This window comes from Muntiacus reevesi, chromosome 6 (genome assembly GCF_963930625.1).
Source record: "Muntiacus reevesi chromosome 6, mMunRee1.1, whole genome shotgun sequence".
NCBI classification, from domain to species: domain Eukaryota; kingdom Metazoa; phylum Chordata; class Mammalia; order Artiodactyla; family Cervidae; genus Muntiacus; species Muntiacus reevesi.
The window spans coordinates 66,114,899-66,259,077 of record NC_089254.1 but is presented as its reverse complement, the minus strand read 5'-3'; the positions used below and the strand labels follow the sequence as shown (position 1 = coordinate 66,259,077).

At 42.0% G+C, this 144,179-nt stretch overlaps 3 protein-coding genes and 1 pseudogene across 11 annotated transcripts; 3 read left to right on the top strand and 1 right to left on the bottom strand.

The window, feature by feature from the left end:
• The first annotated feature begins 72,343 nt into the window (after positions 1-72,343).
• On the top strand, positions 72,344-107,897 carry NFE2L3 (NFE2 like bZIP transcription factor 3). Its single transcript, XM_065939543.1, has 5 exons — positions 72,344-72,470; positions 72,577-73,259; positions 97,039-97,206; positions 105,511-105,594; positions 106,217-107,897. Exons 2-5 carry the CDS (start codon positions 72,675-72,677, stop codon positions 107,465-107,467), a joined length of 2,088 nt encoding a protein of 695 aa, XP_065795615.1. The 5' UTR covers positions 72,344-72,470; positions 72,577-72,674; the 3' UTR covers positions 107,468-107,897.
• LOC136170543 (TAF5-like RNA polymerase II p300/CBP-associated factor-associated factor 65 kDa subunit 5L pseudogene) lies at positions 87,416-90,470 on the top strand (annotated as a pseudogene).
• Positions 107,898-111,399: 3,502 nt separating the features above from the next.
• On the bottom strand, positions 111,400-121,226 carry HNRNPA2B1 (heterogeneous nuclear ribonucleoprotein A2/B1). Of its 7 annotated transcripts, none has more exons than XR_010663716.1 (13): positions 119,304-120,077; positions 118,251-118,286; positions 118,043-118,153; positions 117,740-117,886; positions 117,296-117,506; positions 117,060-117,161; positions 116,904-116,984; positions 116,344-116,406; positions 115,059-115,178; positions 114,698-114,820; positions 114,021-114,103; positions 112,501-112,636; positions 111,400-111,947 (listed from the first exon to the last, which is right to left on the bottom strand). XR_010663716.1 is itself a non-coding variant. In XM_065939546.1 (12 exons), exons 1-11 carry the CDS (start codon positions 119,313-119,315, stop codon positions 114,042-114,044), a joined length of 1,068 nt encoding a protein of 355 aa, XP_065795618.1. In that variant the 5' UTR covers positions 119,316-120,076; the 3' UTR covers positions 111,400-111,947; positions 114,021-114,041. The 7 variants fall into 7 exon arrangements, 5 of the variants coding, with proteins under 5 accessions (XP_065795618.1, XP_065795619.1, XP_065795617.1 ...); XR_010663717.1 differs by having other exon boundaries at positions 112,564-112,636; XM_065939546.1 differs by lacking the exon at positions 112,501-112,636 and having other exon boundaries at positions 119,304-120,076.
• Positions 121,227-121,434: 208 nt separating this feature from the next.
• Positions 121,435-132,910, top strand: CBX3 (chromobox 3). 3 transcript variants are annotated; one of them, XM_065939552.1, is made up of 6 exons: positions 121,435-121,449; positions 123,442-123,493; positions 126,330-126,472; positions 128,569-128,731; positions 130,949-131,043; positions 131,607-132,910. In XM_065939552.1, the coding sequence occupies exons 2-6, from the start codon at positions 123,470-123,472 to the stop codon at positions 131,731-131,733; spliced, it is 552 nt and encodes a 183-aa protein (XP_065795624.1). In that variant the 5' UTR covers positions 121,435-121,449; positions 123,442-123,469; the 3' UTR covers positions 131,734-132,910. The 3 variants fall into 3 exon arrangements, with proteins under 3 accessions (XP_065795624.1, XP_065795622.1, XP_065795623.1); XM_065939550.1 differs by lacking the exon at positions 121,435-121,449 and adding an exon at positions 122,192-122,297; XM_065939551.1 differs by lacking the exon at positions 121,435-121,449 and adding an exon at positions 122,240-122,672.
• Positions 132,911-144,179: the final 11,269 nt, after the last annotated feature.

Sequence of the window (144,179 nt, the reverse complement as noted above, 5' to 3'; positions counted from 1 at the left end):
CTGACTTAAGAGGTGATGCTTTTGTGCTTGGGAGAGCTGCCACAATGCTAAATACTTTTTGGATATATTGTGATGTTCTTTCCAGAGACCAGATATACTTAGACTTGAGTCCAATTTCAGTTTTTTAAAAATGGGATGAAAGTGACACTTTCTGGAAGAAGATGAGTCTGGGTCACAGCCATTAATACCCTGCATCATAATGTCTTGACCCTCTTCCAGGCGTGCCTTTTCTATATGTACAGTTTCAGAAACTGTCTACGGGCAGGACTGTATCTACTTCGTTGGTGTAATTGTTGCTCACACATACTACCTGCCTGGTAAGGATCTCTGCCCACACTGGGCAAATACTATCAATTGACAAAGCATATCATTTTAACATACACATGAAGCCCTTCATTCCAAGAAATCCCTTTAAACAATAGCTGCTGAGTTAGGTCATCAGACTCAACACACACACACAACATCTTTACCTGCTACCTCAATCCATAAAAGTCTTGGCGTTCATTTCCCCCTGCCTAGAGCCAACAGTTTCAATCATTTTTTTTCCAGGAAGAAAAAATTGATACACACACACATACACCTAAATTGGTTTGCCATTTGGAAGCTGATACAGTGAGGGGATTTTCTTTGTTAAAAATAACCTAATCAGCAGCTTTCTCCATTGAGGTAAGCTGTCCATTGCCATGAGTTCTTCTTTACTCCTTCCTCTACAAGAATCCATTTATTCTGGTTCATTTATAGAAGGTTACTGTGGTTTTTCCAAGAAACTACTGCCTCGCAAGAGAGGTGAATTTCCTTGTGTACAAAATTAAGGACAGTTTTTACAGAAACAGACGTGAGTAAGAGTCTGTTAGCCATATTAATATCTTTATGATTCCTGGGCTTTCCCAACAACAGTGAAGTGTTGCCAAACTAGCTTTACTTCATGTTGGCAGAGCATACACCGTAATATATAGTTCTTCTTGTCTTGGCAATGAAGCGGGCGCTCTCCTGCCAGAATCGACTCTAAAGGAAATGGGCAAGAGACAATAAGCCCATTCAAGTGCATTAGCAGTGTTGTCCAGGGGGGATTTTTCAATTTTTAAATTGACACAAACTTAAAAACCACCCTATTTTAAGTAGGGGAAGATTTATTTTTCCCAAAGAAGATGTTATATTTACCAATATATTTCTGACATCTGTTCTCAACAAGATGTATTGTCAGGTTATTGGAGAGAAGGTGGTTAGAGAAGACAGGGAGAGGCACCTCCCTTTCAAAAGGATATAAATGCACATCATAATTGACTGGCTTCGTTCAGTCGGCAGTTTAATTTCTGGGGCTTAAGCACTTACATAAGCTTACATTACTGTTGCGCTGTTGTCCCTTGGTTGCACACATTTTGTTTATAACAACAACGTGTCTTTGTGAGTGAATTTAAAAAGTGGAATTTCTAGCAGCAAACCTAACACCCTTCAAACACCAAAACCAAAAAGTCCTTGAAAAACCACCTATAAAAAACAAAAACCTGTTTGCTAACACAAAGTTCAATATTTGCCTGGGTTGGAAAAATCCTACTTGGAGGGGGGAAGAGAAAGGAGGAGGTGGGTATTTCTGGTTTCATGAGGCTGTGGAATTTCAGGTAAACTCACAAGGTACTTGTAGAGGATGCCGAATTCTGAAGAGAGTAGAAGAGCCCCCTGCTGGCTGAAAAAAGAAGAGCCAAAATGGGCACGTTTGTGAGAATAGGCAGTCATTATAGCCAGTATTCCTGTTTCATTTCATGTAGCAAAATATGTGTTGAGGCTTGCTATGTGCCAGACACTGTTCTAGGCTCTTGGCACAACACATTAAACAAGACAGACAAACAAGACAGACAGTGCTTCTTGGAGCACTGACAATGTAAAAGGAGAAATAAAACATGTGTATAAAACATATATACATATGTTTTATTTATAATATATAATACAATGTCAAGTAGGGATCGATACTATCAGAAATGCTATGAATTACAACAGAGCAGGAGGAGGAGGTTGAGAGTGATGGGAGGAGGATGCTATTTTAGACAGAAGACTAAACATCTGAACTGAATGAATTAAGGAGGAAGTGGGAGGAAGATCTAGGGAGGAGCATTCCAGGCCAGGCGCAGAGGGAGGTGTGCAGACCGAGTTGGGCTGCACAGGGCCTGTTAGCAGTCCAGCCAGAAGGCCACGTGGCTCGAGTGAGGGGGGCAGCAAAGGCTTGGAGACGAGCCAATGATACAGAACCTTGCATAGTAGGAAATTTGGATGTCACAGGACTTCACTGCGGTGTTGAACAGAGAATTAAGTAAATCTACTTCCCACTTTAAATAGGTCATTCTGTGTGCAACAAGGAGAATTACCTTGAGAGGCCCAAGATGCTGCTGCTAACATAGTATTTCAAACAATTCAACTGAGGAATTTTATCAGATTCCTGTTGTTTACAGTGATGTTCAAAGAATCAGATATGATCTCTGCTCTCAGATTTCAGCCACCTCAGGGAAATAAGACATACATTAAATTAAATTTATAAGGGCTAGGAGTGATTGCTCCATGGTGAGTGATTGCTAAGCAGTGTAGGCTAGAATGATGGTTATGAAGATGATGAAGCTGATACTCTCAGTGGCCAAGCAAGAGCTTGAGGCGATTTCGCCTAATGGTGAAGATCATAGCACTGGAGGGAGTTCTTAATCCTGGCACTACCACTTTCTAGCTGTGTGACCTCACTCATGTTACTAACCTCTCTGTTCTTCAGTTTTCTCATCTGTAGAATGGGTCTAATAATTGTACCTATTTCATAGGATTGTTATGAGAAATAAATATCTTAATGTTATGTACAAAGTGCTTAGATCAATGCCAGACACTTTATAAATACTGCATAGATGGAAGAAATGTCTCTAAAATCACTCTTTTATTATCTTTATTGATGCGGTAGTCCAGCTGTGATATGACTTGAACAAATAGCAGCTGTGGTACTGGAATAAACAGGGTAGCTTGTACGTTGACAGTAGGATGGTAAATGAGCCGTATGAAGGGGTTCAAAACGAGTGTAGATATCAAGCATAATGGTTAGGAAAATCATACCGTGGGAAGAAAATGAGAAGTCAGGAAGGGGAATTGATTTGAGAGACAGGCACACTTGATTTGAGGCATGCTATGTTTGAAGTGGAGGCAATCAGGGGCTGCCAGACTGGTGCACAGGAGAGACAGAAGGGCATCCAGATGGGTTTGGAATCCCCTCCTATGAGGACTATCCTTGAAGCCATGACTGACATAACCTAGAGAGAAGGACCTGAAAGAAGAGCTCTAAGAAGGAATCTCAGGAGACATGAGCATAGTTATGGATTAGGAAACAGATGGAGGAATTATAAGGTTAGCAAAAGAAGCAAATTATAGAGAAAGATGGAGCAACTACTGCCACATGCTACTACGAGATAAAGAATGACTAAAATGCCTTTGGATGAGGTAACAGTGAGGTGACAGATGGCATCATGGATGTTTCCAAATCGCAGGTCGTCCTGAAGGCATCTGTTAAGTGTCGATCAAGAACTCTGTGCCACGCAGTTTCCCCTTCAGGACCCAAGGTTTTACTCCCCAGGGAAAGGTGTTAGCTGCCAGCTGCCAGCTGCTTGTCTGAGGAAAGCCGACTTGCCTCAGCCATGCCCCTTCCTGGGACACCTGGCATGAGTGACGGGTTGACCTGGGGCTATGAAGACCCAGTTCTTTCCCAGAAATACCGACAACTCAGAAGAGTCATCCCAGCTTCAGACCTCGCTATGGAATCAGCTGACGCCAGCATTGTGACTGCATTGTGACCCAACCTCCACCCCATCCTTCCCCACACAGGTGCTGGTGCTGGGAGTGCCCCCCGTAAACCTCCCACAAGCTGATCTCACAGTCTGCTTCCCTGGGGACCCAGCAGCTGCGCTAGATTAGGAAAACCAGTAAAAATAAAGAAGAGTTGGACTCAAGGAGATCGATATAGAAATAGAATTTAGCAAATGAATGAAGATGAATAGAAATTTATATTTCTTATACATAGAAATTCTGAAATTTGGAGCTAAATCTAAGGAAAGTTAGTAGAGGAATGGGCTTTTCTCCAGAACTCCAAACCCATCAGACTTGCAAAAGTGAGAGGGTGAGAACAAAGTGCTGGGTGTCAAAACCCGATTGATGGTTCTGTCAGCTGTACAACCTCACAATCTCTTTTAATCTCTACACCCTTGTCACTTTGCTGCCATCTGGAGAGAGGATTAATTTCATTTGTTCCGCTGGGAGATTAATGCGTCACATTGGATTCCGGCACACAGACGGATGCCACTCTCCAGCCCAACAGCACTAATCTGGCTTCAGCAGCTACAGAGAGATTTCCCTACCCTCATCCACCAGCAGGAACGCAGTGGTCTTCAAAAGTTACTCTCATTCTCTTCATAGCTGGGGAACACAGATGGGGTGCAAAAGCCCTTCCTGCTGCTCCCAAGAAGGAAGAACTTCTGAGGATCCTGAGACACTGTCAAAGAGATGCCTGGCAGAGCTCCATCTCATATTGGCTCACTAGGCTTCCCAGGGCGGAACGATCTCTCTGTAAGCCCAGTAGGTCTTCCCATAAAACAACTGGAATTACTTTTTAAATTTATGGGAATTGTTTCCCATAAAACAATTGGGAGGTGGGGCAGTGAATTACTCTTCTTACCTAAGAGAATGTGCTTTCACCTAACTTGTTATAGTATCTGACCTATCTGACACTGGGGAAGGTTGGGATCAAGCCTGTTTGCTCACCACTGTACACCCAAGAACCCAGTGAGAGGCCTAAACACACAGTATGTTTTGACTGAATGAATGAAAAACTGGTACAAGGAGGGTTACAAATGAAGTAAACAAAATAACCAGCAAGTGTGATTATTAAGATGGCTAAAGACAGCTTGACAGCCCTAAAGCCTGACTAAATTGGACCACCCTACCCCATCCCCTCAGGGTGTGTCAGTCCCTATAGCTCTCTCAGTGATCCAGTTGCCCTTGGTATGTAAATACTTCATAAAAGTCCTTTGGACTGAGTTCAGTTACAATGAAGCCTTATTAGTGGGGTCCCAAATGCCTAGGCTCTTATTAAAAAGCATTTATACACCAGAAGAAGGAAAAGTACTCGGTGCAGAGGATATGAGAATTACAGGAAAAGGGACATTTTCTTATAATGAGAAGAAGGAATCTGAAGGGTCAGATTTTAAGAAACACAAGCAGTGTTCAGCGTTAATGAAACTAGTCTGTTTAAAGCTTCAAGACTTGACCTGAGGGACCTCCATGAAATTTTGCTAACCCAGTTAATTTCACAAAGTGAAATGTTATCGGTTCTCACCATTCTGAGAACTTTACATGTATTATCATTTAATCTTCTTGATAGCCCCATGGATTAGGTTTACTAGTATTACTATTTCCATTTTTCAGGTGAGGAACCTAAGTTGGAGAAGTTAAGTAATTTGCCCAAGGTGACACAGCTGATAAGTCATATCTCAGATATTTGGACCTAGACAGTTCAACTCTGGGGTCCATGCTCTTAACATCTGCACAGTACTGCACCCTGGAAAGACAAATGTTCCACTTTCTTCCCCTTTTACCCACAGGTATTCCAGTATTATCTATTTTTTATACTCTTTAGAGAGAACACTCTTGGGAAAAACTATAAGACACATTTTTAAGTGAGATTGGTATGTAAGACTGCACCTCAGCATTGAGGTTCTAAGGAACAGTATTGTTAACATGGTGGGTATTTAAACCAAAAATCCCATTGACAAACAGGGCAGCAATTTTTGTCAGTTTAGTTCACAGCTAAATTGCAAGAGCCTAGAACAGCGCCTGGCACATGGCAGGCACTCAGAAATAATGTGTTGAACTTGTGGTTGAACTGAGATGAGATATATAGCATCTTCTATACAAGTGCCACAAAAATGTTATGACATGGTTAAGATCTAGCCAGGAGGGACATAGTTTCTTGGAAGAATTCAAATTGCTAAGTCCAACTTCCTATTTGTCTTATATTTTACATTATAATTAGTCTGTAAGATAATCAAGGCAGTTTTATTATGGTTAAGGAATGTCTCAAAAATCATACAATTTGCTAGAGGAAGAAATAAGTAGCACTGTTACCGAGGTCTTCTCAGTTGACCTGATACGGGTGTGATTGATGTCTGCTTAGCCCCATGAGCCCAAGTTCTAGCTGTTATGTTAATCACTCGATGACTTTTCGTTTGTACATTGAGGCAGGACTTTCTCATGGTTAAGTCGCATGGACTGAATGACCAGACTTAGATACTGATAGGTCTCTTAATGCCTCTGAGCCTTAGTTTCCTCATATGGAGAACGTGGGTAATATGGTGCTTGCCTCTGTCCCACAGTCAGGAAAGAAAATCACTCCAGACACTTATAAGAGAGGGCACTTTATATGGAGAATTGATTACCTGGGTGATGGAAAGGCTATCAAGCCAAATAGGAGGGGGAGGCAACCCAGAGATTAGCTGCATTGGGAACCACTACCACCCTTCGTAGATGTCAGAGCGGGTAGAGATACCAACTCAGAAGCCAGGGTTGGTGGGGGCTGGACCCATGGAGAAGACCCAACTGCTCCTGGAGCCACCACTGCGTCAGAGCAAGAAAGGAGAAATTCCGCTTGCTTCTCCCCACTTCCTGCCCATCAGCCTTTACCACTGCCTCTTACTGGCTAAACCCAACTAGAAGCCCAAGAGTCTAAGAAATATGGCACAGAGCAGAGCAGGAAAAGGGCATAGACTGGATCTGGGCGCAGCAAATAGACTAGCAACCAACTCAGGACCTCACGGAGCTGCTGTGAGATTTAAACGAGATGTAATGTAAAGTGTGTAGCACTGTGCCTGGTATAGAGCAGTGCCTAATGGAAGTGATCAATGTTATTATATATAATAATATATATTATAGACTTGAACTAGGCATGAATAAAAAAAAAAAAAAAAAGAGGGATTCTGCCACCAGCAGCAAGCAGTCTTGCAAGTAGCCCATTTTATAAGCCATGACAAATTCCCTGGGTCTCCAGAGTAAAATCTTATATAGGGCGTTATCCCACCACAATGGTTCAAGTGCCAACATCAGAACCTGAATATTATCACCTCAGGCACCAAGAATTATGGAGAAAAACACGCTGATTTGGGCCTATAAGTGTTTCCTTTCTTAGAATGAAAAGGATCATTAAAATGCAAAATATTCTTATTGAGGCACAAAATGCTCTGTCAATAAAATAGGCATTGGCTCAGTAATCTTCCCTGATTAGAGGGTAAGTCAGTGAATGCACTGTTTACACAGCTGGCCAGCTTGTCTGATTTAAAAGTATTTGATACTTTCCTAAGAAGGCAACGATGTTACTGTTAGAAGTTTATTTGAAAGAAGAGTTTTCTCAACCAGAACAAGCTCCCCATACGCTGACATGGGACCTTGAATGAAGGGGTTCATGTCCTTGGTGATGAGCAGAGCCCACGGATGGTGCAATTTAGAGGCCAAGGAATCTTGTCTGTCCATCTCTTCCTCTTTATTCCAGGCATTGGAGTCACAGAGTATCAGTGCTGGAACTCAGAAAACACATTAGCATGTTTCACAAAGGTGTAGAAAGCACTCTAAGAGCCTTGGTGCCAAGTACTGCCAATATTCATTGCTGGTAGAACAATAAAGCAGAGGTTGAGATAGTGACGTCCTTTGCAAGGGGGCCCAACACCACCATGAAAGCATCTGATGCTCCCTGCCTTCTCGTCCTGACTCCATCTACGTAGAAAATAGGCTATGGGGAGATATATACTCTGTGTTTGAAGTAATAATGCCACCTTAAATATAAGGCATCCTGGAGCATTTTCATTAGGTAGGAAGGCACCAGAACGCATGATCTGTGTCTGCCATACAATGACTAAATGAAATAACTGAGAGCTTTAAATTCATTTCTAAAAGAGCACAAATGAAGATACTGTTTTATACAGAGAAACAAAAGGAAAGATGGAGTGACGCTCCCAAAATTACAGGTAAAATTGAGCTAGATTAATAACCTCTTTCCTGTAGGGAGTGAATTGACTCGACAACTCAATGACCCAGAAGTCACCACAGGTTTAAGACAATGGAATGGCTTTACCATTCTCAGTGCTAATCAAAAACCTTTCAAAAAGGAGAGTTCCTGAACACAACAGATTTCATTCTGAGACTGATTCCTGGTTCTGTCTTTTTGGTCCCCAGAATAAATGATATCACCATTCCCGTTAGTTAAGCATGAGGTACTGCCAACCCGTAATTACAGATCCCCACCTCCACCACCACCAACACCAACCCCCTCAGCCAGCACTCTGTTACACTGAGTTGTCAGTGAGTTTCATCTTCAAATTGTAATGGCATTATTTGCTTTATTTAGGCTTGGGTGATTCAGGATGGATGCCCTTCTAGTGTGTGCATTTAAGGTGGCAGAGCAAGAATGATTTATATGGGGAATAAGTCCTTAGTCTGTCAAAGACCTGGCAGAATCTTTCTGGGAAAACTAATTGCAGCCAGTTCCTTCCAGTGCTTGGAGATGAACTATCGGCAGTTCTGCCAGCCATCATAAGATACAATCTGCCAGCCATAAGAAGAGAGGAAGCCAGATTCCTCATCCTCAGCATTTGTACATGCCTGATAATCCTAAATTTCTCATGAACTGATTATTCAAATTTGAAAGTTCCCTTGACAAACAGTCACCATTTTCCTTTGATCACTGCGAAATCACATGACCTTTCTGAACCAAGTAAGTTGCATACAAAAATCATTTGTACCCCACAGCCATGCTGATAGAGCGGCTGTAAGTGTTAGAGCTGTGATGCCCTTGAGTTCTCATAAAGGGTGGAGATGCAGGCTACTAATTCGATGGGAAAGGTGAGGAAAGGTCCGCCCCCAACATGAGAGGCATTGTGCGTGAGTTCAGAGAGTTGACTTGTTTACTGAATGTTCTCCCTACTCTCCTTTTTGTGGTTCCGTCCCCCTTGTCCCTCTCTCCATTACCCCCTCCATTAATAGGAGAATTGTAGTGGACTCACTGCTCACCCACCAAAGCGGGCAGCACCGATGTTACAGAAAGTGGTGTGATGTGGAGCTCATCTGTCTATGAAATCTGGAGTCATCAGAACATCCTGGGTTCTCCCTGCAAGAGGCCCCAGTTCAATCCTGTTGGATCATCGAGGTCAGTAGTTTTCAATAGGGATAATTTTTCCTGCAGGGGAGATTTGACAATGGAGAAATTTTTGATCATCGCAACTGGGGGTAGGGGACAAGGACCAGGGATGACGTTAAATATCCTACTATGCATAGGACAGGCTCCCACAAGATACACTTGCCTGACACAAAGTGTAAGTAGTGTCAAGGTTGAGAAATTCTGATCTAGATCTTAATTGAGGTGTGTAGATGAGAGTTCAGGCAAGTGTCTCTCTCTTCCAATTGGCACAAGCCCCACACAGGAGCTACACACTATTCAGGAGCTCTGTTTAGGCCCTGCATTTGCCTGATTCAGCAGATCACACTTTAATAATGTAATTCAATTCTTCCTCATTTTTTTAATGTTATTTGGGCCCTTTAATATAATTTGGCAAGCTATTATAGTTGTTACAGCTGCTAGTTTTGCCCTCAATACTGATTTCACTTATGACCTCAGCTGGAATAAGATTTAAAGTTTGAGATGATGTAAGTGAATAAGGATTATTAGATTTATTCGTATGGCAATTTAAATAAGAAACTGCCTGGCTTAGAATAAGTGGTAAATGAAAAATGCTAGTGATTTATAGACCTGTCCATTTTAAAGATTTATATGATGTGTGGGATGATTAAGTAAGAGACAGGCCTGATTATATGAAATATGTAATTTTTGTAAATGCAATATTGGAAGCAAGCTGCTAAACAGTGCTGCATAGCAACTCTCGGCTAAGCAATTTTTATGACATGTTTATTGTAAACTGGGATGCAGAGTCATGTGCAATTTACACATGGAGTCCTTGGTCTAACTCTTTTTAGCTGGATAGAATTGTGTTCATAGGGAATGCATATAACTTCAAACCTGAAACACCAGTCACATCAGTTCAGCTCAGTTCAGTTCAGTTGCTCAGTCGTGTCCGACTCTTTGAGACCCCATGAATCGCAGCACGCCAGTCACATAGATACCCCCAAAAGACAAGGCAGGCTGGAGATTTCAGACCTGACTCAGTGACTGCCTGGCCTGGGTGATTCTCTCTTCTGTAAGGAACTCGGCTACTCTGTTCCAGGAGAAGCAGTCAAACTTATGAAATGGAGTTTGTCACATTTTAGTGACATACTTCAGTGAAAATACTCATGACTCCAAAGTACTGCAATAAGAAAGAGAAATGCCAGAGACAGTGGTACAGTTTCCTTTCTCCACTGTGACTCCTACTGTTAAACACAGTAGCACCCAGAACTCAGAGGTGATTCACCCACATCTCAGGTCGCTTCCCCTTCCAGGAGCCCCAGGAGTCCATGGAGAGAGTTGAGGCCCAATGCCTTGTACACAGCTTCAGAGTCACCCACGGGATTGCTGTGGAACAATGAACAATGGATCGAGTCTTATCTCTCAGAAGTGGGGAATATGTAAGAAATATTGCTAATATTTAAATTATTTTCACAGCTGCTTGGTACAAACAAAAGCAAAATAAAGTCATCCACCTACCCTAGGAGAACACCAGGTTCTGAGTAGCAGTCATATTTCTCCCACAGATTGATGCTGGACCTTGGGTAAACTGTCTGCCTCTGTACACTCAGGGCTACAGCTCCTGTATCCACTGCTCGGGGTGGGTATGAGGAGCTAAAGGGTTAATTGAAAGGAGACCACCACCACCACCACTACCCCCACCCCACCCCAAGAAGCAAAAGGCACCCTACAATGCAAATAGAGAAGGCGACTCAGAAGACAAAATGGAGGCCAAAGGGAAACAGGAAACACCTTCATTCAATAAACATCCATGGGGACCTTTTGAGTAACCAAGAAGAGCAACCCCGTGAGACCTGGGGGGAGTTCAGACCTGAGTTTGGGGTTATCTAAACTCTGCAGTGTGTACACAGCAGATTAAGTTCTGAGAAGGAGTATAAGTCATCTGGGGAGGTGGGAGGTATGTGGTAGCAAAGTAGAAAACTTCACCGAGAAGTAACATTGAAACTGGCTCTTGCGGAATGTAAAGGAGTGACAGAGAGGGGAGACTCCTGGTCCATGCAGATGTGTGGCCACGCTGGCCCCGAGACCACTGTAAGGAGGTGGGGAGAGCAACCAACAGCCATTTGATATGCTATCAGGAACCAGGAACAGATGGGTAGCGAAGATTTGAAAAGGAGAGTGAAACAGTATTCTAAAGAAATTTCCAAAGCTGGCAGGGATCAGAAACTCTTAAATTCCAACCTCATATTGAAATTTAACATCCTTCATTAAATATGTGGAATTTTTAAATAAACTTTAACTATATTCACACCATTCTTTCTCTGATATAATGTTTGTATCATTTACTTATCCTTTCAACCTTTAATGCAGCCACGGATTTTTAAGAGCTAATCAGAATTCCCCAATATGGTGATTTTAATAAGTATTTTTCTTTCATGTAAACACTAAATGTTTTGGTCCAGAATTCTAATAAACTGATTATTATTTCTGAAAAACTTATGTTGCCCGTCTTGATAAAATGTGATGGCATAAAGAAAGACAGGATCTTATTTATGCCAAATGAATTGATAATTAAAAAAAAATTTTTTTAATGTATCTAATTTTTTAGCTCTGGATTTCTTTTAACAACCTTGGAGTCATATGCCCCATTTCTTCAAGATAGGGAAACAACAACAAAAGGAACCCAGGCGATCAAATTATGGCTATCTTCACTCAGATAAGAGAAGTATTCTTAGTTGCTATCTGGAGAGACTGTCACAGAGCAAAAAGTATAGGTCAAGAGAAAGAAGAGCAAATTAAATAGTAAGATGCATTTGTTTGTTGGAACTTTATCACCACTCCTTTTTCAACGTCTATTTATTCAACAAAGGTAGGTTTTAGATTTATTTCCTAATTACCACATTAACAGATTCCTGCACATTTTCCTGATCAGTTTTATGAGTTGATGAATAAGGCAATCATGGTTTGGGAAAGCTTTCTTATACCACTTGATATTGATGTCATCTATAAAAAGACAGCCAACTGAGCACCTGATATCCAGTAAAGTCAGATTCAAAAATTGCAGTCTTGGGAAGATAATGGAATGACCGTGACCTTAAGTACTAGAGCCAAATAGCAACTGTCAACTCCTGATAGCAGTATTTGACCTCAGAGGCAGGTGACAGAAACTAACCTGAGACAGCCATTTTCTCAAATTCTGTTAAGGATAATAAGCCATGGTGGGGGGAAAATCACCCACCTGAGTAGGGAAGCCTCTTGTAATCAATGACTTAGAAACAGACACCATGATGTGGATGGAAAAGATCAGGTGCTAAGGCATTCTGGGAGTTTGCTGCTTTGGATCAAGTGCCTACTAAATTTTGGCAGGGTTTTTGCCTTTGGTGGTTAAGAATGTTTTGCATTCTTTTGTTTTAGTTTTTCTCAAGGAAAATGTCAGCAGGCATTAAAGTAGAGAGAACAGTATTAAATATCCCTCCCTACCCATCATGGAGCTTCAATAATTACTAACTCAGAGCTATTTTATTTCCTCTATAGTCAGACATCATATCATTTCACCCACAAATTTTAAATAAATATTATACTTATGTGCATATCTCCAAAATATTTAAGTACACATTTCTAAAAATAAACCAAAAAACCCACAAATCCAAAACCATTATCACCATTAAAACATTAACAGTAGTTCTTCAATTTCATCAAATATCCACTCAGTGTTCATTTTTTCCAGTTGTCTCCTAAATGCTTTTTACAGTGTGTTTGAATTGTCCCAATAAGGTCCATATGTTGCAGTTGGTTGTCATGACTCGTATCTTCTTTAGACGATAGGTCCTTGTTTCCCCACTTTAATTTTCCTGGCCATTCACTTCTTGAAGACATAGAGTCATCTGTCCTAGAGTTTCCCACATTCTGGTTTTGCCCTCTGTACCCTATTATTTTCTGAGCAGTGGTGGTGGATTGAGCCTGATTAGATTCAGGTTTGATTTTTTGACAAGACCACTTTATTAGAGGTGTCATGTACTTCCATCAGAATCGTCATGGTATCTGGTTGTCTTTTTCTGTGATATTAGTGGCCACTGATGATCGATGGTCTCTGTTAGTATAGGGTGTTTAGAGCAGGGGTCCCCAACCTCTGAGATCTAACGCCTGATGATCTGAGGTGGAGCTGATGTAATACTAATAGAAATAAAGTGCACAATAGATGTAACACATTTGAATCATCTGGAAGCCATCCCTGCCTCCCGACGCCAGCCTGTGGAAGAATTGTCTTCCATGAAACCGGTCCCTGGTGCCAAAAACGTTGGGGACCACTGGTCTAGAGAAAAGCACTGAACCAAAACACTCAGAAAGTTTTGTTTAAAAAATAGTAATAATAATTGTACTCTGTGCCAGGCACTGTGTTTTGCAGCAGTACTGGGAGAGAATTTGAACCTCATCAGTCTTCCTCCAAAGCCCATTCTCTTAGCTACCACAGAAACAAATCACATGAGCTACAAAAGGAGAAGCCCTTGCACCTTAGGTAGTATAAATAATTGAAAGAAGTGGAGGTGAAACTGCCTCCAAAAAATGGTTGAATCTTTAAAAATGCAGTATACATTTATTCCTTTAAAAACAAATTAAAGTACCAAGTAACTCTATTAACTGGCAAGTGCAATCATTGAAAGGGCATATCATCTGATAGTGGATGAGAGTTCAGCTATAGTCACAGTGTCATCTTGGTACCACCACGAAAGAGGCGGAGAGGTTTTGGGAAGTCTGCCTTGAATAGGGCAGAAATAGCAGTTTGAATGTCACCAAAATGACTAGATACTATGATATGCTTTTTAAAGTCAGCTCCACCTTTTACACAAATCAACTTAAGAGTTATGTTACCCACTCTCAGTGTGCAAAATTAGAGTCATTTCATTAATCTCCCATGCCAGGGAGAGGTGGCTATATATCACTCCAGGTTACATTGACAGGAAGACAATAACATTACATTTCCATGGTGCATCAAACAGCATTTCTCTCAATTCATTTGCTATCAGAGTCTCTATAAAAATGCCTTATAACTAAGATATGTCTCTCTCTTAGTCTTCAACAAGACTGACTTCAAGATAAACATTTTGTTTTTCAATAAAAAGGGAGAAAAGTTTGGAAGCTAAACTTTCAGTAACATCTGTAAACAGATAAAAAGATTAATATATATTTTTAAGAGCTTGTCTCATTCCCACCAGGGAGAAAAAAGAGGGTGGGGGGAAGGAAGAGGAGGTAGGAAGGCTTAAACTTATAATAATTAGGATTCTGGCTTTTTTTTTTTTTTTTTTTTGCAGTATTTAGGAAATGTAAATAAGTGTCAAAAGCAAAGCTAGGTAACACGATACAAAGCCTTCGTTTATCATTTCAATGCATTTTTGAAAATAAAATGACCAAGCAAATTCAAAATTCCTTCCTATGTTTTCATTTCTTACAGCTGACATTAAATCAGCAGTACTCTTGTTAAGGATTCTAATTCTAGACCCTGGGTAATTTACAACTTCCCCAATAGCGTTTATTAACAAGAAACTATCATGGTAGAGATTTCTGTAAACTGTTCTCTGAAACAGTATTCCTAAAAACAGTTATTCTTAAAAGCAATTTAAAATCAATCATATTTGATAGGAGAAGGATCGTGTTTTAAAAGAGTAAGGCATGATTAAAAATAGGAACGGTATCTCAAAGAATGCATCGTAAAAAAAAAAAAAAAATCAGAGCAAGAGATCAGCATCACGGACTTGTGCAATCACCATTTTACTGCTGTTTCTACAGCTCAGAAGTCCACGTATTTGGTTCTCTCATCTCATATAACTCATTATGCTTCCAGGTGTTTCTGTAACACCTATTAAATGTTACTCCTTGCCAACAGTTCTGCGACTCTGTTAGCCGACTTTTGTGTCTGAACCCCAAGAATCATTTTATCTCACAAGATTGTGAACATACATTTCGGTAACATTAAATATCTCTTAATGGTGCGCTGAAGAAACCATTCAGGGAGTAAAGTGCTCGCAAACAACACAACACAGAAGAAAACAAAGCCCAGCGGCTTCAGGACCCGGAGCCGACACCGGCCGGGGCGGACAAAGGCACCAGCCCTGGCGGACAAAGGCAGAGGAGCTCCCCAGGCGCAGGGCGGGCCTGGCGCATGCGCCGTGCCGGCGGGATCAGGTGGCGCCCGCAAGGAGGCTGAAACAGCCCCGCCCGGGGCCGTCAGCCCGACCGGGTGTGAGTGCAGTCCTGCTGCTCACTCCCTAACTGTGTGATTTGGAGCAAGTGCCATCATTTCCCTTAGTCTCAGGATCCACCGGGAGAGTTATTGTGAGACTAAAGAGAAACACGAGCCTAGCTTCTTGGTGTGTGGTAGATGCTCAATAAATGGTATTCGTTATTACCACACACCTGCACAGCTCTAATCATCATTCCATATACGTAAGGGACGTCACCGTGCAACACCGCTGTCCCTAGACTGATCATGTAGAAACGAAAATTGAAAGACAGGTTTAAATAATACCCATCCCTCTTTTAGAATTTAGGACGTCTGAAAATGAAGTTGTCTAAGTGGATTGCCTCCTCTTGTGCTTTATCTTGCCTGTGTATTCACTGCTCCTTTCTTCTGTTCAGACAGGAACAGAAATTCAAACCTGTGGGTGTGCTAAAGGAGCACAGGTCTTTAAAAAGCAGCATGAAGTGAATGGAATCACCAAACTGTTTAGCAGCCAAAAAAAAGTCTATATATAGAGCCCGGAACTCAGAGCTACCCACTATTTCATTCTAGCCTTAACATTCTGAATTAATCAGCCCGTCTTCAATCCACACTTCAGAGGCAGACACAGAAGCCAAAGATAATGCTTCCCACATATCATCCACTTTGCAATGTTGTTCAAATATTGATGAGTGTCCAACTCACTGTGTCAATACAAAGATATTTATTATAGGCTACCTCTGAAAGCTAAATTTGACCCCAGGGTGAGGGGTGGGGAGAGGAAGGGTCAAAGACAGATATTTTCTGTACACATTTCCTTTCTGAAGCTATATGGGACAATCAAATAATATCACAGATTATTCATTTTACTTTATTTCCTCCCCAGAAAAGGAAATTTCTGGGATTGTAGAAGTCTATCTACGAATTGACCTAACCTGAAGACAGCAAAAAAAAACCAAAAACAAAAAACCTAAGAAAATTAAAATACCGTCAGTACATTCCATTGCTTCTCCAGACCCCAAAATACACACACACATTTAGCTAGCCCCCTAAAAAAGAAAAGAAATTAAACAAAAAAAACCTTAGCCTATTGCAAAGAAAGGTATTTTCCTGGGAAAATTCTATCTCAGTGAGGATAATGGTCAGGCATTTTCCCTATCTTGCTATTCTTAAACATGAGCCTGCCAAATACTATCCTTACCCAGTTGCAGTTACTACAAGAATACCACACACACACACACACACACACACACATACACACACACACACACCCCTCCCTGGACAGGTCTAGTCTTAGCTGGATCCTTAATAGAAGGAGTCGTGTATCCTACAACCTTCACAGGAAGACTGACAACAAGGACCTGTATTTATGCTTGGTGAGGTTTGCATGGGATAAAAGAGGAAACAGCTAGGTGCAGATGATCTGGTAGGCTCAGAAACATATTTGTAATTAACACAAGATTGAGTGTTAGTAGTTTACATTTGGAGAGGAGGTGGGTGGAGGGCTGAAAGTGATCACAAGACATAGAAAAGCTCAGGAAATGTAAAATAGCCCGGGAAGCACATGCCCCTTTCAGAAGACCGGCATTCTCCTCCTCTGCTCTGTCTGGGCTTCAACCAGCCTCCACCACATACAGTACTTAAGAACCACAGAGATGTTGCAGCATCTTCCCCTGGGCTCTTCGGTTGCCGAGGTAAGTGCCTGGAGTGGTTGTTACCTCAGGGAAATCTACCTAAGTGGGCCCAGGAAGTAAGTCACCACCTCCTGCACCCAGCCCTCAGCTCATCAATCCTTTAGCTGTTAGTTCTGAACCAAGTTGGCCCCTTCAGCCTTTCTGTAAAAAGCCCCTGAAGGTTCTCACAGCACATCCCCAATAGCCCATCACTTGCCACATCCAGGGGCCTTAGGAAGCCCTGGGTTCTCTGGTCAGCACCAGCCTCACTAGACATCTGTCCAAGTGTGATTTTAAGATAGTATGAGTGGTTTCTTCCCCGGCCTTCAGTGTACCTCACTCATCTTCCCAGGCTAAATGGTTCAGAAAGTCTTACCTTTGAATTGCTCTGTCCAAAAGCTTCCTTTAAAAATGCAAATACATTAAGGTAAATTTTTATAAAGCACTTTAGCTAAGTTGGTTCTCTGAAGAAATGAGAGGCTGGGGGGAGAAGGAGGAAGAAAAACTACTTAGGAAAGGGTGATCTAAGTGGGGCACCCAAGGGAGGCTCCAGGCAACCCAGGAGCACAGGGAGCTTTGGGAGCTCAAAGAGTGAATTTGGGTGAAAAGTGATAAATAGAAAATGCAAGTGTCAGAATCGGGGCAGACAGGGGAGGTCACATTTCTCCTCATCTCTTTCTTTTGTTGTTGTTTAACCACTAAGTCGTGTAAACTTAGTGACTAAAGACTATAGCCTGCCAAGCTCCTCTGTCCATGGGATTTCCCAGGCAAAAATATTGGAATACAAAACTACTGCAGTGGGTTGCCATTTCCTTCTCCAGGGGATCTTCCCAACCCAGGGATAGAACCCGCATCAACTGCATTGGCAGGTGGATTCTTTACCGCTGAGTCACCCGGAAGCCTGTCTTCCTTCTAGGCCTTAGCTAAAGTCCAGAAGAGTGAATGTCGACATTCTAGGAATCAGCGAACTAAAATGGACTGGAATGGGTGAATTTAACTCAGGTGACCATTCTATCTACTAATGTGGGCAGGAATCCCTTAGAAGAAATGGAGTAGCCATCATGGTCAACAGAGGAGTCCAAAATGCAGTACTTGGATGCAATCTCAAAAGTGACAGAATGATCTCTCTTTGTTTCCAAGGCAAACCATTCAATATCATGATAATCCAAGCCTATGCCCCAAATAATGCTGAAGAAGCTAAACGGTTATATGAACACCTATAAGACTCTCTAGAACTAACACCCAAAAAAGATGTCCTTTTCATTATAGGGGACTGAAATGCAAAAGTAGGAAGTCAAGAAATACCTGGAGTAACAGGCAAATTTGACCTTGGAGTACAGAATGAAGCAAGGCAAAGGCTAATAGAGTTCTGCCAAGAGAATGCACTGGTCATAGCAAACACCCTCTTCCAACAACACAAGAGAAGACTCTACACATGGACATCACCAGATGGTCAACAGCAAAATCAGATCAATTATATTCTCTGCAGCCAAAGATGGAGAAGCTCTACACAGTCAGCAAAAACAAGACCAGGAGCTGACTGTGGCTCAGATCATGAACTCCTTATTGCCAAGTTCAGACTTAAATTGAAGAAAGTAGGGAAAACCACTAGACCATTCAGGTATGACCTAAATCAAATCCATTATGACTATACAGTGGAAGTGAGAAATAGATTTAAGGGACTAGAGCTGATAGAGTGCCTGATGAACTATGGATGGAGGTTCATGACATTGTACAGGAGACAGGGATCAAGACCATCCCCATGGAAAAGAAATGCAAAAAGGCAAAATGATTGTCTGAGGAGGCCTTACAAAGAGCTGTGAAAAGAAGAGAAATGAAAAACAAAGGAGAAAAGGAAAGATATTCCCATTTGAATGCAGAGTTCCAAAGACTAGCAAGGAGAGATAAGAAATCCTTCCTCAGTGATCAATGCAAAGAAATAGAGGAAAATAAAAGAATGGGAAAGACTAGAGATCTCTTCAAGAAAATTAGAGATACCAAGGGAACATTTCATGCAAAGACGGGTTTAATAAAGGACAGAAATGGTATGGACCTAACAAAAGCAGAAGATATTGAGAAGAGGTGGCAAGAATACACAGAAGAACTGTACAAAAAAGATCTTCACGACCCAGGTAATCATGATAGTGTGATCACTCACCTAGAGTCAGACATCCTGGAATGTGAAGTCAAGTGGGCCTTAGAAAGCATCACTACAAACAAAGCTAGTGGAGGTGATGGAATTCCAGTTGAGCTATTTCAAATCCTGAAAGATGATGCTGTGAAAGTGCTGCACTCAATATGCCAGCAAATTTGGAAAACTCAGCAGTGGCCACAGGACTGGAAAAGATCAGTTTTCATTCCAATCCCTAAAAAAGGCAATCCCAAAGAATGCTCAAACTACTGCACAATTGCACTCATTTCACACACTAGGAAAGTAATGCTCAAAATTCTCCAAGCCAGGCTTCAGCAATACGTGAACCGTGAACTTCCAGATGTTCAAGCTGGTTTTAGAAAAGGCAGAGGAACCAGAGATCAAATTGCCAACATCTGCTGGATCATCGAAAAAGCAAGAGAATTCCAGAAAAACATCTGCTTTATTGACTATGCCAAAGCCTTCGACTGTGTGGATCACAATAAACTGTGGAAAATTCTTCAAAAGATGGGAATACCAGACCACCTAACCTGGCTCTTGAGAAATCTGTATGCAGGTCAGGAAGCAACAGTTAGAACTGGACATGGAACAACAGACTGGTTCCAAATAGGAAAAGGAGTACATCAAGGCTGTATATTGTCACCCTGCTTATTTAACTTATATGCAGAATACATCATGAGAAACGCTGGGCTGGAAGAAGCACAAGCTGGAATCAAGATTGCCAGGAGAAATATCAATAACCTCAGATATGCAGATGACACCACCCTTATGGCAGAAAGTGAAGAGGAACTAAAAAGCCTCTTGACGAAAGTGAAAGAGGAGAGTGAAAAAGTTGACTTAAAGCTTAACATTCAGAAAACTAAGATCATGGCATCTGGTCCTATCACCTCATGGGAAATAGATGGGGAGACAGTGGAAACAGTGTCAGACTTTATTTTCTTGGGCTCCAAAATCACTGCAGATGGTGATTGCAGCCATGAAATTAAAAGACATTTACTCCTTAGAAGGAAAGCTACAACCAACTTAGACAGCATACTAAAAAGCAAAGACACTGCTTTGCCAACAAAGGTCCGTCTGGTCAAGGCTATGGTTTTTCCAGTGGTCACGTATGGATGTGAGAGTTGGACTGTGAAGAAAGCTGAGGGCTGAAAAATTGATGCTTTTGAACTGTGGTGTTGGAGAAGACTCTTGAGAGTCCCTTGGACTGCAAGGAGATCCAACCAGTCCATCCTAAAGGAGACCATTCCTGGGTGTTCATTGGAAGGACTGATGCTGAAGCTGAAACTCCATTACTTTGGTCACCTCATGCGAAGAGTTGACTCATTGGAAAAGACCCTGATGCTGGGAGGGATTGGGGGCAGGAGGAGCATGGGGCGACAGAGGATGAGATGACTGGATGGCATCACCAACTCAATGGACATGAGTTTGAGTAAACTCTGGGAGTTGGTGATGGACACGGAGGCCTGGCGTGCTGCAATTCATGGGTCGCAAAGAGTCGGACATGACTGAGCGACTGAACTGAACTGGACTGAACTGAAAGTCCAGAAGGTTCTGGGATAGGCTGAGCAAACCTCTAAAAGAGAGTCTCCTTTTTCTCACAAACTGGTCTGTTTGTGGGAAAGTTTTCACTATTCATAAGTTTTATTGGAATATAGTCTCATTTTTTTACATATTGTCTATGGTGGTTTTCTGTTCTCAAAACCTAAAACATTTACTATCTAGACCTTTAAAGGGTTTTGGATCCCTGATCTATTTCATGTTGATCTATGTCGTGCTTCAGGGCATGAGCTCTGTGGCCAGTGGTCCAGGTGGATGCACTGGCACTGATTAACTTCTCAGGTAAGTCATTTACTTTCCATAGCTGAAGAATGGGGACCAGTTCTTATAGAGTGAGGGTAAGAACTAAACTAAGTGCTTAGCTCAGGGTCTGGTGTATAGTAAAAAGTCAATAAATGTTAGCTATTTTTGTTTTAATGTGATTAGACAGTGTCACATTTATAGTATTCTTCCCTGACCTTCCTGACCTCCATTTCAGGTTAGAATACATCTTGTTCTGAAACAAAACTCTGGAAAGTCATCCAATTCGATATAGCACCGCTACCAAAAGATTTCAGGAAAATCGATTGACTAGCAGGAGTTGACAATCGTTTTGCACCAACAACTAGCCCCTAGAAATTCAACCTTCTACTTATTTCCCATGACTTAAGTAAAAGCAAGTAAATCACCCTGTAACCACTTTAACAGACAAAGTTAAGACAGAGAAGTAATATGACTCATGATAATTCTAACAAAGTTATACCAACTCAGGCAACATGAGCTGAAGTGAATCATTGTGTAAAGAGCTCTCTCCTTTTGGCAAAAGCAACCAGCTGGAAGTTAGGGACCTCGGGGTAGAAGCTCATTGCTTCAATTCAAGAATTTCCAGTTTTTTAAGATGCTCATTAGTGTCATTTGAGGCATGTATGAAGGATTAAATTAAAGAACAAACATTGGAAGGAACATAGTTGAGAGTTCTTGCGGGTAACAAGGAAGCAGGAGAATTGTTGAGGGGTTGAAACCAAGAGTCAGCCCCTGGTGCAGGCAGCAGGATTACACCGCCGTCGCCAGATGCTGACCTCATTAAGAACCACCAAACACAGCAATGGAAATGAAATGGCCTTAAGTTTCTAGGATTCTAAGCTTTGGGTTAAAACAGGAGAGCATGGGACAGAATTCCAAGGACTTGGGTCAGTTAACCAGTTTGTGAATTCTTCCAAGAAACGTGTTTAGCCTTCTGCCGAGTATTTTGTGTATATTATTATATTTAACCCATGCAGTCCATGCAGGTGGGCTTCTCAGGTGGTAGAGAAGCCACCTGCCACTGAAGGTAGACCTAAGAGACGCACGTTCGATCCCTGGGTCGGGAAGATTCCCCTAAAGGAGGGCATGGCAACCCACTCCAGTATTCTTGCCTGGAGAATCCCTAGGGCAGAGGAGCCTGGCAGGCCTCAGTATCATAGAGCCTCACAGAGTCAGACATGACGGAAACGACTTTAGCACATATACCGGCAATCCATTCAGGTAGGCTTTCTTAGCTACATTTTACAGATGAAGAAACTGAAGATTAGGAAAATCAAACAATTTTCTAAAACTCACACCCCTAGGAAGCAACAAAACTGGAAATTTTTTAATTTAAACTTTTCAACTTAATAATACGTGCATGGGTAACTATAAGGTGTACAGTGAAAAATAATCAAATCTCCTGTCCTTTCCTCCCCCAGCAGAGGAAAGTGCTACTGCTTAGTTTCTTTGCAATTAATCCGAAGAAATTTCAAGCATTAACAAATGTGAGCACAGGATCTCTCACTCATACAGGGTAGCAGAGTAAATTCACTGCCCTATAGCTTGCTTCCCCCATGTTTTTTAGAGAACTTTCTATGTCCAGCTGAAACTTGAACCAGGCTCCCCAGAACCCAAATCTGTTCTGATGACCATTTCGCCACATTGCCTCTGGGCACCAGTTAGGAGGGTAAGCTAAGGCCTGTGTGCCAGCCTCAGTGTCTGGACTTGTAGGAGGAAATGCTCATTGAGCATTTGTTTTTCTAGGGCATGGTGGTAATTTAAAAAAAAAAAAAAAAAGAGCAAGACCTACTCTTTTCATCCATGCATTTGAAGTTAAGAAGTATATAGCTGCTTTCAATCACATAAGCAGGGAGTTACCCAGCACAGACAGAAAGTGTCATTGAGGTTCAAATGGAGAATCTTGGAAGGTAAGAACCCTTCCAAAAGGGAGGAAGCACTGTAGGAGAAGGAATGGCATGTGGAAAGGGAAGGCCAGTGTCTCAAGGCCCCCAGGGAAGGTATAGTCAGGTCAAGCAGACGGCTGGCTCTTCGGCCTTGGTGTGACCCCGCACTGGTGGTTGTGGGCTATACCGTAAATACTATGTTATTAAGAGTGGAAAGATTCCCAACTTGTCTCCACTTTGAAAATACTAAACTGGCTTCCAACTGCAGTGAATTTTCAAAGGGTTGGTGTCCTGCCCCCAGGACAGTTGAGGAGACTAGAAATCATCTGAGAAGATTTTCAACTATTTTTCCCAAGACTGACAACCCCTGCCTTGCCATAGATATTCTGAAAGTGCATTGCAGGAGCGGCATACTTTAAAAGGAATTCTGCATCTAGCTCAGAGAAGCCTAACCCAGTGTCACCCTGCTTCATAAGCAGCGTGGCATGCTTTCTTGAATGCAAGCAAGAAACTGCATCGCCTATAATCTGTAGATGATTTGGGGAGATTGTGGACCCCAAAATAATTTGCAAATAATGAAGGTTAGAGCTGCAGCTTCCATCAGATTCTCAACAGAGATTCTAGATCTGCCTGGATTTTGCTCCTAAAGACCATCTATTTGATGAAATAGAATAGAAAATGTCAAAGGGCTCTCTGCTCAATGCTATGTGGCAGCCTGGATGAGAGGGGAGTTTGGGGGAGAATACATACATGTCCACCTGAAACTATCACGACATTGTTAATCAGCTATACTCCAATAAAAAATAAACAGTTATTTTTAAAAAGATAGACACTGGAAAAAAAAAGAAAATATCAAAGGGCAAAGATATGATGGATATATTTACCTGTTCACTGGGCATATTTATACAGGTGTATGTTTGTGTGGGGGCTTCCCAGGTAGCGTTAGTGGTAAAGAATGTGCCTGTCAATGCATGAGACATGAGACACGGGTTCAGTTGCTGGGTCTAGAATATCCCCTGGAGAAGCAAACGGCTACCCAGTCCAGTATTCTTGCCTGGAGAATGCCATGAACAGAGCAGCCTGGCGGGCTCCACTGGGTTGCCAAGAGTCAGACTTGACTAAAGCGACTTAGCATGCCTGCATGTTTGTATGAGCCCTGAGTTTCCATATAAAGTGGGTTTCTCATATTGAGTCATGATACAAAATCTAGAATCTGCTCTAGAAACTGCTACTTTCCAGAATGCAGCAACCTATTCCTGAGAAATCCAAGCACCCAAATCGCGCCCAGGTTGCAGATCTCACCTTCAAAGGAAGTTTAACCTCCTTAAGGGAGCCATGCATCATGAAGGCCAAACATAGAAGGAAAAGGCCCACTGGTGACTAAGACCACTCAGGGAGTGCATGGGGACACCATACTTGAGGACTGGATGACAGGGAGTTGGCATCTAACAAGGCAGCATTAGTAATCCAGGTCATCTGACAAGCCAGAACTGAATGGGGCCCTCGTCCACATCTAACTTCTGTGCGGCTATAGTTGGTTTGAACTGGATATGGGTATGTGCAGGGGAGTCACCTGGGTGCTTGTCAAATGCACGGGTTCCTGAGCCCTATCTCCAGAAGCTCTGACTCAGACAGGGAAGGGAGAGAGGGAGGTCGTAGAGTTCATGGCCCACCCATACCTGGAAGCCACTGGACAAACAAAGCATTCCTTTTCCATGATGGCAATTAGAGCAATTGCCTTTTGTCGGTAAGTATGCGTTAAACAACAGTAAGGAAGTAGGCGGGTGCTGGGCGCTGAGAGTTTTTAAAAAATATGTCACAGGGCCTTGTGTTAAAGAGCATGTAAGTGAACTCTGTGTGTGTGTGTGTGTGTGTGTGTGTGTGTGTGTGTGTGTGTGAGGGCCACTATCTGCCTGAAAACATCTGACTTAAATCATAGTTCATTCTTTTGACAGATCAAGATTAGAAAGACTTTAGAATTCATTTTACATAGAGGAACTAAAGGTCAGGGTCAGATATAGCAAATTATTTGTTCATGGCCACATGGGTGGAGCCTAGACTTGAACTCAAATCCTCTATGATGAATATATTTGACCTGCATTGTTCATTCCAGGTGTGAATAGCTGGCTGGCCACATATGTAAAAATAAACAAAGCTAAGACTGGCACTGACAACAGTACAGTGTGTACTTGGAGCACTGTAGGTGCTCCATAAATATTTGTCAAGTGCATTACTGTCTTCTTTAAAAGATATGCAATGTTGGGTCAAATGGCCATTGAAAGGCCCAAGTCTAGCTCCTAATGGTGTCTTGGTAATACACTGCTGGCAATCAAATAATCAGTATTGATCCCTTATTCATGTGTCCAGAAAAATAATAACTAACACTTATTGAACACTTTCTAGGTGGTGGGCACTTGTTTGCTTACACTAATTTAACCATTACAACAGTCCTGTGAGGCAGGAACTGTCATTATCACCATTTTACAGAGGAGGAAAACTGAGGCACAGAGAGGTGAATTAACACAGGCCCTTCACTGAACTTGTAATAAAACTTTGAGAATAAGTAACTTCTTTTATGGCTATTGGGTGGATTTCTTAGTGCAATAGGAATTTAGGATTATTAGGGTAATAGGAGTTAGTCCTTAGGCAAAATCAATTATAAGCTGTAGAGCTGGAGGAAAACTCACAGTGGAGGTGAGATTTGAGGTGCATCTTAAAATTCAGACAAGGTTAAGAGATGGGAGAAGGGAGCATAAAGAGCAAAGGAAACAGCATAAAAGAAGGGACCAGGGTACAGAGGGAATGGCCAATGTGTGTTCCTGCCTGGGATGGAGTCTACATCAGGATTAGTGAGAAGCTTGGATAATAGCAGGTGGAGCCAGGTTTAAAGGACTTACACCAGGGGAAGGAGTTTGGCTGATTACTTAAGGAGTCTGTTTTCCTGAGTAGGAACTAGCCCAGCAAGCCTGGCTATAAAGGACATTAGCTGGGCGACAGTCTGTGAGAAGAATGTAGGAGAGCAGCAGCTTGAATGCCGGGAGGTCAAGATGGCAGAGGCTGCATTAAGCCAGGCCTGGAGGCAGTAGAAATGGGGAAAAGAGGACGCATCTGTGAGACCGTGTTATTAAAAAGTGAGTAACCGTGCTGAGTCTTCCCTTCGGCCAGGCTCTGTGCTAAGAACCTGTGAGTTCATCTTGTGGCACCATCACAGCAGCCCTGGCAGGGGGTGTTATTGTCCCCATCAAAGGAAGAGAAAACCAAGGTCCTGACTCCAGAGCTTGTGTGCATAGTGACACGAACAGGCCCTGGAAACAAACACATGCCTCAATTTCTTAGCAAGGATGATGGCTTTAACGGGTTCAAAGCCTGTTGAGGGCAGGGAGGCTCTTGGAGGTGATCCATTCTGTTTGGGGTTCGTTGGGTCTGAGCTTACAGTGCTTTTGTGCAGGCAGTTTAAAACACCAGGTGAAGAACAGAGCTCATCTCTGAGCTTGGAGGCGAGCTGAAAGATGGTGACTGTCCTAGGAGGGCGCCTGACAGACTTTCTAGACCATGCTTAACCTTTGCATCCAAAAAGCTCATCTAATCTATATGATAGTCCTAGAAGTGAGTGTTGCTTAGTCCCCCTGGAAGTCCACCCTGAGACTTGAGAAGCCACCCGGCAGAGATGTTGGCTTAGACCCAGGTCAAGCACTTCCTGTTCCAGAAGCTGCTGGCTCAACTAGAAATCAGCAACCCCTTCTCAGGGAGCTGCTCCCTTCTGGGGCTTTTCACTGCAGGCTGCTGATTAAAAGGAGGCGAAGAAACAAGAGTAGACAAAAGCACACCTTTTCTGATCCTGATATATTTAAGAGAAAGTCTTATGAAAGCGACATAGCTCAGTGCACTGTATATGTAAATTTTATTGAACATTCTCATTCCATGATTACACAACAGCTCTTTAAAAATGGAGACAGCATAAACAGTGACAGATCTGTCGCCAGGTTGCAAGTATTATCCCTTCTGGGCCTTTGGATCAACTGGAAAATAAGTCTGCCAATCTACCAGCAGATGGCTCTGTTTTTCCTGAAAGACTAGCTCTCCCTTCTCAGCCACTGCATTTCAGAAGCAATGAAAGAAAAACCCGTTCTCAGTTTGTCCCTAGAGATCCCAACACACTTTTGTCTAAAAGCAGAGAAATTCCCTTCCTTTTTAATTTTTAAATAAGGAATACAGTGAGTTAGGATCTATGTGTCTACAAACCAGCATTCAAGTCTCATATACCCATTTCTAGTAAATCTTACGAAACCAGGCTTATACTAGGATATACTATCCTCAACTTTAGTTCTCACCATAAATCCTGCTGCTGCTGCTAAGTCACGTCAGTCGTGTCCGACTCTGTGTGACCCCATAGATGGTAGCCCACCAGGCTCCCATCCTTGGATCTCTCCAGGCAAGAACACTAGGGTGGGTTGCCATTTCCTTCTCCAGTGCATGAAAGTGAAAAGTGAAAGTGAAGTCGCTCAGTCGTGTCCGACTCTTCGCAACCCCATGGACTGTAGCCTACCAGGCTCCTCCGTCCATGGGATTTCCCAGGCAAGAATACTGGAGTGGGCTGCCATTGCCTTCTCTGACCATATGTCCTACTCATTGGCAAATTTTGCTACAACTGGCAGAAGTAGCTTAAGGAACATACGGTCATGCAAAAGATAAAAGTTGAAATTCTAGGCGCTCAAGCAGAAGTTTCTGAATGGACCGCCTTTTGTTAATACTTTAAAAAGCCCAGCTTGAGTAGAGATGGAACACACTCTTCTGAAAGTCTCTGTAAGTAGAAAAGCTGCCGGAAAAGAATTGAACCTTATGATGGAAGTAATCTTTTTTAAAAATATTCCCAAAGTGCAATTCAGAGGTTCTATTACTTCCTTCCTGCTATGACTTTCCCCCCTCAAGAAATATGAATTTTAAAATTAAGTAAAAATAATAATATTTGCTGAGGTTTTTCTCTCTATAGGGGTCCCATGTTTACTATATCCATGAGAAACGGCTTCCCCTGTATCAAAGCAGGCCAGTCCTGCTGGAACTCTTTTCAGTAAACAGGACCCTCATGAGACAGAAAAACTTCATCCAGAAACTCCGAATGTCAAGTGCCAAATATGCAAAACCTGCCCCAGGCAAACTGTCCCCTTCAAGATTCAGGTTTCTATGGTGACACCGTCATACATCCTGACCACTAAGCCAAACTCATCACTTAAAAACACACGTCTACATAAAAAGGAGCACATTAGGGTCAGTACCCAAATGGAAATAAAGCCTCAAGGACTTCTAATAATCATTCAGATGATCTCAAAATTCCACTTAAAATTCTAATTTAATTCAATGAGTCAACTTATATTGAAAAACACATTTCTAAAATGAAAGGCACATCAGCCCACACACAGCTTTCTTTTTGCAGCAGGATCTTGGCCCAGCCTCTCAGTACTTACCTCTCCAGGATACAGAAGGGAGAGTCATCCTTGGATGCGGCATTGATCCGATTAGCCTATGCTAAGCAGCCTAAATTTCACTTTTTCACAATTTATCATTCTCCTTTGTATAAAGGAGATGCAGAACACCCTCTTTCTAGCTCAAACTGTACTAATGAGTGACCAGAATTTACAGCCATGTTGGATGACAGGGCCAACTGTGCATTAGGTATTTCCTTTCACTGGAAATAACAATGAGAATGTGTCAATCAGCTGGTAATATGCCACCAATGGCATCTCACTATCACCTCCCCTTTTTTTATTTTTAGCTGTTATGTGACAGGTGAATACCATCCGTCTGTTTCGAATGCTGCTCCCCTTATTGAAGCTTTTAGGGGAATTGAGAGCTGGTAAAAAGGTGCTAGCAATAGAGAAGGCCACACTCACACCAGAGAGCTGGTCACAATGTCAGGACAGGCCTGAGAAGATTCGGTCCCGCAGACCCTCCTGGACTCTTGGAGGAAGTGGGCTGGAAGGCCTTCTCGCTCTATAGCTGTTGTACAAAAGGAACAATTTTCTCCGTAGAAATCATCACTTGTGGCCAGAGTGGGAGGGGGGCTGAAGACTCGCCAGGGAGGAACCCCGGGGAAGGTTGTGAAGTTGTGGTCCTGGGGGACAGGCAGGTCCCCTTGGAGCCTGACTCTGTAACCTGTAACTGTGCAGCCTTCAACAAGGCACTTAAACCCTTCAAGCTCAGTTTCTTCATTTGTAAAGTGGGAATAACAAAATCCATCTTGCATGTATAACAGGAACACTGTTCTGCAGATAGTAAATGGATACATTTTTTAGTAAACATTTTAATGAAGTATAATGTACATAGAAAAGTTGCACAAATTATAAATGCAGTGAATTTTTTCAAATCACCACCTTTTTATAAAGAAATTTATTATTTTTTTCCATTTATTTTTATTTGTTGGAGGCTAATTACTTTACAATATTGTAGTGGTTTTTGCCATACATTGACATGAATCAGCCATGGATTTGCATGTGTTCCCCATCCCGATCCCCCCTCCTGCCTCCCTCTCCATCGCAACCTAGATGCCCATCAGCAGACAAATAGATAAGGAAGCTCTGGTACATATACACTATGTAATATTACTCAGCCATTAAAAAAAATTCATTTGAATCAGTTCTAATGAGATAGATGAAACTGGAGCCCATTATATAGAGTGAAGTAAGCCAGAAAGATAAAGATTAATACAGTATACTAACGCATATATATGGAATTTTTAAAAATGGTAACGATAACCCTGTATGCAAAACAGAAAAAGACACAGATGTACCGAAATTTATTTTTTATGTAATTTTTTAAAAACTCATTCACCACTTCGTCTGAATTCTTTTTTTGTTAATATTTATTTATTTAACTGCACCGAGTCAGTTGCAGCATGCAGGATCTTCTGATCTCTGTTGTGATATGCAGGTTCTGTTTTAGTTGAGGCGTGTGGGATCTAGTTCCCTGAACAGGGTACAAACCTGGGCCCCCCTGCATTGGGAACTCAGAGTCTTAGCCACTGGACCACCAAGGAGGTCCCTTAACGCAATTTAAAAGGTTGCTTTCCATTTATAGTCATTACAAAATAGTAGCTGTATTCCCCTTATAGTACAATACAGTCTTGAGCCTGTCTTAACACTCAGTGTTTTGTATTCTCCACTCCCACACATACTGGTAACCCCTGGTTTGTTCTCTATATCTGTGAGTCTGCTTCTTTTTTTTTTTTTTTCACTAGTTTGTTGTATTTTTTAAGATTCTACATATAAGCAATATCATACTGTATTTGTCTTTCTCTGACTTATTTCACTAAGCATAATGCCCTCCAAGTCCATCCATGTCACTGCAGGTGGCAAAATTTCATTCTTCTTTATGACTAAGTGGTATTCCATTGCATGTACATATACCACATCTTTATTCATTCATCTGTTGACAGACACTTAGATTGTTTCCATATTTTGGCTATTATAAATAATGCTGCTGTGAACTTTGGGGTACATGCATCTTTAAGAATTAGAGTTTTTGTTTTGTTCAGATATATTCTCTCAAGTTTGATTGCTGGGTCATATAGTAATTCTACATTTAGTTTCTTGAGAAACCTTCATACTGTTTTTCACAGTGACTGTGCCAATTAACAGTCCTATCAGTCATGTATAAGGGGAATAACCACTATTTTGACAAATAATGCCGTGGACTAACTTTGCCTGATAAAAATGGAATCATACAGTATTAGCCCACTTTGTGAACCCAGCTAGTCAGAAAATCAAACCAAGAAACCAAAGCATTTAATTTGCTGAGCTGTGTACTGGAGCAGAATGAGTTACTTGGCGCTTTTCAGTTACCCAGACAGAGCTGGACTCAGCAGACAAGGCATCATGCCTCACTAGAGGCTCCTCTGTAAGCAATGGAATCTTGCACCACCTCACTTTTCTTCTCCATCAAATGGAGCCAACAGGGGTGTTATAAGACATAATTGCTGTTTATAGAAAACCTCAGCGTGTTAGATGAAAGGTACTAGAGGTGGGTAAAGCTTGTCCAAGACAAGCTAACGCTTTGATTAGTGGAGACCAAGGAAGAAAAATATACCCCATGTCATCTGAGAATTATCCTGCCTGCCAGGAGAAGCAAAGTTTCACTTTACAGAGGACTTGGGGGCGTTTTTGTTCTCATTTGAATAGGGTTTACAATCCTTGAATTTCACTCCAGGTCTGGGGTTAGAGGAAGTCCTCAAACACAAAGGGAAATTCAACTCATTAGAAGCATAAGGCATTCAAATCATTCCTTCTGCGTAGCCAAGCGCAGAGTGAGTGCTCAGTAAATATTTACTACATGGCCCAATAAATTACTTTATTTACTCAAATCTGTCCTGACGTCCATGAAACAGGTCCCAAGGACCAGGTTGGCATAACAGTTTCAAATCACGAAAAGATGAAGAATCCTATGAAATTACATGACTGTTTTGAGTTATAGAAAATGTTCATGCTCCATTAGGAATAATTTAGAGAGCCATATTCATATTCCTTCAGGCTGAAGATAGCATGTAGGCAACAGCAAGCTGATGCATAGTTCAGATGTCATTTGCATCTAGAGAGACACTAACTACTGTGACAGATGTATAAACAACTGCATCCAAACTTACACAGCTTCATGAGTGCAAACCTGAGGTCTGCCCTCTAAGGTTCCTGTTTAGAACTTTATACAGAGCTTGAGGCCTAGTCTTTTTAATATGTTACTGTTGCAAATCTTCATATTTGGAAGGTAACTTTGATTCTTTTAGAGAGGTCAAAAGCATTAGGAACAGAGAGGTGATTGAGTATTCTAGGTTAAAGCCAAAGGGGGGATGTGATGGTGATATAGTGAGACTTAGAATTTTCTAACATAGTTGATAAACTGTCCCTGAAGCAAATCCAAAGAAGCAGGTCCAGAAATGGTCGTTGGGAGGTTGATTTGGTCAGTCTCCTCACTCCCAGACTGGGGACAAAGCCAGAACAAAGAACACATCATAAGCATCATTACTCTGGGAATATATGCCCAGGAGTGAGAATGCTGGATCATATGGCAACTCTATTTTTAGATTTTTGAGGAACCTCCATACTGTTTTCCATAGTAGCTGTACCAATTTACAATCCCACCAACATTATAAGATGGTTCCCTTTTCTCCACACCTTCTCCAGCATTTGTTATTTGTAGACATTTTAGTAATGGCCATCTGACTGGTGTGAGGTAATACCTCACTGTAATTTAGATTTGCATTTTTCTAATAGTGTTTTGAACACCTTTTTGTGTGCCTATGGGCCACCCATGTGTCATCCTTTTTTTGCATTAACTATGAGTGTATTTTATTTTTTAAATTGAAGTATAGTTGATTTACAATATTAATTTCAGGTATACAGCATAGTAATTCAGTATTTTCACAGATTATATTTCTTTACCACTGAAGATCAGGGTCAGTGGAACATCTCCTTGATTGATTGTCCCAATAAACAGTTTTTCTGGAAAAAAAAAGTTATTACAAGACAATGGCTATAATCCTCTATGTCATGTGTCTTCATTGGAGAAATGTCTATTTAGGTCTTCTATTCATTTTTCTTTAAATTTTTTTATTATTTTTTTTATTTTTTAATTTTTTTTTTAATATTCATTTTTCAATTGGGTCGTTTGCTTTTTTGGTATTGAGCTGTATGAGCTATTTGTGTATTTTGGAAATTAAGCCCTTGTTGGTCACATCATTTGCAAATATTTTCTCCCATTCTGTAGGTTGTTTTTTCGTTTTGTTTATGATTTCCTTTGCTGTGCAAAAGCTTGTAAGTTTGTAGGTCCCATTTGTTAATTTTTGTTTTTATTTCTATTTGCCTTGGGAGACTGACCTAAGAAAACATTGGCTTCTGTCAGAAAATGTTTTACTATGATCTCTTCTGGGAGTTTTATGGTACAAACAGGATTTTTAATTAATGAAATAAAATAGATCAAAACAAGCAGAAAATATTAGAGGACATTGCACACGGCAAGGAAGTATGTGTAAAGCATGTTGCAATTACATATGTAGGTCCTTGTGTCCATGTGCGTGCGTACTGTCTCTGCTGTCGTGTCCACCTCTGTGCGACCCAATGGACTGCAACCCACCAGGCTTCTCTGTCCATGGGATTCTCCAGGCAAGATTACTGGAATGGGTTGCCATGCCATCCTCTAGGGATCTTCCCAATCCAGGGATAGAACCCACGCCTCTTAAGTCTCCTGCATTGGCAGGCAGGTTCTTTACCACTAGCACCACCTGGGAAGCCCATGCCCATATGTACTGGGTCTCATTGTTAAATTTATTGTTTGGTGTAGGGTTAAGGCAAACATCTAAACCAACAGATTAGATCATCTCCTAGTTTCCTGCTGGCTCTAGAATTTTGCAGTCCTAAAGAAGTCATTTTTGTAAACCATTTTTCTCTTTTATTATTGTAAAAGGTCCTAGAATAAAAGTTACTGTTGCCCTACTTATAGCCCCCAGCACAAGGCCTTACAATTAGTTCAGTCCCATTAAGTGTTTCTTATATTCCAACACACCCTCAAGAACACACTCCGACATTGGCGCCATCATTGGTGCCATCTTTTAGCGCCAACAAAAGCGAAAGTCCCAGATCTGAGTGACAGTCCCAACCAGCAGGAAAACATCCTCTTGAATATCATTGCCTTTCAGCTTGAGGGAATTCCAAGAGCTCAGTAAGTGCCACAATCATGCTGACTGCAGCCTCTCAGATGTAAACATTGACAATGGGATACAGTCCTGGTTTTAGGAAGAGTCTGATTCGGTTTCTAGAGAGATGAGCACTCTAGTGCTAAGGAGAAAAGAATAGGAGAGGAAAAAGGGAACAGATACATTCCAGAATTAAAAACAGGCGCACACTAACGACACATCAGCAATGACTTCTAGGAGCGTGAAACATGACAGGTCCTGGGAAACCGCTAAGGAAAAACAGGTATCATGTTATGGATTGTTGCTTTGCGAAAGCAGGATATAGAAAGCATGAAAGTTAGCAACTTTTACGTCAGAAATCACAACCAGGGAACCCTTTTGCCACAATTGTGGAACTCTAATGCCTCCTCTACAAAAAAAAAAGAGAAGAAGAAGAAGAAAGCTGTGCCAGAATTTTTATGTGATCAAGGCTTCAAGTAAAAATTTTAGCATCCCACAAAATAAACATCATTTCCTCATAAATCACTCTTCTTTCCTCAGGTAATTCTGATATTAGCTGATAAGATGGAAACAAAGAAGGTCCAATCTTTCAAAAATTAGGAAGTGATATTTCTTTTCCAAAGTATAAGAGTGGATCAGAAATGAGAACAGCATTTACTCTGAAGTCTAAACGTGAGCTACGACTGGTCCCAGGACAGGCTGGTCCCCAGATGAGGCACCTGAGACCCTGGGGCCACACCTCACACGGGGGCGAGCAGAAAGAGCAGTGAAGTAGGACTGCTGGGAGCGTGGGAGGGACGTGGGGAGCAGACACAGGCTCAGGGCCGCGGGCAGATGGACCGCGCTAGTCAGGGCCTGCCCCGTCCACAGCAGGTTACACTGGCAGGACTCGCAGGCCCAGGATGGGTTAGCAGCCAGGTCTCTCAGGAAGGCTGGGATCGCCGCAGCTAACTGGCCACTCTGCTTTCCACTGTCTGTTGTTTTTATTATGTTCCTTAACTCTACTTCCCTGGTGGCTCATGTGGAATAGCGCCTGCCTACAATGCGGGAGACCTGGGTTCAGTCCCAGGTCGATTCCCAGACCCGAGTCGGGAAGATCCCCTGGAGAAGGAAAGGGAAACCCACTCCAGTACTCTTGCCTGGAAAATCCCATGGACGGAGGAGTGTGGTAGGTTACAGTCCATGGGGTCGCAAAGAGTCAGACACGGCTGAGCGACTTCACTTTCTTTCTTTCTTTCAACTCTAAGTATAAATTAAACAACTTCAAAATTAATCCCCCAAATTTACAAAACTGGCACCTAAGTTCCTCATGGTCTGTGATGACACTAGACTCCAAATTCCCAAGGAAAGAACCAGCTTGTCTAGCAAAATATACCTCCAGCCCAACCGGGATGGCTGTCCTTGATTCACTTATCCCATGGGCCGTGGCTGATGAGGGAGGAGCGCCCGGGGACTGGCGTGGCTCCTTAGCCAACAGGACTCAGGGCAGGTAAGCGCCACAAACATGGTGACTCCAGCAGCCTCGGGAAGTTGGATCCCAGGGGAACAGAGAGGCAAATGCCAGCATGGATTCTGACTCAGGGGAACAATACAGGTAGCCAGCGAGTAAAACCAGGGCACCAGAGGGAGGCTTAATTACAGGAAAAGGATAGCAGTTGCCCAGTGTGGGGCATACGGTGAGGGGAGGACAGGGGACACAGTTGTACAATCGCTTCTTGCAGAGAGACCCAGCCCCAGAGCCCTACGCAGTGTAGCAAATCAATAAAGACTGACTCAGCAGCGTGTTTAGCTAAAACAGATCTGCCCTCCCACATCAGAATCACGTGGGAGCATGTTTAAAATGCAGATATCAGGCTCCGAAGAACCCAGAAGGAATCCTGAGCTCCAGGGCTGGACCCAGGAATCGGTACCTCGCTGTGGGCTGCAGTGCTGCAGATGTGGGCCATCTGGATCCGCTCAAGAAACTGCTGCATCCTGAATCCTGTTCACCAGGAACTTCAAGTTAAAAGTAATTCTTCTCTGGTTGAACAAAATAGAAGCACTGATGGGCTTCACATAAAGGCGTCTGATGTGACTGGTCCACTGTTTAGGGGGATGTGGTCCAGGGTGGAGGTTCTCTCACTCTACCTGCACCCTGGACCGGTTTTCCCAGACTCTGTCTTACACACAGGCCCCAGCTGCAGGGCGGGCAGTCCTAGTTTCTGCCCTAATCCCAAGAGCAGGATCTCAGCCCCACCCTCTACCCACGGCCACTGATAATTAGGTCATCCTTTCTGAGACCTGATGTCGTGGGCCCAGTCAGCCCAGTTCTTAATTGTTCTCAACACAGAGGGCCAGTGAGCCCTGTGGGTCCACAGACCTCTACGTCCCAGCATCTTACTCGCCTCACCATAACGACCCAGACCACAGAAATGGCTATTGCCTTCTGTTCCCTTACTAGTTTCTTTTTCTCATTGAGACCCAAATATTTATTGAGAACCCACTGTATACCAGGCACTTGCCGGAGACTGCCGGCAAACGAACTGGTCGAGAACGCAATTACCAGAGTACCTAGGAAAAATAAGACTCAGAAAGATGGGGTCGAGAGGGACGGAGTCTGCTTGCATCTGACTCCGCCAACTTTATTGAAGAATACCACGCCTATATATACGCTAACAGGAGTTACTAAGAATAGATCGAGGGTTTGCATACGTGCAGAGCTACAGATGTTTTAAATTCCCACACTCAAAATCAGTAAAGCATTAATTACCCTAGCGCCCAACATGATTAAGATCAATAGAACATTAGATAGAAAACAGGCTTCATCAATAGAACATCATCCAGATGGAAAACAGGTTCCGAGCATGATGAGTTTATCAGCACCAGAAAAATAGGCAAAAGGTCACCGGGGTGTTTTTTCCCTGAAGGAGATAAATGCCAGTCTATACTTTAACAAGAAGGGGTGGCAGGACAAAGAGAGACCACCCTTTGTTCTCTCTTAGAGCCGTAAGGGGCCTGTACGTTCAGGCCGGCTCCCTGCAGGCACTGAGTAAGTAACCAAAGGGAAAGAGTTCTAAATTCCCTAGAGTCTTCAATTCTCCAAAAGAGTATAGGTTGTGATTTGTTCTTTTTTTTTTCTCCAATTTTCTATCTTCATTTTGATGATAATCTTTTTTAAATTGATATTCTCCCATATAATTCAGAGCTAATATTTATATTTGTAAACATAATCTAATCAAGTGAATGCCCAATGATTCCATGTTACGATGAACAATGAAGGATCCAAAATAATTTAAATAATCTAAGTAGTTGGAATGCCAAGTGTTTTGGTGTCCAAACTGAAAGAAACCTTGGAGTAGGCAGAACTACATTCTCATTCTGTTTGCAGAGTCTATGTTGCACCTGGCAGCTTGTAAAAGTTCATTTATTGTGAACATAGAAGTAAATGAACAATGAAGAACTTTTCTGTTCCTCACTTTTGCACTCATGTTACTAGACGCTCACTTAATGCAGACTTCCAAGATATGTCAGGGCTAACCTTACTTACAAATGAACAAGACAGTTCCACAGAGTTATCAAGTGGCATTTCATTAGAACTGGCATTTCAGAAATGCTCAAGGGTAGACTTTTAATTAACTATGAAGTCTAATTATTCTGCACTAGCAAACAAGACCAGGCTAACTGGTATTCTCTCCTTTAGCATTGAACCCCAGGGCCAAAATAAATACAGAACGGACCCTCAGACCACATCTTCCTACGGTTAAACCCAACATGACCAATTAGTTTCAGAACAATAGCATCATCTGTTACATTAAATGACTGTGACTTACTTGAATAATATTGGTTTTGCAGATGTGTTTGTGCTTTACTTACACATGGTTTGTGCTTCACTCTGTTTTAAAGATAATATAATAGCTTGTACGGAGAGCTTACTGCAGCCCAGGCACTGTGCTGCATACTTTACATGGTTTAGCTCATTTAATTCTTATAACAACTCTGAGATAGGTCCTATTACCCTCATGTTACCAGTGAGCTAACTAAGGCACAAAGAGATCAACTTGCCTAATGTTACATACCAAGTAAATGGTGGCTCTAAAATTTGAATCCAAGTGGGTGTGGCTCCAGAGCCTGGGCTCTTAAGCACAGCACTGTACTGTTTTATAATTGTATCACAGTGGGACTGGCATGGCATGGAATACACAACTGCCCCTTGAAGGCATCAACCCCCTACAGAGTCAAAAACCCACTTATAATTTTACAGTCGACCCTCTGCAGATTCAGCCAACCTCTGATTATGTACTGAGGAATACTAGAGTAGATAATTATTGAAAAATATCTTCATAGTGGACTTGCACAGTTCAAACTCATGTTGTTCAAGGATCACCCACATATATGTCATACATAAATATAAATATGGAATTATGTAAACACTATGGACAAAAATTTACATAGCTTCATATTTTTACATACTTGAGTCAGTTCAGTTCAGTCGCTCAGTTGTGTCCGACTCTTTGCGACCCCATGAATCACAGCACGCCAGGCCTCCCTGTCCATCACCAACTCCCGGAGTTTACTCAAACTCATGTCCATTGAGTCGGTGACTCCATCCAGCCATCTCATCCTGTCGTCCCCTTCTCCTCCTGCCCCCAATCCCTCCCAGCATCAGGGTCTTTTCCAATGAGTCAGCTTTTCGCATGAGGTGGCCAAAGTATTGTAGTTTCAGCTTCAGCATCAGTCCTTCCAATGAACACCCAGGACCAATTTCCTTTAGGATGGACTGGTTGGATCTCCTTGCAGTCCAAGGGACTCTCAAGAGTCTTCTCCAACACCACAGTTCAAAAGCATCAATTTTTCGGCGCTCAGCTTTCTTCACAGTCCAACTCTCACATCCATCCATGACCACTGGAAAGTTCCTCATACTTAAGTAGCTACAGTAAAAACCATTTGATCCAATATGCAACTGAGAAGTTCTTTTTTTCTTGGGGAATAATTGACATATAACATTATACTGTTTTCAGGTGTACAACATAATAATTCCTTATTTATATCTATTGTGACCACCACAATAGGTCTAGCTAACAGAATTTTTCTTAATTAAAAAAACATATATATCTATAGTCTATCTAAGTGAAAGAAATTCTAGTCTCATGGTTTCTGCTCAGGGTAACTAGCACCCAGCCTAAATCCCAGTGATGACTTTGCAAGAGGAAGGAGCTCTGACACCCAGCTTAGCTCTGCAAGCCCCCTGTTCCCCACCTCTCTCTCTCCTCACACTCCAGCCCTCGCCCCCCCACCCCCAGGGAGGTCCTGCTATGCAAAGACCCCTGAACTCAGCTACTTCACCAAGTTTCTGAACTTTGCAGTGTCTAGACCCCTGTGAAGGATTCTGCTGTTAGGTCAGACTTCCTGGTGTAGATGGATACTGGAATCACAGCTGAATTTAGAGCCTTTGAACCCAAGGTGTTGCTCAACCCAGCCCACCACCACCTCCACCCCCTTCTACAGGGCAGGTGGGTCCCCCCACTCTCCCCCACAGTTGACGCCTGACTGTGAGTTTTCTACCACAATCAGCTTCCCCACTCTCTTTCTCTCCTCCTTCCTGCCAGACTCACGATGCTGCCGTCCAGGTGCTTCTTCTCTGACTCGGTCAAATCTCCAACCACTGCACTACTGAAGTCTCCAGTTCACCAGGGTGCTCTATAAAAACTGAATTACACTATTAAAACTGCATTTCAAGGGAGTCAGAAAGATGCAAGCAATAAGTGCTTCCATTCTGCTGGAGGGTCTGTGAATTACTGTCCTCCTTCTTTGCAATACAGAAGATATGACACATAATTATAAGTTAGTGAAACTGATTTTTACATGTGACCAGAGAATTATGAAATTATAGAGCTGAAAGGGTCCTCAAAGTTAGATCATTCAGTTATAAGTTACTACTTGTTTACAAATGCAAACACTTTTACTGGCAGCCATTGCTTCAAACTTAAAAACGGAAACTCAGTGATCTTGATGCCCTTGGATAAAGTCCTGTCCATTGTTTGGTCCTCAGCTTCCTGAATGATGAGAAGTGGGCACGGTAATAGCCAAGTGGCTCCCTGGTCCCTGGGTCACAGCTGTGGCGCTGTGTTCCTGAAGTCAGGCGTTCCTGTCGCGGTCCAGTGGTCACCTTCCTGATGGTGGCACACAAGGCCGGTTTGGAACTGTTTTCCCTAAACCATTCCTCTCCAGCCAGGAGCCTGCTGCTCTAGCCTTTCATTGATTCCTATGTTCCTAATTTCATGCATCAAATTCCTTTTCTGATTCAAATACTCAGAGTGGTTCTTATTTCCTGACAAGAGCTCTGCCTGATACACTTGCACTGATTCATGTAACAACCCTATTGTTACAGGGGGCAGTATCATTATTCCCTGCTTCCAATCTGAGGAAACTGAGGCACAGGAAGTTCATTAGGTTTGAAAGCAGCAGAACTGGGTTTCCAACTCAACCTAACTCCAAAAACCCTACTCTGAAGGGAACACTGCCTCCTCCATCTGCTACTTTAAGTAGCAAGAATTAATGGTGCATCACTGGGCTTGAATCAATTTCCTAATCTGATGCTATTTCACTTGTGATTCAAATTTGCAGAAGAGTCTAATTGGCCCACTTGGGTCTCAGATCCTGCCTCCCCTACCATCCTTGATTGACAGTTCCACCAAGACTGTACATTTCCAGCAAGAGGGAGTCTGGTGGTGAGACAGATCACTTGTAAGTGATGAATGAGCAGCAGGACCAGTCACTCTGGGGTAAACTACAACCATGGGGGCAACCACTCATTAGGAAGCACCAAAGAGGAATCCAGCCTTTTCATGGCAGAAGCTCAATTTATTTGCTTGAAAGTACCAAAAGAAGGCCTGCCTGACTTGCTGTCTGAAATTTCTTAGCTATGTGTGACCTTGAGCCTGGGCACTTCCCTTCTCTGTATTGGGCCGTAAAGGGAAACAAGAAAATATATTTCCTCTATCATATCAAGATTTCAAGAACAATTTATTTTGTTACCTCTTTTTAATCTTACATAAAATATTCTAATGTAATGTGAATACTAAAAAGATATTTGGGGAAAACCCATCACTATCCGGAGAAGGCAATGGCACCCCACTCCAGTACTCTTGCCTAGAAAATCCCATGGATGGAAGAGCCTGGTAGACTTCAGTCCTTGGGGTTGCTAAGAGTCAGACATGACTGAAAGACTTCACTTTCATGCACTGGAGAAGGAAATGGTAACCCACTCCAGTGTTCTTGCCTGGAGAATCCCAGGGATGGGGGAGCCTGGTGGGCTGCCGTCTATGGGGTCGCACAGAGTTGGACACGACTGAAGCGACTTAGCAGCAGCAGCAGCAGCAGCATCACTTTATCAAATTGCTCTACCGAAGCTACCTTATCCCTCCTTCAGTTTTGCAAAGTTAAAATCATGGTGGCTGTGTGCACTGTTTGTCTGCTGTCTTTACTTATCACTTATTGTTGCTGTTTAGTCAGTCATGTCCAACTCTTTTGCAACCCCATGGACTGTAACCCACCAGGCTCCTCTGTTACCCAGGCAAAAATACTGGAGTGGGTTGCCATTCCCTTCTCCAGGGGATCTTCCCAACCCAAGGGATTGAACCCATGTCTCCTGTTTGGCAGGCAGATTCTTTACCACTGAGCTACCTGGGAAACCCTTATGTATCATTATGGCAGGGATTTTCCCCTGTTTCAAGTGTCATAATCATAATTTTTACAAAAGCATACATCACCATATTGTTGACCCTAACTTAGTAATTCATTTTCCTTTTACTAATTCAGCTTGAAAGAGTCCCTATTAGCACAAAGCCAAAGAAGCTTCCATTTGCTATTAAGAATGGAATTGGGAATTCTATTTGGAGAACATTAACTAGATAAGCTCTACGTGACTCCTCGAGAGTGGGGCCAACTCAACCGAAATAAGTACTCACTTGCAGAGGGCTTAGGGGCTTGTGGAAAATTCCAGAAGCTGAGGCTCCATGCTAGAATTGGGACCAGGGTAACAGGAGAAAGGTGCTCACCTCATGTGCAAAAAGAACAACAAAAAAAACAAAACCAAAAACCTCTACCTGACAAATTTGACCCAGAATGAGTTATATTTAATATTGCTTATCTTTCACTTCTTAGTTACCAGCATTTAAACCTTTAACATGAATTAAAGGAAAAAAAATTTTTTTTTGTGGCCACACTACATGACTAGCTCCCCGATCAGGGATTGAACCCAAGCAACTGCAGTGAAAGTACCGATTCCTAACCACTAGACTACCAAGGAACTCCCTTTTTTTCTTTTGAAATAACTTTAATCATTACTTTTTTGTTAGTTTTTTATTTCATTAAAAAAGGAATAATGCATGTGACTTTCTTTTCATTGAAGCACAGAGCAGATTATCTCTTATCCCCAGACAAGTATCCTTTATCAAGAAGCAGACATTTCTAATAGCGCCTCTGCATCCTTCCAGAAATTTCCTTTGTATATACATGCATACTGATATATGCATGTCCCTTTTTCTTGTTGACACAAATGAGGACACACACTGTATTGTGCTTGCTGTTTTTACTTGACTTCAGATGGCAGGTTGATCCATCTTGGCATATCTAATCTACTTCATTATTTTTTAAAGAGCTGAATCGTTTTCCACTGTATGAAAGTATTATAATTTATTTAACCATTTCCCCATCGAGAGGCATTTTCACAGTTTCTAGATTTTTGTTTTTGTTTTGTATGACAAGTAATGTTGTCACCATAATGTTTTTTGATAGATTCAGGGCAACCAGAAGTCTTAGATCTCCTGGGCAATTTTAATTTAATATAAACAATTATTACTTATTTATTTGTCTGCACCAGGTCTTAGTTTTGCATGTGGGATCTAGTTTCCTGACCAGGGATTGAACTCAAGCCCCCTGCATTGGGAGTGCAGAGTCCCAGCCACTGGACTACCAGGGAAGCCCCTAAAAAATTATTTTCAATAAAATTATATAGATTCCAGAAAGGCATTTGATAAAACCTAACATTTTATCTCCAATTTAAAAATTCTCGGTTAAGAAAATTAAGTTTTTTAAATTTCACATTTAATAAGGAAATAATAGAAATTTTCCTATTAGAGTTACAAAACAGACAAAGATACCCACTCTCCCCACTATGGTTTAGTATTGCTCTAGAATTACTAGTTACTGCAAAAGTAAGAAATAAGAGGTTTTAAAACTGGAAGTAAGGAGGTAAAATTATCCTTATCTATGATGATGAATTCCGGTAAAGTGTTCGATCAAAGAGACCAAGGTTCGATCCCTGGGTGGGGAAGATCCTTTGGAGAAGGAAATGGCAACCCATTCCAGTATTCTTGCCAGGAAAATCCCATGGATGGAAAAGCCTGGTAGGCTACAGTCCATGGGGTCGCAAAGAGTCGGACATGACTGAGCAACTTCACACACACACACATGATGATGAATTATATAACTGGAAAACACAGAAACAGAAAATTAACAGAAAGACTCTCAGAGCATTCCATAAGAGGACTCTCGTATGTTTTCAGTGACTGGTAAACTGGCACAGCCCCTGGTGGGGACAGAGGGTGAAATTTGGATCATTTCTAATGGATACATTTCTTTTCACAAAATCCTTGATCAAATAGATGGACAGCCTTTGTTCAATAAAGAAAAACCTATTGATTGACAGGAGAGGCAAAGAAACAATACTTTAGGTTTTTTAGTGTTTTAGGTCATTGTTGTGCTTGCTGTTGTTGTGTTTTATTTTTTTAATTGAGACATAATTGAGTGTTTTAAGTCTTGAGAGTTTTGAAATGTTCTGACTGTGTCTCTACTCACCAAGTGACTTTACAGGTCAATATTCTTCAAGTGCAATGTCCAGGTACCAATCCATATCACTGAACATGGTGAATTCCCCTGGCAGATAATCCAAAACTGACATAGCTTTCCCAGGGATCTTTAGGGGTTCAGTCAAGTGGAGTGACACTGGCCCAAAGAGTCTAGTCCAGCAGGAGGGAGACAGAAAAGCCATCATGTGGCTGCTCCACTTGCTCAGGCTGCCTCCTCCACCCACAGTGACCATTCTCAGTGACAACATGGTTCTACTCTGAACCCATTCACCTCCTCTGAAGTTCACTGCTAATACATGAGGGGTGCTTGGGTAATTCGAGTGAATGGTATGTCGCAAAGAAATCAGGACATATGCTGTTACGAGCAGAAAATTCAACATTTAACGTCAATAATATTTTAGCCTTAAAATTACCCAACACTAAACTATATTGATTAGTTCCCAAACCCTAGACCATCAAGAGGGGCCTGGCTACTGCCCCCAAATCACTGGGGAACATCTTTAAATGGAAGAATGTCCCAGCTGCACCTCCAGAGATTGTGCTTCATTGAGTCTAGAGTGAGATCTGGGAACCCATATTTTTAAGATTTTCCCCAAGATAATTCTAATGAGCAGCCAGACTTAGCAAACACAGGCGTAAATTATTCAGTTACACCCAGATTATTGTGAACCATGTAGCAGTCTAATAAATTTGGATGTGACCCTTTGGGGGAAAAAAGGCCCAGGAAAAATTGCTATCATAAAAGAATTAAATTAATCCTCAAGAGTGAGTAAATTAATCCCAGTAAACACATTATAGTCACTGCATTAAGTAAAAATTTTGTCTGCCTAATCAATAATGAAATAAGCAGAAAGAGGACATTTTAAAGCCTGCAGGAGACATTATAATTCAAATACTAGCCTAGATATGCTAAATATTTTATAGACAATCAATTTTATTTCACTCTACTTGAGAGATGAATAAGGGCCTACGTTGCTATTTGGCAGCATCAGGTTTTTTAATTGACTTGGAAGCATACAGGTTGGTTAAAAGTGAATTTCTCCCTCAAGGTGAGTATTAGCAACCTCTTAACTAAGAACACCTGGGCACCTTTTCTCCCCAGGGTAGGCCACTTCACGTGGTCTTCGGACGCTGACTCCCAAGCGCAGTGCGGATGTGCAAGCCTCTTACAGAGTCATGGTCCTGTGAAATGTCCGGCTTCTCCAAGAAGGCCTCTCCTGTGGACCTCAGATGCAGATAGGGCAGGATTCTGGTCCTTCTCAATGTCCTCCTGAAGAGGACCTTGCAAAACCTCCGGTTCTTTTTCATTCATCAGATTATCAAGACCACAACAACTAACCGCAGACTCTAAGTAAGTTTATGGGAACGTATCCACACAGGGTGGATGTTTTCCCATGGGTTTCCTCTCCCATCCTAAATTAAGCTGTTTCCTAAAGGGTAAAATTAAGTCGACCTCCATAAACCTGGGTTTGACAAACTTACGAAGAGACTCTCTCATACAAACAAGGAATCTCGACTGAAATTTAGGCATTTGGGGGTCTCAGATACCGCCAAAAAATTTGGGACAGAGCAGACCAGCTTCACGTAAAAATGTACTAAAGACACTGGAGTTGTTCAGAGAAAGTGACTGTCAGACTTAAGGTCAAGATTTTTTTTTCTAAGAGAAACAGCGACTTTAAAACGTTTCCCCGGTTTCCCTGATCCACTTCACCGCGGGTTGCTTAGGTTATTTCATTTGATGTCAAGGCGGAAGAGAACCTCCGCGGGATTTAACTGGCATGGCTCAGCCGGCCTCTAGAGGGCGCATTGCGTTAATGACCGTGGGTTTCCCCGGAGAAAAGGGAAGGGAGTTGTAAATCATAAATCAAGCCCCCAGGCCCCAAGTTCCGCTTTGAAAGCTGTTCTTTTGGACACAGTGACTCCAGAAGACAGAAAACTAAGATACAGGAAATCGGAAAGCTGTATGCTGTGTTTCAAGACAAAAGAGAAAGACACATGCGCGGGGTGTGTCCTGCTGCTACCCCCAGCCCAGCCCCTTGGAACGGTGATCTCGTTTAGTGCAAACTCTCCGCTGCTGCCTGAGAGAACTGTTGCTTGAAGAGAATGTCGTTCCGTTTTGCGGTGGAAAGAGGGGTCTCTGAGCAGGCTCGATCTAGCAGAGGAGCCACAGGGCGGCAGTGACACGGAGATGCCACCTGACCTACCCAGGGAACTGTGCTTGAGACCCGAAGCTGCTGGGGTGGGAGGACGGAGTTGGGGGTGGGGCGGGAATGGAAAAGAAAGCAACGCTTGGGACTCTTCTAAAGAAGAATTGGCAGTCAGAGACGAGAAAAGATCCGGGGACAGTTAAGATGCTAAATCTACAAGGCTCTTTCAAAGAGTATCCTGGAACATCAGAGTCTTGTCTGGAAGTTGTTAAAAACACGGAGCCCAGGACCCTGAGAACTCCTACCTCACCTTGCGAACAGCCAGGGTGTCTAAATTATTTTTTACAGCCCCCAAAAGTTTATTAGAAGTGTTTTTATTCAGTTATGGTATATAGACTGTGTCACAAATGGAGCTAACACCTCTGATCCTCTCTCCTCACAATATCATTGTTGATTTATAATATTGTGTTAGCTTCAATTGTACAGCAAAGTAATTAATAACCTATAATGATGATATACCATGATAGGTTATTACACGATATTGAATATTTCCCTGTGCTATACAGTAAATACTTGCTGCTTATCTATTTTATATATGGTAGTGTGTATCTGTTAATCCCATACTTCTAGTTTATCTTTCTGCCCCTTCCCTCTCCAAAGGGGTGATCATGTTTGTTTTCTATACCCGTGAGTATGTTTCTGTTTTGTATGTAGATTCATTTGTATTTTTTTTTTTAGATTCCATATATAAGTGATATATCATTTGTCCTTCTCTTTCTGACCTACTTTATTAAGTACGATATTCTCTAGGTCCATCCGTGTTGCTTAGTTCGGTTCAGTCATGTCCAGTTCTTTGTGACTCCACGGACTGCGGCACACCAGGCCTCCCTGTCCATCACCAATTCCCGGAGCTTGCTCAAATTCATCTCCATCGAGTGGGTGATGCCATCCAACCATCTCATCCTCTGTCATCCCCTTCTCCTGCCTTCAATCTTTCCCAGCATCAGGGTCTTTTCAAATGGGTCAGTTCTTCACATCAGGTGGCCAAAGTATTAGAGTTTCAGCAACAGTCCTTCCAATGAATGTTCAGGACTGATTTCCTTTAGGATGGACTGGTTGGATCTCTTTGCAGTTCAAGGGACTCTCAAGAGTCTTCTCCAACACCATAGTTCAAAAGCATCAATTCTTTGGCGCTCAGCTTTCTTTGTAATCCAACTCTCACATTCATACATGACTACTGGAAAAACCATAGCCTTGACCAGACAGACCTTTGTTGGCAAAGTAATGTCTCTGCTTTTTAATATGCTGTCTGGGTTGGTCATAACTTTCCTTCCAAGGAGTAAGCGTCTTTTAACTTCATGGCCACAGTCACCATCTGCAGTGATTTTAGAGCCCAGGAAAACAAAGTCTCACTGTTTCCATTGTTTCCTTATCTATTTGCCATGAAGTGATGGGACCAGATGCCATGATCTTTGTTTTTTGAATGCTGAGTTTTAAACCAGCTTTTTTGCTCTCCTCTTTCACTTTCATCAAGAGGCTCTTTAGTTCCTCTTTGCTTTCTGCCATAAGGGTGGTGTCTTCTGCATATCTGAGGTTATTTCTCTGCATTTCTGAGGTTATTTCTCCCAGCCATCTTGACTCCCTTCTCCAGGGGATCTTTCAGGGGATTGAACCCACGTCTCCTGCACTGCAGGCAGATTCTTTACTGTCTGAGCCACCCAGAGAAGCCCATATATATTTTTATATGTGGGCTTCTATATATATAACACATTTTCTTAAGGCAGTCATCTGTTGATAGATACTGGATTGTTTCCATGTCTTGTCTATTATAAATAGTGCTACTATGAACACTGGGGTGCATTATCTTTTCAAATTAGAGTTTTTACTTTTTCCAGATATATGCTTAAGAGTAGGATCATATATACTGGATCATATGGTAGCAGGTCTATTTTTAGGTTTCTTAAGGAACCTCAATACTGTTTTTCATAGTGGTTGCATCAATTTTTATTCCCACCAATGGTGTATGAGAATTCCCTTTTCTCCATATCCTCTCCAGCATTTATTTTTTGTAGACTTTTTGATGATAGCCTTTCCGACTGGTGTGAAGTAACACCTCATTGTAGTTTTGATTTATATTTCTCTGATGATTATCAATGTTGATCATCTTTTCATGTGCCTATTGATCATCTGTATGTCTTCTTTGGAAAAATGTCTATTTAAGTTTTTTACCCATTTTTCAATTTTTCTAAATTGAGTTGTATGAGCTATTTGTATATTTTAGACATTAACCCCTTGTTGGTCATATCATTTGCAAATATTTTCTCTCATTCTGTAGATTGTTGTTTTATTTGGAGTTGATTTCCTTTGCTGTGCAAAAGTTTTTAACTTTGATAAGGGGTCATTTGTTTATTTTTGTTTTTATTTCTTTTGCCTTGGGAGACTGATCTAAGAAAATTTTGCTATGGTTTATATCATAGAATGTCTTGCCTATGTTCTCTTATAGGAGTTTTATAGTGTCATGTCTTGTATTTAGGTCTTTAAGCCATTCTGAATTTAGTCTTGAGTTTAGTGTGAGGGAATATTCTAATTTTATTGATTTACATGCAGCTTTCCCTACACCACTTGCTGAAGAGACCATCTTTCACACTGTATATTCTTGCCTCCTTCATTGTAGATTCATTGATCCTAGGTATATGGGTTTATTTTGGGGTCTCTGTTCTGTTCCACTGATGCATGTCTGTTTTTGTGCCAATACCATGCTGTTTTCAGTATTGTATTTTGTGGTATTGTCTGAAATCTGGAAGAGTTGTACTTTCAGCTTTGTTCTTTTTCCTCAGGATTGCTTTGGCAATTCTGGGTCTTTTGTGGTCTTCTGTGATTCTTCTTGTTTCCTGAGGAAGGTCTGTATCACTATGAACTTCCATCTTAGAATTCCCTTTGCTGCAACTCATAGATTTTGTAAGGTGGTGTTTTCATTTTCATTTGTCTCGGGATATTTTCTCACTTCTTTGATTTCCTTGTTGACCCATTGGTTTCCTTAGTAGCATGTTGTTTAATCTTCATATGGTCATTCATCTCCTATTTTTCTTTCTGTGGTTGACTTCTGGTTTCATTCCATTGTGGTCAGAAAAGATGTTTGAAATAATTTCTATCCTCTTAAAAGTGTTGAGGCTTATTTCGAGACCTAGCATGTGGTCTAACCTAGAGAATGTGTATTCTGGGTTTTTTGGATGTAGTGTCTCATAGATATCAATTAACTCCAGTTGGACTGTTATTTAGGACCTCTGTTGCCTTGTTGATTTTCTGTATGGATAGTCTGTCTATTGATGTCAGTGGGGTATCATAGTCTCCTACTGTTATTGTATGATTGTCAGTTTCTCCCTTTATGTCTGTAAGTATTTGTTTCATATATTTAGGTGCTCTTATATTGGGTGCATCCTCTTCTAATATTGATCCCTTTATCATTATATAGTGCCTTCTTTGCCTTTCTCATGGCCTTTGTTTTAAAGTCTATTTTGTATGAGTTTTTCTACCCTCGCTTTCTTGCCATTTCTACTTGCATGAAATATATTTTTATCCCCTTATTTTCAGTCTGTTTGTATCTTTTGCCCTGAAGTGAGTCTCTTCTTGGCAACATATTGTAGGCTCTTGTTTTTTGTTTTTTTTTTTTATCCAACCTGCCACTCTATGTCTTCTGATCAGATCATTTAATCCATTGACATTTAAAATAATAATTGATAAGTATATACCTATTGCCATTTTAATCCTTGTTTTTCAATTGTTTTTGTAGTTCTTCTTTGTTCTTTTTCCTTTGTTTTTCTTTTTTTGGTTAATTTTCCCAACAAACTTCTGAGGTATTATTTCTGTTGAATAGATAAGGTAGTTGAGGTTCAACCCCAAGAATTGTCAGAGTCACACAGCTAATAAGTGTGGGCACCTGGATTCAATATTAAATTTGTCTACCTCTAGACCTCAGCTCTCAGCTATGACACCATACACTTGCTATTTGGAATGGTCACTCCTGTTACCCTCTTGGGTACCCAAATACTTGAATTAGTTGTTTCCTTCATTGTGATTCCTCATATCACTTCAGCTATTCCTGTATTACCACACTTACTACATTGCATCATCAAGATTTAAATATGTGTGTTCATATTTGAATATATGAGCTCTATGAGTGCATGCACTTTAATCAACTAGTAGGCCAATTCCAACCACCTCATCCATACCCAGGTGCAGTTACAATACTGGACAATAAAGTACCCAAGTGTTCAGCATCAGTCTCCCTCAATACCTCATTGTTATCTCCTAATAAATAAAACAGATGCCAATAATGAAGGTGGACAAATTAACCAAGTGAACAAACAGCTCAGAGGCAGATCAACTATATATGGGAATTTGACATATGAGATAATGGTAATGGGAAGAGGATGGAGTCAGGACATTTGGTTATCATGTTAAAAGGAACAAAATTAGACCTCTATCATACACCATACAAAAATTAATTCTTAATGGATTAAAGACTTCCATGTGAAAACAAAACTTTCACATATATAAAATGAGTAACTGCAATGGTAATTATGGAAATAAAAATTAAGACCATGATAAAATGATGATTTTAAAATTACTAAATTGGCCAAAGTTAAGAAATCTGGTAATAGTGTTGGAAAGGTTTGGGTCACCAGAAACTCTAAATACATTTCAGATATAGAAATAGATATAGAGATATCTCTATAGCTATACATAGAGATACCTCTATAAAAATGTAGATATAATACATGTAGATATATCTATATAGATATAATCTTAGGAAAAAGTTTGGCAATATCTAATAAGTAGTTATACTGTAATATATGTAGTTTAAAAAAAAAGAGTAATCAGGTGTAGTTCCTATGGAAAATAGCATAACAATTCCTCAAAACATGGAATTGACTTTCAGCAATTTGACTTTCAGGTATATACGGCATGGAAATGAAAACAGGGACTTGAGCAAATATTTGTAGAGCCATGTTCATAGCAGCATTATTCACAGGAGCCAAAGCTGAGAGCAATCCAAGCATCTATCTATGGATGAATGGATAACAAAATGTGCTATGTATAAATATACAGTGGAATATTACTAAGCTTTAAAAAGGAGTAAACTTCCAATACATGATAATAACACAGATGAACTTTAAAAACATTATTCTAAGTAAAATAAATCAGTAACAAAAGACAAACACTGTACAATTCCACTTACATGAGGTACTTAGAACAGTCAAATTCATAGAGACAGGAAGCAGAATAGAGTTTGCCAGAGGCTGAGGGAAATGGGACATGGGGAGTTACTGTTTAATGGGTACTGAGTTTCAGTTTGGGAAGATGAAAAATTTCTGCTGAGGTGATGGTTGCATAACAATGTGAATGTACTTAATTCCACAAAACTGTACACTTTAACATAGTTAAAATGGTAAATTATATGTTATGTATATTTTACCACAATAATAAAAAAGAATGCACAATGTATCTACTCATCCACCCATCAGTGGGCATTTGACATAGTTCCAGTTTTGTTTGTTCATTTGTTTTTGTTTCTACTGTAGACAGTGTTACTATGTACATTCTTTTACATGTCCCCTGTGTATGTGCAAGAGATTCTATAAAGAATATACCTGAAAAAAAAAAAAAAGAATATACCTGAAAATGGAATTGTTGGGTCAACTTTACCAAATTGTTTTCCAAAGTGGTTGTGCTATTTCACATAATTTACATCATGAAGATAATAATTTGCAAAAGATGTTCAGGAAATGTTATAGTATAGTTAAAAGGAGATAGGTGAGTATCTCGACATATCAAAACATCCAGTACACTGCCCAGAAAAGGGCACCCTACCAGACCATACCTGCCATATTCCTTTCTTTGCTAGGCATCGCTTTTAAGACCATTGGCTAATGCTGGACATCAGGATGTTAAAACATCTGGAAACTCTGAGAGGGAGGAAAGGCTGAATGAGATGGATGCTGGTCTAGAAAATGTTCATGGGCTCTTTGGAGAGTCTAGTTTAGAAGCACAGCTAATGTTCTTTGCTTGGCTGCAGCACTGTTTTCTCTCTGGGAGGTTCATTCTCTTTGATTAACTAAGCCACCCCAGAAGGATGTGGATCTACAGAATGATCCCGGAAAAGGAAAAGGCAAGTTAGAAGACATATGAGACCTAACTTCAGCTGTTAGAAAATCTGTCTTATAGAAGTGCATTCATTCTGGGACATTCAGAGAGCAGGCTGGGTGGCTAATGGCCACGGGGAAACTATATAAGCTTAGATCTGAACAAGCACCCATGAAGTAGGCCGCCTGTGGAGTCTGGGGCAAGGTCAACCATCTAGCTTGTCAAAGATTCCAGGACTGGAGGCTGGGGAAGCTGGAGACAATAATGGGCAAGGTCCTCTCCCAATCTGTGATGATAGTTCAGATCCACCCAAATGGTTGACACCCCACCTGCCAGTAACAGTGCTCCAATCCTAGAACCACTCAGTTGACATTTGAGTTGGGTTTTCTCTCATAACTCATTCTGATCTTACCATGAACCACATAAACCCTTTGAACATAATCTGTGCTCCCCCAGAGAGTTAAAACTGCTTCCAGGGCTTAGGTTTTACTATCTATTAAGCAGGCCATGCACTCCACTAATAAAAAGCTGCTTAAAGCAGATGCATACACTTTTTTATATGTTTCAGAAAAGTCATAGTTTGCTAGCTCTTCTATAAATGAGTCTACCATCTTTTCAAGTTTTTTCTCCCACTTGCATTTTAAAACACTTCCATATTCTGCCAACAAAGGTTCTGGAAGCTCACAAGATACTGAACTTAAAAATTCAGTAAATGGCCCCAGACAGGGCTGTCCAAGGCACAGCCATGAAGAAGGGGCCACAAATAAGCCAACTAATTACATGTCACTTTAAAACCACTGGGTGGAAACTACAGGCCACTGAAAGGTTTTGATCAATACTGACTCTGACTCGAACACCAGGAAGAATGTGAGGCATGATGCCGATGTCTTTTCCATCTGGCTATTTCTTTTCTCAGCAGTAATTAAATCAGTGAAAACTGAATATAGTCATGCGAGTTGCTCACATTTATTTTAGCAGCACCCATGAAACCCAAACCCCATGGACACTCTAAAAATCTACAACTGGTAAAATGTTAAATGTCAGGTCCTATGAATTTATTTTGTAAGCCATTCCAGGGAAGCCAAGCAGCAGCCCAAGTCCTCCCTATGGGTGGGAGGAAGGCTTGTCCACACAGCTGAAGGCAGACTGCATGGGCTCTGTGTCCCTTCCCTGACACCAGGTGGGTGGGATCACTGTGAAATTTTCTGCAGCCACTGCCAGCACCAGCAACCTGTCAAAATCCTAGTTCAACACTTCCAAGTGGGTGCTAAGGCAGAACAGGTGTAGGAATTAAGCAACTGCCTTGTACCTTCATTTGCATATTGCAGCTTGATAGCAAGCTGGCCGACATGCTTCCTTCTTTCTTTGAACATTGGTTTCCGCAGCCCAGGACAGGTTGGCTGCTGGGCACGACCTGGAGGGTTGCTTCATGGCTGATATTTGATGCATTTCTGACAGCATGTTTGAAGTTGTCCTTTCATTCTTGCGAGGCAACTTCTTTCTGTTGTGGAATCAGTTCTCCCCTCAGAACATACCAGCAGTTTGGGGCACTGCCCTGAGCCCGGGGCTGGAGACCCCCGGGAAAGGGGAGCAGTCATGACTTTCATCTCAGGAGCATCTCACTACTTTTCTCCTCACCCAGAGTGTGAATCTGGGAAAAGAAACACAGGCCACCTTTAGAGACAGGGCTTCTCTTGTGGCTCAGCTGGTAAAGAATCTGCCTGCAGTGTGGGAGACCTGGGTTTGATCCCTGGGTTGGGAACATCCTCTGGAGAAGGGAAGAGCTACCCGCTCCAGTATTCTGGCCTGGAGAATCCTTGGGGTCGCAAAGAGTCAGACATGACTGAGCAACTTTCTCAGGGACAGGGAAAAGACCCTGATTCTGGGAAAGACTGAAGGCAAAAGGAGAAGAGGGTGGCAGAGGAGGAGATGTTTGGATAGCATCACCGACTCAATGGACATGAACCTGAGCAAACTCTGAGAGAGAGTGAAGGACAGAGAGGTCTGGCATGCTGCAGTCCATGGTGTTGCAAAGAGTCAGATACAACTGAGCAATTGTACAACAGCAACAGGTGAAGGAGAGTTACACAGTTCAAAATAGCCTGGAGTTAAAACGCCCCTCCAGGTCCTCCCCACCATTCTATGCAAAACAAAAAACTCTTTCACCCAAAGGAAAAAAAAATGGACATTAAGGTTGATTATGCCCAGCTCCCAGCCGCTCCAGCTTCTGGCCCATCTCCAGAATTCCCTGCCCCAGCCATTTAAGAGATAACTACTCCAAACAACCTTGGAGAAGAACAGGCCCCCTTAAGACAGTAGATTTCCACATATATGCCTATATATACTCACTCTTTTCTTGGGTTGGTGCAGCAGCTCAGTAATCTGACTGCTGCCCCTTCTCGCCTCATTAAAGGTGTTACAGATGTTCCTGTAAAGTGCCGGTCCTGTTCTTTTTCCGAACCTCGCCTTCTCTGACTCCCTTACCCTACAACAGGGACAATAAGGAGCTGACTCAGATTCACAAAGAGCTTAGCCTTGAATAGTTCAGACTTAGCATTTCCTGCTTTCTGAATGAGCAGTGCCAATTATGGACCTAACTTCTTTTTTTTAACATTTACTTGGCTGCTCTGGGTCATAGTTCTGGAGTGCAGGATCTTTAGTTGTAGCATGTGGGATGAGTCCCCTGATGGGATCTAGTTCTCTGAACTAGGAATCCAACCTGGGCCCCCTGCATTGACAGCAGCGAGTCTTAGCCACTGGACCACCAGGGAAGTCCCTTGACTTACTTTTTAAAGTTAATGGTGATTATGAATTGGGGGTTGGCTCTCAGTCTGATCCAGGGACTGAGGCTGCTGCTGGTGTGGGAACATGAAAGTAGTGGGAACATGAAAGTAGTGGATGGGAAACCATCAAACAGTGAAGTTTGTCCTAAATATACCAAGCTGCTGTATGATCCCACAACAGAAAAGTGTGAACCCAGGGCTGGGATCCGCCAAATTGGTCCAGAGGTGGTGCTGATAGAGGGCAGAGGGACCCAGAGCAGGCAAGAGGTGGGAAGACATAGAGGCCCGATATCCAGGATGCTTTCCTACCCAAGCACAGGGCTGAGGACACAGCCTAGAGAGAGGACAGGGCAAAGGTGAGAAAAAGAGGCAGGAAGGTGCTTGCAGAGTGGAGAGGAAGGCAGTTAGTTGCAGTGACATCCTTAAACAATTTTTAAACATAAATCAAATATATATTTTTGGAGCCCAAAGTGGAAAGGACTAAATTCTTCCAAAACAAAAATGGGAGTAGGTAGGCTTAGGAGGCAAAAGGCCTGGTAAAAGCAGTGACTTGGTCTCAGTTCAGTTCAGTTCAGTTCGGTTGCTCAGTCGTGTCCGACTCTGCGACCCCATGAATTGCAGCATGCCAGGCCTCCCTGTCCATCACCAACTCCTGGAGTTTACCCAAACCCATGTCCATTGAGTCGGTGATGCCATCCAGCCTTCTCATCCTCTGTCGTCCCCTTCTCCTCCTGCCCCCAATCCCTCCCAGCATCAGGGTCTTTTCCAATGAGTCAACACTTCGCATGAGGTGGCCAAAGTATTGAAGTTTCGGCTTCAGCATCAGTCCTTCCAATGAACACCCAGGACTTAGCTCCTTCACGATGGACTGTTTGAATCTCCTTGCGGTCCAAGGGACTCTCAAGGGTCTTCTCCAACACCACAGTTCAAAAGCATCAATTCTTCAGTGCTCAGCTTTCTTCACCGTCCAACTCTCACATCATACATGACCACTGGAAAAACCATAGCCTTGACTAGATGGATCTTTCTAGTTTTAGCTAATTATGTAATGAGATGAAACAGGGCCCATGTCACCATGGAGGGATGGAGCTGGAGTCCCACGTTGGGCTGGCTGGTGAGGGTCTGGTTGTGAAAGCTGGGCGACTGAGCACATAGAGGCCCCAGGCGACAGGCCAGGCAGCAGGGGCAGGGGGACACAGAAGCCCCTGGACACTGTGGTGGGCAGACACTGGATTCTACTCACCTGGCCGTTTCCAGGCAGTCCCCCACCCCAGCTTCACCGGGCTCTTGCAGAGAAAGGACAGCTGTGGTTAGTAATCCCAGGGAAGGTTTCTCTCTCCTCCTGTGTGCTTAGTCACTCAGTCATGTCCGACTCCTCACGACCCCGTGAGCTGTAGCCCACCAGACTCCTCTGTCCATGGGTTTGTCGAGGCAAAAATACTGAAGTGGGTTGCCATTTCCTTCTCCATTTCTCATGTAGAAAAAAAGAGGAAAACAAGCTGAGTCATCAGGACAAACTTATAACCTGATACTAGAGAGGAGAAACGAGAGATACACGGGAAGCACTGGAGAGAAGGCCAGGAGGAGGCCCCAGGTAACCTAGGGACATGCATGGATGCGAGCGTGGCCATGACCCCCTCTTTCCTAGGGAAAAAGGGGCGAACTCTGGTCTGGGCCTACTGGAGTGGAAGGGGGCACTGAAGCCTCCCCTGTTCCAACACCAGGGAAGTCTGCTGAGTCCAGGATCCAGCTCTCCCTTCACCAACTCGCCCATGTGCAGTCTCTTCCCTCCCTCCTTTGCTCACCTGCCCTGGAGCGACCCTGCCCTGCCTCCTTACCCAGTACCCCAGCAGCTCTCAGAGCCAGCAGCCTGAAATCACTGACCTGTCCTCTAGGCCCACAATTTAATCATAACAGGTAACTCTCAGCACCTTCCTATGTGCCAGGCACATAGGTGTTTTTGCATATCTTAACTCCTTTAATCCTCATAAAAGACCCTATGAGATAGGTGTTGCTTTTATCCCCTCCATGGGGCGATCAAGGCACAGAGAGGTGGAGCAACTTGCCCAAGGTCACACAGCTGTTGAGCAGAGAGATAGGATTTGAACCATGGAAATCTAGCACTGACATCTGTGCTCTCAACCACTCCATTATGCTGCCTCTCAATGCCACCTGTCTGAGGATGCTTGATGCTAGGTCACATGAGTTAGTTTTTCGGCCCTACTGGTTTAGCTAAACAGGATTTTTGACTGCACAACTTCCCGGGGGCTTTAGCACATGAGTGGGCAGTGCAGTCTGCAGCGAGGGCATCCATCATATCAGCTTTTCCCACTTTTTGGTCACCGGCCCTTTTCTCCCCCTTGTCTTCTCCTTGAAGGAGTGCATGAGCTTTGTTGCCCAGAACAGTGCTGCTTTAATGTTAACTGAGGCTTCCATGTAAAGTAAAGTGGTTAGGCCACCTCGACCTCTATGAGAATTGTGCCGTTGGATCCCTACTGGAATAGGCAGTGGTTTTCAGTGGTGGCTGAAATCAATAGATGAAATCAATAGATGAAAGGCCCACAGGGAACGTTACCCTATATGGATCAAGCTGAAGCCAACTGAACCCACTGATGAGTCCTAGCACCACAAAATGAGAGGCCTCTCTAGGGACTAAAATAGGCATGCCAGCAAAACGGTACACAAATGTTCACAGCATCATTATTCACAGAAGTCAAAAGGTGGGAACAACCTAAAAGTCCATCAGTGGAGAAAGGCATAAATAAAATATCCACAAATGGAGCATTATCCAGTCATAAAAAGATACCTGCTATAACTTGCATGAACCTTGAAAACATTATACTAGGTGAAAGAACCCAGATGCAGAAGACCATGAGTTTTATGATTCCATTCATATGAAAAATCGAGAGAGACCAAATGCAGATTCATGACTGCCAGGGGCTGGTGGGTGGGAGATGGGACATGACTACTTAATGGGTACAGAATTTCTTTTTGAGGTGACCATAGAGTTCTGAAATTAGATAGTGGTGATGGTTGTACAACATTGTGAATGTACTAAATACCACTGAATTGTATTCTTTAATGTGGCTAAAATGCTAGCTTGATATTATGTATATTACAAATGAAAGAAAAAGAGAAGCAGGGCATATTTCCTGATGGGGTGTAACAGGAAGTTTAAAAACTTCTCATGAGGTCTAGGCAAAAAAAACAAAACCAATTTGGTTACGCCTCTAGAACTAACTACCAGTTTAAAAGTAAAACAAGGGGAAGAGGAACATATTAACAGTTCTAAGGGGGAGGTAGTCAGCAAAATCCCAAATGAGGGACATCTAAGGAAATGAAGACCAAGTTTCTTCACAAATAAATGAAGAAAGAAAAAACAGCAACAACAACAACAGGGGGTGAATAGTCAGATCTTAAAAGATTTACAAGACCTAACACCCAAATGCAAAGTGCATGTTTGGATCCCAGTTTAAACAAATCAGCTATTTTACATGTTGTTCTGTCCCATTCTATTCTACTCCAACCAGGGACGGAACCCTGCCCCCTGCGTTGGTAGTGCTGGGTCTTAACCACTGGACCACGAGGGAGGTCCCCAAATCAACGACTTTTAAAAAGCATTAAGGAGACAACCAGGAAAATTTGATGACTGACTGGATTTTTTTATGGTCTCAAGGAATTATCATTAAATTTGTAGGTGTGATAATGGTAATGTGGTAAAGTAAAAAAGAAAGATTTTCTTTTCAGAGATGTATACTGAGGCATTCACAGATGAAAAGATGTGTCTGAGATTTGTAAAGTAATTCAGTGTGAGGAGGGGAAGGAAAATAGACAATAATACAGGAGAAACAAGATTAGCCATGAATTGATAATTGCTTGAAGTTGGGTGATTCTAGCTTAATTTTGTTTTAAGCTTGAAAATACCCATAGTAAGAAGTTTTTTAGAAAATAAATTGTTGAACAGCAAATGTAAAGAACCCAGACTTGGATATGGGATAATTTTCTAATCACCAATCCTCTTTGTAGATGGAGGATGTTAAAATTGGACCTAAAGTTGTACGATCAGGATTTTTTTCAATATTAATGAAGTTTTTTTTTCTTCCAGTTTTATTGAGATATAATTGACATACAGCACTTACACAGGTAAGTTTACAATACATAGCATAATGATTTGACTTACATCATGAAGTGATGATCACTTCATGTATTTAAGTATTTAACAAACATCCATTATCTCAGATGGGTACAAAACTGAAGAAATAGAAAAATTTTTTCTTCTTATGATTTTCTTCTTAGGATTTAGTCTCTTAACAACTTTCATATATGATGAGCATGCATACTCACTCAGTTGTGTCTGACTCTACAACCCCATGGAATGTGGCCCACCAGGTTCCTCTGTCCATGGGATTTTTTGGGCGAGAGTACTGGAGTAGGTTGCCATTTCCTCCTCCAGGACATCTTCCTGACCCAGGGATCAAACCCGTATCTCCTGTGTCTTCTGCACTGGCAGGTGGATTCTTTAGCACTGAGCCACCTGGGAAGCCCAGCGGTGTTAACTGTATTTATCATGTGGTACATTACATCCCTAGTGCTTAAGCTGTCTTATAACTGGAAGTTTCTGTCTTTTGACGCCCCCCTCCTCCAAACCCCCTCCCCTCACCCCTTGCCACTGGCAACCACAAATCTGATCTATAAGATCAGGATTTCTATCCTTTCTGCCATATTTTAGAATAAAAATGATCATTCTCATAAAGCAGAATGGAGGTTACCTTTAGAGTCAAGGAAAGTAAAAATCTAGAATTTTAAGTACTTACCGTGCGCAGTGTTTTAAGTGTCTTGTGTGCATGCTAAGTCACTTCAGTTGTGTCCGACTCTGCAACCCCATGGACTGTAGCCCGCCAGGCTCCCGTCCATGGGATTCTCCAGGCCAGAATACTGGAGTGGGTTGCCATGCCCTCCTCCAGGGGATCTTCCTGACCCAGGGATTGAACCCACATCTCTAATGTCTCCTGCATTGGCAGGCGAGTCCTTTACCACTAACGCCACCTGGCAAGCCTTAAGTGTCTTACATGTATTAATCTCTTGTTACAAGTTTCTATTGGCTTTCTATCCCACTCAGAGCAAAATACAAAACCTTCACGAGGTGTGGTATCCAGCGTGAGTTGGTACCTGACACTGCTCTCCCTCATACCACACAGCCCCCCCTTATTCCTTGAACATAGTTGGTGCTCTTCTGCCTCAGAGCCTGGGAACTTACTATTCTGCCTTCCTGAAGTTCTCCTTCCCCCAACTGAACTCCCTCACCTCCTGCAGGTCAGACTTTCCATATCTCCCTCCTTATGTAATGTGTACCTGAACACCCAATTTGCTCCCCGCAGGCCTTCCCCCCTGTTTTATCTATTTATCTTTGGCATATATCAACCCCTGACAAACTATTTGTTTATTGTCTGTCTGCTCCCAATGGATGAAAAGTGAAAGTGCTGGTCATTCAGCTGTGTCTGACTCTTTGCGATCCCATGGACTGTAGCCCGCCAGGCTCCTCTCTCTGCCCATGGAATTCTCCAGGCAAGAATACTGGAGTGGGTAGCCATTCCCTTCCCCAGGGGATCTTCCCACCCAGGGATCAAACCCAGGTCTCCTGCATTGCAGGCAGATTCTTTACCATCTGAGCTACCAGGTACAAACCCCAATAAACCTGAGGTTTTATTCACAGAAACATGTTCTCAGAACAAAGCCTGATGCAGAGTAATATTCATTAAGTATTTATTGAATGAATGCAAGCACTTAATCCATGTAAAATCCATTAGATAAGCATACCCATTGTATCTTTAGGGGATGAAATATATGTTTCTATAGTGGCCAAGACCCTCCTGGATTAGCTGGATCTAGTGAACCTGGGCCAAGATGCCCAAGATGCAGAGCAATGTGGGAAGATCTGCCCTCCTGGTCCATTCCAGCCTGCAGTAGGGACAGCTAGTGGGGGTGGTCTACAGCCCTCTTGAGGTCAGGATAGCTACTCTTTTCCTGAGAAGAACAAAAATAGATGAAGGTCCTGCCGAGGGCTGGCAGCATCTGCTGGAAATAAACTTGGAAGAAATGCCAGAGCTGAATGGCATGTTTGGGGATCACAAGAATGTTGTGCACTCAGGCTCTACAGATGGTTCAAGATTCCTAAATGAATGTATTCTCTGGGGAGAGCTGGACAACACACAGATGGATTGACATTCTGAGTGGCAAACATCCCACTGAGCACTACTCTGAAGGAGGAGGACCAGGCCCTGAGAGCCATCTAATGTATTTTTAGGATTTCACTCAGACCCAAGATGATGTCTTTAATTACTCTTCAGGTTTCTGCTCATGGGAATCTGGGTTTTCTCCAAGGGAAGTCAGGTAACCAGGTTCCCTAAGGAACCTAAGTCAGGCAACTAATGGTATTTCAGAAGCGGGACTCTGTGTCTTATGCCTCCCCTCTAAAACTGCAACAGAACTGAGCTTCCATATGTCATAGAAGAAAGTAGGAGGCTTATTTGCTTAAGAAACAGCATGGTTGAAATAATGGAACTCTAAGAAGGAAACTGTGTCTCATCTTACCAGCTGCTCATGTTCCGAAAAACTATACAAGAAAATGACATGTTCATGATCTGAATGTTTCCATCAGCTAGGTGATCCTGCTGATTCAAAGATTCTAAGGGAAATATTTTGGTAAACAACCCTTAGAGTTTCAAACATGAACCACATTTCTATACTTTCCGGTTTACCCACAGCAAAGCCCCTCTTTACATCAGCCAGTTTCAGCTCTGAAAGCCACCTTGCGGAATTTCAGTGTCAGTTATGCCAAGTAACCATCTCTTGGCTGTGAAATGGCTTTCTGACAGGCTTTCAAAGACAAGGACAGATGGCATTCCATGGGGGTACTCCCAGCTCTTTATTTTAGCAAATATTGACACTTCTGTAGGAAACAAATCCAGATACTGTTTCTTCCTAACTCATCTTGGCAATCCTGAAGGTTTGGAGAGATATAGGGCAGCAGAATTGGGAAAGTGCACTTGTCACTGAATTAAGACAGACAGACATCAGGGAGAGTCATGTTCACAGTTAACTGATGCTTGTAAAAGGCGCCAAGTAGTAAACAGCACACTGATCACAAAGCACTTTCAAACAGAAATAAGACAGGGCAAGAGGAGACAACTGAAGGGAAATGCTCTCCAAAAACTTTCCAATTACTGTATGAAACTGGTTGTTTTTCTTAAAGATTCTTTCTAATCTAGATGTCAGTAACAGCAAGGCTATGATAGTTTTACTCAGAAAATCAGGGGATATTTGCTGTAATTCAAAATTAGGATATACTGGTAAAAAGCACTGAAGGTCCATCATACACTGTCCTTTCTAGAGGGCAATTGGCAGAATATGTCTAATTCCTCCAAAAGTTTATATTCTTTCACTCAAAAATTTGGGAGAATTTATGCTATGCAAATAATCTGATGCATGCCCAAAATTATATATAAAAGAAGTCTATCATGAAGTAGTTTATAATAGAATATAACAACAACCTAAGCAACCTATTTATCAGTAGAAATTATTTAAATTAAGGTACATCTGTATTCTGAGATAATTTGCACCCTGTAAAGATGACAGTATAGAACTATATTTATTTATATGGAAGATAAATAAGTGGTGTAAGCATTATAAGTCATTTTTATAAAGCAGTTACCAAAAAAATTGTTACCAAAACAAATTATTTTTATAAAAATTGTTATATAACTTACACATGGTAAGTTATATAAATTATAAAAATTATTTTATAAAAATAGTATAAATACAGGTATGGGTATTACATTAAAAAAGTAATTTTATCTTGGGTGGTGAAATTCTAGGTGATTTTAAGTTCTTATTGCCTTTCTGTATTATCTATTGGTGTTGTTTAACAAGGAACATATATCACTTTGATCAGCAGGAGAAAAACTAACAAGTATTTCAAGTTGTAGAAAGGAAGTCACTGCTAAGTTTTATCCATTTCTCTTATAAAAGCCCAACCCTGTTTGGCTGGGACCTCCCAGCAGGTGAGAGGTAGGGGACAGGACAAGGGTCAGTGCAGATGGAACCCCTAAGGTAAGACACGAGGCACAGGGTTCAGGTGGCTTCCCAGACAAGCCCCCCACCTGTCTGCCCTTACCTGAGCAGGCCTCCAGAGTGCTGGCATCATTGTTGCCACTCCTGTTCCACAACACGCCTTCCTTTACCTTGGCTCTGAGTTTGCCGGTAACTCGGCAGCACCCAGAGTACCACAGTCTTTACTCAGGAAAAAATATCGTTCTTACATAATAACAAGGACAAAACAAAAACAGAAGGAAAATTGAAAAATATCTGTATTACTTTCCTAGAAATGCCCTAACAAGTTACCACACAAAAACTTGGTGGCTTAAAACAAAAGAAGGTGTTTTCTCTCACAGTTCCAGAGACCACAAAGTCTGACATCAAAGGGTGGGCAGGGCCATGCTCTCTGCAGGCTCAAGGGGAGAACCCTTCTGAGCTTCCTCCAGCGTCCAGTGGCTCGTCACTCCAATCTCTGCCTCCATATTCACACTGCCTTCTTCTCTGTAGGGGTGTGTGTCCTTGTCTGTCTTTTGGATTCAGCCCCACCCCTAATCCAGTGTGCTCTACCTCAGTCCTGACCTGCAAAGACCCTATTTCCAAAAAAGGTCACATTTTGAGGTCTGGGTATGGTGACATCGGGCTTCCCTGGTGGCTCAGACGGGAAAGCGTCTGCCTGCAATGCCGGAGACCCGGGTTCAATCCCCGGGTTGGGAAGATCCCCTGGAGAAGGAAATGGCAACCCACTCCAGTACTCTTGCCGGGAAAATTCCATGGACGGAGGAGCCTGGTAGGCTACAGTCCCATGGGGTAGCAAAGAATCGGACACGACTGAGCGACTTCACTGCATGGTGACATCAATTAGGAGGGTCTATTGGCAACCCACTCCAGTACCCTTGCCCAGAGAATCCCATGGACAGAAGAGCCTGGCGGACTACAACTCATAGGGTCACAAAGAGTTGGACGCAACTGAAGCAACTTAGCACGCATGCACATTCAACCCACTACAGTTATCATAAACAAGATTTGGTCAGCAAGCAGAAACTATGACTAGCATTTATCTTTTAAAAAGGTGAGTGAAGGGACTTAGCTAGTGGTCCAGTGGTTAAGAATCTGCCTTGCAATGCAGGGAACTTGGGTTCTACCCCTAATCAGGAACTAACATCCCACATGCCATGGAGGTACCGAACCTGTGTGCCACAAGGAAAGATCCCAAGTGACACAGAAAAGATTCCATGTGTCCCAACTAAGACCTGATGCAGTCAAATAAATAAATATTAAAATTATTACTTTTTTAAAAAGGTGGGTAAAGGCAGTCCGAGTTTGGCGGGGGTTCAGCAGATCTAGATGGCCCAGGAAGGCCTGCCTTCTGTTCTTGTAGTTTGGCAATCAGAAAGCTGCTGCTGAGTTAAGATCAGATGGAGATTCCAGAATTTGGGAAGATAAAGCTACTAATTAGAAAAACCCAGCAAGGACAAAGAAACAGGCAGGACTTGGTTAATGATGTGAATTAGTAAAGAGAATAGTACAGCTGCGATCAAAAATACAAATATGCTTGAGAGATGATTAAGCAAATGAGAGAATTCAGGTGCTAAACTAAACCTGTTAGATAATTTAAAAAATCATCAACCTTATTAAATAACGATCAGGGTCGTTGGCCTCAAAACGAGCTTCTTATTAACAGAGGAGCAGTAAATCGGTCCTCGGCAAACTGCACTTGTATGAATTCTCAGTGGTGGTTGCTTGGGTTTCCTACCTTGTGGATGACCAGTGACTTTCCCTACAATCCACCTTATCTGCTGCTTCCCTCATCAAATAGTGTAAAGTTGGAGAGTGAAGATCAATGTTGAGTGTTAGACTTTCAAAATGTCATCAGGCAGGGGCATGTGCAAAAAGAAGGAGGATGAAGCACAGAGATGGAAAGCTGTCAGAGAGGATGCTGTTCAGATTCTTATTCCAGTTGGAGATTATTAAGAATTATTTTCTAAAGCTGTGTGGTGGTGCCATCGGACTGAAAGCCTCATCATTAAGTAAGAACGTGAATTTGGTTGTAATCTAACATAACTCCTCATTGGTCACCAAGAATTCCAGAGACACTCAAGGTGAGAAACCTGTCCAGTTCAAGTTCTGACTGCGGAGCCAAGAGGCACCGGGTCCAGAGATGTAGGGGCCCTTCCCAAGATGATTTGCTTGCGGCAAGTTAGGATTAAACTGAAGAATCCCAAGCTCTCCCCACATATGTACCATAGGCTATGATCAATCAGATCAGGCAGCTCTTTTTTTCTTATTATTTTTATTTTATTGATGTATAATCAATTTACAATGTTTTGTTAATTTCTGCTATACAAGAAAGTGATTCAGTTATATATGTACATTCTTTTTTATATTCTTTTCCATTATGGTTTATCCCAGGATATTGAATATAGTTCCCTATGCTGCACAGTAGGATCTTGTTGTTTATCCATTCTGTATATAATAGTTTGCATCTGCTAACTCCAAACTCCCAATTCAATGCCAAGTTCCCAATAATTTGCATCTACTAATCCCAAACTCCCAATGCCAAGTTCCCCCTTGGCAACTACAAGCCTGTTCTCCATGTCTGTGAGTTTGTTTCTGTTTCATAGATAAAGTAGTCTGTTTCATAGTCTACTTCTACGTCACATTTTAGATTCCACATATAAATGATATCATATAATATTTGTCTTTCTCAGTCTGACTTCCTTCACTCAGTATGATCATCTCTAGGTCCATCCATATTGCTTCAGGCAGCATTTCCTAAATACTCAGACTGTCCGTGTGAAGTGCTGCCCTACTTTGAACAAACCATTCTGATTTTACATTTGTATGTTAATTCACTATGAGTGGCTAAAATAATATTTTTAGTCAAAAAGAGCTAGATACCCAGTAGTACTGAATAAATGGTTTCTGAATGAGTAGAATACAAAAATCAGACCAAGGGGCAGCAGCTCACCAGATGTGCCAAAGACAGATATCCACCCTCTCCACCCTGGTCTTGGGAAGATCATAAGCCCCATCTTCCAGCCTCCTCTGCACTTAGGTGAGGCCACATGGCTGAGTTCTGGACAATGCCATGTGAGCAGAAGTCATGGGGGCCACTTCCAGTTTTGGCCCATAAAATCCTCCCAACCGGGCTTGATCTTCACTCTCTCCATCTGCCAGCTGAATGGAGAGAAGGTTGAGGACCTAAAGGAGGATAGAACCAATGAGAAGAGGGCCTGTGTCCTCAAATGACCCCAAAGAGCACAGACTTCCCTTATTGTAAACCCCTTTCTAGACTGTGAAATAAAAAAGCAAACTTTCACTGGGTTAGATCACTGAGTCTGGGGGTTGTTTATGATAGTGATTAGCCACCCTAGGTTTGTGTGACTGGTTAGACAGAACAAGCCCACAATAGTTTAGGGACCCACCATTCATAGACAGGACCAAGGCTGGCTATGGCCATTTCCCTCACTCTCACGTGTCTCTATTGCAAGCTGTTGTAGATTTCTCATTCCCTGCTGACTGGCCTCACTCCAGTGTTTCCTAGACCTCTTTTCCTAATTCCCTTTGTGTCCCTGCAATCCCCTTACACACACACACACACACACACACACACACACACACACACACACACACACACACACACACACACACAGCAACTGCAAACTCTGGAAACTATATCTGACTTTTAAGAATTCCAATTCACATACAGAGACAAGGTGTGTGTTGGGCTGGGGGGGTGGGCAGCAAAGCTACTTAGCTTGTTGAGTTTCCCGGCAGAAGCCTGGCCTTACACAAGCATACTTCTCATAGGAGGAGCCTTAGGTGCCCTCATCAGTGGCAGCATTTTGCCCCGTTCACATCCTGCTTCCCTGATAGGACTGTAAGCTCTTGTCCTCCCCTACTTTGTATCCCAATGACTGTCACCAATGGGTGCCTACTGTGTCGCTGATAGTAATTGAGGCTGACATGGACGAATAGGAGTCAAAACAGTGTAGGGATCACCAAAGAGCCACACCACACAGGCTGCTGTAAAAACAGGGCTGGTTATTTTTGTGTAAAAGATCAAGAAGGACAGAGCAATGTACTGAGACACAAAAACAGTACTTCATTGCCCTTGAAATTTTGCAGAGAAGATAAGATGTGAGCCGATATTACACCTTCAAAAGCCGTGGGAAGAACGCGGTGATTGAGAAAGGGCATCCTCTCCTGCCAGGAAGAGGAGGGTGAGTCAGAGGTAAACAAGGGACAGACTGTGGTGGAAAGTGGAGAGACTGAATCCTGACTCTGGCATTGACCAAGGGCATGTCCATGGTTACGACCCTGAAATTCAGGTTCCTTGTCTAGACAATACAAAACAGAGGTAGTACCTACTTCATAGAGTTGCTGTGAGGAGTAAATGAGATCCTGCCTGGAAAGGTCCCAGAAGAGTGGGGTTCAGGACATTGCAGCTCCTCTAATGAAAGCCACGTGTGAGCATGGCTCACAGATGGTAATCATCACCATCCCAAAGCCCAAAGCAACTTTCAGAAGATGATAGACTAACAAGAGAGCGAGGATAAAGTTCCTCTTCATGAAGTATCGTTGATTCATCAAGACTGGTAGATATTAGACTGCAACTCAGGTCATCCATGAACGTATTTTGCAGAAGCCTTTGGCAAAATGTCTCAACAATTGCAGACTCATTTAAATTCCTGTGACTATGCCTGTTACGAAACTATCTATGCTTAATACGTCCTCCTAGATAATATGATTTATATCTTAATTTATATCTTAGATTTAAAATATGCTATTAATCCTGGAAATTATTTTGCTTAACCGTGGAATTTTTACCACGAATTTATATTTCTTGTGGCTCATATTAGCAGAAATTTTCTAAAAGAAGGATACAAGGTTTTGACCAGTTTTCTTTCCTACTAATTTCGGATAGATAAAGAAATTGCCATGAGAAAAAATACTTGTGTCTGTCTCACACAAGAAATGTTTCAGTGATCTCTTTCATGTCAGGTTACAATCTTACATTTATAGGGGTAAGCCAGATTATTGCATGAAGGGCTCAGAATGTACTATTGTAATGTTACTTCACATCATAAATTATTCACGGAATATTTCACTAACCATACTACACAACTGCAGTTGCAGTTTTAGATTTTCCTTCCACTTGTCTGATGTCCTCTTCTGACACAGATTGTGTTAGTTAACGAGGCTGTGTAACAAATTACCCCACAACTTAGTGGCTTGAAACAACATTTATTATCTTAGAGTCATTTCTGAGTTGGAATCTATGTGCAGCGTATCTTTAGACTTGGGGATCTTTCACAAGGCTGTGATCAAGGAGTTTGCTAGGGCTACCATCATCTCAAACCTCAAGCATGGAAGAACCTGCTTTAAGCTTGTTTAAGTGGCTGTGGCAGGCCTCGGATCCTCACTGGCTGTTGGTTGAAGATACCAATGCCTTGCCATATGAGCTCCTGCTTTTTTTTAAATTTCTTAATCGGAGGACAATTGTTTTACAATGTTGTGTTAGTTTCCGCCTCACAACGACACAAATCAATGATAATTATATATATAACCCCTCTGCCTTGAGCCTCCCTAGCCCCTCCCATCATACCCCTCTAGGTCGTCACAGAGCACCAGGCTGGGGTCGCCTGTGTTACACAGCAGCCTCCCACTAGCAATCAATTTTGCACAGCCACATGAGCTTCTATATAGGGCTACTCTCCAAGAGGGAGAGAGCAACAGATGCACAGAGAAGGTAAGGGCTGTGGTCTGAATGCCTGTGTTCCCCCCAAATCCATGTGTTGACACCTAACCCCTAAGGTGATGGTGTTCGAAAGTGGGGCCTTTGGAAGGTGATTAGGCAATGAGGCCCCTTAAGAAAGCTGTTGAGGGAGGGGTTTCCTTGGTGGTTCAGTGGTAATGGGTTCTCCCGCTGATGTGGTTAGACCCCTGGTCTGGTAAAATCCCACATGCCAAGGGCAACTAAGCCCGCACACCATAACTACTGAACCTGTGCTCGAGCCCAGGGAACCACAACTAATGAGCCCCCAAGCCACAGCTACTGAAGCCCGAGAGCCCTGGGGCCCATGCTCTGCAACAAGAGAAGCCACCGCGATGACAAACGAAAAGGAACCCCCAATCGCCACAACTAGAGAAGAGCCCACGAAGAAAGGAAGACCCAACACAACCAAAAATAAATAATTAATTTTTAAAAAGCTACTTAGAAAGCTCCCTTGTCCCTTCCACCCTGTGAGGATACAAGAAGCCGGCTGTTTGCAACCCAGACGAGGGCTCTCACCAGACTAACCATGCCAGCACCCTGACCTTGTTCTTTCAGCTTCCAGGACTGTAAGCAATAAACTTCTGCTGTTTATAAGTTACCACGTTCTATAGTATTTTGTTATAGCAGCCCAAACAGACTAGGATAGTAAGCTAGACATAAGGCACAATCTTTTTATAACCTAATCTTGGAAATGACTTTGCATCACTTTGGCCATACTCTATTTGTTAGAATCAAGTAACCATGATCAGCCCACACCCGAGGAAAGGGGAGGACGGGAAGTCATCTCAGAACATGTCTGCCTCACAAGAATGCATTTAAAGCAGTGCTTCTCAAACTAATCCTGGTGATAGATCAGCTTTCTTTCCCCAGTTATAGGTCAGTACTTTTGTACAATAAAAAAATTCATTTCCAGAAAAATTAAGCAACTACAGTATATAGAAGCAAACCCATTGATCATGGCTTGGTTGTTATAACAATGTCAAAAGACTGTAAACATTTCTAAACATGCAATTCTATTACTTACCTCATCTGGACCAGAAACAAATAGTTTATGGACTAATCTCAGTTATGGACCATCCTTTGAGTGGCACTGGTTTAAGGCTTTGAATAAACACAGATGACTTTTCAAGGCTTTTACAAGTCAGCGATCCATACTTTTCACTTGGCTATTCCTGGGAAGAGGGACTCTAGAAAAAAAACTTTTTTAAACCTCAAACAAACAAAAAACCTATTCTCCACTCTCTCTGACTTCCTAAAAATGGGATCTTTCGTTATGTTGAAGGTCAAAGGTATGTAGGATTGATTATGAGTCCCCTGTTTAATATTTGACCTCAAGGTCCTTTCTGTGCCTCATTCTCACCAGTCTGTAAGCCACAGACTTGAATTGTGCAGTCTGACTCAACATTAAAAAAAACTAAGATCATGGCATCTGGTCCCATCACTTTATAGCAAATAGAAGGGGAAAAAGTGGAAGCAGTGACAGATTTTTATTTTCTTGGGCTCCAAAATCACTGCAGACAGTGACTGCAGCCATGAAATTAAAAGATGCTTGATTCTTGGAAGGAAAGTTATGACAAACTTAGACAGTGTATTAAAAAGTAGAGATATCACTTTGCCAACAAAGCTCCATATAGTCAAAGCTATGGTTTTTCCAATAATCATGTATGGATGTGAGAATTGGACTATAAAGAAGGCTAAGTGCTGAAGAATTAATGCTTTTGAATTGTGGTGCTAGAGAAGACTCTTGAATGTCCCTTGGACCGTGAGGAGATCAAACCAATCAATCATAAAGGAAATTAACCCTGGATATTCATTGGAAGGACTGATGCTGAAGCTGAAACTCCAATATTTTGGCCACCTGATTCGACGAGTCAACTCACTGGAAAAGACCCAAATGCTGGGAAAGATGAAGGCTAAAGGAGAAGGGGCGGCAGAAGAGGATGAGATGATTAACAGCATCACCGACTCAACAGACACGAATCTGAGCAAACTCTGGAAGAGAGTGAAGAACAGAAGAGCCTGATGTGCTGTAGTCTGTGGGGTCTCAAAGATGCAGATGCAACTTAGTGACCGAACTTCGAGTCTGACAGATACTATCATTATCAGCTCACATTTTACAGGTGAGGAGTCAGCCCCTTCCCCAACTATATCAGGAAGTTTGAAGGTCCTTTCTCTTGTTCATCTATTCGGACCCTTCAAAACACATCTCAAGTGTAAAAGATTCAATTCCACTGGAAAACAGTATGTTCTGAGTACCGACTGAGTGCAAGTTTCTGAGAGATACTACCCTGAAGAAGGTACCACCTCTGTCCTCATCTGGCTTACGGCACTTACTTTATGGTCATTTACATCTCCAAAATATTTAGGCATTGGAGAACATTCTTTCGCTCCCCAATGAGGCCATAAACTTACAGAGCAAATGTACTCCCTCTCCTACCCTTCACAACATCAGGCAGTTCAGTGGGTCCTCAGAAAACACTGAGCTAGATGTCTGAATTCAGCAGATGTTAACCAAGCCCCAGAACCCGAATCCCTGTCCAGGGACTAAGTGTCCCAAACTAACCTGGCAGAGCATCTCTCTTCCAGCCTCTTCACACCTGATAACCCACTCTCCAGGGCTTAAAGTAGAAGCTGCCTTTTCAGAAGTCTGCTTCTGCTACCCTGGTTCTCATAGAGCAAACTGGCGTCTGGTGTGGAGTTCTCATTACATTAGCCCCAAGACAGAGGAGAAAACCGTGTGGAGGAAGGGGCCTTTAAAAACAAGTCTTGCTCAGTTTCTTACACAACTGCCAACCCTCAGCTGGGCATGCCCACCCTCTCCCTCCCTGCCCCCTCCCCAGGAAGGGAGTGAGTTAGCAAAACTTACAAAGGCAAGGCCCAGTGCTGAGCACTAAGGTAAGCCAAACAGGTTTTTTTGGCCCTCAAGAATGTATAATGGACAAATCAGGTCAATTTCAACTACAATGCAAAGTGAAACGTGCCAAGTGTTGCAATGTTGGCATATGGAGAAATCACTGTGGGAGAACAGATGGGGGAAGAGAATTCCAAATGGTGAAAATTCAAAGGATAAATCTTTGGGTTAAGCCTTGGAGGATGGGTAATACAAATGATGGATAACACTCTGAGGCCACTTCCTATCTACCCAGTGCTGTGGTTGGTGGTATACACACCTCATTTAGAGGTCACAACAGGTGTGCTGAAGGGGTGCTCAATGTCATTAGTCCCACTTCACAGTGAGGAAACACGTACTGAGAGTGACCGATTTGTCCAAGGTCCAGGCTAGTAAGCAGTAGAGGGGGGATTTGGACTCCTACAGGGTAACGATAGAGCACTGCTCTTAGCTCTCACTTAAGGAGCAAAGGAGATGGTGAGGGAAGGCCTAGCCTCTGGCAGGGCAAGCCCGGGGGAGGCGGGAGGGAACAAACAACAGTTCTGTTTGATCCTATGGCAACTTTGGAATCTATATGTCAAACTGTCGGCTTTACAATACATTGTCTCTGATCTCCCCACATCCTATTGAACTTTTATCCCCATTTTACAGATAAGAAAACTGAGACACAGAGAAGTAACTTTTCAAAGTCACACGACAGGTAGATAGTGGCGCTGGGATATGAACCTACTGTGCCAGCTGAGTGTTCTCACGTGGGTGGAAGCCCTCTGCACGCCGCCCAGTGCCTCGACTTTCCGCCCTCCCCCCGCCCCCCCAGTCTATACAGCCGGCCCCTTCCTACCCACCTTTACCCCGGACCCCCTACTTCCACCCCGCGGTTTCAGCCACAACCGCCCAGCCCATGACCACAGTATTGGAGGCCACTTCGCGCCCAGAACTACTTCTGCTCCCAGGAAGCTTTGCGTTCCCCCGGAATAAAGAGCCTTTGAGCGCTGGGGCCCCGCCCTGCGCGGGCCCCTCCCACGGGCGGCCGTGGGCGTGTCCCCGGCGGCGGCGCCCGCGGCCCGGGGCGGAGCCTGGCTGCAGCTTGGGGCTGCGGGGCAGCCCGAGAGAGCGAGCTCTGACCGCAGGTGGCTCCTCCTCCGCCACCCCGCAGCCGCAGCCGCAGGTACCCAGCCGGCTGCAGTGGGGCCGCCTTTGTGCCCTGCTCCGGGGGCCCGCGACGGCCGCTGCGCGCCCAGGTCCATTGTTTCGCCTCTCTCTCTTCCGGACAGGTGCAGGCGGCGCGCGGGGCCCCCACGTGCCAGAGCTGCGGCCTGAGCGCTGGGATCAGCGGGCGCCCTCCGGGGCGTCCTCGGACGCGCGGCGGGGGATGAAGTACTTGAAGCCGTGGTGGTCGGACGGCGGCAGCCTTCTTCACTTCACCATCCTGCTGAGCTTGGCGGAGCTCCGCCTGGACCTGGACCTGGACCTAGACCTAGACCTTTACCTGCTGTTTGCGCCGCGCACTCTGCTTGGAGATGAGCTGCTGCTCCGGAACGGCCAGACGAGCCACATCTCCGCGCTCAGTCCTTTCCCGGCCTCGGGAGGGTGGGGGCGCGCGGAACTGCTGCACCCCAAGTGCTGGGAGCGGGACCCCGCGGCGCCGCCAGAAGGCCGGCTGCTCCGGGAGGTGCGCGCGCTGGGGGTCCCCTTCATCCCCAGCACCCGAGTGGACGCATGGCTGGTGCACAGCGTGGCTGCAGGCGACGCCGACGGGACGCACGCGCTGCTCGGCGCCGCAGCCGCCTCGTCTGCCGGAGTGGGTGCCGGCCTCGACGGCGTTAGCCAGGCTGCTCCGGGTGGCGGCGGGGGTCCGCGAGCGGTTCAGAGTAGCCCCTTGGCCGCCGGGGAGGAGGAGAAGGCACCCGCGGAACCGACGGCTCAAGTGTCGGACGCCGGCGGACACGCGAGCGAGGTAACAGGAGAGCGGGACGCGAGCGGGTGCTGGGGGACCTGGCCTGGAGCCCTGGTTGTGGCGGGGGGGAGGGGGGGGCACGCCTGCGCACCTCCACCCTGCGCCCCCGGCGGGGTGGGGTTTGCAGTTTTGCGGACAACTGTGAACCTCTCCTTTTTGTGAATTCGACCGAAGAAGGCTTAGTGCTGTCGCTGTGGCTCTTAGGCTTTGGGGAACGAAATGGGTGAAGTCATCAGTTAGGTTATAAAGAACACCTGTCCTGTGTTTGACGGCGATCAAGGGTAGTAGTTCGGGGGTGGAGAGGGAGAACGGTATGCTGGAAATTTTCTGGCCCACTGTCTTCGTTAGTTCCTCGTGTAAAGTGACAGGTATTTTTCCGGAACCGAAGGCGGCCTTGGGCTACGGGAGGATACACGTTTTTCTTAACCGCGCTCCCCGGCCCAACGCGCTCACCTCCTTCGGATTTTAACCCGTTGCAGTTCGTTTTTTGATACTTCTCTGGATTGAGGGGCTGTGGTCAGTGTCCATTCCGAGGCCCGCAGACAGACCGATCTGCTCTTACCTAACGATTCTCCACACCTAACAATTCACCTCCCCCCAGAACTTGTGTAACCCCTTAGCATAAAGAACACGGGTACCCTGACAGTCACCTCGTGACTAACAAGTTTCCTTTGGTTCCTGGTTCAAACCTTTCAGTTTAACTTCCTTTTAAAACAAAGTTCATCAGAATCTGTTGACTGAAGTGTCTGGTGCTCCCAACGGCGAGTTGGTGTCTACAGACACAGCATAGCAATTTCCAAAAAATCGCCTTATACGAAGTTCCTCCAAAGGGACCTCTGTAATGGGCCCAAACCTCAGTGTTAGCCATTGGTATTGATCAGCAAGAGTTCCGTGGACGTTGTTTTCGTGGAGTGCAATCTTATGCAAAGGGGGGCCAGACTGGTTTGTTTGCTGCTCTTCAGAATTGCCCTGTTTGTGTAGGCAGTTGCCAGACGAGCTTCTCCGCCCTCTCCTGGAGGGGTCATTGTGCCCAAGTGCCGGGTGATTCAGTGTTAAATGTATCCGATCCCTGCCTCTTCCTGGGGCCGGAACTAATGGGATGGGGGTGGGGGAGTCTCTGTGGGCTCGAACAAACGGAGGGTAGGGGTGGGTAGGTCCTTTCTGCTCGCTCCTCCGGTGGGTGGTCTCACCTGAGTCCCTCCCGCTGCAGGGGTGGAGCGCTCTGTGACTCTCCCCTTCCTGATTCGGTGCCACCCAGGGATGAAACCCAGTGTTGGATGCTGTCCCAGATGGCACCCTGCCCCCATCACTGCTCGGTGCCAGCCGGCCTGCGAGGTGTGCGAGGACCTGGAGGCACAGGAGGCTGCTCTTCAAGGACCTCGCTCCCCTGCCCAGGCTCTCGTGGTTGATATCTCTTTACACCAGCAAGGCTGCCGTGGGGGAAAGCTCTGGGGACCTAGGCAGAGCCAGACCTTGGATGCCCTGAGCCCAGATTTCCTAAGGGAGAGGGTGAGGTTCACCCCAGGCCATTCTCCTGGTATCACCTACCCCAGCTGGCATGTGCCGACCTGCGGGACTGTGGTAGCTGCCGGGATGACCTGTTTTGTTCATTCTGGCGATGATTAGCTGTCGAGCACCTTACAGTTTTCACAGCCAGTTCACCTGTATTGGTAACACCTTTTACATGCCCCTTGTGAGGTCCACAAACCAGGCATCCTTTTATCCAATTTATACTTGGGAAATAGAGATCCAGTGAGGTTGAGGGGCTTAGCTAAACCAGCAGAGTTAATTAGTACCAGAAGTGGATCTAGACCCTGAGCCCCCCTGACCCCCAGGGTGGCACATTAAGCATCTCCACTGCACTCTGGTTTTCTGTGCAAGCGTGCAGCTGGAATGGGCATGTCCCCCATTCCTGACCCCAGCACGACTGCTCTCCACTGCTGGAATGACTTTAAAAAGCAAATTGTACCATCCACAATGCCGAACTTACAGTTGGAAACCGTGACTCTGGAGAAAATGGGCTGAAAAAACAAAACAGCTCTGGTTTTTGCAATCAACAAACCTGGGTGTGGGGGCATCACATAATCATGTGCCCTCATACGGGCTACCTTAACCCCTCCAGGCCTCAGTGTCTCATCTGTTGAGTGGGAGAGTAATGCTTCCCTCGGGTGCTGTGCCCATTAAGTGGGAAAAGCATGTGTGAAGTGCCAGCCTAGTGCCTGGGATGTGATTGTTTTCTTCTTTTGCCCCCATCCTCAACACACCCTCCTTAACCCGCCCCACTCAACATTTTGTCTTGTTTGTCTCTGTGCCTAGCTTGATTGACTGTTGAGGAGGTGGGGTGGTTTGGAACCAGACTGCCTGGTTTGGGATCCCAGTTCCACCATGCATTGCTCTGTGACCTTGGGCCATTTCTGAACCTATCTGTGCTTTATTCTCACCTGCACAATAGGAATAATATAGGTTATTATTAACCTGCCTACTGCAGGGGGTTGTTGTGAGAATTAAACAATTCATATCATGGAATAGACTTAGAACTGTGCCTGTCCCGTCTTAAACGCTCAAGGTTAACTTCAAAGAGAGAGAGTGCTGTGACATAAGGACATCTTAAGTTTGTTATAGACAATTCTGGTGACTTACATTTGAGTTGTAGGAGATTCTGGTTTTATAGTATAACTTTCCATAATTTTTGTACATGTGCAAAAATATTTTGGAGTAGGGGATTTTCCAAGTTATCAAAGGAAGTACACCTTTGATTTCATTTTTTAGTGAGGCTAATCATTAGTTGCAAACAGTATGTGGAATTCCCCAGGGCAGACAAGCTTCCCTTCCTAACCACAACCATTCACTCACAACTTATGAGGCACATGTTCTTCAAAGTCATGCACTGGTTAAACAAAGAAATCAACAGTAGTTGCAGAATTGAATGTGTGAGCATATTTTGCCACTTTAAAACTGAGAGGACTTGTGGCCATCTTGATGTGGTTTCATGACGTGGGACAGACGGGGACCTTCTGCTGCTTGAGGGGTCCAGCAGGACCTCTGACCTTTGGACTTGGTTTCTTCAGGTCACAGGAAGAATCTAATACAGTCAATATTTGCTTCTAAGAGTACATAAAGGGAAGAGAAAGTAAGTCCTTGATTGTTAAAGTTGGTTTTTGTTTCAAAATCAAAGATAGTCCCTGATGCCTGGGCAGTTGGAGATAGATGAAATTTCAAACACTTACCTGTTTTCAACTTACAACCATGATACAGAAATAGTCTTTTGTGTAATGATATTGCAGTACAGTGTTTCACTGTAGACTTTTTACTTACTAAAATATTCAGTGAAGATGCACCTATGATCTCATGGGGAAGAATAGCATGGGTCACTGTATTAGTGTTGTTGCTGTTTAGCTGCTCGGTCGTGTCCGACTCTTTGCTGCCCTATGGACTGTAGCCCGCCAGGCTCCTATGTCCATGGGATTTCCTAGAATACTGGAGTGGGTTGCCATTTCCTTCTTCAGAGGATCTTCCTGACCCAGGGATCGAGCCCGTGTCTCCTGCATTGGCAGAGGGATTCTTTGCCACTGAGCCTCCTGGGAAGCCCATTAGTGTCTTAGGGCTGCTGCGACAAAGTAGCATGAACCAGGCGACTTAATAAGTTTCCTGTCTCACAGTTCTGGAGGGAAAAAGGTAGAGATAGGGTCTCAGCAGTTCTGAGGTTCCAGGCTGTGATGGTGAGGCTGAAGGTTGTGAGGGTGAGGTTCCAGGCCTCGCTCCTGGTTTCTGGTCATTTGCTGGCAGTCTTCGGCAGCCCTTGCTTTTTACTGCATCAGCCCAGTCTCTGCCTTCTTTGCATGGCCTTGTCCCTGTAAGCATGCCTGTAGTCAGATTTCCCTCTTTATAGGACACCAGTCATATAGGATTAGGGGCCCACCTTCTCATCCTAGCCAATTACATCAGCAATGGCCCAGTTTCCAAATAAGGTCACATTCTGCGGTACTGAGGGTTCTGGCTTGGAACACATCAATTTTGAGGGACTCAGTTCAATCCATTATGCTGTCACCATCTTCCCTTTCTGGGAACTCTTGGGGGTGTTCCACTTGCTTACCAACTAGGTACCAGTTGTTGCAAGTCCGTGGTGTCTAGAAGCAGCTGGACTACGCGTAGAACCATTTGCAGAAGGACTTGGTGTAAGTTCTTGAGCAAAGCTGGGTTTTGGCTGGCTTGTTGTGCCACAACCCCAAGGAACCCCAGACTTCTTGCAGTCAGCCCTTGACCTGACGTGGTAGGTTACAGAGACATCATCTCGACACTGTATGAGTCTCCCCTTTGCTCGCCCCACTTCTCAGCTTCACTCAGAGTCGGAGCGCGGGGCCCAGGCCTGCCCCTGTGGGCGGACGCAGGCCGGCTGTTGTCGTGGTCAGTGTGCTGGCCCCGGAGCTTCACTGCTGCCTGCTTATATGATCCGGAGCACACTTGTTAGCCTCCCTGTGCCTTGGCTCCCTTATCTGTGAAATGGGTTGGTGAGAGTCCCTTCAGGAGGATTAAAGAGATCACACGTGTTCTTTGGGGTTGACACTTAGTAAGCCCTCCGTGTTGGCAGCTGCTGTTAAGTCAGCGGGGGCTGGAGGCGCGCCCGTGCCCCTTCCTAACTCACTCCTCTGTGCTTTGTCTCCAGAGCATGCCTTGTTCTTTGCCGTTTTCATCTGGGAAGCCCCTCCCTGGGGCTCCTCATTGGCTACCAGTTTGCTGTTTTATTGTTCAAGGCTCCCCATCTGATGCAGCTCCCCGTTCTGAGTTCATGGCCCACACCTGGAGCCTACTTTGCTACTTTGACTTTGTCCCTTCCTCTTCCCCAAATAGCCGATTCTTTCCTGCTTTTGACTCGGTTACCTTTGCCCAGAATGCATCCCTTCATTTCTTTCAAGTCATTTGCTGTTAAGTTCTAACTCCTCTCCACTGTTACCTCAAGCATTTCCTATTCTTTCCTTTGTGCCCTACTGCATTTTGTGACATTTCTTCTCTGGGACTTGTGTTCTCTACTTTGAACTGCAGCGCCTTGAGTGTGAAAACTGGGTCTTCACTCTAATGTGCAAGTGGCACCCAGGGACAGGATTAGGAGCAGAAGCCCGTTCAATCAGCGTGTGTTGAGCTCCTCATTCATCCTCCATGTTGACTCTGCAGAGCTTCTCGGGTGCTGAGAGCTCACATGTCTTGAGACCTTCCAGGCCAGAGTCCCAACTAGAAATATACGAAATATACAAAATATACGAAATCCTGATGGGCTATCTGACCACTTAATGCCAATTTGAGTGGATGGGGCAGTGGAAAGCAGACTTTCAGGTTGACATATAATTAACCAGGTGGTGAAACTCAGGATTGCCTAAAGTATGATCTTGCCCAGAATAGACAGGTTACTGTTCTTAAGTGCTGAGGTAGACTATGCCACCACCCCCCTGCCCCGCGCCACCCACTAAAAAACTGAAACGTAAAAACAAGTTCCTCACATTTGTGGTAGTCTTTCAATCTAAATAGTTTATTCTCAAAATCTAATTAAAGATGTATAGTAATATTCAAATACACTTCTGGGCAGCTGAAGCAGGCTGAGGCTCCGGCACACACATGGGTGGTTTTTGGTTGAGTTGCAGCTGGTGCAGATCATGGTCAGTGTTGTAGAGGCAAGGAAGGCATGGCCTTTTGCGATTGGGTGCAACTGGGTTCCCTGGCTTAGCCAGGGTTCTCCAGGGAACAGAGTCAGAATGTGTGTGTGTGTGTGTGAATGCGTGTATGCTAAGTAGCTCCAGTTGTAACCAACTCTTTGTGACCCCATGGACTGTTGCCCACCAGGCTCCTCTGTCCATGGGATCTCCCAGGCAAGAATACTCAGGTGGGTTACCATGTCCTCCTCCAGGCGATCTTCCCAACCAAGAGATCAAACCCATGTCTCCTGATACAGGTTTGAGGCAAAGTTTCTTCCCTGGGGAGACCTTAGTTTTGTTCCATTTTGCCCTGAAAGACTTTCAGTTGATTGATGAGGCCCACTTGGATTATCAAAGACACTCTCTTTTACTCAGTCACCTGGTTGGGTGCAACTGTTACCCACATCTGCACGGTACCTCAGTACCTTCACAGCAACACTGGGTTATCATCTGATGGCATTCTGGGTCCTGTCGCCTGACCACACTGACATGTAAAACCAGTCATCACCCCATCCCAGCTCCATCTCCTCCTGGGCAAACTCCATGAGGCTTGGTGTCCAAATGGTAAAAGGTGAATATTAACTTCTTTCTGGGAAAGTTCTTTGAGCATTAAATCATACTGTATGTTAAAGGGCTAGCGCAAGTTTTGGCATAGTAATAGATATCCAGCAAGTGATTTGCTCTCATTGCTCCAGAGCTGGGGAATGTCAAACTCCCAGGAAACCCCTGACATCTGGAGGAAATGGTGGATGACTGTGAGGTCTCGCAGGAGGCCTTGGGCTTGTTGAGGAGGCAGAACCCTTAAGGCTCATCTGAAAGAAGAGCTACTTAGCCTTACTTTAGAGCTGGTTTCTCATCCCAGTGACTGTGTCCATTACCTGGTTGCTTGATACAATGTAAATTTCAGGGCCCCCGCCTGAGACTGGCTGAATCAGAGCCTCTCAGATGGGGCTTGGGATGGGTCTACAGTTTCTCAGACGTCCACATGATTCTTCTGCCACCCCATCTTGATCTCAGCCATGGTGTAACTGCCTTAGGGCTTTTTGATGCCCAGCAATGTGGGAATGGAGGGCGGAGGGGTGTGGGCAGGGGACAGTGCCTGGTTGAAAACTATCCTGAATTTAAAGCCCAAAAGAGCTCCTAGACTGACTGAGCCAAAGTACCTGCTTGGGCAGCAGGACCTGGGCTAGAGCCCTGGCTTGCCAGGTGTTGTTTTAAAGTTAAAGCCTGACCTGTGTAGTTCCTTGCTGGGAATGAGGAACTAACTTGCAAAATTAACTAATAATGAATGCAGAACTAACTTGCAAATAAATGCAGTTCAAAACTAACTTAAGTTAGTTTTCATGCTTAAGTTCTAGAATAGGTGAAGCTAGGGTACAAATATGAGAACTTTCTGGGAGTGTCTGAGAACTTTAAATGTTCCCTCTCACAGTTGAGGTGCAAGTTAAATGGGTGCCTGCATTTGTCAGAATTGTGCAGTTAAGGTTTATACAGTTCTGGCCAGGTATACCCTACCTAAAAACTATGAGAGAATAATTGAGTAGTGGGGAGGGGAGAGGTGGTGGGATTAGTGATATAAGAACAACAGGTAAGGGACTTCCCTGGTGGCCCAGTGGTTAAGACTGTACTTCCAGTGCAGGGGGCTTGGGTTCAATCCCCAACCTCTTCCTGGTCTCAATCCCTGGTTGGGGATTAAGATCCCATACCTCAGGGTGCTGCCAAAAAACAAAACCAAAAAAGAATGGCAGGAAATTGTTGATCATTTTTGAAACTGGATGATGGGTTCATGGAGGGCTTGCTATATTATTTTCTGTTTGTTTTATGTGTTTGAAATTTTCCATTGTGAAGAAAATACAAAAACATCATGCATGTTGAAGGCCGCTTGGCCTGTCCTGCCTGCTGGAGTAATGTAGCATTACATGAATCTCTCCTGCTCCCCACTCCCCACCTCCCCTCTGCTCTGCCCTGCCCTCTCCTGGTCCCTCTGCTCCCCCTCCCCCACTCCCCTCTGCCCTCCCCTCTCCGAGGCCCTCAGCCTGCACCTGGGGATTCCTTGTGGGAGAAGCAGCTCCTTTTAAAAGCAAAGCCTGCAGGTTGGAGTTCATGCCCTTGTGTCCCAGGTGTTGAGTCTCCTGTTTGGAAACACTGGTTGTTTTCATGCCCGGCTTCTCCTGGTGGGCGGTCACATTGAATGGTTTAGTTTCAGCCTTGTGGAGGATGCTTGCCAATTTTTTTAGCTGCTTCCTCTAGGAGCCTTCAGAAGTGAGTTTAGTCTGTAGCACATGTTAGGGTGAGCAGTTTCCATCACATACTAGCAAATGGAGAGAATGGAGACTGGATAATGGAGTCCCGTCCCTCGTCCGTGTCACCAGCTTAACAATCACCAGTGCAGGGCCAGTCTTGGCTCATCTGTCACTCCCCTTGTCCCTCCTCCCCCCATTAGTTTGAAACAAATTCCAGACATCATTTCTTGTGATTCTTGTGCCAGCTCTTTGCAGGGACTTAGTCAAGAGAAGAAAAAAGCCTGAATTTGTTCCTTTCCTGTTCTTCCCACTACCTTTATCGACTCAGAAAATCTTCTATAAATATTTTAGGGTATATCCCTAAAGGACCCTTCTAAACATCAACACACTGCCAAGGCCACACCTAAAAAAAATCAGCAAAAATTTGTTATCACTGAATGTCCAGTTTGTATTCAACCCCAGTTATCTTATGATAAATTTTTTCACAGTTGGTTTGTTGAACTCGCAATCCAAGAAAGATCAGTACCATGCACTGTAGCCAGCTGTTCTGCTTGATATTCAGAGAGGGACTTGCTTTATTTATACAGAGCGAACTCTTCCCATGTCTGTGGTTCTTATCTGTGTGATGCAAGTGGGAGCCATCGCGGGTCATGGTGCAGTTGGCTTTCCTGTAGGAAGAAGGAACCCTTCTTCCTACAGAAGAGGAAATGAGTCTTCGGTGAATGACTTCTCACAGCAGCAAACAGGGGTGTTGGGACACCCAGCGACTACCAGTGAAAGGCGGAGCCCCGGGTAGGGGGAGAAATGTTCAGGCCTCTCCTGTTTCCCCCATCACCCCCTCCAGCCTCCTACTATACCCTCCCACCAATGAATCCTGCTGGGTGCCCCAGAGTGTGCAGGGCTCAGCTTCTGGGGGACACATGGGGAGCGTGGAGGGGGGCGCAAACAAGAACCAGGACAGTGTCCATGAGCAGGCTGTCAAGTAAAAACACCTGCAGCCACACTCTTTTAAGTCACTTACCAGGTCTGTGACTTAACAGCAAGTTGCTTAACCACTTTGTGCCTCAGTTTCCCCCTTCGTAAGAGCAGAAAATAGTAGTACCTGGGATGCCAGGCAACTTCAGTGAGATCATGATTGTGGTGCCTGGCCAGAGTGAGTGCTCAGTGTGAGCTATAATTATTATAAACTGCTGCAGCAAACCACCCAGGCCAGACAGGACACAGTCTCTCTTTATCTGGCTTCTTGTTTCTCTCCAGACCTGATGACTCCAGCTTACTTCCAGCCTCGAGCCGGGGCCTCAGAATTCTTTGGCCCGTCATCCCTCTCTCTCTGATGCCATCCTTCTCGTAGGCTCCATCCACACTGTTCTTTGTCTTTGAAGGTCCTTCCAACCCTAAAGGTCAGAGCAGGTCTCAGTCCCGCCCCCCTCAGATGACTAAACGAGAGGCCCAGCCAGCGAAGCCAGCCAGAACTGTTCACAGAGAGTGTTTTCAGGGTCAGACTCTCCATCTTCCTCTTCGCTCCCAACACAGGATAGTAAGTACCAAGTCAGAAATCATGCTGCCAGATCCCAGAACTTCCAAGACTCAGCAAAGAGAAGAGTCCGGCTTTGCTTCTTTCTCCCCTCTCCACTATCCTTTATTGTCTCTGAAAACCTTCCTTTGAGGCTCAGCTCTGCTCCCTAACTCACCTGTAGTGGCACAGATGAGTTGACAGCCTGAGGACAGGTGTCAGAAGGGTACAGCCCTTGTTACCAGCAGGGAAGGATGTGGGAGAGGGGTAGTCAGGAAGTTTGGGATTGATCGCTCACACTGCTGCAGTTGAAATAGATAACCAACAAGGACCTACTCTATATAGCACAGGGATGTTTAGTTGCTTGATATTCTGTAATAACCTAAATGGGAGAAGAATCTGAGAATGGATAGATACATGTATGTAAAAAGTGAAAGTGTTAGTTGCTCAATCATGTCTGACTCTTTGCGACCCTCCAGACTGTGTAGCCCTCCAGGCTTTCTGTCCATTGGATTCTCGAGGCAAGAATACTGGAGTGGGTTGTCATGCCCTTTTCCAGGGAATCTTCCCGACCCAGGGAGATAACATATATATGTCTCGCTGCCACCTGAAACTAAGACAACATTGTTAATCAACTAAAGTCCAGTATAAAATAAAAATTAAAAAATTATTTACAGCCCAGTAGGAAAGAAAAGACCCAAATAATTGTAATTTTACATAGAACAGAAGGCATGTCATAGGAGCAACCCTATAGGCCATGGGATTTTTGAGACTGAAGAACCCAGTTTTAACTAAGGGGCCCAAACTGAGAAGGTTTGGATCCATGCGGAGGATGGAGTGGCTAGGCTCCCAGCGGTCAGGGCTGTGGTGGGAGGGCCTGCCTTTTCACCAGCTGCCAGTTCAGTGCAAGTCCCTGGGTGGTGGTGAGCACCCCAGCTCACAAGTTTACGATGGCTTCCTGTGGTGAGCACGGAAACTTTCTTCTCCTTTTTTTAAAAAATTGAGTCCCAGCCTGAGAGTAAAAATCACCTACCTACACACAAATAAAAAGTAACTTAATGATGGGTTTTGCTTACCCATTCTTTAAGAGCATGGACCATAAATCTCCAGTGTATACACCAGTGCTTGTAAAACACTTGTACTGTCTTTTTCAGCTCCTTGTCATTGAGTTGAGGAAAACAGGAAAAGAAGAAAGCAAAGAGATAGTAATTACTGGCTACTAGGGGCTGGGGTCGCTTTCTTTTGGGGTTCTGATTGAGTTGTCAGCAGTTAGTCATTAATTACAACTCTTCAGAATCAAAAAGCAGTAGAAAGGACTGATTAATGTTTGCATCGTATCTTAAAATGTATAAAGTGCTTTTCCTCAACCAATTCCTTAAAATATGAATTAGAACTCTTCCCCTTCATGTCACAGACAAGGAGACGGAGAGTCAGAGGGGCCCAAGGTCACAGCTGGTCGGATTAGGAGCGGCCTCTTTTACGCAGCTGTTTTTGGACATGAGCCTTCCTAGCCAGGGGGCTTTTGTGGGACCTTGTGGACTGTGCAGGGTATACAAGTGCAATAGCCCTTTTTCACTTTCTAAACAGAAATAATACTGGACCTTCCTCTCCTCCTTGTCTTGCATTCCTGGTGTCTCCACCACCCCCTGCTTAACTGTCACAAATCGGTCCCTGGGAAGAGGACTCTCTCTGAGTCCAAGTTTAGTGGGCAGGATGTTTCTAAGGGAGCACCTTTTGAATTTGCAGCTGTGGAAGGGAATACAAGAAAGCAAGTTTGAACGGAAGCAGGAGTCAAGCTGTGGAGCAGGTAGGCAGTGCCAGGAGCTCTGGGGCTTACGTGGCCCTTCACAGTGGTCCCATGATGGGTGAGGTGGCCAGGCCTTTGTGCTCTCTTTGCCCAGTCCTGGGATATAGGTGCCCCAGGAAGGGTGTGACCTTAGGTGAGGGGGCCCTAGGTAGGCGAGGCATTCTGTGAAGGCCCAGCTGGAGGCTCTTTGCTCCTAGGTCAAGGAGAATTCTTTCAAACTTTCCAGTGAGGAGTTCTGATGTTCCGTAAAGCTTCCCAATTCTTTTTTCTTCGAAACCAGCACGACAATGATACCAAAAAAGAAAAAGAATCCAGGAATTACTCTTAAGCATATTCCTGCAAAACATTAAATAAAATGTTAGCAAGTTACACAGAAATATAGGTGCATAAAGCATTTTTTAAATGGATGTATTAGTTATCCATTGTTGCAGAGCAGATTGTTCCAAAACTTAATGACTTAATACCACATTTATTATCCCATTTATTATGTGAGTCAGAAATTCGGGAGTGGCTTAGCTGGGTGGTTCTCCTTCCTGGTTTCCAGAGGCTGTAGTGAAGATGGTGATTGGAGTGCATTTATCCGAAGGCTGAACTGGAACTGAAAGATCCAGTTCCAAGGTGGACCACTGACAACTGTGGTCAGGAGGCCGCAACTCTATGCCAAGTACAGTTGGAGAGGCCAAGGCCTCTTCATAGAAAGCTTGAATGTCCTAGCAAAATGAGTGCTGGCTTTCACCAGGACAAGAGAGCAAAGAGGAAGCCACAGGGCTGAGCCATTACGCCCACCTAATAATACTCTTTTTGTCAAAAACAACTCATTAAGTCTGGCCCCAACTCAGGGGGGGGATTTATCTTTACTTCTTGAAGAAGAAGAAAAGAGTGTTATATATAATTTGTGGATATTTTTGAAACACCTTAATATTAAGTATCCATTTCTACTTTTTTAAATGCCCTTCAAAAATAAAAATAGAGCTTCATACTACCAAATCCTCAGGTACAGTCTTGTATCCACTTTCTACTCCTTATCCTGAAATGAAGACTTTATTTTTCTTTCTTTCAAACTCAGTCCTGCCGTTTGTCCTTTGGAGTCTTTATCTACAGCTTTCTGAATGTTATCCTTTCTTCCCAGTCATTGCCTTACAAACATATTCCAGCATCTCATCTCTAAAATATTGCTCTGACCCACTTCCCCACTCACTTCATAGCCAAAATTCTTGAAAGAATAGTCTGTATACTGTTTCCAATTTGTATTCTCCTATTTACTTTTCAAGGCAGTATCATTAGGCTTCTACCCTAAATTTTTCGAAGGGCTTCTACCCTAAATTTTTCGAAGGCCATCTACTGCTTTCTTATTGCCAAATCCATTGGATACTTTTCTGTCCTTACTATGTGCAACCTCCAAGCAGCACTCAACACAATCAACCACTCCATTCTTATTGAAACAGTTTTGGATTCTGAGACACTGCTGTTCTGTCTTCCCCTGCAACTCATTTCTTGTCGTCTTCAGTCTTTTCTCACCAGCTTTTCTGCTTGACCTCTGAATGTTTCAGTCCCGCACAACCCTGTCCTGAGCCCCTTCTTGCTTTGTGCTCACTTGTTGGAATCTCACTAGTTCCTGTGTGTGTGTTTATGTTGATGTGTTCCCAGCTTTTACTTCCAGTTCAAACCTTTGCTCTAAATTCCAGATTCTCATCTCAGTAGTGTAATAGATATTTCTGCTTGACTTTTTACGTCTCAAATTTCACATTTCAAAAATGGAAGACTTCTCAGTTTCCCTTTTTAATGGTTCTGTTTGTAACTATCCACCATCTTTATTCAAGCTGGAAATCTAGGAGTCATTCTGAATTTTCTTCCCTTTCCTTGATCTCCCATTTCCAGTCCATCAACAAGCCCTCTCTCATTTTCCAAGGTGTATCATGGATTCTTCCGCTTCTCTGTCACCACCACCTTTTTCCAGACTGCTATTTCTGTGTGTGTGTGCTAAAGTCACTTCAGTCATGTCCGACTCTCTGCAACCCCATGGACTATAGCCCGCCAGGCTCCTCTGTCCATGGGATTCTCCAGACAAGAATACTGGAGTGGGTTGCCATACCTTTCTCCAGGGAATCTTCCCAACCCAGGGATCGAACCCGGGTCTCTTATGTCTCCTGCATTGGCCAGCAGATTCTTTACCACTAGGCCATCTGGGAAGACTGTTACCTACTGTCAATTAATTATTGTAGTAATCTCCTAACTGGCCTCCCCACTTCCACTCTTGGATTTTCTCTGTGGTTTCAGAGGAAGAAGAAATAACTGTAGCTCAGATTCCTACTCTAACTGTGACTTTTCCTGCCTTGGCCCTTTTGCTCCACATGCCTCTGTCCTTAGGGGAACTCAGGCTTTCTCTCATGTCTCGAGTCTCTCCCCCACTCCTGTCTAGGACTCTTCCCCTACTGTCTTCAGAGTCGCCACTTGTTTCATACATACACTGATCGGAGACTGAATGGGAGAAGGTGAGTAAAAATGCCACTACTATTCAGTAGTAGACCCCAGTAGAAAACCCAGTAGAAAAGACCCCAGAAGAAAAATGGACAGACCACAAAGAGTTCACAGAAAAGGAAATACAAATGCTTTTACACTTGTGCAAGCTGTTCAACCTCACTCATAAGAAGAGAAGTAGAAATTAAAACTACAGCAAAATGCCAGTTTTCATCTATCACATTGGCACGTTTACTGGTAGGAGTCTAAGTTAATTACCACAAACATTTTCAGAGAGCCATTGGTTAGAATCCATCAAATAAAAAAATGCATGTATCTGTTGACCTAGCATAGCTTCTAGGAATTTATTTTACTTAACACATGTGTGCAAAGAAGTATGTGTAAGGACATTTTCATTCTTTTTAAGAAATGATTGGCCCACGGCGGCTCCGCGTTAGTCAGTCATGGGGCGGCCGCCCAGAGCCGCCGCGGGGGCGGCGGGGCTCGGGGCTCGGGGGTCCGGCTGAGCCGGCTGCGGAGAGCGAGCCTGCCGCGAAGGCGACGGAGGCGGACGCGGGGCGACCCCGGCGGCAGCGGCGGCGGGGGAAGCGGGAGCCGCCTGGGATGTTCAGTCATGAAACGGGTCCGCACCGAGCAGATCCAGATGGCCGTGTCCTGCTACCTCAAACGCCGGCAGTACGGGGATGCGGACGGCCCACTGAAGCAAGGCCTGCGGCTGTCGCAGAGCACCGAGGAAATGGCTGCCAGCCTCGCAGTCCAATCAGAATCTGGTTGTGCCAACATAGTGTCCGCTGCCCCTTGCCAGGCAGAGCCCCAGCAGTATGAAGTACAGTTCGGACGGCTGCGGAATTTTCTCACCGATTCTGACTCCCAGCACAGCCACGAAGTGATGCCTCTCCTCTACCCTCTCTTTGTCTACCTCCATCTCAACCTGGTCCAGAACAGTCCGAAGAGCACAGTGGAAAGCTTTTACAGCCGCTTCCATGGAATGTTTCTGCAGAACGCCAGCCAGAAGGATGTCATCGAGCAGCTGCAGACCACACAGACCATCCAGGACATCCTGTCTAACTTCCGGCTGCGAGCCTTCCTGGACAACAAGTACGTGGTTCGTCTGCAGGAAGACAGCTACAACTACCTACTCCGCTACCTCCAGAGTGACAACAACACCGCGCTGTGCAGGGTCCTCGCCTGGCACATCCACCTGGACGTGCAGCCCGCCAAGAGGACGGACTACCAGCTCTACGCCAGCGGGGGCTCTTCCCGCGGCGAGGGTGGTGGCCTGGAGCCCGCCGACGTGCCGGCGCCCATCCTGCAGAATGAGGCCGCGCTGGAGCTCCTGCAGGAGAGCATCAAGCGCGTCAAGGACGGCCCCCCCTCACTCACCACCATCTGCTTCTACGCCTTCTACAATACAGAGCAGCTGCTGAACACTGCAGAGGTCTCCCCGGACAGCAAGCTGCTCGCGGCAGGCTTCGACAACTCCTGTATAAAACTGTGGAGTCTGCGCTCCAAAAAGTTAAAGTCAGAACCCCATCAAGTAGACGTGTCCCGCATCCACTTGGCTTGTGATATCCTAGAGGAGGAGGATGACGAGGATGACAACGCGGGCACAGAGATGAAGGTCCTGCGGGGACACTGCGGGCCAGTGTACAGCACCAGGTTCCTTGCGGACAGCTCGGGGCTGCTGTCCTGCTCCGAAGACATGTCCATCAGGTACTGGGACCTGGGCAGCTTCACCAACACCGTGCGGTACCAGGGCCACGCCTATCCCGTGTGGGACCTGGACATCAGCCCGCACAGCCTGTACTTTGCCAGCGGGTCCCACGACCGCACGGCCCGGCTCTGGTCGTTTGATCGGACGTACCCACTGCGAATCTACGCCGGGCGTAGACTGCGTCAAGTTCCACCCCAATTCAAACTACTTAGCCACGGGCTCAACCGACAAGACGGTGCGGCTGTGGAGCACCCAGCAGGGGAACTCGGTGAGGCTCTTCACGGGCCACCGCGGCCCTGTGCTCTCCCTGGCCTTTTCCCCCAACGGTAAGTACCTGGCGTCCGCGGGCGAGGACCAGCGGCTGAAGTTGTGGGACCTGGCGTCCGGGACCCTCTACAAAGAGCTGCGGGGCCACACGGACAACATCACCAGCCTGACCTTCAGCCCGGACAGCAGCCTGATCGCGTCCGCGTCCATGGACAACTCCGTGCGCGTCTGGGACATCAGAAGCGCGCACTGCAGCACCCCCGCGGACGGCTCGTCCAGCGAGCTCGTGGGCGTCTATACCGGCCTGAGGAGCAATGTTCTGAGCGTGCAGTTTATGGCTTGCAACCTCCTGCTGGTGACCGGAATCACACAAGAAAGTCAGGAACATTGATTTGGATCTTTGATATGACAGACTGGGGCGTGTGAAGGGCTCCAGACGGCAAGTCTTAGGACAGACAGATAGAATCACTGACTGACTGTGAAAGACTCCCCGTGTTCCCCCTTGCCCTGCCGATGTCCTGAACCCACCACTCTCCACTTAGCCCCCAGGTGTGGAAGCACAGGGGCAGGAAGGGTGGTGACGGGGAGCAAACGTGAGATAGGAATCACGGAGACCCCACTGTGTCCTCGTGTGGCCCCTCCCTATCTCTGGCGCCAAGGTGCCCTTGCCTCGCTGGGGCTGCACTTGACCTGAGGATGTTTGCCAGGCACCCTCCCCAGGAGCAGTGCCGCAGGGTCACTGAGTGGAAGGGACTCTCTCCAGGTAGGAATGCGGGGGTGAGAATTAGGCAAGGGGGCAGGGTCATCCTGGCAAATGTTTTTCCTTTTCTGTGATTACAGAGAACCAGGACTGTTTATTATTGTTATTATAATTATTATTGAGAAGAGAAGACCTAGCACTGGCAGAGGGGGCTTCTCTGCTCTCATCTTTCAGGTTTTACTCCTGGCACTGGCTGTGACACTTGGAATTTTGAGGTTCAGGGAATTCAGAGAACTTGGTCGCACAGTGTGTTGGGAGAAAGGGAAATTTCCTGGGTGACAGTTGGATCACTCCAGCTGATATGTTTCTAGAAGTGGGTGGGCAGATTTGACTGAGAAAGTCTTGGGCTCTTGCAGCAATGGTGGGAAAGAAAGATTCTTTTTGTGGCTGCACTTCTATTAACAATTCTCTCCCCCAAAAGGTCGGATTGTGGTAAAGAAATGAAAATAATTAGAAGTGAAAAGTCAAAAGAAAGAATTAAAAAATGTTGAATTTCCAAATGATTCGAGGTGTGGCTTTTCCAGCGTCTTTTCCTCCTGAGATCATCCCTCCCACCTGCTTTGCGATAGCAGTTTAACGAACAGTCTGTGAAACAAATCATAAGTACGAACACATGCATTGAAAACTATGCTCTGAGGATGAAGTGACTTCTAATTTGTGGGGAAAAGGATTAAATATTTCTGTTTTCTGAAAAGAGTTATTTTGTATTTTGTTTTCTATTAAAATGTGTTTAGTTTCAAAAAAAAAAAAAGAAATGATTGGAGACAAATATCCATCATTAAGAACCTAATCAAATCCATTGTGGTAACAGGAATGTATTGGTTTCTCTCCTCTGTACACTCTTTCTCTTTAGATCTCAGCTAAAATATCACTCCCTTGAGAGGTCTTCCCTAACCAGTCTTTCTAAAGGTGGGCCCCCCTTCTTCTCTTTCACTTGCCATAACTTGCAGTAATTTTCTTAGTTCACTTGTATTTTGGGCTTCCTCTTCCTTCAAATGTAAGCGCTGAAGAGGCAATCTAGACTTTTTTCCCACTGTTGTATCCCCAGCATCCAGTATACTATTGGGCATTTAATATGTATTGATTGAATGAGTGAATGAATAAGGAAAGCTGTGTGATATCCTTATTGATGAAACATTATGAATAAAAAATAAGAATGGCAGGTGTGATAATGTGATGTGATACGTATTTAGTCCTCATCTGCCCCCACCCCCCGACCGCTATGTGGCAGAGTTCCCAAAGACCTTGGAATTTCCTAAACATGAGAGCAATGGGAGCATCTTTTGTTATAATATTTGGTCTCTCAGTCCTCAGTTCCTGAAATAGTTCTCAAGCCCTGAAGGTGAAAGGAAGCTTTTCCTATTTATAACATGCCCCTTCTAACCACACTTGACTTATGTGGTTGTTTTTTTGTTTTTTTAATATTTATTTATTTGGCTATGCCAGGTCTTTTTCTTTAGTATATGTGCTGCTGAAGCGAGCACTGTGCCAGTCTTAATTGCAGCATATGGGATCTAGTTCCCTGACCATAGATTGAACCTGAGCCCCTTGCATTGGGATTGTGGAGTGTTAGCCACTGGACCACCAGGGAAGTCTCTTCACTCTGTTGATGAGGTAGCTTTGGGAGAGCCCCCTAAAGATGGGTGTTGGTTGCCAGGGGAACCAACCACATGATGAGAGGATTAGACTTTAACGCCCCCCTCCCCCCACCAGTCCTCTGGGGAAGGGAGAGCAGCTGTAGATTGCATTTAGTCACTAACAGCCAGTGATCGATCAACCATGCTTGTGTAGGGATGCCTCCATAAAAAGCCAGAAGGAGGGCGTTGGAGATCTTCCAGTGTGGTGACCCCCATGGAGGTGCTGGGAGAGTGGCGCAGGTGTGCCAGCTTGTGACCTCGCCACAGTCCTTGCCTTTAGGCATGTTTCTTTCTGAGTTGTGTCCTTTTGTAATAAAATGGTAATCTAGTGAGTTAAATGTTTTCCTGAGATCTGTGAGCCACTCTAGCAAACTAATCACACCAGAGGAGGAGGAGGGCCATGGGGACCTTTAATTTATAGGCACTTGGTGGGAGGCACAGGTGACACCTGGACTTGGACCTGACCTCTGGAGGAAGACGTAGCAGCTTTGAGACTGAGCCTTTGACCTGCGGGATCTGATGCTACCTCTAGGTAGATAGTGTCAGAACTGAACTAAGTTATAGAGCACGCAGGTGGTGTCACAGGACTACCAGGTGTGTGGAAAGCCCACACGTCTGGTGCCAGAAGTGACGTAGCAGACCATTGAGAGTGGAGGGACGACACTGCTTTCCTTTCCATCAGATACCATCATCATTATTGAGCAGTATTCTCAAAGCATGAGCAAAGCAGTTAGACAGGAAAATGAAGTAAATTTAAATCATGAGAAGGAAGAGGTGAAAAAGAATTAGTAAAGCAATTGACATGACTGTATATACTTTGGGGGCAAAAATACAGATTAACAGGAATTATAATGGAAGAATAGTTTTTCTGAGACTACCTTCTGTGGTTGCCTTGGACAAAGTGATTTTGCCATATAGGAATTTTAGGGGATAACTTTAGTTAGATATAATTTCAAACTTTAAAAAAAGTTGTGAGAGTAGTATGTATCCTTTACTCAGATTTGCCTGTTGTTTACATTTGGTCCCATTTGAGTTACCTGTTTATAATTACATCTATATACACATACAGTTCTTTCATTTTGAAACATCTAAGAATGAATTGCAGCCATTATGTATAGTACTTCCTAGTATGATCTATAACCAGTTAACCAGAATCAGGAAAATTTAGCATGAATCTAAGACTATTATCCATACTCAAATTTTGTCTATTGCCCCAGTAATATCCTATGTAACTACTTTTTCTCCTGGGTCTGTGTCTAACCCAGGAGCACACATTGCATTTACTTGTCAAATCTCTTAAATCACCTTTAATATGGAAGAGTTCTTTCAGTTCTTGACCTTTAGATCTTGGAAGAATATCAACCAGTTATTTTGTAAAGTGGCTCCCAATTTTGATTTGTCTGATGTTTTCTCATTACATTGAGATTATGAACACCACAGAAATGGTATTGTATTATCCTTCATATTGTGTCAGGAGGCATCTTGGTTTATTGCCATATGGTGATGATAGATTTGACCACTGGTTTATTTATTTTTCTTTTGAACTTATTTTGTGTTGGGGTGCAGCCAATTAACAATGTTGTGATAGTTTCAGATAAACAGCACAGGGACTCAGCCATACACATAAATTCTTCCCCCAAACGCCCCGTGCCCCCATCCAGGCTGCTGCATAACATTTGACCACTTGGTTTAGATGGTCTTTGCCAGGTTTCTCCTGAAGGGTTATTATTTTTCTCTTTGTAATTAGAAAGTAATCTGGGGTGATACTTTGAGGCTACTTAAGTATTTTTATTTTTCATCAAGTTTTTTTCCCTAGTTTCAGCATTCATTCATGATTTTCTAACTCCATCATTCTCCTTCTATATTTATTAGTTGCATTCTACTGTAAGGGAGATATTTCCCTTTCTCCTCATTTACTTGTTTATACTGAAATGAACTCGTTGGTCCTTTAACACATTTATTGAGTTATGATCCATTGCTATATGATATAATAGGATTTTTAACCTATTTTCTTGTCATGTGATTTGTGGTCATACAGAATTTCTCTTATCTTCCATTCTTCTCCCAAGTTTTAAGGCAGGCCATCTTACAGACTTTTGTTACCAAACTCATACACTCTGGAAATTTCCTTATGGGCTTGATCTAGTTAGGTATTAGCCACTAGTTTCCTCTTATTGTTTATTTATGTATTGTTTTTTTTTTTTTTTTTCAGCTTTCCTTTTTTTTTTCCCCCATTTATTTTTATTAGTTGGAGGCTAATTACTTTACAATATTGTAGTGGTTTTTGTCATACATTGACATGAATCAGCCATGGATTTACATGTATTCCCCATCCCAATCCCCCCTCCCACCTCCCTCTCCACCCAATTCCTCTGGGTCTTCCCAGTGCACCAGGCCCGAGCACTTGTCTCATGCATCCCACCTGGGCTGGTGATCTGTTTCACCCTAGGTAATATACATGTTTCAATGCTGTTCTCTCAAAACATCCCACCCTTGCTTTCTCCCACAGAGTCCAAAATTCTGTTCTGTACATCTGTGTCTCTTTTTGTTTTGCATATAGGGTTATCATTAGTCCAACTCTCATATTCATACATGACTACTGGAAAAACCATAGCTTTGGCTAGATGGATCTTTGTTGGCAAAGTAATGTCTCTGCTTTTTATTTTTTTTTAATTTTTTATTTTTTTCAGTGGGTTTTGTCATACAATGATATGAATCAGCCATATAGTTACACGTATTCCCCATCCCGATCCCCCCTCCCACCTCCCTCTCCACCCGATTCCTCTGGGTCTTCCCAGTGCACCAGGCCCGAGCACTTGACTCATGCATCCCACCTGGGCTGGTGATCTGTTTCACCATAGATAATATACATGCTGTTCTTTTGAAACATCCCACCCTCACCTTCTCCCACAGATTATTTATGTATTGTTATAGATAACATTCTCATGTTTGCAAGTTTATGTGTCTCTCTACATGTGTTGTATTTATTCTGATATTACAGACTAAGGGGACCTTGCTTCATAGTTCTAAAATAGATCTTGTGATTTAGAGGTTAGAAGCTCCTATGCCCACCAGCAGCAAATTTATTTGTAAACAAAGTTAATTGCCTCAGGAATCTAGAATTTTGAATTAGATTCTCTTAATGCTTAACAAAAGAAACCTTCTCTTGGCAAAAGATTGAGGTTAAAAGAGTACTGACCAGTCTTATCTTTTCCCTTCTTCCCTGAATTTAGATGGGAATCAGTGTTTCAGTTGCCGAAAAGAGCAAGACTATGGAATCTCATCAGAAATCACATACAAACTCTTAGGATGTTGTATCTAGGAGTTCATCTGTTCAGCAACTATTATTAAGGGTCTGCTGTGTGCCAGGCTGTGGTGTAGGCAGAGGGCATACAGCAGGAATCGAGCAGAGTCCCTGCCCTCAGGAAACTTGCATTCTAGTGGGACAGATTAGACAACAAATAAATACAATAACATCTTCAATTCAGTCGCTTAGTCGTGTCCAACTCTTTACAAGCCCATGGACTGCAGCACGCCAGGCCTCCCAGCCCATTGCCAACTCCCAGAGTTTACTCAGACTCATGTCCATTGAGTCAGTGATGCCATCCAACCTTCTCATCCTCTGTCATCCCCTTCTCCTTCCGCCTTCAGTCTTCCCAGCACCAGGGTCTTTTCAAATGAGTCAGTACTTAGCATCAGGTGGCCAAAGTATTGGAGTTTCAGTTTCAGCATCAGTCCCTCCAATGAATATTCAGGACTGATTTCCTTTAGGATGAACTGGTTGGATCTCCTTGCAGTCCAAGGGACTCTCAAGAGTCTTCTCCAACACCACAGTTCAAAAGTATCAATTCTTCGATGTTCAACTTTCTTTACAGTCCAACTCTCACATCCATACATAACTACTGGAAAAACCAATAGCTTTAACTAGATGGACCTTTGTTGGCAAAGTAATGTGTCTGCTTTTTAATACGCTGTCTAGGTTGGTCATAACTTTCCATCCAAGGAGCAAGCGTCTTTTAATTTCATGGCTGCTGTCACCATCTGCAGTGATTTTGGAGCCCAAGAAAATGAAGTCTGTCACTGTTTCCACTGTTTCTCCATCTATTTGCCATGAAGTGATGGGACCGGATGCCATTATCTTAGTTTTCTATGTTGAGCTTTAAGCCAACTTTTTCACCCTCCTCTTTCACTTTCATCAAGAGGCTCTTTAGTTCTTCTTCACTTTCTGCCATAAGGGTGGTTGGTGTCATCTGTGTATCTGAGGTTATTGATATTTCTCCCGACAGTCTTGATTCCAGCTTGTGTTTCATCCAGCCTGGCATTTCTCATGATGTACTCTGCATATAAGTTAAATAAGCAGGGTGACAATATATAGCCTTGATGTACTCCTTTCTCTTTTTGGAACCAGTCTGCTGTTCCATGTCCCGTTCTAACTATTGCTTCCTGACCTGCATACAGATTTCTCAAGAGGCAGGTCAAGTGGTCTGGTATTCCCATCTCTTTCAGAATTTTCCAGAGTTTGTTGTGATCCCCACAGTCAAAGGCTTTGGCACAGTCAATAAAGCAGATGTTTTTCTGAAACTCTCTTGCTTTTTCGATGATCCAGCAGATGTAGGTGTTAGATACTGTGTGTTGGAAGGCTGGTGGGAATTATCCAATAGACAAGGAAGTATTGTTGACGCAGAAGAGAGGATAGGGTAGCAGAAGCAGTGTTTTCAAGCACATGAGCTGCTTGTGATGGAGGACGTGAATAAGAGATCGTTGAGGTAGGAAGACCAACATCCACAGTGTCAAGAATTTGGTACAGTGAACAGAGAAGCAAGTAAAACCAAGCGGGCCATCAGCACCTTAGCCTCCTTTTTCTTCTGCTCTTGCTTTGATTTCTCTCCTTGTTTTAGCATCTATGTATTTACATTTCTTTGACTTTTCTTTTTAAAGATTAACATTCCTATGATTTAGAGTAGGGGGCAGTAATGCTGTCCTTGAGTTATTCCAGTGTGTTTTGTTGCTGGAAGAGCGAAATTAAAAACAGATCCTTGGGAATAATTTAAGAGGCCTTGATGTTATGTTAGTGGGGAAACAGTATACAGAGAAGTTTTAATATAATTGGAAGTATCAGAATATATATTATATGCTAAATGGCAACTGTCTGAATGTTCAGAAGAATTCTCAAGCCTTTTAATTATCTGTCTCCTAAGATAAAGGTGAAGGACTCATCTGTATAAATAAACATAGTTGAAAATATCAATGGAGATGTTAGTTTAAACTTTATCATTAACTTTTTTCCAAAATAAATATTTATTTACCTTTTTCCTCATTGTAAAAGAAATACATGTTTGTGGTAAAACATTCAAACAGTATAGAACTGTATAAAATGAAATCAACTCTCTTTAACCTCCCTGAAGTCAGGGGGTTTATAAATGCAAATAATTTACATTATCCAGATCAGAACAGCCTGTCTCACTGAGTTTTTGAAAAGGACAGGACACAAAACTGACCTTTGTTTCAGAATTAAAATGTTTCTTTGATAACCAAAATAATGAAATGTCAGTCTTAGCTTTCGACTTGGGTTTTCCTGATCACTGAGCAGTAAGTAGAAAACAGTTTTAAAGATTTTACTTATTTAATGAAATGTGGATTGTACTTAGCACATTTTGGGGTCGGTCCTTTTTATAGGAGAATGAGGTATTAAAAGGTGTGAGTCACAGTCCCCAGCATGAAGAAAATGAGCAAAGATCATCAACCCAAAAGGAAAAATCACTACAGCAGAAGAATGAAGATGAAAGTAAAGTAGCAGATAAGCCTGCCTGGGAGGCAGAAAAAACCACTGAATCTAGAAGTGAGGTAAGTATGTCGGAATATTCCAACCGTACTATTTTGGCTTTAAGGTAGATTTTATGACTTGACAATTTGTGTTGAGAATGGATTTTATATATGTGTGCCTTACTAGAAGTAAATGTGATATATGAAAATACCTATTTTTTAAAATTGTGGATGTGGTTATTTGGTTTACAAAGGAATCAGCCATAAACCATTGTATCTGGTTAAACTCGCACACACCCGTCCTGTTTGCAAGGGATGTAGAGATGGCTGGCATCCTGAACCCAGGAATCCTCAATCAAAACCAGCCACTTTCAGAAGTAGTAGACAGGTTGGCTAGTTCTGGGAAAGTGAGGAGAGGACCCTACAGGGACATCACCCTCAATCCGGTTGGAACTTGGGCTCACATTCTCGCTCAGTCTCCTGGTGCACCATGCTCAATGGGCATCCATGAGCCCATTTTGCATCTTTGGCCTAGGTGGAGTCGGATAGCCTCATTGACTCCTTGCAACTAATAACCACACTCGTGAGTAGTGGAGAGAGTTGGAGAAAGGTGAACTCCAGGAGCCAGGCTGAACTCCTTCCTTCTTTAACATGGGGCCTAATCTGGGTTCTACTCAGCAGTGGTCCAGACAGGTCTGTAATTCCACAGGCCTTTAATCACTTGGTACTTCCCCTAGAAGGTGGCACCCTTGCAGGTCTTGCCCTGAAGGGGCTCCCAGCCCTGCATTGCCCCAGGTGGAATTTGGGGCTGTGCCTTGAACACCCATGGAGGGTAGAGAGTACTATGCCTTGGCCCTTCTCAGGCAGCCCATCATCACTGTAACCTTGACTTTCTAACATCACCCTGAACATAACATGATTGACAGAATTAAGTCTGAAAACAGTTCTGCTCCCTCTGCCCACTCATCACTCCCCCGCCCCTCCAGCCTGTTCTAACCTGTTTTGGGGAACTAGTTCTTCCCTGCATGCTGGGTGAAATCTAGGACAGGCCCTATGCTAGATAATCAGACCAAAAACCTCTGCTCATCCCAGTGCAGCAGCTGGTAGAACGAACCAGTGTAAATTCTCAATCTGTAGTTTCTCCATTCCTATCCCTGCTGCAGCCTCAAAGCCTGGCGGGGTGGAAAGGGGTGTGTGTGGCCAGCTTCTTGGGTTTCTCCAGTTCTTCTTCCCTTGTTTGTTCAGCCATCTTCTCTGAAGCTGAGGGTGTGATGGGTGGTAAGAGCTCAGAAAAGGTGTTCTTGACTGTTGCTAGTCTGAAACTGGTTTCCCTGGACCGCAGAATGTATTTCAAACCACTGCTCTGTTGGTTAGGCAGGTTCTTTGGAGACCCCTACTGAGTCCCCTACAGCCAGGAGTCTCTCACTGTCTTTCTCAAGGACACGTGCACCTCCACCTCCAAGTGGCCTCTCAAGCACCTGCTGGTCCTGGAAACCTGCACCTCACCTCCTTTGTCAATCATTTCTCTAGCTGCAGCCCATGCTTGACCTCTTGCCCTTATTTTTCAGGCAAGCTCTGGATGCTCATCTGTTGTGTCCCCTAAACGAACCATGTTTCTAAGAGGTCTCTTTGAGTCCTTTTTTACTAGTCTTTAGAAGATGTGGAGTTCACCCCAAGGAACCCCTTCCCATTTTCACTTTACCTCAGGCTATTCAACCCTTTTACGAGCTACAGTTAAATGAGATCCCACTGCAGCCTGGCATTTCACTGTGACATGCAGATGTATGCCCAGCTGCCTCCGCTTTTACCCACTGGTATTCTCCCCAGGCCTTGTGTTCCTTTGTAATTCATGTACCTTGCTATGGCTTTACCACCTCCTTATGCACACACACACACACACAAATGCCAGAGAATTGTCACATAAGTGCCAGTGAGTGCTGAAATAACCATGTCTGTTTTGAAGGAGACATTTCAGGTCACTTCACTGTATGCCTCACAAACCATCTTTTTTGAGGCAAAAAAATGTTCTTAAACCAGTCTTACTGCCACTTCATTGTGTATAAATTTATGCTGTTGATTCATTTTTTTCCTGGGTATGTCTTTGCAATTATACCCCTTCACAAAGCTTCCCAGAAAAGTAGGACCTTATTTCCTACTTTTTTTGAACTGCCTATAGTAACTCACTCACTGCTAGGTAACAGGCACTCATTGAAGTGATAGATGAATTAGGGAGCTTCCTTGGAGAATTTAAAATATTTCACTGCAGACAGACATCAGTTTGGACAAAACTGTCTAGAAACACAATCACTTAAGAGTGTGGCATTTGTGCCTTGGTTCTTAATTATCAGACTCAGCTCCTTTTTTGTAGGTCCATGTTTCTGTTTTGCGCCAGTGTTTAAATTACACTTCTTAAAAAAATAAATAAATTACACTTCTTGTAGGAGCTTCTAATGATAAAGCAGAAAGGAGTTATCTGTGACCACAGTGAATCACTGGCATTTGAGAATATTTAGGATGACCAACATAATTTACTCATTAACAGTGACTTCCTTCTAGCTGCACTGCAAGCCTAGACTGCTATTAATAAAAACTAAATACACAAATATATACAGGTTAACTAGTTTGAAAATACATTCTTCTCACTAAAGACAAGTTGAATTTATGTATCGTTGCATGTTTTTAAAGGTAGAAAATGTGTCTTTTTTTTTTTTTTTTAACATTCCTAGCGATCTCTGTTCAAAATGCAGTGAATTCTTGGCCAAAAACGGAACTGATTAGGAAGGAGGACTTTTATGTGAAGATTTAGGACTACAGTCATGTAGTCCAGAGTTTAGGCCCTCAAGTAAAAGGTACAAGCCGATGGGATTCTGAAGAGAACTGATGGGATTTTCTTTGTAATGGAAATAAGGGCAGGCTTAAGGGCAATACCAAGAAATAGGGAGACCCCGTAGACAAGCAACTACCTGAACCCAAAACCACCCTCAGAGCATAAAGGAGCCTGGGGAAAAACACAGCTCAGTCAGAGTGGACATAAGAGAAGAGGTGGTAATGTGGTAATAAGAGTGAGGTAACAGGTGTCTAAGGGACCCTGTCACTTCTTCCTTCCATCTCCCCATCTCTTGCGGAGTCAACCAGAATGCTGGTTGTAAGCAGTTAGCTCCTCAGCCTCCATCGACAGGGGCACTGAAGAGGAAGAAACAGGTAAAAAAGATCTAATGAGACATATCTTTGAAAGGCCTGAAGGATCAGTCCATAATTCATTTTAAAGAGAATGATCTTCATACCCGTATTTCCATGTTTTAAATGTTAAGGCTTTCTTTTCTGCAAAGTGTTATTTACCCATAATTAAGGGCTGTTTTTGCAGGAATGAATATAGATTTGTGCTGTTACCCATTCTCACACACTTGTGACCATCAGGCAAATTCTGGTCAATGGTTGGCCAGGACGAATGAATCAAGTTTCTGAAACGTCTTAGTATCTTTCTTGGTATCATTTAGAATATCATTTAAAATCTTCACCAACTGGTGAAGTTTACTACCCACTAAGGATGCATAATTTCCAGTTAAAGAACAAGAAATACTATCCACCAGCTTATCGTAAATGTCTTCTAACATCCAAAGAAATAGACACAGAAAGCCTTGAAAACATGGCAAACCCCAAGTATTTGTACCACATACACAAAATCAAAAGACGCTTGCTCCTTGGAAGAAAAGCTATGGCAAACCTAGACCACGTATTAAAAAGTAGAGACATTACTTTGCCAGCAAAGGGCTGTCTAGTCAAAACTATGGTTTTTCCAGTAGTCATGTATGGATGTGAGAGTTGGATCATGAATGCGGCTGAGTACCAAAAAATTTATGCTTTTGAACTGTAGTGTTGGAGAAGACTCTTGCGAGTCCCGTGGACTGCAAGGAGATCCAACCAGTCCATCCTAAAGGAGATCAGTCCTGAATATTCATTGGAAGGACTGATGCTGAAGCTCCAACACTTTGGCCACCTGATGCAAAGAACTGACTCATTGGGAAAGACCCTGATGCTGGGAAAGAGTGAAGGCAGGAGGAGAAGGAGACAAGAGAGGATGAATTGGTTGGATGACATCATTGATTCAATGGACATGAGTTCGAGTAAACTCTGGGAGTTGGCAATGGGCCGGGAGGCCTGGCGTGCTGCAGTCCATGGGGTCGCAAAGAATCAAGACATGACCGAGTGAGTGACCACCACCACCACAAAATCAGTCCAGCTGATCTGAATCTTCAAAAAAGAAAACCCTAGAGTAAAAAGTTATGGGAGTTACACACAGCACAAGTCATGAATGTGAATTTACTAACATGTAAAGACACCCCTTTGACACACCAGATAGAAATCCTGGATGAGGCACAAAAGCTGAAGATATCCAGATGCCATGACAGAGGCTGGGGTTGAGTAGATCTCCAGTCCATGCCTGTGGGTACCTGAGTTCCCTATTTTAAAGCTCAATGTTTAAAGGCTCTTCTAGTTTAGGAAATGACAGCTAGGACACTTCTAGCCATGAGCTAGGAGACAGAGAAAGGAAGCTGTTGATCCAACTTTTAGAAATCAGAACACCAAGTGGTGTGGATTCAGACTACCATCACTGTCAGGACTCCTGAGTCAAGAAAAGGTGTAGAAAATGATAAAAAACTGGTCCTTGAAGAGAAAAATATAAAACTGAGTTGGTAAACACTTGGTGTGTGGCATTCCTATAGAAAACAGCTCTCAAAGATGAGCTTTTGCATTAAAAAGAGACAATGATAGAATAAGAAAATCTAAATTACTTCTAATAGGAGTCCTAGGAGAGACTGGGAAGTATGAAGAAGCAGTATTCAAAGTTTATGTCAAAATATTTCCAAAATTAAAATGATCTTATGCGCAAGATTAAAGGGATACACAGAATCCCAAGCAGAGTAAATAAAAGATTAAGTTCCAGACCTAACACAGTGAAATGACAGGGCAACAAAAACTAAGAAAATAAAACTACCCAAGGGGGGAAATGGGTGAATTTAACTCAATTGACCATTATATCTACTACTGTGGGCAAGAATCCCTTAGAAGAAATGGAGTAGCCATCATAGTCAACAAGAGTCTGAAATGTAGTACATGGATGCAATCTCAAAAATAACAGAATGATCTCTGTTCATTTCCAAGGCAAACCACTCAATATCACAGTGATCCAAGTCTATGCTCCAACCAGTAATGTAAAGCAGCTGAACGGTTCTATAAAGACCTGCAAGACCTTCTAGAACTAACCCCCCTCCCTCCCAAAAAAAGATGTCCTTTTCATTATAGGGGACAGGAATTCAAAAGTAGGAAGTCAAGAAATACCTAGAGTAACAGGCAAATTTGGCCATGGAGTACAGAATGAAGCAGAGCAAAGGCTAATAGAGTTCTGCCAAGAGAACGCACTGGTCATGGCAAACACCCTCTTCCAACACAAGAAGACTCTACACATGGACATCACCAGATGGTCAACACTGAAATCAGACTGATTATATTCTTTGCAGCCAAAGATGGAGAAGCTCTATACAGTCAGCAAAAACAAGACTGGGAGCTGACTGGCTCAGATCATGAACTCCTTATTGCCAAATTCAGACTGAAATTGAAAAAAGTAGGGAAAACCACTAGACCATTCAGGTATGACCTAAATCAAACCCCTTATGATTGTACAGTGGAAATGACAAATAGATTCAAGGGATTAGATCTGATAAGAGTGCCTGAAGAACTATGGATGGAGGTTCATGACATTGTGTAGGAGGCAGTGGGCAAGACCATCCCCAAGAAAAGTAAAAAGGTTGTCTGAGGAGGCCTAACAAATAGCTGAGAAAAGAGACACGAAAGCCAAAGGATAAAAGAAAGGATTATACCCATTTGAATGCAGAGTTCCAAAGAATAGCAAGGAGAGATAAGAAAGCCTTCCTCAGAGATCAATGCAAAGAAATAGAGGGAAACAATAGAATGGGAAAGACTAGAGATCTTTTCAAGAAAATCAGAGATACCAAGGGAGCATTTCATACAAAGATGGGCTCAATAAAGGACAGAAATGGTATGGACCCAACAGCAATAGACGATATTAAGGTGAGATGGCAAGAATACACAGAAAAAGTGAGGTCACTCAGTCTTGTCCGACTCTTTGCGACCCCATGGACTGTAGCCTACCAGGATCCTCAGTCCATGGGATTTTCCAGGCAAGAATACTGGAGTGGGTTGCCATTTCTTTCTCCAGGGGATCTTCCCGACCCAGGGATCGAACCCCAGTCTCCAGCATTGTAGGGAGACACTTGACCGTCTGAGCTAGACGACCATCATGACCTAGATAACCACGATGGTGTTATCACTCATCTAAAGCCAGACATCCTGGAGTATGAAGTCAAGCAGACCTTAGGAAGCATCACTATGAACAAAGCTAGATGGAATTATGAGCTGAGATATTTCAAATCCTAGATGATGATGCTGTGAAAGTGCTGCACTCAGTATGCCAGCAAATTTGGAAAACTCAGCAGTGGCCACAGGACTGAAAAAGGTCAGTTTTCATTCAAACCCCAAAGGGCAATGCCGAAGAATGCGAAAACTACCACACAATTGTACTCATCTCACACGCTAAGAAAGTAATGCTCAAAATTCTCCAAGCCAGGCTTCAACAGTATGTGAACCATGAACTTCCAGATGTTCAAGCTGGGATTAGAAAAGGCAGAGGAACCAGAGATCAAATTGCCAATATTCGTTAGATCATCAAAAAAGCAAGAGAATTCCAGAAAAACATCTACTTCTGCTTTATTGATTGCATCAAAGCCTTTAACTGTGTGGATCACAACTGTGGAAAATTCTGAGATGGGCATACGAGACCACCTGACCTGCCTCTTAAGAAATCTGTATGCAGGTCAGGAAGCAAGTTAGAACTGGACATGGAACAACAAACTGGTTCCAAATAGGAAAAGGAGTACATCAAGGCTGTATATTGTCACCCTGCTTATTTAACTTCTATGCAGAGTACATCAGGAGAAACGCTGGGCTGGAAGCAGCACAAGCAGGAATCAAGATTGCAGGGAGAAATATCAATAACCTCAGATATGCAGATGGTACCACCCTTATGGCAGAAAGTGAAGAACTAAAGAGCCTCTTGAAAGAGAAAGAGAACAAAACAGCTGGCTTAAACCTCAACATTCAGAAAACTAAGATCATGGCATCTGGTCCCATCAGTTCATGGCAGATAGGGAAACAGTGTAAACAGTGACAGACTTTTGGGGGCTCAAAAATCACTGCAGATGGTGACTGCAGCCATGAAATTAAAAGATGCCTGCTCCTTGGAAAAAAGTTATGACCAACCTAGACAGCATATTAAAAAGCAAGAGACATTACTCTGCCAACAAGGTATCTGTCTAGTCAAAGCTATGATTTTTCCAGTAGTCATGTATGGATGTGAGAGTTGGACTATGAGGAAAGCTGATCGCCAAAGAATTGATGCTTATGAACTGTGGTGTTGTAGAAGACTCTTCAGAGTCCCTTGGACTGCAAGACCAAATCAGTTCATCCTAAAGGAAATCAATCCTGAATATTCATTGAAGGACTGATGTTGAAGCTGAAACTCCAATACTTTGGCCACCTGATGGGAAGAACTGACTCATTGGAAAAGACCCTGATGCTGGGAAAGACTGAAGGCGGGAGGAGAAGAGGACGACGGAGGCTGAGATGGTTGGATGGCATCACCGACTCAATGGACATGAGTTTAAGTAAACTCTGGGAGTTGACAATGGACTGGGAGGCCTGGTGTGCTGCAGTTCACTGGCTTGCGAGGAGTCAGACACAATTGAACAGTTGAACTGAACTGAAGGGGGAGGGGGGAGGTTAGTTATGTTTACTATAGGCCTGTCATTTTATAACTAAATGCCACAAGACAGTGCTGAGGGAAAACATTAAGCCTGACCTAAGCATGAAGGCAAAATAATTCCAAATTGTGAAGAGTTCTTGAAGCCACTCTAAAAAACTATCAAATTATTTCAACAAGAAACTTAAACCATTTAGGAAGGCAGGAGATGAAGCAATAGTGAATAAAGAGGTTGATAAAACTTTGGTAACTTTTAAGTATTTGAAAATTCCAATATCCTCTAATCACTCTGGAAGGTTGGCTGGGGAGGGCCAAGATAATGTGGAACTAAGAATACAAGCCAAAAAAATCGATGGAAAATGATTAGGGCAGGAATGGAGTTGTTGAGTTAAATGTTCTTGTTGAATACTGAGTACTAAAAAAAATAAAAAATCCAAAATAAAGATAAAAATTCAGCTTGGATATGGATATGACTTGGTTATCCTTTCTAGATTAAGTCTAAAAGTCCCAGGCAACCACTTTAACCTTCTAAATGACTTTTTCTACAGAGATATCAAAATGGAACAGATGCGTTTTTCTCTCTGGAAGACTTATTTCAATTGCTTTCATCACAGCCTGAAAATCTACTGGAGGTAATTGGCTTTTATCCTTGCAGGAAAATATCTGCACTGACCTCTTTGTGAGTATATGTAACATTTTAACCTAGGATATACAGCTTTAGTACTTTATAGTTCCTAATGCATTATAACCCCATCGACTGTAGCTCACCAGGTTCCTCTGAACACATTGTTCCCCCTTCCAAATAATCACAAAGGTGTAATCAAATTCATAAAACCCATGTTAATCAATATGACAGTACATACTTGACAAAATAAGGCACACCTTAGTCTTTCTGGTAGCACTGTAGTTCCATGACAGTCCACAGGGTGGATTTAGCTTAGCTTATAAACAGCTAGGATAAGTAATAAATAACAGGAAGATAGTATCAGATATAAGACCAGCTTTTATATTGACAATCGATTTTAAAATTTTCTGTCATATTCAAAGACCTAATCTTTCCATTATACCATAGTCTCATTTGAGCTCACATTGTGTAGTCAGTTGCCTGCATTTAAGGGAAGTTACTCATAGCCAACAGCATATCCTTATTTGTATAGAGGAGGTAACAGAGAGAACTAGAAATACTGCTTTGTGTATTAGAACTGGTGTTGAAATAGTTCATGTATTTACAGCATTTTTCCTTCCGTTTTTCAGGGAGTCTCACTGGGAGATATTGCTCCTCTCCCGGGCAGTATCAATGATGGCATGAATTCCCCCACACATTATAATGTAAATTTTAGCCAAGCTGTAAGTCATGATGTAAGTCTCCACGAGGCCATGTTGCTATGTTCTGACAATACATTTAGAAGGGATCCAGTAGCAAGGACTTCACAGCCACAAGAACAAATTCTACAGTTATGTTCTCCTACTACCAATACTGAACAGACCTTTCCTGGAACTAATTTGACAGGATTTCTTCCGTTTGTTGACAATCAGATGAGGAATCTAAGCCAAGACCATCTGTATGACCTTGATATAAACATATTTGATGAGATAAACTTAATGTCTTTGGCCACAGAAGGTTTTGATCCAATGGAAGTTTCTTGGCTGCTTGAAGAACCAGGTTATGATTCTGGGCTTTCCTTAGACTCAAGTAACAATAGCACCTCTGTTATCAAGTCTAATTCTTCTCACTCTATATGTGAAGGTGCTACAGGTTCTAGCAGTGACCTTTCCCACCATGACCTAGAAGGGGCTGTAGGAGGATACTGTCCAGAGCCCAGTAAGCTTTGTCACATGAATGACAGGAGTGATTGTCCTTTTCATGGGGACCTTGCATTTCAATACGTATCACATAACCACACTTACCACTTACAGCCAAGTGCACTAGAATCCACTTCAGAATCTTTGTCATGGCCTGGGAAGTCACAGAAAATAAGTAGATACCTGAATGACACAGACAGAAACTTAAGCCGTGATGAACGACGTGCTAAAGCTTTGCATATCCCTTTTTCTGTGGATGAAATTATCCGCATGCCTGTAGATTCTTTCAACAGCATGTTAAGCAGGCACTATCTAACAGATTTACAACTGTCGCTCATCCGTGACATTAGACGAAGAGGGAAAAATAAAGTTGCTGCTCAGAACTGCCGAAAGCGTAAACTGGATGTAATTTTGAATCTGGAAGATGATGTATGTAGCTTGCAAGCAAAGAAGGAAACCCTTAAGAGAGAGCAATCCCAATGTCACAAAGCTATAAACATAATGAAACAGAAACTGCACCACCTCTATCGTGATGTTTTTAGTAGGTTAAGAGATGATCAAGGTAGACCAATCAGTCCAAACCAGTATGCTCTTCAGTGCACCCATGATGGAAGTGTTTTGATTGTACCCAAGGAATTAATGATCCCAGGCCAGAAAAAGGAAAACCAAAAGGGAAAACGAAAACATGAGAGAAAAAATTGAAGATGGATTCCACCAATACACATAAGCAGTTAGAAACTGATAAAGGATCACAAATCTGCTTCCAAGTTTAGCTCGTGTTAACTTTTAAGTACTACAACTTGAATCACTCAGTATGTTTTCAAGCTTATGTGGACAAGTTGAGGTATCAGTATCAGACCTGGGGCAGAAGCCACAACTTCATGAAGTCCTAATAGTATGTACCATCAATGTGACATGAAAACAGCCGACTTTGGTAGCCATTTCTTAAAGATGGTCTTTTTAAAAGAACACTGGATGCAGTTATTTCAAAACATGTTTTTTTGACTTAAAATACAATTTAACCTTAAGGCTTTTTCAGTTAGCACTGAAGTTTAGTGACTTTTCAAGAGCCTTTTCGCTTAATTTTTATGAATACTTAACTTATACAGCTTTTTCTGTGGAAATAAACTTTGATTTTATAAAGTGCTCACTTTTGCCTTTTATAGATTCTAAGCAAATTTATAGTTCTCCAAAATACCCACATTCAAAAATCCAGGTGAGTATCCAGCAAATAGGACAGCAATAAGTATTAAATTACAAATTGATCAGACTGTAGCCAAACTGAAGTCAGTATGCTGAACTGACAATATTAGCCTCCCAAACTAACATAGAACATGACATGAAATAGACCAGGCTCTACTCTAGCATGCAGCACCACCACCCCACCTGCAATAATCCAGCTTTCAGAATACTACATTTAGTCTTTAATGTCTGAGGACAGAGCCTCCCCCCACGTTAACTACCTGCATATGGGAAACTGGAACTCCCTGGCAGTAAAGCCAGCCTGTAGGGATGGCTGCCTTATCTAGGAAATTGACAAGTACACACACACACAGACACCCACTTGCTTAAATGTGAAAACATTATGGATCATACAAAAACTCAAGACTTACACAAAGGGATAAATCGGTAAATGAGCAGACTAAACAAAGAAAAGCAAAATGAAACATTCTGAAATAGGCAAAAAGAAATGCTTTTATAAAAAGGACAGACTAGAAAACTAACTTGGTCAGGTCTTAGAACATGGCAGCTGTCCAAACTGATGGTTTGATAGTAAGACAGATCTGTCCAGTCTGATAGGGCTCCCTGAATGGTGCTAGCGCTAAGAATTGACCTACCAATCCAAGAGATGCCAACTTTGATCCCTGGAACAAGTGGCTGCCCATTTCAGAGTCGGGCACAACTGAACACCTACACACACAGTATCTCATTTGTAAAATATAAGGTCAGATATTAGAATCTTCACTACCTAGTATCACATTGGTCATTTTAGCTTACTGAACTAGAGTTGTAGAAACCTTCCATTTTAAACTGAACCTAGGCATCTGTTTCAAAGCATAATGCCAAAGTTCAGCTCTTCTGACTAGGTCTGTACAATGCCCACACTTCAGTGTTGATTGGCTTTTTTGGCAACACAACACACCTCATGCATTCTGGCTTCTTAGAGGCAGGACACCACAAGTTATTTCAAGTATGTAACAATGTCCATAAAACCAATTTACTTGTGAAAGTTTCTGTGACTGCAGATATATCCTGGTTTGCTCAATTGAGTGTCCTTTTCAGGCTCACCATCTTCCCCAGTCCCTGAAAACATCACAACACAGAACTATAGAATATCAAATGGGGAAGAAAAGTTGAATAGTTGTAAACACTCACAGTAAAATTTAAACATTTCAAGATCTAAGGTATTTGATGCACTGTCCCCAAAGGCGCATTAATAGAGCTTTATCACCAGCCAGTTCAATCTCATTTGCCATGGGCTTGTCTGGACAGTCACTTTGTACAATACACACACTGGACTCTGGTACAATACTGAAGCTGCTTACTCTCCAGTGGTTATCAGCAATCAAAGCCTCATCTCAGTATTGTTGAAGTTCCCTACTTACCAATTCATACCACAAGACTGACCAGACTCTTCTAGTTCTGAGGTCTTCCTGAGTTCAGACTGACCCAAACGTTTCATTTTAAATTGCTCTCAACATGAAAGTAGTCCCTTTCCTATAGAACATTGTTGGTCCTGAAATCATCCTTGTGATAAATTTCATCAGTTGAAAATAAGGTGAAATCTGGTTCAACCACCTTTTTTTCCCCCTATTAAAAGCTTACATCCCCCTTCTGGTACCTAACAGGCCATGATATCCCCAGGTGAAATTAAGTTACTACCGTATGTAATTCAAGCAATTCATGTGTTAAAAGTCAGTCATCTCTTTTTGACCCCATGGTCTTGCTGGGATCCTGTGGAACTCTCTGGGGAAGAAGAGAGTGGGTAGCCATTCCCTTCTCCACCCAGGGATCAAACCCAAATTGCCAGCACTGCAGGTGGATTCTTTCTTGAGCCACCAGGCAGTTCAAACAATGCGTACTCAATAAGATCTGGATATTTGGGGTCCATTTCAAGGCTGGCTCCAATTCAGCACTGACCCTTACGATACAGAAGCAGTTGAAAGCCTAAATGCCAGAATTCCTACCCCAGAAAAAGTCATCCTATGGAATATGTATCATTGTTTGACAATTTAAACATATTTCACTTAAATGTTAAAACACCTGAATTAGTCTCCCTTCACCCATCATCTTCAAAGATCTGAATTTGCTTCTTTTATTACTTTCAGTTACAGCAGAGCAGCATTAAAATCATTGGGTATATACTACCTGAGAACATGTTTCAAATTTTGAAGACATATAAGTGAAACCAAGACAAAATTGTAAACATGCACTTCAGGTATACGGAAATCAGTGATATTTTCTGCCTCCTGCAAAGGCACCATATACCCCACACTTGAACAGTAACTGGATACATTTCGAGAGTTTGAGACCAACTTTTAACTTGTACTCACACACTTACTTGGGATAGTGAAAACCAAAGAATATCCAGTTTCAAAACATTTCACCAGAGAAGCAGACACCAGTGGTGGGAGCCACCCCCCAAGATGGCTCCCAGTAATGCTTGCCTTTTGGTTATCACATGAGCCAACTCCCCCCCTGCCACTTGTGATCACAGGACAACTTTCAAACATGGGTTGCATTTTTAAGAGTCTGTTGCTTCACTATGGGTGAAGGAAATAGCCAGCACCTATCTTTAACTCCTATCATTAGGCCATTTTGGATTCAAATTTTCAAGCCCCAGTCACATTTTCAAGCTCAGGTTATACAACCCTGAGCTTCAGCTAGAATCAGTTAAGCTGTTTCTAAAAGCTTTATGTATAAACACACTGTGAAGTGAATGTATTTAACAGTACTAATTTCCATCTTTCCACAAACTTTCTTAAACCTCACTTCTTTTAGAAAATCAGCAGCTCAACACAAGACACGCCAACATTCCAGATTACCTATTTCAAAATAAGTTCATTTCAGGCTGTTCTTACATATTAAAATGTTTTCCCCCCATTTATGCTGGTGTTAAACACTGGGTGTTCTAGGATTGTATTATACCAACTTGATTTATCTTCAAAGTTTAACTTCTTCGCAGAGCTGGGCATTTTTAAGATCTTATTTTTCCTAATAAATCCACAGCCAGATATTAACAAGTTTATAGCTAATGGATGCAGATTTTAAACAAAGCTCATCTTCTGTTAGCCATTAGTTTGACTTACCTGTGAAATACCCCATTAAGAACCAAAATAGTAAAGTCAACTTTACTTTGTCCCCTTTGGTTTTTCATTGTTTCAAGAGAACATCCAAGTAACAGTCTTTGCTCACTCTACCATCATGTTTAACCCTTCAAGACAACCATGATACTAAGTGTAATACAACAAAACAAAGCTAATTCATATTTTGTGTCTCCATGCATTTGCATAGCCACCTCTTTTGGACCACTTCAGCTGGTTAAAATCTGCAATTACTTTATAAACACCACCAGCAACGTTATACATACAAGGCAAAGCCAGAAATCTATAGCATTATTCAAACGCTGAATATACAGTGTATAAAGAATGGCATTTTATTAGGGACAGCCAGTAATGTCCACAATGCTTTTCTCATTTGTCTATCAATATTGAAAGGAAAATGGCAATATGCATTTGCTTTGTGAAACTGCTTTAAAAATCTAGGGGATGGCAATCCTTTATAGACAACTTAATGTTCATAGAACAAGATTCACATTTTATGTGTAAACATTACACCAAGTATTTGAATACAAAAGTATTTATTTTATAACTTTATATTTAAAATAGAATTTTAATCTGTCTACTCACAAAACCTAATTCAAAACATAACATTTCTCTCTCTAGCTGACTTGATGTTTACTCTTTTACAAACAATACTCAATTTGTAACTGTTTTATATTAAGACCCTGTAACTAAATGAAGTCTGTTTATCAGAAAACATTTCCCTTTAATCTTAAAGAGTGCTTTTTTAAAATGAAGGCACCAACAAGAACTACTTTCAGATGGTACAGAATTTCTTATTTCTTGAAGACTCTGTGGTTGACCACTTCTTCATTAGTTACCTGCAGCAAGACACCTTCCTGCCAAAGGAAAAAAAAAGTATCTGAAGAAGTTTATCATGTTTGTCCAAAGAACCTAAATAACTTCAGTGGTGGTCTTAGGATCAAAGACTCCTCACAGGTGCATACAGTAGAATATGCCCTGATTATCACATTCCTGAAAAGGCAATAAAGCCAGGCAATCAATCTCTGATGACATCTAAGAAATGAAATTTCAGCAGCCAACCTATATCTCTCCTATAGGGGTAGGGGATTGGGAAAGAATTACTGCATTTAAACCCAAGTATTTAGAATTGGATATGTACAGATTTATAATGTAGACACTTTATTCATAAATACATATTATCTGAAAGTAGATCCAACCATCTTGCCCTACCTTTTCCTTAGCCTGATCCTGATATGCATGTAAAGCTAGAACAGTATCAAGATAAAAAAAAGTCTTTATTTTTAATAATAGTAAAAAAAAAAAACCCTAGTTCACTCAAAACGCTTGATCCAAGAAATGTGAATACAGAAGGGTGTAACGATGGGAAATTTCATGATTTATTGAACTTGCAGCCTAACTTTTACCTACCATTTTACTACCAACACCACTGAAGGAACCAAGAAAAGCTTTATTAATGATCACTTGGCTTGCCTCAGCTGTTGAAATGAAGCACTTTACAGTCTTTGTGGCAGCAGAATATACTTGTCCATGGTTCATATCAATGCTAAAATTCCAGCAGGGAAAAAAATGATATGTTAAGCACCTGAATCTTCATAGAGGGGGAGGGGGTGGGAAAGAAGGAAAAAAAGGGGAAAAAAAAAACAACCAAAATAATGTAAGTAAAATGACAGATTGGAAAACAGGGTTTATAAAATTATTTTCTTGAGTTTATAAAATTGTTAAACTCAATTTAATTTATAGCTATGTTATACTACATAAGAACCAACTATACTGAAAGACCATTGAAGAGTATTAGTTTATCTTTGGGGGAGGAAAATTAAGAAAGGAAAAGTAAATGAGATCTTACCTAAAGAAGTTTAACTGAAGCTTAGAACTATTTTGCTCTACACCCTCAGCTTTCGTTGGCATCCTTAAAAACTACTGTAGTTAAAGCTTTGTAGAAACAGCACAGTTTCTTAAGACTGGCTGACCTTAGTAGCCGTCAAAGAGTTCTCTTGTACTAGACCTGTATCCCTGAAGAGTACCTCGCTGGGGTTATTTTCCTTTCCTTGCATTGAAGCAGCAGCATCTAAAAGATCTAAAAAGGTGTTTCTCCTTGCAGAGATATCCCTTAAGTTATCTAGATAATTTAATCCTCATGAATTGCAGACAACACACTTAACATCTGACCAGCATTTATCTTATACAAATATAACAACAGCTTTGCAATAGACCTTAATTATACTACCCACTCCTTAACTTATTTAAAATAAAAAGTCTATAATTACACAATTTCCTTTAGAATTATTTTATTAAATCATAAATGTACAACAGCTTCTTAACTCTACACACGCACTTAAATTTTTTTAAAGGAAAAACGTTATGTCTTATTACACCATGATCCTGGCTAATAGCTTTTCAAAACTTTGAGAAAAATCTTAAAAAAGGTTTCACATGTCACCTGAAACTTACAAATTTAACATTATCAAAGAAGGAATGCTTCTACACTCTTACAAAGACCACTAGAAAGAAACAACAATTAAAAAGCTAAGAAACTGTCTCAAAGGCATTTTTTTTTTTTTACAATCCTTCCTCCACAGTAAGGTAATGTTATTAAATAATCCAATCCATTCACAAAATGGCTCTCTGCATCTGCTCTGGTGTCTTCTGCCATATCACTGCATATTTATGCATGACTGAGATAAGATTTTCCTTAACATTGTTATTTCGATAACCTGAAGCTGTTCTGTTACCTCTGGGCTCTCATCCTCTCCTATTTATACAGTGAAGCCTGTTTCAACAGAAGTAAAGAGTAAAAAAAAAATAGGTTATGAAATTATCCATCTAACCAGATTTTAAGGAAAGATAACATGATCCTAAAAAGCTTTTAACTCCTGGCAGCTAGGTCTCCCAAGACATTAACAATGTGAAACTTAAAAGCTACTTACCCATGGCAAATAGGAAGAAGCTCAGTATCTGCTTCTCCCTCCATAACCCCCACTTCCTCCACTGCCTCCTGGACCATAGTTTCCTAAAGTTAACAGGATAAGAGAAAGCAAATTTAATTTCCCAAATTATTTTATAACCACTCTTTAAAACAAGCAGATCACAGACCATTACTTGTTTCTAGTTAACCTTTTAACTCAAGAGACAAATTTCCAGATTCATAGATTACCACTGCTATTCTTTTAGAAGGCTCTTTTCCATAATCATACAAGTTAAAAGAAATTTGAAGTATATCCAGCCTAAGAAAATGTAAAAAATCTAAACTTTCTTAAACTAAAAATTCAGATTTACTAAGCTAGCTTTCAAAGATACAGTTATACAAAATTTATACCACTTGCAAAGTGCTCTCACAGCAAATTTGGCTTTTTCTTAATCAGCCAAAAGGAAAAATCCCACTGAAAACATGTAATTCCTTTATTTTACACTACTGGATACCCCACCTCTCCAACAATCTCCCAAAGTGATGCTGCATTCTTATTTTCCCACAACTCTAATCTCCATAACACTTTGTATTTGGTGGGACATGTTACCCAAACATAAACAATGAACAATTGCCATCTTCCTTCAAGTCATGAAAAGTTAATTGACATTTCATCACTAATCTGAAAAATTTAATTACCTCCACCATATGGTCCCCCCATGTTCCTGCTACCACCAAAATTTCCACTCTTCATTGGACCATAGTTAGAAGGTTGTTGATTATAATTTCCAAAATCATTGTAATTTCCACTCCCATAATTTCCTGTAAAAAAAGTTTGAAAATTTTTGCACAGTGAACCTCATACAATGAAGTATTAAACCGATGATACATGCTAAGTATTTTAGACAAATTTCCCACAAAAACAAATCAGAATGCAAAACACCTATCTACAGTTCTACATTTTTAAAAACTGTTGACAACAATGAAATGAAAAATTACGTGTTAAAGCCATTAATTCCAATCCAAATTCCCACATAAAGGTTGCAGGTGAATTTATTACCTCCTCCATAGTTGTCATAACCACCTCCGTAGCCCCCACCCTGGTTGCCATATCCAGGTCCTCCACCACCATATCCTCCTCTTCCTCCTCCATAACCAGGGCTACCTCCAAAATTGCCACCTATTATAAAATAAGCCTTTAAGTAATTAGTATTTTCAAACGCCATTTGAACTGTCTTATTACATCCATTTCCAGCTTTCCAAAACAACTCAATATTGTAAGTAAAATAGATTCTTTCTGTAACATCTCCTCTAAAATAACCTAAAGGGCAGATTCTGAATATCTTACCTTGGTGAACAGTTGCCAGTGGAGAAGGCCTACCCACAAACCAACTGGATAAAACCTTTACAAATAACCTGTAATGTCACTGGTCTCCCCCAAAACTAAAGATACTATGGATTCTCTTGACAGTATCTTGAAATAAATACTAGTTTTATTTGTGTAAGATTATGGGGTAAAGTGGGACAGACAAGATGTGTGGGCTAATGTGAATTACCTACCATTTCTCTTAAATAAAATGCCCACCATATCTTTCTCTTCAGTAGAAATGGGGGGGGGGGGGGGGGGAGAACCAGAAATTAGCAAACTTGCATTGACTTTAGTTTCAGATTGCTTGCAGTTAAGTGTAAAAAGTCATCTTTATCATAAATCTAAATCAATATTTGGATTTCAAAGCAAAGCTAGATATAGTGACATGTAGGATTAACTTGTTATGCCTATATCAGTGAAAAACCAGAAATGAGGTCTATCCTCAGCTCAGTTTCAAACTTCTTTTTTATGACATTTGTTAGTAGGTACCAATCTTTTCTGTACTTCAACAAAACACATGAACTAATACTTAACAGTGGCTTAAAACCTTAGCTGGACATAGAAGCACACTAGGTATGTTCTGGAAAAATTCTCTTGGGGGCTTTTGGGACATTGTCCTGGTAGATTCATCCTGGTAAGAGGTGAGACAACACAGTGCTCCTACAGACACTACCCTGTCATAGTGTTCATCTTGCTCATAACCACTTTTTAAGTTTTAGGGAAAACACTATACAAAATATCACTCTCTCTCTCCAATTCTTTTGCTTGAGAAACAACAGGGCATCTTCTAAATTCTCATTTAAAATCTACCCAATTGATGTTGCAGCAGTATACTACCACCAAGTAATCTTTTTGCTAATTTTCAATAGTTAAAGTGAAAATTTAGAAGAGACATTTCATGTTTATGCTCAAATGGACAGCACACAGTGTGATTAAGATTTTAGATATGTATTATCAAAAAGTAGAAAAAACTGACCTCCAGGTCCTCCTCCATACCCATTATAGCCATCCCCAAATCCACGGCCACTTCCATATCCATCTGTTAAGGGAAGAAGAAAAGGAGGATTATTTTATTCTGGTTCATGTCACTCAATTTTTTAGTCTCTACTTCCTCTAGGTTGTCCACTTATAAAAAAGCAGTTAACAATGGACAGTGGCAGTTTTTCTACTTACTACATAACTGAGATTAACCCATATATAAAGCCTAAAACAAAGAAACTTTTAGATCTCTTCAAACCTCTACAGTATTTCCACTATTTGTAAAATGTCTCCTAAATTTAAAATGGCTACAATGTCCTTTTTAACTCTTCCAGAAACTGAAGACCATAAAACAATCTCTGCAATTATCTGTCCTTGATTAGAGCTATACAACTCTGATTTTAAATGTTACCTCTTGCCAACCAGATTAGAATATCCCATTAGGACAGATCTCACTTTAAGTCTTACAGATAACCAAGTAGGTTGGACTTCCTAGATTCCAATCAAAACTGTTTTTCAAGCACATTCTCCCTCCTGAAGCTTAGAAGGTGGACTTACCAGATCCTCCTCTAAAGTTACTTCCTGGTCCCGGTCCAAAATTTCCACCACCACCACGAGAATCTCCAAAACCAAAGTTGCCTACAATAAACACCCTGGTTAGTAACTAACATTTATACAAATAAATCTTAAGAAAAAAATAGAATTACAAGTTACCTCCTCTTCCACTTCTAGAACTTTGGACTTCCTGCATTTCTTGTCTAGACAAAGCCTTTCTTACTTCTGCATTATGACCATTGATAGTATGGTATTTTTGCACTGGAATGAAAAGTTCAGAGTCCATTAAGTCAGCATCCTGTAATAGCTAAGGTTTTTTAAACAAAGTTGTAGGTGTTAACATACCCCAAACCTAAAATGTAAGAGCCACAATCCTAGCACTTATGGACACTTACACACAATCTTATCCACAGGATCATGGTCATCAAAAGTAACAAATCCAAAGCCTCTTTTCTTTCCAGACTGCCTGTCAGTAATTATCTCAATGGTATCAATTTTTCCATATTCCTCAAAGTAATCTCTAAGATGATGTTCCTCAGTATCTTCCTTAATTCCACCAACAAACAGTTTCTTCACAGTTACATGAGCCCCTGGCTTTCCAGACTCCTGAAATAAGAGGGTAAAAAGTCATCCTGATAGAAAAACCACAAATAGGAATAAGAGCACACTAGGCAATAACTATGGCTTCTATCTTATGGCCAAATACTAAGTAAGGCACCTTTATGATAAAGAACCTAGTCTCATACAGGTAACTTTTTGTTCTTTCAAAAGCCACTAACTGTGAAACAGAATTTCGGCCCAAATTCTTTATTGAACAAACAAGTTGCCTATTTGCTCACCTCTCTTGCAACAGCACGTTTTGGCTCAACCACTCTCCCATCAATTGAATGAGGTCTTGCAGCCATGGCAGCATCAACTTCAGCCATGGAAGAAAAAGTCACAAAACCAAATCCTCTTGATCTTTTGCTTGCAGGATCCCTCATTACCTTGAAATACAAAGCAGTGATGTTACCATTTAATCTCATTACTTACAGCACTTTAAAATAATGGAACATGAATTTAAGTGATTTTTTTTCTAAGTCAACAGAGAAATCCAACAGTTGAAGAACTAGTACCCCTAAGCACTTCCACAATTAACATACCACACAATCTGTAAGTTTTCCCCATTGCTCGTAGTAGTTCCTCAAACTTTCTTCTGTAGTTTCAAAGCTCAAGCCACCAATAAAGAGTTTACGGAATTGTTCCTTTTCTCTCTGCAAAGGAAAACAGCATTTCAATTTTTATTTACATTTTCTCTTTGTATGCTGGAAATAAAATTCTTAAATATGAGGTGACCTGCTGGCAGAGTACCTTTTTCCTCTCCAAAGGAACAGTTTCTAAAGTTTTCTGGGGGGAAAAAAAAAACTTACATCAAATTTAAACCATATGTTAAACTGCATATTAGCTGTGTTACACCAAAAAAAAAAAAAAATTGCCTCAGTCAAACTACACGTTTCAAAATCATTATGCTTGATATAAATTCACTTGACATTAAATGAGTTTAAACAAATATAGCATCACTTAGTTTAAAAAAACATCTTTCTGAAGAAAGAAGAGCAAATCTATTCCCTGGTGACTGTAAAGTTAAGATTCTTATCAACATCTGCATTCGATCCTATTAACTCAGAACAGAGAAGTTCCCTTTTACATATTCAAACACAAATTTTAAAAATATAACAACTTTTGCTTTGTAACCCACAGTTCCCATTTATTTCTCGATTTAGCATTTAAAAAATGAGTTTCCCTTCATTGCTCCCTCTGGTGGTGATTATAATGTAACTCAATTTTCAAAACCCTGAAAAACTCTCCAACTCTCCAGAGAAAATCTTAAACGTTCAATATATGTGGCAAAATAGCCTCAAAATTTATCTTTTCTGACCAAGGTAAAATGACTTTTATGATTTACGGTGTCTAAAGCACATAGTTTTAACATAGCTGGTTTTGTTGACGGCACAATAAACTATTACTGAACCAAAAGACAAATACAGTAAAAGACACTGTAATCACCTCACTTTTCAAAAACCATAAAAATTTTTAAATGACCACTGTGACTATCCCCTCTAGTTACAAAGTATCACTAGTACCATTTACACTTCACCATGTATAACTCAGTGGTCTTCTGGCAAATTATATAGCATAAAACAACTTTCACGTGAAAAGAGCCTGAACTGAAATCTCAATCCTTACAAACCAGCACACATGTAAGTTACAGTAATAGCTCTGTATTTTGGGCTATCAGTTACGGAAGCTTCTTGGATGATTGTATTTGGTTCTCAGTTGACTAGGTTAAATAACATTCAGAAACGAAAGTCAGCCACCAAGTGGATGTACTTAAATTTATTAAATAGAACTACAACACTCAACCCATAATTCCATGAAGTTTCTCTCTTCATGCACGAAATTCTCCCAATAGTTCAGAAAACAGTGATAATTCAGACTTCTTTGCCTGTATAGTTACTTTGAAGATTCTGAAATTTTTGAAAAGACAAATTCTCAAACTAGCTTATGAAACAAAGAACAATCTATTAAAACGGTAACTTGGCATATTGGTATTTTGGACACTCACTTAAGCATATTTTATTTATTCCAAACACTTGTCAGTTAACTGGCCTTTTAAAACCCAAATAAATTATAGAGACTAAAATACATCTACAACATTACAAATCACTAACAAAAGGCAAAAACTCATTACTTACCTCATTTTCCAAACTTACCCGCTGTCCACTATCGATTACAAACAAAGTTATTTTATAAGCGTGCTTAGGGTCAATGAAAATACCCAGGCAGACCCCCTTCGCTTGAGACCTTATGCTTATCAATGTAATCATCAACCATGATTGCAAACATAAACGAGAAAAGCAAGTGACAAAGTTCAAAAACATAGTGGCTCAGCCTAATAAAAGTTTTGTATACAGCAGAACACGCATTGAGGGACCGAGCCACGTTTTAATCAGAGTACAACTAAACTCATAATTTCGAGTATATCACTAAAAAACACCCGTGGCCTTACCCAGTAAAGATTAAATTCCCCGGTAAAAATACTACTTAAAATACAAATAAATCATACGATTAAAAAAGAATCCGTCAGAAAAATATAAAGGATTCTCAACAGAACACCGCCCCCCGCCAAAGACCACCTTCCCCACGGCCTCCCGCAAAATCGACAGTAATATTCTCTAAATTTTTCATTTTAAGTTTCCTACAATTTAACTGTCTTTTCAATCACCGCAAACGCAGGTAAAACTGTTACTCAAACAAGGACTGAAAAACAAAATGTGGGGTCTTTATACCGTGGCTCGCGTGAAACCGGGCCCAACACCCTAGAGGGTTTTACCTCCTAAGCCGAGCGAAACCGCCCAGGAGAACGCCGCCCCTCCCCCCGCCCTTCGGTGCGGCTCCTGAACGCAATGGCGCCATTTCATCGAGGGGAAGGGAGCGAGCCTCTAATGAGGTGCGCAGGACTTTAAACCTCCCAGCTGCCTAAACACTCGGAATCCACCTCGAAACAGCATGAAAACAGTCCGAAAAGAGAAAGAAATAGTTAACCCACTTCTACTTCTCACTGATAAAAAGTCAAGCTACTCAAATTTAGAGTTAAAAAGAAATCGCTGCGAGGAAGGAAAGAAATGAAAATGGCGGCCGCCAAATCCGGTTCCCGGGAGGGGGGAGGGGAAGCTCCGCAGCCCGGTTCGCTAGGACCCGAAACCCGCCGAAACGCTCCAACGCGGGGACGCCAGGACCCCCAAACCACCCTTCTTTAAAAACGGAGTAGGAATTCCTGCCTCCGCGCCCCACTTTCAGTAAAGTGGGGCTGCGTCCGCCCTGTGGAAGCTTCCCATCCCCCACCCCCAGAAAAGGGAAATGGCGCCGTGAGGCTGAGGGTGGGGAAGGTGCTGTACAATTAGGCCTCTACTAACGACCCTCTCCCAAAATATCCTGAGACCAACCGCTTATGAAGTGGCCCAATTTCGCTGCCGCTCTCCCACGGAGGCGGATGGCCGACTTCCAATAAGGCGCCAACGGCCTCGCCATGCCCTTTCCAACAACTCATTGATTTCAAACCCGTTACCTCCATCGCGGACTCAGTCGCTTCAGCCCGATTTCCCGCAGCCGAGCGAGATGAGAGAGATCTCCGCGGACGAACACGAACCGGACTCGTCCTGGCGCTGTAGTGAGAACTGCCGCTGCTCGAGAAACAACACCGCTGGAGCACCTCCACTCCAGACCCGGCGCTGCTGCTACTGCCGCTAGAGCCGCTGCCGCCGCTTTTCTAGAACCTTCCCCCCGACTAACGCGTCTTCCCCTACGTCAGGCCGTTGCGTAAACGTCCTAACCGCCGCCAATGGCGGGAACGCTCTACGACCTCCTAGCGCCAAGTACGTGCCCCTCCCCCCTTAAGGCCAGCACTGGTGCTGGACGTCAGTTGCGTAAAAGGGCTCTGTAAATTGCGGAAGGCTCGAGTCCTGCGTATTTCTGTCTCTCGGAATCGGAGCCTTCCCCCTCAAGGCAGGTGAGAAACGGTCGCGCAGTTTGAAATTAACGCTGTTGGGAGGAGCTTAATCCTCAACCCAAAGGTCCAGCCCCCTCAACCCGGGAGGTGGTCCTTACAGCCACGCTTTGATAGCTTTCCCCCGACCTCCAGTTTTAAAAAAATCTTTGTAGCCTCTTCCACTGTGTTTTCCCTCCCCCACCTTCTCCTATCCTCCCCTCTCTGCGCGGAGGACCGACTTGCCCCTTCCGGAAACACCCGAAGCGACTTCTAGTCAACAAATTACACTTAACGATCCACCACCCTAACCCTGGCCAGTGTTTTTGGGGTCCACATTTCGGGTAGTCGCAAGTGGTGCTCGTTCTTAGTTCCCGATTCCTCCCACCCACCCCCAGCGTTTGGAGGCACCCAACCCCAGGGGCGAGGAAGTGGGCGGAGTCCTGTTTTGGCGCCAGTCGCTAAGGCTGCAGCAAAGCAGGAAACACCTCCGCCGAGTAGACTTAGGTCGCGGCCCTCAGGCCCCTCTCGCCCTCCTCTCCGGGGACCACCAGACGCAACGCCGCGAACTCTTTAAGAGCCGCTGTCACCTCTTCCTCCTTTCCCCCCCTCCCTCAGGCAGGCCTGGGCCCGGGCTCGGGCTCCCGGCGGGCACTGCGCGGCGCGCGGCCCCACCCCCCCGGGGCGCGCGCCCACCCCGCCCCTCGCGGCTGCCTGGCGTGGGCGGTGCCACCTTCCCCTCCCCCCGGCGGCGGCCCCGCGCGCAACGCTGCTCCCCAGCCCCCCTCCCCCTCGAATGTGACCGGAGCTTGAGGCGCGCAGGGCCGGAGACGCCGCAGACCCGGGACCCGGAGCAGCTCTGAGGCGGTGAAGTCGGTGTCTTTCTTTCTCTCTAGCTTTCACTCCGTGGTGTTGCTTAAGATACCACATAAGCCCCAGAGACCCCCATTTCCCCGTTTCCTATCCTTTCTCGCCGGACCCCGAGTCAGGAGCTGGCGGGAAGGAAAGGAGAAGCGAACAGAGACCCCGCGGCGGGCCTGGCTCCGGGCCGGCGTCTGTAGTTGTTTTAGGGGACGAGACTTCACAAGGTTGAAAGCTGTATTGATAGTCGCCTTTTTTCTAGACAAAGCGCATTTTTCCCCCTCCCCCATCCCGGACGAGGTTGAGGGGGCCTTCCTTCCCGTCCCGTGCCTGGTCGGCGACTTGGGCCTCCAGGGAGGGCGGTGCATTCTCCCGCATCCGCGCAGGCGAGTGTCCGCAGACTGCGGCGGGCGCTCCGTTACGTGGCCGCCTCCGGGTGGGGAGAGGCGCGGGCCCCGTGGCGCAGTGCCCTTGAGCCCCCGCGTCACGGCCTTTGTTTCTCCCCGCGGATGCGCTGACCATGAGGCCCGCGCTCTCGTGTGGCGGGGGTGGGGGCCGGGCGCTAAGGCCTCGTTAAGCCGGGCGGGGTAGAGGTTTAAGGGGAGCGGATGAAAGTGCAAAAATAGCTGATTTGTTTTCAAAAGTGGCACGAAATGTAACTCGAGCATCTCGGTGTGTTTTAGTTTTTCGACTAGTGATTGGGAAGGTCTCTAAGGAGAAACCAAGTTGGAATTATATTACATAGACGACTCTTCGGACTGTTAATAAGTATAGAGGAAAATTTCACACTAATTATTGTAATCGATTGGGCAGTTGCCTGGTTTTGAACCAAGTTATTTTGCTCGTTTTTTAAAATGCTGACTATGGTTTAAATGGGATTTGGATTGGGGGAAAAAAAATTGTCAAATTTTTACCCTGTAAAGCTTTCGCGGGTATTATGTCCTCAGTAAGGTTGTATAGATAAGTCACAGCACTGATGGACTCTCAGACAGGTATCCCTAGTTTACACAGACTCTTAAAACTGCTTCTCATAGGGACTTGTATATACATTTGATGACATGAGCTACCTAGGTCGGGGTTGGAATCCAAACAAAACTTGTGTGTAGCTATCTTTTTATGTCTTACAAACTTCTTAACTGTCATGCATTTTTCTAGTAATAGCTCTTCAAGTCTGCAATAAAAAATGGCCTCCAATAAAACTACATTGGTAAGTTAATGAAAACCTCAAGTATTTAAGGATCTAACTCATACTTTTTTCCTCCAGAAGTTTTAACTTTGCATCTCTGTGGTTGGGAGATTACACCCATATATAGTTCCAAGTCCCCTTTCCCCCACAGCTGTTATGGGGAGAAGTTAGGAGCGAAAAAGGAAATTATTACATTCACTTAACTTCAGTGTTTCGATTCATTTAAAAGAAACCTAATTTTGGGAGGGTAGCACAATGTGAATTTTGCCGAGTATTTTTATCTTGGAAATTTATGTGACATGGAAGAAGGTTACAAGCATAGACAGACAAAGCAATAAAACCTTGTTGATTGGTATACTGTTCTCTAAGTACTCTATACTGAATTCTAGAGAAAGCAGGTATTTTCAGTATTGCCTTGTTTAAAGAATGGATATCTTGTACATTGAGACGAAAGTCATTGTGTCTTTCGAATTGTTTTGGTCACTGTCATATTTCAAACGTGCTTATTCTAAAACACAGAAGGGCCTTAAATTTAAACCATTGCAGTGCAGTTTTTTTAAATACTCAGCATGAAAAACATCACACACATGTCCAGAAAAGAGAGAAGACTAGATCTTCTGAGCATTTTTTTTTCTCTCCAGCAGTTTCTTAAACCCACAGTTTGCATTCTTAGATTTCATTAAAAGTTCTACAAATATGTTGACATGTGTATTCAGCCATGTTAAGCTACAAATTTTAACATAAGCATTGAAATATTTACATAAAAATAACGAAATTCAAAGTTATGGTTCCCATAGTATGTAATTCTAATACATTGCATTAATAATTGCAAGTATATGAAGGTTAGTGTTTTAAACATTTAAATGAGCAAAACATTTCATTTTGGTTTGTGAATTCTCCCCTTGGGTTTCACAACTAAAAGGGCAAGTTGGTGGGTTTTTTTGTTTCATCATTAGATTGCACTTTTAAGTCAAACATCCTGAGAAATGTTTAAATTTGAAATATAAAGCCTGTCTGGTGGCATTATTTATTCCCAGTCACCAATAGGGAAAGCCCAAAGCATCTTCCAACACTTTCTCAGGAGTGAACTGTCTTTCAAATTTCATTATCAGTAAATCAAAATGTAGATAATTAAATTGGCTTCACAATCACCAGTAACGTTAAAAGTATTGGATGGGAAAGGAGCTACCTGTCCGAGACTGTGGGGATGAATATATAGATACAGAAAGCAAATAGATGTTTCTGTTAAAGTTAAATTGCTCCTGCTTACAGTTTGATAGTCTTCCGTATCTACCTTTCATTTTAAAATTTTGTTAAGTGTTGTGAGGTAATGTGTGCTTTAAATGGGAAAGTGAGTGGATTTTCTCTTAAAAAGAAAAAGATAAGCATTTGAAACTAGCTTATGAGTGTTATAGTAGTAAATACTTTGTTTCCTCTGCTAAATTTTTTTTTATCTTTTAATTTTCTGTGTTTATTTTTGTCTCTTTACTCCCTTAGCATCTTAACTTTCTTGGACATAGTTTTGCTTTTCATTTAGGATCAGTATTTAGTAAGTTTTTGTCTATGTTAATTTTTCTTCATTCTTCCCACTACCACTACCTTTGTTGTACTGTACAGAGGCAAAAGTTATTGGACCGAGTACAATACCCAAGTATCTTGACTCATGAAAGGTGTACGGCTTAACATGGAGAATGATATCCAACAAAATCAGATGCTTGCTGCATTATTTAAATTTCACAGGATTTTTATTTTTTTTCCACAGGATTTTATTTCACAGGATATTTATTTAGAAGTGTGTGTATACACTTCTAAATGATTACATATTTTTTAATGTCCTTTGTAATCTTGAGGCATTGGTGTTAATTAACACTGCTTTCATGCAGTGTGAGGGATGACTAGTAATTGGACAAACACTTGTTTTAAGGTGAAATGATTTCAAGAAGAGCATAATGTGGGGTTTCCCCCCTTAGTCTCCATTTTGAGTTACTGGAAAGTAGATTGGAGAGGATCTTGGTGTCCTGCTTCTCTCCCAATAGTGTTACACACACACACACACAGACACACTTAAAACTGGTTTTAAGTGAATTTCATTGACCAATTTAGAGTCTTTCTCTTGAGAAACCAAGAAAAAGGATTTTTTTTTTCTCATTAGAGAATTTGAATGATCCAGCATTTTGGCCTCTTGAAGTAACAGTGTTACTTACAGATTTGTTTCAAGTGGTCAGTAATGTCTACCAAAATTATGGGGAAAGGGTTTTGTCCTCCTTAACCTATTCATGGTCTCCTTGGTTGACCCTGCAATTGATATCAGGGTTCTGAACCACGTTTTCGTTCTGCAGCTGTCTTTTTTGTTTATTGTTCAGATTTTAACGTTGATATTTGAATTGAAAAAGGGGGTCTTAACGTAGTGTTTGGGGGCTGTATTTTTAATGGGTCTATGGTTCATCTAATGAGACCTGTTGCTGTTATTCTCCTTTGTATTAGTCTCTAAGTTTCTAATAGTTGTTTTTTGCTGTCTTGTAGTTACAGTGAGTGAAAACTCTACTAAACTTGGTCTTGTAGACTATGTAGAAATAAGACTAGGAAAAAATAAAACAATTTTAAAGAGAAATGTCTTTGATTAAATTATTTCAGTGAAGGGTGGTAGGTGATAGGTTTGAGCTAAACCCACAGAATTCCTTTATTTTGCTAATTATCTGTTAACTTATTCAGCAAGTGTTTGCCTTGGGATATAAAAGTTAAAATTTAGGTGTTAAACCAGCAGTTTTAGCTTTTATTTATTTATTTATTTTAGTCTTTAAAATGTACTCAAAAATCTAACAAGAAAAAGACATTTCTTAAATCTCTTTTGTTTCAGCAAAAAATGGGAAAGAAACAAAATGGAAAGAGTAAAAAAGTTGAAGAGGCAGAACCTGAAGAATTTGTAGTAGAAAAGGTACTGGACCGCCGTGTAGTGAATGGGAAGGTGGAGTATTTCCTGAAGTGGAAGGGATTTACAGAGTAAGAAATCTCAGTACATTTATTATTTGTTTAACTGTACTTAAGTAGTGTTTAAATTTGTTTTTAGCCTAAAATCTTTTTATCCATTTTCTTATAGGTTTTTTTGAATTTAAAGGCACGTTTAATCCAAGGTATCTTTTTTAAAGGGTCAAGTCTTTAGCCTGCAATTGTAAACAAGTAGATTTGAGACTAGTTGATCACCTTGGAGAGTCAAATTTATATAATTATATAGAATACAGGTTGCTTTTTTTTTTTAATGTAGTTGGATACTGTACTAATTTATTATATTGTTTCCCTGCAGTGGACATTAAAAAATATTGAAGCTATATAAGGTATACTAGTGGGTCTTAAACAGAAGTGCTCATCATAATTCAATTCCTACTCTAGGCTTACTATTCTCCTAATCTCTAAGCAGAGCCTGGGCATTTTTTAAGCGACCTGGTTCTTCATATTCCCTGTTACTAATTGCTATAAAAACCAGTCTTTATGATACTATTTTGTGAATAACTTACATGCAGAAGTTATACTCAAACTTTATCATGTACAGTCTACTTGAATTATAATCCTACACCACAGAAACAGCAAGACTGAGCAGTGACTATTGAAAATGGATAGGTGGAGATGGACAAAAGTTTTCTGAGCTTAGTTGAGATGGGGAGTATGATGGTTCTCTTATCTTCTGCTTTTTTTACTCTTCACATTTAAAATCGCCTCCACAGCAATTTGGGAATTGTGATTTGAGTGGAAGATTTATGTTTCTCTGTTCTATTCTTGCAGAGAATTCTTCTTATTCTTAAGCTCAACACTTAGTTGAGCTTAAGTATATATATGTAAGTTTGTGGTTTAGGCAGTAGGAAAAAAATTCATGCAATTAGAACTAAGTCTGTAGTATTTTAAGTAAGACTTAACCAATTTGTTAAGTGATTACCCTCATATGGCAGACAGTTTTGTGGGCTTTTGTTTTATCCTGTGAGGCATTAAAAGCTGTTTGTCTCTGTATCTTACCCATCAAAACACTGGAAAATTAACTCTTCCCTTTCTCTTCATGGTTAGTGTGCCCACTAGTGTGAATAGGACCTGCTATGTGCAGTATAATGTATTAGGTAATATTTGATTATAATAACACTGCAGAATGCAGGCTCCACTTTAGCTCTTTTGTCCTCCTCCATTCTTAAGTCTGCCAGTTTTAGAGTCTTGAGACATCAACAGACCTTGTTGTAACCAGAGGTTTAGAGCATCTTTCCTAACATCTCTAAAATGATTTGTTTCATTGTGTGTAGTTCTGTAAAAGTCTTTTGGATCAAAGCACAGAAAGTTGGCAATCTTGTCACAAATGTTGCAGGCTGATCTCACTTTCACATTTGGTAATTGATACTCATTTTCTTTCCAGCCCTTCTGAAAAACATGAAAATGATCATCTTGGCATTATATCAGGGATTGGCAAGCTTTCTCCCTAAAGAGCCCATACTAGAAGATAATCTGAGCTTTTGGGGCTGTGGCTTTCTGTCCCAGCTACTTTGTGACTGTAGTACGAACACAGCAACAGGCAATATAGTAAACAGTGTTCTAATAATGCTTTTGCTTATGGGCCCCAAAAACATGATTTTTATTTTGAAATTTTTTCCCAACCAATTAAAAATGTAAAAAACATTCTTTCTTCATTTCCCAATTTGAGTACCCAGCAGAAATTGAAAATACTGTCTCATGTTTGAGAATGCTTCTGAATTATGTTTTTTAAAACACAGTATTGGAGGCCTTAACCCTAGGCACTATCTGGTAAAGTAATATGGGGTGGAATCCAGAATCTGCTTTTCTGAAAGAAAGTGAGAAATTCCAAAGTGAGTTGTCTATGTAACTTGGGAAAATATTAGCTGCGTTTATTCTGCTAGTCAAATTCAGTTACCTGGGAGGTAGTACAACAGATTACCCACTTAGCATGGACTGTGGAAGTAGACGCAAAATGAAGTACAGATTCTTCATGTAGGAGGTAGGGGGAAGTATCTGCAGTACAGAGGGCTTTTTGTCAGGTATTATTAAATTGATTTGGACGGTGGTTATTAACCAAGAACTTCATTTTTTTTTTTTAAACAACACAGTGCAGACAATACTTGGGAACCTGAAGAAAATTTAGATTGTCCAGAGTTAATTGAAGCATTTCTTAATTCTCAAAAAGCTGGTAAAGAAAAAGATGGAGCAAAAAGAAAATCTTTGTCTGACAGTGAATCTGATGATAGCAAATCAAAGAAGAAAAGAGATGCTGTAAGTATAAAACATTGGCCAGCAGACTGGTTTCTTTGTAAAAGGATGGCTTGATTTTTTTAAATACTTTTTAAGACACGGATACTTCAAAAATATCATTAAAAAGGCTCTTTAAATACTTAATATTTAGGATGAAAGGAGAGGCATGGTTTAACCCTACATTGTATAAATGTCCAGTAAGCACTTAATATTTCTTTAAATCATTGTGCCACTGATGTTTCGGATACATTGATGGATTTGGCACCAGATGAGACAATTTCCTCTGATCTAAACCAGCTGTGTTAAATTAAAAACAATACAAAGTTAGATCATCAAAAATCACTTACAATACAGTGAAAACAATCTACATCGCACATTCTGATTATAAATCATTAGTGAGTGGTAGTGACCAAAACTTTGGCGTTTGACCCTTGTATTTCCAAAAAAATACTTCAATTTTGAAGTATATAATCTTGTATAATAGTTTTTTTATTGGCTGAATTGAGAAAACTGGTTCACTCACTGTGTGTATATTTTGAATCAGCCTTTGCTTTATTGATTTCTCTGTGGCTTTGGGCAAATTACATCCTTGCTTCTACCCTCAACTTTAAAATTGATTATACTTGCCCTGCCTTTTAGCCTAACATGGTAATTTAGGGAAAAGTCTTGGGTCTGAATTATATCTAGGCTTGGGGACCTAACATACAATACAGAATTCTTGATAGGGACTTTGGATTTAAAAATAAATAATTTGAACTATATTCTAAGTACTTTACAGGTAGTCCATTAACTTAATGACAACTCTGTCAAGATCATAGGTGTCTTATTTTTGTTTTTATAGAAGGAAAACAGATGTGCGCTACAGATTTGGTTCTGAATGCTTTAGCAACCAAAGCAAAAAGGTGGCAATGTTAAGAATCAGTTATAAGTAAATTGAAAGTCTACCACATGCTCCACAGAAGCACCATTTAATAACAGTGTTGTTTAGTTGCTAAGTCCTGTGGTACACTTTTGGAACACCATGGACTGTGTAGTCTGCCAGGCTTTTCTGTCCATGGGATTTCCTACGGAAGAATACTGGAGTGGGTTGCCATTTACTTCTCCAGGGGATCTTTCTGACCCAGGAATCCGACCTGCATCTCCTGTATTTACCAGTGAATTCTTTACCACTGAGCCACCAGGGAACAATGGTTATCCTATATTGTGCCCCTGTAATGTGCCAGGAAGTGTTCTGAATAACTAAATTTGCATTTCATAAACTTTGAAATGTCTATGAAACAGATAGTATTAACAGTATGTATTTTATGGAAAATGAGCCTGAATCACAAAGAAGTTAACTTGCCCAAAACCACAAAGGTTAGGCACATGATTATAACCTAGGCAGTGTGACTCCAGAGCTTGAGGTAATGATGTAAAAGTCTCAAGGGGGATCAGAAGGATTTGTTACACTCTACAAAGTTCTCGAGGATCCCAAAAAACTTGTTTATATGGATTATAACTATCAGTACTAACTGCATTTGAAATTAAAGTAGAATTTATAAAATACTGTATTTTCAGTTAAGAATAACAAGTCCTGGCGTTTTACATTTTTGCAAATTTTGTCAGTGTTTGTCTTAATAAGACTTTAGTTCAGTATTCAGTTTGCTGTGATATGTTGCTTGGTAGAAGCTTGTGAAGATTATGTGAAGTCACAGATACATGAAAAAAGGAGATCATGAAGCTAAATAGTCCAGAAGCTTTCCAGCATCCCTGGGGTACCTCAGACCACACTTTTGAGAGCCACGGGTTTATTTTTATAAGGTTTCTTATCATTGAGATTGATTACAGTACTGATTACTGTCACTTTTTTAAACTTTTTATGATTTTGCTATTTATAGTTTGTACTTTTAAAAATATGTAATTTAGACTGATTCCTAGAAGTAACTTGAAATACTACTTTCAAGAATATATAATCATTAATTAAAAATAAGAGATTTGGATTTTTTCCTGCCTTGTGTCTTTGAAAAAAATTTCTTTTCTTGATTTATGATTCAGAATATTTTTAGAGACATCCAGATTTATTTTTTCTGCTTATAAGTTTAATGTAAATTAAAAGGTGTTTTAGTACTCTTCCTTTAATCATTTGTTTCACTATCAGAAGGCTGTATGTCATGAAGACAAATTGGAAGTTAATATTAGTTTGCTCTATGTTGAAATGTGTGCGAACATTTATATAATCATTTAACTTCTTCTGAACAGGCTGATAAACCGAGAGGTTTTGCCAGAGGTCTTGATCCAGAACGAATAATTGGTGCCACAGACAGCAGTGGAGAATTAATGTTCCTCATGAAATGGTGAGTGTGCTACTATTATATTTTAAAGTGAGAATAGATGTTTTTAAAAAAAAACTTGTGAATTTTTTAAAAACCTGTCTACCTAGGCTTTATAGTTAGCCATCATTAGGTAGCAAGTTGGTTTTGGTCACTTAAGTCTTGGCTGACTGCAGTCCCAAGGACTGTCGCCCACCAGGCTCATCTGTCCATGGATTTTCCAAGCAAGAATACTAGAGTGGGTTGCCATTTCCTTCTCCAGGGGATCTTCCTGACCCAGGGATCAGACCTTTGTCTCCTGCATTGGCAGGCAGATTCTTGGCACTGAGCCACCAGGAAAGCTCTAGGTAGAAAGTAGTTATCTGCTGAAAAAATGATTCACGTTACTTAGCTAAAGCAGACATTGGCAAACTGTGACCTGTCTTGGAAAACGAAATTTTATTGGAACACAGCCACAAGTAACCACATAACCCTCTTGAAGCACTTAAACATGTTTTGATGAAATTACGATTTTTTAAATGCATGGTTATCAGTTGACAAAAAAAAGTTCAGGCTTTTTAACTGAATACTTTTTTCTCTCATGACAGGAAAGATTCCGATGAGGCAGACTTGGTACTGGCAAAAGAGGCAAATATGAAGTGTCCTCAAATTGTAATTGCTTTTTATGAAGAGAGACTAACTTGGCATTCTTGTCCAGAAGATGAAGCTCAATAATTGTTTGCATTGCCTTTTATATATATTTATATATATATATAAAATGTGGGTCTTGGTTTTTTGATTTATTAGTGTGAAGAAATAACTACATTCTCTAATGAAAATCAGGTTTGATATGTTTGTTTTGAAGTAATATTGGGGAAGTTACATTGGGTTTTTTGGTTTTTTTTTTCCATCTGTAGCACTGGTTACTTTGAACAAATAAAAGCTTTCTGTAGTTGCTTCCTTCAGTAGGAAAGAATTTGATAACCAATGGTATATTATTTCCTCAGCATTAGAGAACAGTTTTTCTAAATGAGGAAATCTCCATAGTCATTACTCAATCAGAATTTAGCATTTAACTCATATATGCCTGAGGACTATTCTAAGTTTTTTGTATGTGTATACATAAAAGACATATGTAAATGGTTGGGAGTTAATTTTTTGTTGTGGTTTTTGTTTTGGTAAATACATTTAAACAACAGCCTTTCATAACGATGGATAAGCCCGTGTTCTGGAATTACATCATTTTGAGCAATATAAGAAATAACTTCAACTTAGATTGAAAATTTAAGTCTGAACCTTTCAAATTAAATAATTTTGTAGTTAATTAGACAAATTAAGCAGTTTAAATTGGGTAATTTTTTAAAGCATCCCTATCAGAATCTGCATCCATATCTGCATATAAATGTAGTTTTATATGCAGAAACCCTGGAAGGAAAATTTTTATCACCATCAACAACCTTCTCAACCAAATAAAAAAGTAGAAAAATTCTGGTATGTTTTAATATAGCAAAGCAAAACTTAGTTAAACAGACACTTGATGGTTCTTTTTGGTGAACCATTGTTTTACAAGAAATTGAAGTCTTTGTGCTATATTTAGGAAAGGTTGTGATACATGGGATGTCTCAGATTTGTTCATGGAAACCTAATCAGATAAATATTGGCAATTTACAATCTACAGGAATAAATGAGTGAACAGACTTTTCTAATCTATGCTTGACCTGCATGTTTTTTCAGACTTGACTCCAATCCATTCCTTACATGAAGGCTCAATTTTCTCAGTATTTTACTAGTTCAGCATAAGCCAAGAAAAACAATAACTTTGTAGTAATCAGAATGTTATTCAACTGTATATTGTTTACTTTATTGTAAATACTGGTGAACAGTGGTCAATAAATAGTTTTATATTCCTTTATGTGATTACACTTTTTTTCTTTATCTGATGACCTTTACGGTGAGAGTAGAGACACATTCATTGAATCAATAACATCATGTTTATAAATATGATCAGTGATATCACTGATAGCTTACTGTGAACTATGTCGGATTTGTGATCTCCGAAGATTTAGCTCTGGGACCAGGGACCAGGCTTGATCACTCTAAGAGCTTTTGTGTAGCAGAGCTTTATTAAAGTAAGAAAAGGGACAGAGGAAGCTTCTGACACAGACATCAGAAGGGGGACGGGGAATGCCTCCCAATCTAGTCTTACCAAGGCCTTATATACTTTTTTCAGACCCACTCCCACAACATACATCTTTAGTTAACAAGATTACAATGAACAATAGATTTTACTAGACCCACTCCATAGTATACATTTTAAGATGACAGGATTAGTCAGGTTTTTGTTAAGGAGAAACATCCTCTAGCTAGCAAGACTACATTGGTATATTGACCAAGACAAAGCAATGTAGAAAAGAATTTGTTGTTTTCTGCTTGAGAGCCCCAGATCCCTTTCTCCTTTTCTAGGGCTCCACACCCGTTTGTCTTTGGGAACCCTGGACTTCTTATCAAGCTACCTAGGAATTGACTCACCACTAGGGCATTAGAGTACCTGTTTTAGATCCTTTGAGTTTAGTAGTTTCAACTGGAATATGTATTAACATGAAAAGATTTTCTGACTAAAATTTCCAGTGATGCTTAAGAGGAACTTTTCATCAAAGTGAAATTTTGATACTTAAGTTTCTAGGCTGTTGAAACTGCCATCTTAAATTATAGGTATTCTGAGGACTGTTGTGACAGTCACATTACTAATTTCAAAAGTTTATACAGAGAAAAGGAAAAATTTATACTAAACTGTTCGTTAACCTTTTTGTAGACCTATTTGAACAGTGGGTTTGTAAGTGATACAGAGACTTGTTTTGATCAGAAATTGATGACCCTACATTGAGCATTAGACCATTTCTGCAAAATGTTGTCCATGTATTTTAATATTTCTTATCTTTCTTGTGGGTGCTTTAAAAAGTCACGAACTTGGGTGGCTTAAAACAACACATTTGTTTTAGTTTTGGAGGTCAGAATTCTGAAATACAGTGTGAGGGCTGGTTCCTTCTGGAGGCTCTGATGGCGAAATCTGCTTGTCTCTGTTCCTAGAGACCATCTCTTCCTTGGTCCCTGGCCCCTTCCTTCTTCAAAACCAGCAGTGTAGTGTAGTGTCTCAAATTATTCGACCTCTCTGTACTTCAGTTTCCTCATCTGTAAAACAAATCATGATGAAATAATAATTGTGTGAGACACAGTGTCTCGTAAGTGGTAAAAAGAATTTTTATCTGATTTTAATAGGGACACTGTGAGCTATTGTATGGAGGTTCCCCAACTAAATCAGTTACTGAGTATGAACACTTAGGTGGTTTGTAGTTTTATGCTTTTAGATGATTTGTGAACATTCTTTTCCATAATGTATAGTAAGACTTGAGTAGGTACAGATGGATTCCCAGAAATTTTTGAAGCCAAGCTTGTACTGATGTACTCTTCTATCAGTAGTCATTATCCCACATCTTCATTTGTACTGCAAATTAATACTGAGTCTGATTTTGTTGCCAGTCCAGTGGCATCTTGTTTTAATTTGCATGTCTGATATTTTTGTTGAGCATCCTTTTCATACCGTTTGCATTTCCTTATCAATAAATTGCTAGTTTTACAAATTATTTTTAATTGATAGGAGTTACTTATGTAATATTTTTTGTGTTACAAATAATTTTCCTGCCAATTTTTTTGACATGATTTATGAGATCCTTTTGTTGTAACAAATGTTATGTGGTCAACTTTTTTAAAAAAATGTATATGACTGCACCAGGTCTTAGTCACAGCACGAAGGTCTTCCATCTTTGTTGTGACATGGGTTCTTTAGTTGTGGCATGCAGGATATAGTTCCCTGGTCAGTGTTCAAACTCTGGGCTCCCGGCATTAGGAGCACTGGATCTTATCCACTGGACCACCAGGGAAGCTCTTGTCAGTCTTTGGATTTCATGTCATGTTTGAAAATACCTCTCCCATTCTGAAGTTGAAGTTACGTGGATAGTCTTAAAATTTCTTCTATTTTCATTTTCTTCCTTGCATTTTTATAGGCAGGTGAAGCCAGAGATCTTGTTCCATACTGTGAACATTTCTGATTTTTGTTTTCCAAGATAGACATCAATGCCTCTGAAGAAGTCAGATGTGTAGATAGCAGTTTCCCTGATCTCATGGATCGAAGAAAATAATACCACTACAAAGAAAAATTTGCCCCACATATAAAACTGAAGTTTTTCTTTTTCATAAAAGGCCTGAAATGTGTTCAAATACCTGGACAGATTGGCATCAAGGAAAAGATAAAAATCTCTAAGTTGAGTGTGAATAGTGTGTGTATTTGTACGTCCACTGTATGGTGTGCTTAGCTGCTCAGCTGTGTCCAACTCTGCAACTCCATGGACTCCGTGTAAGCCTGCCACTCCCTCTGTCCATGGGGATTCTCCAAGGCAAGAATACTGGAGTAGGTTGCGATGCCCTCCAGGGGATCTTCCCAACCCAGGGAACAAACTGGGGTCTCCTGCATTGCAGGCGGATTCTCTACCGGCTGAGCTACCAGGAAAGCCCCACCATATATGATACATAGACCCTTTTCTTCTGTTTAATAAACGAATTTGTACCTTTGAGTATTTGCTAAACAAGCAGAGCAATTTTAACAACTTAAAGCACCAGTAGGTGATTTGGTATAACTAAGGAGGTTGTAGTAGGTGCCTATCTATCCCATTAATAATACTTCATAGTTCAGTTCGCCTTATGAATGTATTTCCTGTAAATGTGCTGCACTATTCAGATACATAACAATCTTTAGCGTATCTGCTAGTTGAGTATAAGGAGGGGGGATTTAGAGTTGTTGGGTTTTATGGTGGGTTTTTATGTGTGTATTCTAAGAATTTATGTTAAAAGATTTCTGCAGGCAATCATGTTAACTGGAAAAGTACAAAAATATGAAATTGTTTTCATGGAATCTTTGCCATTACAACCCATGTTTTTACTGTAAAAGCAAGCAGTATGAAAATCTCCTTGATCACACATAAGAATGGTTTCATTCTTAGAAGAAATACTCTGATAGTTGAATGACTACTGATTTTTATACTTTATCACATTTAATTCTCAAAATAGCCTTCTGGAATAGGTATTATTGACCCCAGATTACAAGTGAGGAAAAAGGGCACAAAAAGGCTGAAGGAAAGTCAAGGTCAGTTTTATGAAACAGAGCAATAACTATGGGACTGACTTGAAGGTCAGAGTTTTGTCCGTAGTGACTGCCCAGTATGTGCTTGTATAATAAAGTGGTTTTGCATATAAAATGAGGTGATGTGGAGGTTAGGAAGAAAGGGATCCAGAATGATTCGTAAGATGCCAGTTTTTCTGTAATGGATGACAATGTCATTTAGTGAGGAAGGGAAGCTAGGAGAAGCCATGAGCGGGAGGATATTAAAAGTGGCTTTAGACATATATTGAGATATTCCTTTGGTTAGTGTATTACTACACATATTACATAATTTGGCCAAAAGTGGGACAACTAAAACTTTGATGAGGGAAGTTACTTGCTGGCCTGGAGACAAAAGAACAGTGGTTCAGAGCATGGGTTCTGAAGCCTAACCTATTTTTCAATATTATCCATAAAACTAGGAGGATTATCATGACAGTTTTTACCTCATAGGATTTTTCAGTGTTCGGTGAAAAATACCTAGAGCTGAATCTCCAGTACTTAATAAGGACCAGATAAATATTACCACTCTCCACTGTAAACCTCAGGATGACTGCAACCCTGAACTGGCACAACCCCAAGACTCACCATCTCTGGTTTTTGGCTCTCTTCTTTGGAACTGATTTCTACAAGTCAAAAACAGAAATACTGACATCTCCCAGATCTCCAAGTCTGCTGCTATAGAAACTGAATTTTTCTTTCTCTGATGCCCAATTCAAAATCCTGTAAGAGATCTGCTTGGGTTAGATGCGCTCCCTGGAACTATCAACTATAACCAGAGGGGTGGAGAAATACAATTAGATCAACCACTGGAAGAGTGCTTTCCAGAAAAAAAGTAGATAATTTTTATGAACAAAATGTATAATGCAAAGGATTTTAGCCAATTTGAAAACACCTTTTTAAAATACCCTTTGAATTTGCCTTTTAGAAAACTTCTAATGTGAATATTTTCAGTGTCTTAGAACATTGTAGAACATCCTACCAACTCTTCAAATGAAGGTTGAAAATCTGCCCTTTTACTTAAATATAAATACTGGGGGGGAAATTGACCTGTGAGAGTAAGACAAGAACATTGATATTTAAAACTGCTTTTAGTCTGTGACTGCTACGGGAAATAGAAGTGCAAAGGAGACCCCTCAGCATGGCCATGTGGTGCAAGGGGCTCACTCTCATGATCTAGGATTCTCTCAGTGATGTCTTATTCTTGAATGGTTCTCAGTTGTTCTTGTCAGGGGGACTGAAGTCAGGAATGGGTTATTATGCCGTCTCGGTGATGTCATTCCTCACGTCTTAAAAATAAAACCATACATTCAATCTTTTATCATTATTCATAAATCCTGCATTTTAGCTTCTTAAAGGAGAAAATAATGACACTGAAACTAAAGTGACCTTTCATAGCAATCTTTTTCATTACCAGCATACCCCAATAGGACTATATATATCAGGCGCATTGGTATCCACCATCTCCTATGTCTTCCCCTGACACCTTTACTGGATACTGAGAGCACCCTAATACAATGTCCTGAAGTAGTTGTTGTGATATGTTAAGCTTATATTTTTCTCCAAATTCACTTTTTGGTATGTCAAAGCTCTTAGCCATTGATGAGCAGTAGGAGAGAATCAAGTGGAAAGAGAAACTAGAGGCAGATGTCTGGATAGGAGCAGAATCTACATGAGAATGGGCACTGAAAAATTTGAGACTGTGGTTAATAAGCCAAAAAAGATACATATTACATTCAGGATTCAGGCCCACACTTAACAAGGCCTTTTTGGTATTTCAGTAACTGAATATCCTTGGATAGATCCCAGGGTGGACTCACTTTTAAGTGAATACATCTTTCTAGCAAACAGTGTCACCATAAGGTTCCTACTACACCTTCTCACTCCTCTGGTCTCTTTATTTAGCTTTCATGGACATCTGCACCAGGAATTTCAAAGTTCTAGAAATTTACCTCTGATGTGCTGAAAGGGATAAGAGTGTAAATTTTGCAGAGGGAATACTGTAGCTTTCTTGCATTTTGCTGTACAGAGTGGCAATACAAAGGAAAACTCAGTTTTACTCTGAAATCCCAGTTTTTCTCCAGAGAAAGCCATGCTCAGCAACTTTCTAGCACCAGAGCACCTAATAGGAGAGGCTTCTTAAATTATACTTTCTTATACTATGATAGATAAATAGAATATTGATCTCGCTACAGGTGGGTGTTACCAATTGAAGGCAGAGAAAAACCGAACGTTTCTCTTCTAGAATGTAAGTGTCATGGGAGCAAGTACTTGTCTTTTTCACTATAGTGTGCCTAGCCCCTATAACAGGGCCTGGCATCTGTCTGAGGAAGGGAGTGATAGAGAGGGGGTGGGGGAGCCTGGGTTTAAATTTGGGCTTGTAATAAATGTAATGTTGCTATCATTCAAAAATTCCAAAAGGATCTGTTAAAAGAGTAAACTAAAATAGGTATGGGGAAAAGGGAACCCTCTCACACTGTTGGTGGGAATGTAAGTTGGTACAGTCACTATGGAAAACACTATGAAAGTTCCTCAGAAAACTAAAAATAGAACTACCATATGATCCAGCAATCCCACTCCTGGACATATACCCACACAAAACTATAATTTAAAAAGATAAATGCACACCTATGTTCACCGCAGCACTGTTCACAAAAGCCAAGACATGGAAACAGACTAAGTGTCCACTGACAGATGAATCAGTAGAGAAGGTGTACATATATACAATGGAATATTACTCAGCCATAAAGAAGAATGAACTAATGCCAGTTGCAACAGCATGGATGCAACTAGAGATCATCATACAGAGTGAAGTTAAGTAAGAAAGAAATGCTATATGGTATCACTTATATGTGGAATCTAAAAGAAGGCACAAATGAAACTACCTACAAAGCATAAATAGATACACATAAAGAACAGACTTGTGGTTGTCACAGAGGAGAGGGGGAGGGACTGGGAGTTTGGGGCTGGAATAAATGCAAATTATTACATTTAGAAAGGAGAAACAACAAGGTTCTACTGTATAGTACAAGGAACTATATCCAGTTTCCTGGGATAAACCATAATGGAAAAGAATATAATAATATATATATGTGCATAACTGAGTCATTATGCTATATAGCAGAAAGTAGCACAACACTATAAATCAACTATACTTCAACAAAAAATTTTAGCTTAATTTTTAAAAAGGCAAAAAATAGTAAACCCCTAAATCGAGCAAGCTCTGTATATGAACCTCATATTAAGGCTGAAAAGGGCAAAGTTACATATTTTAAAATTTAAAGTGCTGTATTTTGGGAGAGTCAAGTGCCTGAATTAATAAAAATACATTTGGGAACATTTACTCTTTTTTTTTTTTTTTTTTTCAAAATCATGAAGCCTACTTTCATTTACCCTCACATAATTTGCAATGGTCTCCCTTGTGCTCATCAATGATTTTTAAACTTCTGATAATTTCTATTACTTCTCATTTGTCTAACCAGAGCATAAGTATTTGTCTTCAGTAGCAAATACACATTCCCCACTCAGCATATATATTCCAAGAAAAGTGGACTCAAAGGGTCCTATTTTGCTGTTTTGAGCTGAAAGAAATAAGAGGAAGGAGGAAAAGTAAGAATGTAGAGATTGTGAGTACATATTCATTTTCGCAGATGAATTAAATCTATGGTGGAAATCACAATCATCCCTTCCAACAAACAGGTTCCAATTAAAAATGGATACAATTATTATGAAATAAGTGTCCATTTTCTCTGTTCTTGTTTGGTTCTGTCCTAGGTGGTGGATGCAGGTCTATTTTAGACATACTTCTTTTCCTGGTGGCATTTACATTTTAAGATGGACACTAGTGAGAATACCCAATCAGGTTGACCTAAAAATAAAGCATTGAATAAAACAGACATTCAGTTGTGAAACCATATTCAGTCAACCAGAAAAAAGAATATGCCACATTTAAGAGTCATGCCTCTGGTTGAATATATTGAAAGTCACTGAATCGTACACTTTAAGCTGGTAAATTTTATGGTATGTAAGTTATACCAATAGTTTTTAAAGAAAAGGCTGGGATATGAGAAGGCTCAACAATATTTTAACTTTGGCAGACTTTCAGGTTTTCAACAGAAAGTTAAAAAATAACCCACTTTTTTTTTTATCATTTGTTTACAAATTGATTTTTACTGATTTCTCCTTGACCCTTCCCTCTGCCCCACCAAATTTCAAAACGAACATGCAAAGCAATCTCTAACCCGAAGAAAAACCCTACAATAAAGTGTTAAAAAAAAAGTTGGCAAATTTTTAGAATAATTTGTCCTAACGTGTCAAATTAACTATTATTACCAACTTGTTCTTATGCAACAACAAGCCAGCAGTTTAATTCTCAAACACAGGAAACAAATATCTTTAGGATAACAGGCTTTCTTGATGGTTCAGACGATAAAGAATCTGCCTCTGCTGCAAGACATCTGGGTTTGATCCCTGGGTTGGGAAGATCTGGAGAAGGATATGGCAACCCACTCCATGAAATTCTTGCCCAGAGAATTCCATGGACAGAGAAGCCTGGTGGGCTATAGTCCATGGGATTGCAAAGAGTCAGACATGACTGAGAGACTAACACTTACACTAGGTTACAAATCATAAAAGAATCCTTAGATCTTAACTGAAATTTTCCTGAGAGGCATCATACTTCATGCTCATTGATAGGATTCTTGTACCAAACTGGTCAACTAAATTTTAGAAGAATTTTTTAAAGTTGTGTGATTGTCACAGTACTCTGATTTGTAGCATAGAAAGATGTTAGAGATGCTAAAATAAATATGACAGCACTGAAGTTTGCAGAATGACCATACTAATCAGCGAACAGGCAGCTCTGTTTGTTAAGGGGATGGAAGGTAGAGTGAGTCAACTCTAAAATTATACCTTGATGTTTATATCCCTTGATTTCCCCCTGTATTTTAAGTAAGGAATCACCCTAGATTAATAGTTCATACGTAGATTTATTGCATTTTTTAAGCTGTCTTAGCTCTAATGATATGTTCCCTTAAGAATTAATATGAAAGTGAGTACCTGAGAAAGATCTTTGTAAAATATCTCTCTAGTTCAACTGGTGTATAAGAAATTCAGAGGTCTGTTTTTATTTCATTGATATTAGCCCCAAATAATTCATCTCATCACTTAAATCTTCTGATGCCTATTTTTAAAAATATTTGTTTATTTATTTTGCTGCACTGAGTGGGTCTTAGTTGCGGCAAGTGGGATCTTTAATTGCGCCGTGTGGGATCTAGTTCCCTGACCAGGGATTGAACCTGGGACCCCTGCATTGAGAGCACAGAGTCTTAGCCACTGTACAACCAGGAAAGTCCCATGCCTTATACCTTCATTTAAAGCAGAGGATGGCAAACTTTGCCTATAAAGGACCACATAATACATAGTTTTGGCTTGTGGACCATAGGATTTTTATGGTAACTACCAACTGTGCCACTGTAGCAGGGAAGCAGCCATAGATGAATGAGTGTGGCTATATTCCAAAAAAACTCTTTATTGATACTAAAATTTGAATTTCATGTATTTTCAAGTCATTAAATATCTGTCAATATTTTTTTCAGCCATCTAAAAATGTAAAACCCATCCTTTGCTTTTGGATCACTGAAAAACAGGTAGCTGATCAAATAAGCACAAGCAGATTTGGCCTAAAGACAGTAGTTTGCTATAGAATGCCTGTTCTATAGCATTAAGTGTGTGAATAAACCTTCTCTCTAAAAGAATGGTTAAGAATCTTTACCCTACATTATTACTGAGGCATAGCTTTCTTTTTATTCATTGTACACTACTACCTTCCAGGGCCAATATCTGGAAAAATCACGAGATTTCTGAGTCCCTCGTCCTCGCTTCCTGCTCTCCTTTCCTTCACTGGTTCCTAAACAGCTGCCCCGGGTCTCCTCTACAGGGGACTACCCATGCCTGTGCCTTAAACCAGACATTCCTGACCTGATGCCAGAGGCCCTATGCAAAACAGAGAGAGAGAGAGAGTGCGTGTGTGCGTCTTGGGAGAATGGTGTTGTGTGTGTGTGTCTGTGTGTCAGGGAGAATAGTCCATAATTGGAACACATTCTCAAATACTACTATAACTAAAAGTTGGTTTAAGACTACTATTTTAGTTCTTTTCTGCAGCATTTTTCAGAGCCACATGTCCTGTTTCTATCTTTCAGAACCATATCTAAGTAATATTTGCAGGCATGTTAAATGAGAGGTAGCCATCTCCATTGAGGGGAAAAGAGGTTTGTGTGAGGGGACATGGACACAGCCGGAGCTCGAGTGTGAGTGTTGTAGCTACATAAGAGTGGCCACAGGAGGCTCCCATGAAATCTGTAGAGGGAAGAAAGGCAGTTTGCTTGCAAAAGAATTTTTATTCAATTGTATTTGTTCAATGGAAGAGGGGAAAGAATCTTGCAGTGTCTTCTGTGATGGAATTTAATTATTATGTTAAAAAGAGTCCCATTACCCATTCCAAAAATATTATTTTTCCACAGTAAAATAGGCAAACTAAAGAAATACTTTAACCCTCCTTCCCCATCCTTTTAATATGTGTGTACTTTAACAGTATCTTTGTAACAATACCCAAACCCAAAGTTTCCCAAGTGGCACTAGAGGTAAAGAACCTGCCTACCAATGCAAGAGATGCAGGTTGATTCCTGGGTCAGGAAGATCCCCTGGAGGAAATGACAACACACTCCCATATTCTTGCCTGGAGAATCCCATGGCAGAGGAGTCTACAGTCCACGGGGCTGCAAAAAGTTGGACACAGACTGACTAACACTTACTTAAACCCAAACTGGAATTACTGGTAGGCTAGAGGTCTCAAAGTGCCCCTTACAATGCTCACATAGACTTAGACACGCCCTGACCTTCTGTGATCTCCCTTCTTTTACATATCTCCTCCATTTCTTACCAAATCTTTCTGCCTTCTGTTACCTTCTACTTGACATTTCCCCCTCTAAAAAGAACTTCATAAGTTAGACTTCCTACCGTGAGATCCCTGCTTCTGCCCCATAGCACCTCTTACCTCTCATGATATTATAACTGCTGGTTCATTTGCCTGTCTTCCTATGACAAGCCCGTAGGTGGCAGGGATTATGCCTTGATCACCATTTGAGCTTCTGTGTCTAGCACACACACAACTGATTCTGATTAACCATTTGACAAAGATGTAAATAAAAGCTCAACTAGTTAACCTGTTCAAGCACCACACACATCCACATGCTCCCAGAGCCTAAAGACTATTTCCATGTAAATGTATAGGTTTATCCTTTGTAATGTCCTTACCTCCCTTTGACCTAAAACTTTCAACTCACTTCACAAACCAGACACTTCCAGCCCTAGTCAGATGCAGTTCATGCATGTATACATCTTGTAAAATTCCAAATATGTGTAACATATCCTAACAGTGCATCTATATTAAACAGTGTTACTCTATCACAGCAACAAAGGAAGCACTAGTCTGGTTATTCATTAACTCCATATCAATAATTCACAGCTCATTCCTAACTCCTATGTACAGACACCATTGTTCATTATCTACAAGCATGAGATAGATGCCCCTGAAAGATAAAGAAAACAACTTCAAAAAACAAATTGGGAAGACAAGTTTCTTGAATTTATAATATGTTTAACTAAAGGGCTAAAAACTCTACAATTTATTGCCATCTCTTGATGGCAATTCTGAAGTATCTTAACAGTATTTTAAAAGGTCTAGTAAATTATAAGGTTTGGGGATTATATTATCCAATTTCTCACTCATCTTCAGCCCTTTTCTTTAATTTCTCCTGTCTCTGAATTCCGTGTGTGCCGAGGCAGATCACTGCACTGATTCTGAAGGGAGATGTGAACTAGAATCACCAGAAACCAGGGTTTCACCTGTGAATGAAATGACTGACTGGGCGTGTTGAGGGGAAGGAAGTTCCCATAAAGATAGCAGCTC

Bases quoted from the DNA above. Each gene is read 5' to 3' on its own strand.
- NFE2L3 (XM_065939543.1), top strand. From the start codon at position 72,675: ATGAAGTACTTGAAGCCGTGGTGGTCGGACGGCGGCAGCCTTCTTCAC. The intron at 73,260-97,038 runs GTAACAGGAGAG...TCCTTTTTATAG, and splicing joins CCGGCGGACACGCGAGCGAG to GAGAATGAGGTATTAAAAGG. The intron at 97,207-105,510 runs GTAAGTATGTCG...CTTTTTCTACAG, and splicing joins CCACTGAATCTAGAAGTGAG to AGATATCAAAATGGAACAGA.
- HNRNPA2B1 (XM_065939546.1), bottom strand. The intron at 117,162-117,295 runs GTAAGTGTCCAT...TTTTCATTCCAG, and splicing joins TCCTGTGGATAAGATTGTGT to TGCAAAAATACCATACTATC. The intron at 115,179-116,343 runs GTCAGTTTTTTC...ATTTTATAATAG, and splicing joins GTATGGAGGAGGACCTGGAG to GTGGCAATTTTGGAGGTAGC.
- CBX3 (XM_065939552.1), top strand. From the start codon at position 123,470: ATGGCCTCCAATAAAACTACATTG. The intron at 123,494-126,329 runs GTAAGTTAATGA...CTTTTGTTTCAG, and splicing joins CCTCCAATAAAACTACATTG to CAAAAAATGGGAAAGAAACA. The intron at 131,044-131,606 runs GTGAGTGTGCTA...CTCTCATGACAG, and splicing joins TTAATGTTCCTCATGAAATG to GAAAGATTCCGATGAGGCAG.